Source organism: Oryza sativa, chromosome 8 (genome assembly GCF_034140825.1).
Source record: "Oryza sativa Japonica Group chromosome 8, ASM3414082v1".
NCBI lineage: Eukaryota > Viridiplantae > Streptophyta > Magnoliopsida > Poales > Poaceae > Oryza > Oryza sativa.
In genome coordinates, this window is record NC_089042.1 from 3,765,579 (window position 1) to 3,904,110 (window position 138,532).

The 138,532-nt window shown below is 46.7% G+C and overlaps 15 protein-coding genes, 5 long non-coding RNA genes and 1 pseudogene across 20 annotated transcripts; 14 read left to right on the forward strand and 7 right to left on the reverse strand.

Moving 5' to 3' along the window:
* The first annotated feature begins 1,704 nt into the window (after nt 1–1,704).
* On the forward strand, nt 1,705–2,782 carry LOC136351414 (uncharacterized). The gene is made up of 3 exons (XM_066303504.1): nt 1,705–2,034; nt 2,143–2,199; nt 2,609–2,782. Exons 1-3 carry the CDS (start codon nt 1,705–1,707, stop codon nt 2,780–2,782), a joined length of 561 nt encoding a protein of 186 aa, XP_066159601.1.
* Nucleotides 2,783–3,772: 990 nt separating this feature from the next.
* On the reverse strand, nt 3,773–7,694 carry LOC4344736 (kinetochore protein NUF2 homolog). The gene is made up of 11 exons (XM_015793524.3): nt 7,450–7,694; nt 7,055–7,367; nt 6,784–6,963; nt 6,285–6,374; nt 5,634–5,741; nt 5,302–5,355; nt 5,094–5,208; nt 4,828–4,985; nt 4,447–4,542; nt 4,240–4,372; nt 3,773–4,070 (listed from the first exon to the last, which is right to left on the reverse strand). Exons 1-10 carry the CDS (start codon nt 7,623–7,625, stop codon nt 4,250–4,252), a joined length of 1,413 nt encoding a protein of 470 aa, XP_015649010.1. The 5' UTR covers nt 7,626–7,694; the 3' UTR covers nt 3,773–4,070; nt 4,240–4,249.
* Nucleotides 7,695–8,276: 582 nt separating this feature from the next.
* Nucleotides 8,277–8,962, forward strand: LOC107276427 (MOB kinase activator-like 1A). Its single transcript, XM_015793700.3, has 3 exons — nt 8,277–8,403; nt 8,539–8,702; nt 8,837–8,962. The coding sequence occupies exons 1-3, from the start codon at nt 8,349–8,351 to the stop codon at nt 8,906–8,908; spliced, it is 291 nt and encodes a 96-aa protein (XP_015649186.2). The 5' UTR covers nt 8,277–8,348; the 3' UTR covers nt 8,909–8,962.
* A 524-nt stretch (nt 8,963–9,486) lies between these two features.
* On the reverse strand, nt 9,487–10,303 carry LOC4344737 (uncharacterized). Its single transcript, XM_015793939.3, has 2 exons — nt 10,081–10,303; nt 9,487–9,993 (listed from the first exon to the last, which is right to left on the reverse strand). The coding sequence occupies exons 1-2, from the start codon at nt 10,211–10,213 to the stop codon at nt 9,758–9,760; spliced, it is 369 nt and encodes a 122-aa protein (XP_015649425.1). The 5' UTR covers nt 10,214–10,303; the 3' UTR covers nt 9,487–9,757.
* A 3,477-nt stretch (nt 10,304–13,780) lies between these two features.
* Nucleotides 13,781–17,586, forward strand: LOC4344738 (RNA polymerase sigma factor sigA-like). The gene is made up of 9 exons (XM_015792728.2): nt 13,781–14,907; nt 15,241–15,439; nt 15,578–15,670; nt 15,792–15,920; nt 16,236–16,289; nt 16,388–16,465; nt 16,564–16,626; nt 16,892–17,004; nt 17,183–17,586. Exons 1-9 carry the CDS (start codon nt 14,183–14,185, stop codon nt 17,289–17,291), a joined length of 1,563 nt encoding a protein of 520 aa, XP_015648214.1. The 5' UTR covers nt 13,781–14,182; the 3' UTR covers nt 17,292–17,586.
* Nucleotides 17,587–21,607: 4,021 nt separating this feature from the next.
* Nucleotides 21,608–26,844, forward strand: LOC4344739 (uncharacterized). Its single transcript, XM_015795071.3, has 3 exons — nt 21,608–21,990; nt 25,180–25,797; nt 25,874–26,844. Exons 2-3 carry the CDS (start codon nt 25,220–25,222, stop codon nt 26,613–26,615), a joined length of 1,320 nt encoding a protein of 439 aa, XP_015650557.1. The 5' UTR covers nt 21,608–21,990; nt 25,180–25,219; the 3' UTR covers nt 26,616–26,844.
* Nucleotides 22,699–24,525, reverse strand: LOC112939898 (NDR1/HIN1-like protein 12). The gene has a single exon (XM_026027579.2). It carries the CDS (start codon nt 23,864–23,866, stop codon nt 22,946–22,948), a length of 921 nt encoding a protein of 306 aa, XP_025883364.2. The 5' UTR covers nt 23,867–24,525; the 3' UTR covers nt 22,699–22,945.
* A 2,832-nt stretch (nt 26,845–29,676) lies between the features above and the next one.
* On the forward strand, nt 29,677–31,321 carry LOC4344741 (LOB domain-containing protein 1). Its single transcript, XM_015794036.3, has one exon. It carries the CDS (start codon nt 30,525–30,527, stop codon nt 31,113–31,115), a length of 591 nt encoding a protein of 196 aa, XP_015649522.2. The 5' UTR covers nt 29,677–30,524; the 3' UTR covers nt 31,116–31,321.
* A 7,441-nt stretch (nt 31,322–38,762) lies between these two features.
* Nucleotides 38,763–42,275, reverse strand: LOC4344742 (uncharacterized). Its single transcript, XM_015794205.3, has 5 exons — nt 41,697–42,275; nt 41,092–41,610; nt 40,611–40,928; nt 40,152–40,437; nt 38,763–39,199 (listed from the first exon to the last, which is right to left on the reverse strand). The coding sequence occupies exons 1-5, from the start codon at nt 42,129–42,131 to the stop codon at nt 39,117–39,119; spliced, it is 1,641 nt and encodes a 546-aa protein (XP_015649691.1). The 5' UTR covers nt 42,132–42,275; the 3' UTR covers nt 38,763–39,116.
* A 2,439-nt stretch (nt 42,276–44,714) lies between these two features.
* On the reverse strand, nt 44,715–46,285 carry LOC4344743 (F-box protein SKIP23). The gene has a single exon (XM_015794235.2). The coding sequence runs from the start codon at nt 46,194–46,196 to the stop codon at nt 44,901–44,903; it is 1,296 nt and encodes a 431-aa protein (XP_015649721.1). The 5' UTR covers nt 46,197–46,285; the 3' UTR covers nt 44,715–44,900.
* Nucleotides 46,286–51,925: 5,640 nt separating this feature from the next.
* Nucleotides 51,926–54,122, forward strand: LOC4344744 (uncharacterized). The gene is made up of 3 exons (XM_015794236.3): nt 51,926–52,643; nt 52,796–53,075; nt 53,810–54,122. Exons 1-3 carry the CDS (start codon nt 51,957–51,959, stop codon nt 53,848–53,850), a joined length of 1,008 nt encoding a protein of 335 aa, XP_015649722.1. The 5' UTR covers nt 51,926–51,956; the 3' UTR covers nt 53,851–54,122.
* Nucleotides 54,123–67,423: 13,301 nt separating this feature from the next.
* LOC107278262 (uncharacterized) lies at nt 67,424–68,673 on the forward strand. Its single transcript, XM_066303339.1, has 2 exons — nt 67,424–68,256; nt 68,307–68,673. Exons 1-2 carry the CDS (start codon nt 67,424–67,426, stop codon nt 68,671–68,673), a joined length of 1,200 nt encoding a protein of 399 aa, XP_066159436.1.
* A 1,825-nt stretch (nt 68,674–70,498) lies between these two features.
* LOC112936107 (uncharacterized) lies at nt 70,499–71,008 on the forward strand. The gene has a single exon (XM_026027580.1). It carries the CDS (start codon nt 70,499–70,501, stop codon nt 71,006–71,008), a length of 510 nt encoding a protein of 169 aa, XP_025883365.1.
* Nucleotides 71,009–79,384: 8,376 nt separating this feature from the next.
* LOC136351454 (uncharacterized) lies at nt 79,385–80,936 on the forward strand. Its single transcript, XR_010734573.1, has 3 exons — nt 79,385–79,446; nt 79,600–79,882; nt 80,522–80,936. It is a non-coding gene; the product is annotated as an uncharacterized lncRNA (long non-coding RNA).
* A 2,169-nt stretch (nt 80,937–83,105) lies between these two features.
* LOC107277466 (uncharacterized) lies at nt 83,106–84,779 on the forward strand. The gene is made up of 2 exons (XM_066303646.1): nt 83,106–83,277; nt 83,423–84,779. Exon 2 carries the CDS (start codon nt 83,542–83,544, stop codon nt 84,610–84,612), a length of 1,071 nt encoding a protein of 356 aa, XP_066159743.1. The 5' UTR covers nt 83,106–83,277; nt 83,423–83,541; the 3' UTR covers nt 84,613–84,779.
* Nucleotides 84,780–90,316: 5,537 nt separating this feature from the next.
* On the reverse strand, nt 90,317–91,170 carry LOC136351618 (uncharacterized). Its single transcript, XR_010734753.1, has 3 exons — nt 90,905–91,170; nt 90,515–90,813; nt 90,317–90,438 (listed from the first exon to the last, which is right to left on the reverse strand). It is a non-coding gene; the product is annotated as an uncharacterized lncRNA (long non-coding RNA).
* Nucleotides 91,171–97,585: 6,415 nt separating this feature from the next.
* On the forward strand, nt 97,586–99,005 carry LOC112939899 (uncharacterized). The gene is made up of 2 exons (XM_026027581.2): nt 97,586–97,812; nt 97,910–99,005. Exons 1-2 carry the CDS (start codon nt 97,586–97,588, stop codon nt 99,003–99,005), a joined length of 1,323 nt encoding a protein of 440 aa, XP_025883366.2.
* A 1,579-nt stretch (nt 99,006–100,584) lies between these two features.
* LOC136351624 (uncharacterized) lies at nt 100,585–103,123 on the forward strand. The gene is made up of 2 exons (XR_010734771.1): nt 100,585–102,200; nt 102,279–103,123. It is a non-coding gene; the product is annotated as an uncharacterized lncRNA (long non-coding RNA).
* Nucleotides 103,124–114,228: 11,105 nt separating this feature from the next.
* LOC107278335 (uncharacterized) lies at nt 114,229–116,658 on the forward strand. Its single transcript, XR_001548227.3, has 2 exons — nt 114,229–114,385; nt 116,228–116,658. It is a non-coding gene; the product is annotated as an uncharacterized lncRNA (long non-coding RNA).
* A 4,041-nt stretch (nt 116,659–120,699) lies between these two features.
* Nucleotides 120,700–124,062, forward strand: LOC9270278 (uncharacterized; annotated as a pseudogene).
* Nucleotides 124,063–124,196: 134 nt separating this feature from the next.
* Nucleotides 124,197–125,524, reverse strand: LOC136351485 (uncharacterized). Its single transcript, XR_010734676.1, has 2 exons — nt 124,831–125,524; nt 124,197–124,560 (listed from the first exon to the last, which is right to left on the reverse strand). It is a non-coding gene; the product is annotated as an uncharacterized lncRNA (long non-coding RNA).
* Nucleotides 125,525–138,532: the final 13,008 nt, after the last annotated feature.

A 138,532-nucleotide genomic window follows, 5' to 3' on the forward strand; every position in this document is an offset into this window, starting at 1 on the left:
GCTACTGTCGGTGACATGGGACCGGGAGTATCATGACTAGAGGCTTGGGCAGCCGCGGTCACCCACGTGGCCTGACCCCCTCGGGGGGGTCAGGCCCGAGGGTGACGTGGCCACCCCTTCCTCCGTCTCCCCGAGGGGTCGGGCCGCTCCCGTTTCGACCCCGAGGGCTGGGGCGCCCCGACCCTCTGTGGTTCTGGCGCCACGTGTATGGGTTAGGTGAACACAGCGGGGCTCACCTAACCGCATTTATTACAGTTTGGACGAGCGCGCCACGCCGCATTTAATGCAGCGCAGCGCGCTCGCTTATCCGGTCCGTGACCGGTCGCAGTGTGTGACCGGTCACAGACCGGTCAGATCGCGGGTTAGGTGGCAACAGGCGGCCTGTCACACGCCTCGCCCCGTCCCGTCGGAATGATGAGAGCCTCCTGGAACTCGTCCCTAGCCGGGGCCGGCGTGCTAACTCCTGCAGTTGGCACGTCAGTCCCGGCTAGGTTCATGCCAGGCTTCATCGCAACCATTACAAGGAAGTAATTGTATAAAGAAGAGCAGACGTGCGGCATGCTAAACTGACACGTGGTGGACAAGAATGACCGGTCTGTGACTGGTCTGACGCCGGTCACGTCATCGGAAGACAAACTGTGCTCCCACGTTGCATCTGCATCCGGCGGAGTGGAGGTAGGTATGACCCATCCCATCGAAGGGTCATTCGGACTGCAGCCATTGCAATCTCCGCCCATTAATGAAGGAATGACAGGGTGATCCCCTATGTCAGGCGAGTGACGGCGCTGGGCCTCACTCAAGGACAAGCTATGATTTAGCTTCCAGGCGAAGATGCGAGCCAAGTTTTAGTCAAGATAGGGTGGGTCCCCACCCAAAAGAAGAGTAGGTAGAAGTGGTGCATGTGGTTTCCCCTTGAGATATAAAAGGAAGACCTTACCCACCGAAGAAGGGGATGGGATCAGATCGAGAGCCAGGGAGGGAATAGAGGGGTTCTAGAGCCTGAACTCTCTTGCTCCCCAGCTCTTTGTAACTTCTCCATACACAGATCCACCAGAACACAGGAGTAGGGTATTACGCTTCTCAGCGGCCCGAACCTGTCTACATCGCCCGTGTCTTGTGCATTCTCTCTCTCGCGAACTTTCCCCAGACCGAGGGCAAAGAACCTCACTGAGCGCCCCCGGCCGAACCAGCAAAGGGGGGCCTGCGCGGTCTCCCGGTGAGGAGCCCCAAGCTCCGTCAACAGTAGATGCAATAACCATCCTGAAGGGTGATGTAAACCCTAGCTAGTACTTCCTCCTTCCCAAATTGATCATCATATATGTTTATGCACCAAGATCAAGAATAATTTAAATCACATCAATCAAGACACCATGCACACATTCTCCCACAATATATGCATCGATTAAAACACTATGCCAATTACACATTAGCATGCACACATTCTCCCATGCTACATTAATTGTATTTTGATGAAATCCGTGTCCATGCGGTTATATGATGTTCAATTTGAAAAATTTTAAATCTTATTATATGATGATCAATTTGGAAAGGAGGGAGTAGTACGCAGCTAGCCAGCCATGGCCATGTGTGTTCGAAGAAGGGAGATGGCTTGTGCTTGTGCGCTAGAAGCCCGGAACAAATCGGCCTCCTGCCTAGGTCATTAAGGCCATTGACAAGAAGCGTCGTGCTTTCCTGTGGACGGGTATGGATTTGGTTCACGGTGGGCAGTGCCGGGTGTCCTGGACGAACGTCTGTCATCCCAAGGCCTTTGGTGGGTTGGGCATCCCTGACCTCAGGTTGGCTGGGTTTGCCCTGCGTGTTCGCTGGCTTTGGCTTCAGCGCTCTGGGCATCCTTATTGGGATGGTTTGAAGGCCCTCGTCGAGCGGACTGTTTCCGACATGTTCGATGCGTCCACCTTCTTCATGCCGGGGATGGTGAATCGGTGCTCTTCTAGACTGACCAATGGATTGATGGCCGCTCAATGGCTTCCTTGGCTCCTGATCTCCTCTTCGTCGTGCCCCAGTGCATCTGAGGTCCGTACACGGTCGCTTCTGGCCTGACGAACAATTCTTGGGTTTCCGACATCCGTGGCACCCTAATTGTCCCGGTCATCTCCTAGTTTCTTCGTATTTGGGATGCAGTGTCTCACTTCCAGCTCTCGTCGGGTGTCGGAGATCGTCTTGTTTGGTGTTGGACAAGTGACTAGCGCTACTCAGCGCGTTCGACGTACCAGACGTTCTTTTATGGCCAGCAGTCATTTGCTTGTGCTGATCTTCTCTGGCATGCGAGGGATCCTGCTAAATGTAAGTTCTTCCTCTGGTTTGCATTTCAGTGACACTGTTGGACGACCGATCTCTTCCAGAAGCACGACATTGACGGTCACTCGGTCTTCCCCTTTTGCGCTCAAGAGCTTAAGACGGCGAACCACATCCTCCTGATTGCGTGTTCGCTTGACAAGTATGGCTCCGAGTGTTGTCACCTCTTGGTTGGGTTGCCATTTCTCCCTCCCGTGGTAGCTGCCTCCAGGATTGGTGGCCTTCGTTTAGGGCATGCATGCCTGAGCATCTCCGTCCTGACTTCGATTCTCTGATCCTCTTGGTCTCCTAGCAACTGTGGAAGGAATGGAACTCCATGGTTTTCGACTCTGCATTATCTTCAGTCTCGGAGGTCCTGCAGTCCATCCTCTCAGAGGGCCATCTATGGTCGTTAGCTGGCATTGCTAATTTTGGGGGTTTTTTTGGGAGAGTAGTGGGCTCCAATGTTATCAAGTCACCCGACTAATCGTGATTAGTCGTAAAGTCGGTCAAGCTAGTCGACTAAAGAGCCACGACTCGACCAAATAGCAAGTCGTGTGATTAGTCATGGTTAGTCGTGGTTAGTCGTAGATTAGTCGTAAAATCGGTCGTAAATTAGTCGTGATTAGTCGTAGCAAATTACCAATTCACCATGATAATTGGCTTATTGTGTTTAGTACTTTAGTTTTATTTATTGTTGACTTATTGTCTTGCTTTGCTACTCCATAGTTTATAGTTTATACTATATACATTTCTTAGCACAGTATAATAGTAGTAAAAATTATATATTGTATCCCCTGTTTTTGCATGACCAAGTCATGGACTAGTCATGGACAAGTCGTGGACTAGTCGACCAAGTCGACAAGTCGGTCCAAGGGTACCTCGACTCAACTTTACGACTTGACCACCATGGTGGGCTCTGCCCCCTTCCCGCCTTTTGGAGTCATAGTACCCAAGTCGTATTTTTTTCCTTGGTCTTTTGTTTACCTCCTCTCTTGGCATCAGTTGGTCTGACTAATTGTGTTGTGTAACAAATATTCTTTTCTTCTACTCCCTTCATCCCTAAATGTTTGACGCCGTTGACTTTTTTAAACATGTTTGACCGTTTATCTTATTCAATAACTTTATGAAATATGTAAAACTATATGTATACATAAAAGTATATTTAACAATGAATCAAATGATAGAAAAAGAATTAATAATTACTTAAATTTTTTTGAATAAGACGAACGGTCAAACATATTTAAAAAGTCAACGGCATCAAACATTTTGGGATGGAGTAATATATTGACATGCAATCCTTTTGCGCGTTTGAGAAAAAAAAGCCCGTAACAAGAAAAGGAGATCGCGATGGAGGAATGAAGAGGAAAGTTGCTACATCCGTCCATATCACGATCTGTGCTCCAGATTTGCTGACCTAACACCACCGTGCATTAGCTTTTTGATAAATACCGTTAAACCATACTAAAGGAATGAATTATGTAGGCAGATAGTAGGACAGATAATCCAAAGTTTTTACTTGGCAACCTGACACCAACATTTCCATATCAGAGTGATTCAAGGCATTTTTACATAACTACTGCAGATAATTCGATGAAGTATTCTCAGTCACCGAATTGGTCAGACGAGGTTCAAACAGACCATAAGGTCCATAACTGTCACCAGTGATAACAAAAACATCTCAATTCCAAATTTACAGCTGTGGCATAAAACACACTAGGCTATCTTCTCCAAGTGGCTATCCTCTTTTCAGGGAGCGGGGCTGCAGGAGTTCTCTGCCATTCAAAACAAGGAGAGATGAGTTTCATTAGGATTACAGCACAGCAAGAAAGCAAGGTATTGCAAAACTGCCGTCTACCAAACTTAGCTTGAAATGCTACAATAACAGCTGAAATGCTGTTAACTGCAACAAGAAAGTGGGTGTCAATTGCTGGATGACCTAACCTTTCTCAATCTACAATGTTGCAGATGTGTCCAATGGCTCCACAGCTTGACGATCTAAACTTTCTAAAGTTTCTTTGCTCACCTCATCAACTTGTTCCAAGAAAGACTTAAAATTATCCTTGTAGCAAGTAAACTGAAGAAGGATTATATTAGCAACCAACAATTTTATCAATGATTATAGGAAATAGTCCTCTAATAAAAACATACCGCATGTCCAATTTGTTGAAATTTAGCATATATCAGCTGTAGTTCTTCTGCAGCATCAGTCCTTGTTGAATCAACTTCCGCACATAGTTTAGTAGCCTGTAATGACAGAAAAATATGTCAAGTATAGTTGAAATAGGATCATAGTATTAACAAATAAGATAATATAATCTACAGGCTTTAGCATATTAGGGAGATAGTCAGGCCGGTCAGCATATGTTCCTGGACCAATACTAGCGCATACAATGAAGCCTCTTTGGAACATTAGATTGTATTAGGTGGCATGTGGCATGTGAACACCAGAAATCAATGATTCAGAGGGAAAAAGAAGTTTTCAAAGACATTGAGTTTGAACCACACAAAATTTCAGGACGAAATCATCACCTTTGCAATTGTTTCCTCTACTTTCCTTTCACGAGGTTCAAGACACTTGAGTTTCCATTCAACTTCAGAACTCAAAGCAGCCAGCTTCTGATTTTCGTCTGCTACTATTTGATCCTTTTTTTTTTCTTTAGCTTTAACATGCTCCTCCATTTCATGCACTAATCAAAAAGGTATTCATGCAATAACGTGAGGAAAAGAGTATTTCAGAATGGAAAGAGCATACACAAATTCAGCAATACTACAAAAGGTAAGTACAGTTTGACAACCTTTCCCATCCCATTCAATAATCTTTGTGTCAAGGGCCATAATTTCAACACTTTCATCACTAATCTTAGTTTTGCGCGCTTTGACTTCTTTCTCAAGGGCTTTAGTTGCAGTAACCTAACAGCAATAATAAATAAGAGAGTTACTAGGGTTTCATCTTAAGATTAATCCAACTCCATAATGAAAAACTAGCATTGCAGATGTCCATACCTGTTCTTGTAAAGCCTGGATTTTAGTAGAATGCTTCGACAATTTTTCATAACCCTGCAAAATGGAGACAGCATCTGCAGTTATTAATGGATCAGTAGGTCAAGCATCACAAGGAACAGTAGTAAGTAGCCAAGTGCCACTCTTGCAACAAGTCAGCCCCAACAACCGCAACAAACAGATGATCCAAACAATACAGTGGAATATCAGGAAATTGAATCAATATGAAACAGATGAAGTAACCCTATATTTGCTAGATATTGTTACGGCCAATCGGCAAATACAAGTTACCTTCTACCTTCGGTGTTTTGTAATGAAGAGTGGAACAAGACTACCTTACTGTATATCTCCAAAGTGGCAGTTTTCTCTTGTACACTTTGCGTTGCTATCTTCTCAGCATTCTTTAATTCAGCACGAGCTGTTTTCTTCTCTTCAAGGGCCCTCTGTAATACAGAATAAAATCCAAAATTAGTGATGCAAGCTTATAAAGATAATTTATATGCTGTTAGAAGAACAAAGTGTTGATCTGATTGATTCAAATATATGCATATATTTCCAAATAGCAGTTGAATAGAAGCGAGGAGTATTAAACTAGTGAAAGTGTGTCCTCGAGAATCAAGACAGAGCATCTGGCAATAACTGCAACTTTTTAATGAACAAATAATATACAGAGTAAATACGAAGTTCTACGGCATTGGAAGAATGTCAGTTGTGCATGCAAAAATAATAGTATTTACATTGTTTTTCAATTTCTCACAAACTTTTTGAAGAGTTTTAGAATGGTAAATATCCAAATGTCCCTTTAATACCAGATTATGTGAAAAAAAAAACCTAGATCAGCACTAAAAACTAAACATATAGAGGACAAAAACCATTGCACACGATCACTACAAACCATCTATGATTGTGGTGAAGTAATTCAGGTATTTAAACAAGACTGACCATCCTGCCAGCGGCAATAGAGAAAAAAGAGGAACAGATCGAACCTGAAGCTTTTCTGGGGACTCAACAATTTTTGGCAATAACTTGGAATTTTCTTGTGCTAGTTTCACCAACTCAAAATCATTTTTGGCAATCTGTATAAAGAAAATAACAAGGCGTTTAGTGAGAAATCGTCTTTTCTGCATATCTAAAATTTCAGCATGTCAGCGAGAACCATTTCAGTGTAGCTTAACATATGTCAAGAGTAAATGATAGTGTGTTACAATGTAAATGGGTTTTCCAAACTATTTTTCAATCCAATTATACACAAAGATCGTCTTGTCCAAATGGCAAAGCTGCAAACCTTCTGGTTTCTATCCCTATTTGACCTGGACGCTTCTGACATTTCTAACCAACACAATATAGAACTGCAAGTTATATAATGAAGTCAGAAAGTCGGACACTCAGACCTAGAAGAGAATTTGGCCTAATACTACAGGGCCAGGTGAAACCTGTAGCACCATATAGTCAAAAGCGGAAGTAGGATTGCAATGTAAGCACCACCTTTCTGTGGGTCTCCTCTTTCTTGTCATTGATCGCAGTCGCGTTGGCTCTCAGTGCCAGCTGCTTTTTGTTGTACTCTACAAGCTTTTGCTTCAGGGAATTGACCTCCGCCTCTATCTGCTGAACCATCGGCTCCTCCATTTGCGCCGCGAGCTCATGATCGGCAATTGCCTTCTGATGCTGTACACAGGACAGAATCAAAACAAAAGAGGAAAGTTAAATTGTATATTCCCAGCTAGCAATTCTGTGCGCCATGCCAGAAGCATCAAACCTCGGCAAGCTTGGCCTTGAGCTCCATGCACCGTTCATCCAAGTTGGGGAACTCGTGGATGATGGGCTGCAGGAGGGCGAGCTTGTCGTCCCTGTAGTAGAGGAAGTTGATGAGGGCGCTGAGGACTTGCACGAGGCGGCGCGGGTCGGGGCGGAGGAGGTCGCGGAGCGTGAACCCGGGGAACTGGATGGACTCGAGGAAAGCGCTGGCCCTCTTGTGGAGGCGGAGTACCCGGATGCCCTCCATGTAGTGCTCCGGGTTGTCGAGCGACGCCAGCGCGTCGAATCCTAGCTGCCCGTCGAGGTCGTCGGCGCTGCAAAATCTCCACCCAACAATTACAAACACCGAGCGGGCGGCGCCGGCGAGAGGGGGGAGGGGGAGGCGCGCGCACGCACCCGGTGGGGTCGACGACGGTGGCGAGGAAGTTGGAGATGACGGCGGGGAGGAGATCCGGCTGCGGGTTGGCGATGTCCTCCGCGCGGAGGTTGGCGGTGGGGGCGAGGCCGTAGGTGTGCAGCGCCTCCGCGATCTGCTCCGGCGTCAACGGAGGGAAGGAGAAGTTGGACGCCATCTTCTTCTTCGCCGCCGCCGCTCTCTCGCCGCCGACGCCTTTCCCCCAAATGAGAGGAATTTCGAAGGCAAAAAAAAAAAAAAGAAGAAATGGGAGGTATTTGCCCGGTTTCCCGCTTCGTTTTCCCGCTTTGCGGAAGCGGAAAACTCGGGAGCAGATGCGGCGCTTGGGGAGAGTTCTGGGCCCAAAGCCCATACTCGTGTCTAATCTTCTCGATAAAATTCGGCCCAGCCCAAGATGAGGCAGCCAGTTTCCACTTTCCAGCCCGTGGGCATCGCGTCGATTGGACCAGCCCACCGAAGCAAAATTTTAGGAAATTTTCTGGAATTTTCAGGTAAGGATGTTCGAATCTGTCCATTTTAGCCTGTCCACAGTGCTTTGCTTCTTTCCACCTGTCCTGATATAATTAAAGGCTAGAACATTGACTAAATGGACAAGCATGATGGGTCCTTTTTGGAACAAAAATTTCCAAGAACACTTTGTATTATACCCCACCTATTATAAAGTGACTTTGTATTATATCCACCTATTACAAAGTGGAGTTGTCATGTCAACAAGCCCCTGATTCATTTTTTGTACAGAATTACTTAAATATATTGGTCACGTCATAACAAAGTAACAACAGAAACATGGAATTTATGCAGATATGAGTACAGATGGGCTGATGGTGTACAGATAAAGAAGCCGATAGAAGTGTCAGCGCCAAAATATGTGGAGTTCCTAATGGACTGGATTGAAGGCCAACTTGATGATGAATCTATATTTCCCCAAAAGCTTGGTAATCATTGTTTGTCACAAACATTTGATGTTGGAATGGTCATGTGTACCTTAGAAATAGTGCAGGCACTACTCATATATTTGTCCAATTTTGACACAACTCATGACACTGATATGGGTTTAATTCCTTTACCAGGCACACCATTCCCGCCAAACTTCAAGGAGGTTGTAAAGACAATTTTCAAGCGCTTGTTTCGTGTTTATGCCCACATATATCACTCCAGTTTTCAGAAGATTGTCAGCCTCAAGGAGGAGGCCCATCTTAACACGTGCTTCAAGCACTTCATTCTGTTTACAACTGTAAGTCTCTTTTGTTTGTAGATTGTAAACTCATTACCAGGATTGTTTACATTTATCTCATATTTGCTCTTGGTTCATAGAAATCTGGGGAAAGCAAAATTCATTTGTTTCCGGCCTTTTGGTATGTGGTGCAGGAATTTGGCCTGATTGACAAGAAGGAGCTGGCTCCACTCCAGGAGCTCATCGAATCGATTATTCCATACTGAGAAGAATACAGGGACGGAACGGATAGCGAGTTCTTTACATGGACGATCGAGGAATCAGACTACTTGAAACACTGTATTACTGGCATAGTAGACCTTACTGTTCCAGATATCAGACATAGAAAAGGACATTTGACATTGCTAATGCTATGTTTGTGTGTACCGATGTTCGTTCGTCCTGATTCGGTATTGCCTTTGTACGCGTGCTTGTAATGTAATAACAGGATTTGTGGATTGGGATATATTGCAAAGAAAGATCTGTTAATCCAATCGTGAGTTGCAATTGTTGCTTCCTTTTCCCAGTACCAACGATTCAATTGTGTGTGATTTCTTGTTTGTTATACACATCAATCAAGATTGGGGGGAATGAAATGTTTGGGTTAATTTTATCATGGTTTAGAGTTGGCACTAATCCAATCAAAATGTAATAACTGATACAATGAAGACGCCATAGATCATACTAACTGGGAGAATGGCATCAGAATCTGAGATACTATCTTGCATACCATACACAGCCCGCAACAATCGAGATAGGGGAATGAAATGTTTGGATTAATTTACCATGATTTTAGAGTTTGTACTAATCCAATCAAAATGCCATGGTTCATAAACATCATAGTCTCATAGATCATACCGACTGGGAGAAGAACAACATCATAAATTTCAGATAATAAGAACACAAGATGGCACCGATCACTGACTCATCAGGCAGCGGTTTGAAATGAACTGTCGATGCAAGCACCACGAGGCGTGGCAGATGGAAGCAGAGGAGAAGCTGTTCCTACTTAAAACACATACAAGCTACTAGAACTTTCTGGAAGCGGATCGGTCGATCGGGTGTTGGTGCTAGAGCTAGACGCGGCCCTCCCAGAGGCACGGCTGGTCGTCGGAGCAGACGGCGATGACGGCGGGCGGCGGGGCGAGGCCGAGCGCGGCGGCGCGGCGCCAGCGCTGGGCGCGGGTGAGGCCGAGGCAGGGCCCGTACCGCATGTCCATGTCGAACTCCCGAGCCATCCTCTCCCGCCCCTCCTCCTCCTCCGCCTCCTCGACGTGCCTCCTCGCGTCGTCGACGGCGCGATCTGGCGTCGCTGCAAAAAAACCGAACAATCGAATCAGCGGAGACGCAATCGATCGAACAGTTTCGGGGGCGGGAGAAACCGGGAGGAGAAAAGCACCCTGCGACGCGGGCTTGTGGTGGTGGCGGGGCAGCGCCGCCTTCTTGGAGACGCCGCCGGTGGGCTTGACGCCGCCGGCGGCGTGGGCCTTCTGCTGCCGGAAGAAGGACCTGACGTCGCCGCCGCTCCTCATGGCTCCGGTGGACTCCTCTCTCGATGATCTCTATGGATTGTCGCGGCGGCGCGGCAAGGTAGGGTGGATTTGGGGGAAGGGGAATGGATTGGAAGGGGAGGGGAGAGAGGGGGAGTTTATATATGGAGAGGTGGTGGTGAGAGGGAGTTGCGGCCGTTGTGACGGCGATTCGAATTTTGAAATTTGAAAATGTGGGCGTCTCGTCTCGGGGTGTGAAATCCAACCGTCCATCCCATCCATGTCGTGTGGAAGGCTGGAACCGTGTTCGTTTGAACAGGTTCTTGGGGTGCAAAACGTCTGTGCCAATGTGCCATGAAACCGTGCGTGCATTCACACGTAGGGATAAAAAAGGGTCAGGAAACACGCTAAACCATTTCCCTATTCATATTATTTTTCGGAAACGGAATAAAAACGGTAGGCCGGAAACGGAGATAATATCGAAAACATAATTATTTACATGACGGTATAAATTGAAAGCCGATAATTCATGTCAGAGGCAACGAACTATAACATCACACATTTAGATAGCAATCTAGCATGGTTGCATGAGACAAATTCATCCTCACTCTATTCAACACAAATACGTACAAACATGTATAATAGATTGATAAATGATAATATGATCAAGTATTCGACAATAGTTATAACTTCAATGACATATAATTGTAAGTCTATAAAGCATATTAATACGAACTAACGGTGTGAGGAACTACCAAACTAGGAGCAGCTCTATGGTTTAGCGTTATCACAACCTCGTGGGACACTGGGACTGGTATATTCAGGCTAAGGGAATGGGCCATTGGAGATAACTTGGGCCAGAGATATTTATAAAAAAGGTAATTTACCGAAATATGTAAATGGTAATTACCAAAAAAAATACAATAACCGACAAAACGGTTGGTAAATCACCAACCATTTCCGATACCGTTTCTGTATTTTTTACAATTTTCGTTTCTAGGAATTACCATTTCCGTATTGTCTGATCAGTAAACTTCAGAAACGACCGTCCGGTTGGTTGGTAATTACTGCTACCATTTTCATCCCTATTTACACAAATAGTAGTATAGTAGATATATCATTTGTTTGGTTTTCAAAGATTTCTAGAAAGGTTCTACTTTTTGATTTTTTTTTCTTTGCGAAACACAATGCAAGCGCAGACAATTATAAAAACACACACACACACTTTATTTTATAATCACGTATGAAGACCATGCTATTTTCCATAACATTAAACTGAACCTATGATATAACTTATATTAACCTCCACGATAGAAGAGAAAACTCCATCTATTGCAAAGCGCATTACCGCTTAGATTGACCTAAGGAAGTACACCTTATGTTCCATAAATAAACAGCTTTTGAGGATAAACCTGTGTCTAAGGTTGTGCTCGAGAGAAGAGAAAAGGAGAAGATTGAAAAGATACGCAAAATAAGGTGAACTATTAGCGTATGATTAATTGTGTATTAAATATTTTATGATTATTAAATATTTTATGATTAATTGTGTATTAAATATTTTATGATTAATTGTGTATTAAATATTTTAGACTTAAAAATTAATTTTTGAGAGAAGAGAAAAGGAGAAGATTGAACAGATGCGCAAAACAAGGTGAACGATTAACTATGATTATTTGTTTACTAATTATTCCAAACTTAAAAAAACAAATTAATATGATTTATTAAATCAACTTTTTAAAAAACACAATGTTGAATAGTTTAGGAAACGTGCGTGCGAAAAACAAAACAATTTTCTCTCTTTGGTGTTGCTGCCAAACGCAGCCTTAGATGTTTTAGCCCAATATCTAAATAGCAGCTTTCTAGTAAATGCTTGTTCTACAGTTATATTTTCCTAATGCGGTAGAAATCAGCCCCTTCCTGTAAAACCAAACATGTAGCCTCTCCCAACTATTAAAATCAATCAAAATACTTCGTAATGGCACTCAAACCTTTATTTTAAGGAGATAACTAACCCGTTTTGATAGTGTTGTATTTATCTGCAATAAGGAATGAAAGAGGATTATAAACCAATATGAAAAACTCTTTTGCCATCTCACTAATATAACTAGGTGATATGGTAATAAGGGCATCCACAGTGTTGTGCAAAAGTAGTCTATAAGCAATACAATATTTCATTCAGCCACCCAACAACATTGTGGAAGTAGTCTATAGCAAAGAAATAACAAAAGCTATCCATAAGCATATGGTTTGCCCATAGAGAATAAAATATGTTATTTGTCTCTACTCCCTCTTTCCTCCTAATATTATTTGTTATCTATGCATATTGTAAAGGTTACAATAGTTAAGCTTATATATGTGGGTCCTATTTATATGGGCTATTTTTTCTATATACATTATATATATTGTTGTTGCTCTAAGAATAAAATGCCGTCATTAAAAATAAGGAAAAATGCATAGCAAAAATTCCTCCTATTTATTGACGGAGTAGTACTTGTTTCAGTAGCAGTTAAGACGGTAAAATATCCCACTTCACTGTTGAGAGCTACTCCAAATTTTAGAATTTTTAGACTCACCTGCAGTTGAGAAAGCGAAGGACCTGTTTCTAGACGGAAAAGAAAAAAGAAAAAAAAAGAGCATTTACGAGTAGTTTATGCGGCGTGTGGGCGTGCGACGTGTGGACGGAACGAGTAGGCTCTCCTCTTTTCTTTCAGAAGAGGCGATCTTTTGTTGTGCTTTGGACTGTGTCGTCTCGGCGGTGAGTACTACCTCCGTCTATAAAAAGTTTTCATACTATTAGGAGAAGTAGAGACAAAGAAAAAAGAAAAAAAAAAGAGCATTTACGAGTAGTTTATGCGGCGTGTGGGCGTGCGACGTGTGGACGGAACGAGTAGGCTCTCCTCTTTTCTTTCAGAAGAGGCGATCTTTTGTTGTGCTTTGGACTGTGTCGTCTCGGCAGTGAGTACTACCTCCGTCTATAAAAAGTTTTCATACTATTAGGAGAAGTAGAGACAAAGAAAAAAGAAAAAAAAAGAGCATTTACGAGTAGTTTATGCGGCGTGTGGGCGTGCGACGTGTGGACGGAACGAGTAGGCTCTCCTCTTTTCTTTCAAAAGAGGCGATCTTTTGTTGTGCTTTGGACTGTGTCGTCTCGGCGGTGAGTACTACCTCCGTCTATAAAAAGTTTTCATACTATTAGGAGAAGTAGAGACAAAGAAAAAAGAAAAAAAAAAGAGCATTTACGAGTAGTTTATGCGGCGTGTGGGCGTGCGACGTGTGGACGGAACGAGTAGGCTCTCCTCTTTTCTTTCAGAAGAGGCGATCTTTTGTTGTGCTTTGGACTGTGTCGTCTCGGCGGTGAGTACTACCTCCGTCTATAAAAAGTTATTAGGAGAAGTAGAGACAAATAATATATTTTATTCGTCTTATATAAAATTATTTTATTAGTATTTTTATTATTGTTAGATGATAAAATATGAATAATACTTTATTTATGCATGTCTTATCTTTTAAAATTTTTTTATGGTTTTTTTAAAAAGATGAATAGTTAAACGCTAGACATAAAAGTCTAATAATTAAGTTTATTTTGAGATAGATGGAGTAGTTGTTTGTACCTGTCGCTGGTGGCGCGGGCCCCTGGATTAAGGGGATCTCGTGGCGGAGGCTTCCCCGTCCGCGTCGCGACGAACAAGGTCGCCCCGCAATATCTCGCCCCGACCAATGGCCTCCCGCCCTCTCCGCCTCCTCTACCCTATCCTCTCCCTCCACACCCCACTCCGACCACCACCACCACCTCGCCCGCGGTAACGCCGCCGCCGTCGCTCGCCGCGGTAAAACCAGCGCGCGCGAGAGAGTGGGTGTCCGTGTGGCCTACTACTTGCTTCCTCGGCGCGCGCGGCGCGTGTGTGCCTCGCATCCTCCACCACCACTAGTGCAGCCAAGTGCGTGCGTGTGTGTGTGTGCGGACACCGTTGCTGCCGCCGCCGCCGCCGCCGCGCGCAGGGTGGTGACAAGATGACGGCGACGCCAGCGGTGATCGGGCTGAGCGCGGGGAACAGGCTGCTGAGCGCGTCGTTCGGGCCGACCGACCTGATGCCGGACAAGGTCAGCCTCGGCGTCGGCGGAGGCGGGGGAGGAGGAGGAGGTGGTGGAGGTGGGGACGCGATGTCGTTCGCGCCGCCGGCGCCCGCGACGCCGAAGCTCACCGCGGTCGCCGCGCACAGGCTCAAGCTCTCCCCGCATGGCCGCGCGCAGGTCATGCGCGCGCTCAGGCACCACTCCTCCGCGGCGGCCGCGCTCGCGCCCCCGCCCCCGCCCCCGCCCCCGCCGACGCCGTCGCCCGCCTCGCGCGCCGCCCACGCCCATGACCTCGAGTCCTCCCTCGAGGCCATCGTGCTGCTGCAGAGGTCCATGCTCGAGAAGCAGTGGGAGCTCCCCTTCGACGACGACAACCACGCCATGGCCATCGGCTTGGCCGAGGATGACGACGACACCAGCAAGGCCACCGTCGTCGTGGCGCGGTCCAGTGTCTCGGCGCGGCAGAGGAGGATGAGCGGGCGGCGGCGGGGGAGGACCAAGAACGGCGCGGCGCACTTCGCCGTCAGCCCCGAGCTGATCCAGAGCAGGAACAGGATCTACCTCAGGGGCACCGTCAGCAAGGAGCTCCTCACGCACAAGCAGGTCGTCCACCTCTCCCACAAGATCAAGGATGGCATCTGGCTGCAGCAGCAAAGATCAAAGTATGCCTCCATTGCCACACACTGCAAATATGAAATGATCAATCCTTCATTTGAATTATCATTTCCTCTCAAAAACATTGAAACTGTTCAAGTATATTGTTTACATTTCATCGTCAGCTTAAGCTTCGGAGTGAAGATCGATTGATCGGTGTATGAAATTCACCAAAATACTTCAAATGATTTAAGTGATTTGATTCGTATGATTTTTCAGTAATGGCCATTCAAATTGCTATTCTGCATTGCACTCAGTGACCTTGCATTTGTATGCCATTTCTTCATAATTTTTTTTAGCTTTCTTGATCCTGATGGTTTGTTCCTCCATTGTTGAACCAGGCTGAAAGAGAAGCTGGGAAATGAGCCCTCATACAAACAGCTGGCGCATTCGCTGAAGATATCACCGCCCGAGCTACGATCAAGGATGCACGAGTCGTTTCTTGCAAGGGAGATGCTAACAATGAGCAACCTCCGTTTGGTCATTTCCATTGCCCAGAAGTATGATAACCTTGGTGTTGAGTTGGCTGACCTCATTCAGGTAATGGAATCAGTTAATTCAGCTGCCTTTGCAATTCTAACAGAGTCTGTTCAGTCCAATCATCTGTTGGACACACTAGGAGGATTTTGTGTGCTTGAGACATGTAGTAACGTGTTGCGATCCAATCACATTTTGCAGGGTGGTCTGATAGGGTTACTCCGTGGGATCGAAAAATTTGATGCATCCAGGGGCTTTAGAATTTCCACTTATGTATACTGGTGGATACGCCAGGTAAGAGTTCTCTGCTATCCTGTGCTCAGGCAAATGGATGGAAGTTCAGAATTACAGTCAGAGATTAACTCAATCGATACCTGATACATTGTCCTTATTTCATTGTTTCGATCGATACCAGGGTGTTTCAAGAGCATTAGCTGAAAACTCAAAAACATTCAGGCTTCCAACTTATCTGCACGAGCGGCTGATTGCGATTCGTGGTGCAAAGTATGAGTTGGAAGATCAAGGAATTGCTCCAACAATAGAAGTAAGGCATACTGCACTAACAAAATAAAAATTTGGCTAGTTCTGTTTCCATGAACTACAAAATATTTACAATTGCAGTTTTCTTTGTGTATTTTAATCATTGTTTCTTTTTATTTTTAAAATTAAAATTTAAAACGCAGATCTGACAGTTTGCCAACCTTTATGATGGTTTTCAGTTCTGTGAACTGCAAAGTACTTCTAGTTGCTGCTATTGTATTTTTAACCATGCTACTTTTGTTTTTCTTTGAAAAAGATTATATAATTTGAATGTCGCGTCTCTGATGGTTTGCTATAACCTTTTGGTGGTTATTCTCAGAACATAGCAGGGTCACTCAACATATCAGAAAAGAAAGTACTCAATGCTACAGAGGTAATATATCTTCATCTTGCTCGGTGGAACTTCTTTTGTTAAATTCCTTTGATATTTCTGGCATTGTCACAGACATTTTTACTGGTTGAAAAATACAGGCTGTGAACAAGGTTCTTTCGTTGGATCAACAAGCATTTCCATCCTTAAACGGCTTACCTGGAGAGACACTGCACAGTGTAAGCAGCTATATAGCTACTTTGAAACACCATTATACATTTTCAATTTTGAAATGTGCCACGAGATTAAACCTTTTTCGCCCTTTCCTTGTTCTCAGTACATAGAGGATCAAAATGTCGCAAATGATCCATGGCATGGATTTGAGGAGTGGTATCTCAAGGTAACCACAGAGATATTTGTTCCAGAAGATAATTGCACTAATTGCTACTAGTCCATAATCCTGTTCTTTCTTTTATTTTTGGAAATAATCCATCCACAAGACAAAAGATCATTATGACTCCAAGCATTTTGTTTTTAAAAGTTGACTCCACAAACATATTATAGCTCTGAGTTGGTACTGGTATATGGATGACCAGACCTCATTACCTTATGTCCTTAGAGAATCATTGAATGTGCTTTAACTATAAACATTCTACTAATACCAGGAAGAAGTCAACAAGCTTTTAAACTCAACTCTCAACGAGCGTGAGAGGGACATTATCCGGTTATATCATGGCATAGGAAAACAATGCCATACATGGGAGGATATTAGCAGACAGTAAGTATTATTTCTTCAGCTCTTATGGACCAAGGTCCTGTACATGTTCAACTGCCTAGTCAAGTTTGCTCGCCATAAAAAAAAATCTAAAACTTTTCCATTATTATCAAACTATTCATAATAGTTTCTTGGTATATTTATTAGTTTATAATATTTGGCCTTGAAAAATGATCCTCAGATTCGGGTTGTCGAGGGAGAGGGTGAGGCAAGTAGGACTCATCGCAATGGAGAAGCTGAAGCATGCTGCGAGGAGGAAAAATTTGGAGGCATTGCTTGAGGATTATTGAGTTGAGGGGCTTTTTGTTTGAGTCAGATCCACAAACACAGCGGTTGTATATACTCAGAAAACATAGGGTACATCCTTCAAAAGGCGTACTGCCACTCACATGAAAGTAATTATACGTGTACATTTTGTGACATTAGGGAGATGCATGATCAAAATCTCTATGCCTGTGTTATGACCAAGGCAATCAGGAAACAGAGAGATGATGTTTTTCCTTCAAGGTTTACAATTATTCTGTAATATATATGTAAGTATGATTTAGCTTGATCAATAGAGCAACACTTAAAAGTTCTGAGCCATTTTTTACCGTGTTCTAAATATGTATTCTTTCTATTTACATATAAATAAGATGCTTAAAACTGACAAGGCTGGCAAAAAAATTTCTTATCATGTTAGATGATATTAGAGTTGGTGTAACTCCAAAATCTTCACAAGTTTGAAGTATGGTATAACCGAACTCATTGAAACTTCTGAACGTTTAATGAATTAATCCTTGTAATTGGCACTGAATTTTGTTCAAAACTTATCATCATGTTAAATAAAATACTTTTCTAAACTCAACCTATGTTTACCATTTCAAATGAGCTTGGTGGCAAAGAGTAGGCTTTTCCACACGATATTCAAAAAAGAGTTGGTGGATAAAATTCTGTAAGTTTGAGAAAAGAGAGGTTGATATGCGCCTTCAGCAAAAATCAAAGAATTCAATAAAAGGAAGAATTTGGGAGGGCCACAAACTGGTTCTCTTCTATTCCTACATTTTAGTGCATATATGATGGGTATAGCTATTTTCCGGATGGGCCATTCAAGGCGAGATATTAGAGGAAACTGAACCTTCTGATATTCATCAAAATGGTTCAGTTCCCTCTAATCCTCATTTCAAATGGCACATATAAATATGGTCCTAGCTGCTAAAACCCAACACTAGCTGCCAATCTGTTCATGTGCTGCTCAACTAAAGTATTCCATCAAGCAATCAACCTGAAGGTGAGATATTGGAGAAAAACAAGCTGAACATTGTTTGCCACACTGTTGCAAACAACAACCAGCAATCAGTTTGTTTTCCTCCAATTCTCACTTCCAGTGCCTGAACAAGCACAGCATATCCAACACTGAAGCTAGTACCTAATCTGAAGAGCTAGATGTAAACTGTGAAGCAGTTGGGTTCAGGTAGAGAGAGATTTATAGCCGTGGTTGATAGAACACAATCATTCAGATGCAGCATCAGCAGCAACAGAAGCATCTGTTTCTGTTACACCTGCCCTTCATGCCAATTGTGTGTTGTCTGTCCTGAAGAACCTTTCTACTCCCATTTTCAGAGGACTAGCAGTACAGGTAATAGCAGTAGTAGATGTTTACCAGTGCACAAGAAAAAATAAAATTAAAATAAATTATGAGTCAAGTTCATGTGAAATGTCTAACTCAACTCACCCTTTATTCCATACTAAACTTGGACCTTCTATCCCTTTATGAAATGACAAGTTCCAATGTCCATGTGTTATATCCAAACAATCCAATCCAATCCACAGTCAGGACCATGTAGGATTTGATAGGTTAAAAGTAGTGACTGGATTATCTGAAAGAAAATATAGACTGAAATGTAAATTTTGAGGATAATTATGCTTGCCAGCTGAGTCCAAAAACTAGGAGCACAGGCTGGAAGAGTGGAAGTCTCCACTCCTATATGGGTGTGTATGCCCATGACTGACGGTGGACAAAAGGACTTCAAAGTCTTCTGAATTTTATTTAGTGTAGCAGAGCTTTGAAAAATCTTTCTAGTCGATCCAATTCACCACAAGTTCTATATAAATTTGGCCAGCCACTTCCATCATGGTGCATAGATGTGTGTGTGTTTGAAAGGGTGGAAAAAACATTCAGAGATCGACTTTGTTAGGCCATAAAGAGAGGATGTTAGGCCTGATGAGCACCCTAAATTCGCGGTGGTATTGTACATCCTTGAAAAAAAATTCTATCAGCAAAGACTATATCATTAGTTGTCCGTGATAAACCACGAATTGGTAGAACACGGTTTAGCGCCCACTAATAGCACAACCGATGGTAAGGGTCTAAGGAACGATAACTCAACATGATTTTTCCATGGCGAAACATTGTACATAAATTTGAGAAACTATTCACGACCATGACCTTTGATTTCTTGTTTGACAACATGTATGAATCCATTCTTATTTTAGTTTACATCATCGAAATTAGCTTTTGAACCGTCACAATATTTCTATGGATTAAACATCTGGCCACATACCGTCTAGAGAGATTGGACAGTAAACCCATTCTATACGCCAAATTTACCCCTAGTTTATTTCTAATATTTAAGTACTCCACTAAAATCATGAGATGCTTTTTTTTCACCCTGCTCATACGAAAATTAAGGGTTCCTATGAAATGAAATTTTTATAGGATTTTCAAAGGATTCAAATCCTGTAGGATTATTTTCTATGTAGCCCTCTGGTCTATAGGCTTTGGTTGGAAAAACTCCATAAGAATCATTATTTTTCTTCACTTTTTGGAGGGTTTTAAGGATGAGCTCAAACCTCATGATTTGAATTCCTTTGAGAAGTTTCCGTTCAAAAAAAAATTCCTTTGAGAAGTGTAAGATATCATGTCTCTATCTCTCTCCTCTTAACTCTATTTTAATACCCAATACTTTTCCTCTAAAATACCTATAGTTTCATGTGGACTATGCAAATAACCAATCCAATAAATTATGTATTCTAACAGAGTCTTAAAAAAAATTAGAGCGTGTTCTAAACTCCGTATCATTTTGGCTACTTCCTCAATTTTTGTTAGCACGCTTATTTGAAATACTAAAATGTGTGTTTCATACGAAAACCTTTTATATATAAGTTACTTTAAAAGCCAAATAAATCCATTTTCAATTAATATTCAATTAATTATATACTTATCATGTTTCTCTATTTACGTTGAACTAATCATCTGTTTCAAAACGCAATTTAGAACCCACCCTTAATCCAGGAAAATATATGGTGGAAACCACATATGTAGTGAAAATCTGGAAATTACTGTTGGATCGAAAAATGAACGTTTAAGATTCATCCATGTTACCACAGGTAAAAGTTTTACTCGCAGATTCATTCATGAGTAAAATTTTTACTCGTTGTGACGTGGACGAATATCAGACGTATATTTTTTAAACCAACGGTAGTTTTCAAGTTTCCGTTACATATGTGCTTTACGCTGTATATTTTCCCCCTTAATCCATAGCAATGAGATGAGAAAAAAAAAACAGAAGAAAATAGTGGGGGCAAAACGGGAATTTGAGATGAGCGGTGGAGAGGGTTGCTGTCCATGCCTGGCTGTCAGGAAAGCGAAGTCGCAAGTTGCCGCTTTGGACTCCAGCTGGCGCCGGCATTATACTCCTCCTATCTAATCCCCCCTTCTTCTATCATTAACGCATCATAAGCCCATCACGCGGACGTACGTACCCCCCCACCACGGCGTCACTAGCAGTCTAATCACGCAATTACCAGTCTAATCACGCGCGCTTAGCTTACTCGCGCACACAGCTCCACTGCTACTCACTTAATTCCCCTTCTAATACCAGCACCAGCAGCAGCAACAGCACGGCACATAACCTTTGCTTGCTTATTCAATCAGCTCAATTCCTAACAACAAGTTTAATAGTAAAGCTATTGACTATTAATTTATATTAGAGTTTACATATATACTCCCTCCATCTAATCTACTTTTGGTAGTCATATTTCCAAATCTGAAAAATTTATTTTTGATAGGCATATTTCAAGCCAACAACCTATCATCTTAATGACTTTTTCGGATTTAATGCGTGACTCTCCATTCTTTCACACAAGATTGGCTACATGGGCATCGAGAAATGTAAATATTAATGAATCGCTTGTTTACGAGGAATGACTAGTAATGGATGATAAGTAGAATTGTTTATCCTTGGTCTATGTGTCAAGATGAAATATGACTATTAAAGTTAGATGGATGGAGTAATAAATTAACTCTAAAATTAACTCTATTTTTTTCTCAACTCTCTTTTTTTTTCACTATGGATTTAATGTAAATATATTGGAACACGTGTAGAACTAATTGTTATATGAGAGCTAACACCTCTCATTTTTTTTTCTCCTTTTTTCCACACCAGTTAGTTTTAGCTTTACTGTTATCCATGCTCGAATCAGTGAGTAGTGGTAATTTCTTTTACTATGGTTATAGTTAGTTACTAAATTAAACTAATGACTTTCTCTTTGTTGCCGCGTGGTAGGAGCAATCGCATTGGGCAGCGGCCGCGGCGTATAAAGTCGTCGTCGTCTTCCTCTCTCTCTCTCTCTCTCTCTCTTCCCACTCTCTCCTGCATAGCTAAGCTATAGTAGCTAACAGTAGCAGCAGCTGTATTCTTCTGGTTCTTGCTCTTGTTCTTCTTCTTCTTCTCCACCTGCGATTGATTCGGCCTCTGAAAATCGATCATGGAATTCGGGTTCGGCGGCGGCGAGGTCATCACGCAGGGCGGGTCGTCGTCGCCGGCGGGATGGATTCCGGTGAGCTCGTCGTCGTCGTCTAGAATCGGAGCATCTGTCGCCTGTCTCTTGGCTGAGCTCTAGTGGTGTCCTGCCTGTTGCTGCTGCTTCTTCTTCTTCCTTCTCCTAGGTGTTCTTCACTTCTTCTCCGTTGCTGAGTTCTGCCAAGAAACCAACCAATTTTGACAGGTATGGTCCGAAATCCAAATTCAACTCAATTTCAATTCTTTTTGCCTATTGCTTTTGTTCAATTTTAGGGGTTTACTATTGGTACTAATCTACTATAGTATATACTGCATGATGTTGATGTATGTATATGTATTGGTAGTTTTTTTTTTTTGTTTACATAGAAATGTATTGGTAGCTTCCTAGTGTGTTGTTTGAGCTTGAGAGTGGTTGAGAGGATTTTTATTCCGATAAGGATAATTAATCAATCCAACTTCTACATCAAAGATGTATCCGGTCAGAGAGAAGTGGTTGAATAATGGATGAGTTGGAGATTCTTGGGATCTGAGACTGGTTATTATTCACTTATTCTTCTAGATAATCCTTGAAACAAAAGCAAGCGAAAGAACATGACAAGGATCAAGGGATGGAAAGGAGGAGAAGAAGCACATGCATGGCGCTAGGGCCACAATCTCCATTACCAAAAGCACATTTCCTTCCTACATAGGAGTAGCTTTGCTTCTTTTCATGGTGTTCTCTTTTTATCCTTTTGCCCCTTTCCTCCTCCCCTCCATGGAATTTGTTTCCTCCAAGCAACAAAGCTTGCAAGAAAAGAAGTCACTGGTCTTGTTCAATCTTGCAACAAGACTACATCTTTTCCTAATCAGTTTTTACTTTACCATGCCAGACTGTTTCCACTACCCTTTCTTTCCCCTTAATTAGGACCTACTATGATCTTAATCTGCACACCTCAAATCAATTACACAATCTAATTAATTGTACAAATTGGGGGTGTAGTTGTCATTTTCTTGACCAATCTATACATGAACTGAATCAACGAAGAAAGGAAGGATGAAAGGAAGAATTAATCCAAGAAAGGCAGTGGCATGTTCTTGAATCTTGATCACATCAGAAATCCATGGAGAACTTGGATTGGAGCAAGAAAGATGAAGTATCTTTTCTTTTGATGGTTAGCTAGCTAGCTGCTCTTGGATTTGGGCTTGGAGCTGCAGCTGAGGTCGACGGCGGTGCCATTGGGCCAGAAGAATCGGAGGTCGCAGCGTAGGCGCGTCCAGTACTTGAACGGGACGAGGCCACCCACCTTCCACCGCGTGCTCGCCTGGCCGGACACGGTGAACGGCACGACGCCGTCGGCGAGCGCCGCCTCCATGGCGGCCATGCCGGAGCTGTCCAGCGGGATCCCCGACGAGCGCACCACGTAGCCCAGCGGCAGCGACCCCTTGGGCGGGACGTCGAACGGGTCGGCGCGAAGGATGGCGATGACCACGCGGTGGAACACGAGGCGGAGCTCGAAGTCGGAGAAGGTGGCGCCCGACCTCGCGTTGCCGTTCTCGGCGGCGACGCCCAGCGACAGCGCCGCCTCCAGCGCCCCTTGCTGGTCGTAGACGAGGTCGTCGAGCCGCGCCGACCGGATGGCGAGGTACGGCGCCCGCGGCTGCAGCAGCAGCACCACCACCAGCACGGCCACCGCCGCGACGAGCACCACCACGGCGAGCACCGTGAACACCACCGCCGCCGTCCACTCCAGCGGGCCCGACCGGTGCGCCCTCCGCCCCCGCGGGTGGTGCGTCACCTGGTCCCGCGGCGGCTGCCACGAAGGCTGCTGTTGTCTGGCCTCCTCGCCGCCGTTGCCGTACCGCTGGTCGGGGGGGTAATCACCCCGGTGATCATGGTGGACGCCGCCGCCGTTCGCCGCGCTTAACATTGTGAGATGCAGCGAAGCTTTTGCTGCGGCTGCGGCTGCGGCTGCGGCTGCGGCGGCGGCCGCCTTATGTGCTCGGCCTTGTCCACGCCGTGGCGTGGCGTGGCGTGCCTGCGCCGGAGGAGGACTTGTTGGTGGAGAGGAAGGTTTGGAATCTCCACTTTGCACGCTGATCATACGACAGAGGAGGAAGCTTTGCTTGGAGGGTTAAAGAAATGGGAGCAAAGGGAGAATTCTGATCCTGGGCTACCTCACCCATGCACCACCATTGCTGCCATGGCCGCCGCCCCTTTTCGCGACACACGGGCTAGCTTATGTCGCGCCGCGCCATTGATGCTGCTCTTCTTGGATGCTTTTCTTTGGTTGCACAAGCCTTTTTTTTTTTTTTTTGCAGTTGCAGTGACACTGTCAGTGCCTGACTGATGAGAGGAGCTTTGAACAGAGGTGGCATGCTAATGGCATTGGCAATTGCCATTGATAACCACTCAATGGCATGATTGCAAAGCACCAGATGCCTCTTTTTCTTTCTTCCTTTCTTCTCCCTTTCAGTTGTTTAAGCTAAGAGGTGTTGAGTGGCATTAGCAATGCTTGCCTTTTTTAGTGCTTGCACTAGGGATTGTCAAAGGGGAAGAATATGCTACTTGATCAACATTCATCTTTCTTTAAATTTTGTCAAGGATCCCAAAGGTTTCACAAAAAAAATGGGGGAAAGGCAAGCATCTAGGCGTCAGTTGCGTGTTCTTTTTTTAGTGGGGAATGTTTAAGGTGAACTGTACCTTCTATTAGATCAAAATCACGATTAAAGACATGTCTGAATGCTAATTCCAAATGCTGGCAAAATCTACTTTGAGTTGAGAAAAAAAAAACAGCTAACTTACTAAGTAAATCATTTTTATTTCCTAAATAATTAGTTCTTTTACTTTTAAGTTTTTTTTTGGCTGATCTTAAACCTTAGATTAGGTGGACCTAATAAAACTTGGTTACAGATGGAGAAATTGTGCCTGTGATCTGTAATTTTGAAGTGATGAGCTGAATTTGGCTATGGTCTAATCTAATGCAATCAGCTTCTATCTGGCGCTTTAAGCCTATGATTTTGAAGTGATGAGCTGAATCTGGCTACGGAGTTAGGCTTTTACTTTCTGTAGAATTTGGTCATACCTACAAGGGTAAAAGTGATGTAATTTTTTGAATGGAATCTGAAAGTGATATCTTCATGCAACAGCAATGTTGCTACTTTTCATGTGCCATTCCTATAGCACATAGCTGATACTGAAACATGCTCTATGCATTTCTTTCTGGATTTGCTACTATGTAGTCTTTTTCATAGTTCCATATCACTTGGAGCATATACTGTCATACCATACACTACTATTGGAAGAATTTTAAGATCAGCTGCACACCTAGTGCTAATTTGCAGAATTCATTTCTTTTCCTACAATTGATTGTTACATCAAATTATATCTGACTTCAATGATTTGTGAATTTTTCAGCATGTGCCATGGAAGTAGCTAATCTTCAGTGACACGAAGAATGGATCCCCAGATTTTTGTCAGACTTTCAGTTGGACAGCTTGGTCTGAAACTCCCCGGTGCGAATGCGAGGAAGGCGGCCCGGAGCTTCCACTGCGAGATCCGGCTCCGAGGATTCCCTGTCCAGATAGCTCCTGTCCCTCTGATCAATTATTCAGAGTTCAACCTTGATCCACACACCAATGCCGCCGTCTTCTCCCTCGACGAATCTGAACTGAAGGCGCTGTCGGCACCGGGGTGTTTCGGAGCTCATGGGTCTTACCTCGAGGTCGCGGTGTACGTTGGCCGGCGTGGCGGGCATTGTGGCATTGTCACCGGGATGAAGAGGCTGGTTGGGGTGGTCAGGATGGACATTGGGCCTGAGTGGCGCGACGGCAAGCCGGTGATGCTTCACCATGGCTGGGTTGGCATTGGCAACGGTGAGGCCAAGCCGGAGCTGCACTTGAGGGTGAAGATGGAGGCTGATCCCCGGTACATCTTTGAGTTCGACGACGAGGTCGCGCTGAATCCGCAGGTTGTCCAGCTCCATGGCCGCAACCGGCAGCCCATCTTCAGCTGCAAGTTCATCCGCGACAGACGGTGAGAGGACGCCATTGACGCCGTCGTGCTCGTCTTGGTGATCATGTCGTTGATGTTGTTCTTGTTTGGTTGGCAGTGGATCACATTCGGATCAGCTGTACTGGTCGAGCTCCGGCGGCGAGGAGAAGGAGGCGGAGATGATGAGGAGGAGGGAGAGGAAGGGGTGGAAGGTGGTGATCCATGACCTGTCCGGCTCCGCCGTCGCCGCGGCGTTCATGGCGACGCCGTTCGTGGCGGCGAGCGGCTGCGACACGGTGGCGCGGTCCAACCCTGGCGCGTGGCTGATCGCGCGCGCCGGCGCGACGGCGCCGGGGTCGACGTCGTCGTCGGCGGCGGTGGAGAGCTGGCAGCCGTGGGGGCGGCTGGAGGCGTGGCGGGATCAGGGCGGCGCGGCGAGGCAGGACACGGTGTGCCTCCGGCTGCGGCTCCTCCCCGACGGCCAGGACGCGTGCATGCTGGTGGCCGAGACGCCGCTCCGCAGCGACAGGGGCGGGGAGTTCGCCATCGACATGGACAGGCAGGCGCCGGCGCTGGCCGCCGGGGCGGAGCACTGCGCGGCGAGCCTGGGCGAGGCGTGCGCCGGCGGCGGGTTCGTGATGAGCTGCCGCGTGGAGGGGGAGTCCCGGAGCAGCAGGCCGCTCGTGCAGCTCGCCATGCGCCACGTCACGTGCATGGAGGACGCCGCCATGTTCGTGGCGCTCGCCGCCGCCGTCGACCTCAGCGTCAAGGCGTGCCGGCCGTTCCGGAGGAAGACGACGGCGACCAAGAAGACGGCCTCTGCCTCATCGTCCCCTGATCCCCTCGAGCTCGACACGTAGCCGATGCATCCATGTCCTACTAGTCTTCGTCGTCGTCTTCTTCCTCGCACAGCTGGCGAAGCACCGATGGATCGAGCACCCATGGCGGCCATCAAAATCCTTCTGTAAATTCACTTTGAAAGAATTGGACACTCCCTTTTCCGTTCGTTCAAACTTTGTTGTATGAATTTTGTAGAGTTCACTAAAATCCAACCCTGAATCTGCGCCTCATTCGAGCAATTTTGAGAAATTCCAAGTCGCTTCCAATGACAGCAATCCAAACCAGGGGTGTATTTGAAAAAAAATCAGGTTCGTCAAATTTTTGGGATTGCCGCTGGTCGTCAGATCAAGCTGGCCGGCGGCCGGGCGACGAACTCCTACCTCAATCCTCCTCCGCCGCCGCTCCTTCCCCACCTGCATCCGTCCGATCCGCGCTCGTCTATCTCCGCCGCATCCGACCCCGACGGCTTCCGCCGCGCACTCAGCCCACCTCCACCCCACCCTCCTCGATCGCCCTGTTCCCCGACAACGATGAGTAGTTCGAGAGCGTACCTGACGGCGAGAATGGTGGCGGAGGAGGAAGAGGGAGCACGGGCATCCCAGGCCGGCGATGTCGTAGGCGGCATAGTTGGGGGAGATCTCGTCGAGCCCCTTCCTGATCTGGCCGATGCGGCCAGATCAGGAGAGGCCGTGGCGGAGGCGGAGCGCGACCTGGCCGATGCAGCCGTGGCGGAGGCGTAGCGCAGGGAAGCCGGGGCGCGCGAGCGTGGCGGCGCCTCCGTGCCGCGCGGTGGAGGAAGCCGTCGAGCGGCGGCCGGCCTCGAAGGCGACGAACTCGTCGTCGTGGCGGCCGCGGCGGCTCGTCAGCGCGCGCACTCGTCATCCACTCCGAACTATGGCTAGTTGTGGGGTGGCCCACCTGTCAGTTACGCAGTTGACCAGACTTGACCGTTTCTGGGCCCACCTGCACAGACAGACAGAGCCCTGTGCTGTGCTTCGCGACGCTTCAAATGCCCACCTCCCCGTCGCACCCGTCGCTAGAACTGGGACTTGGGCCGTGCTTTATCAGGCCGGCCCAAGGCACGACGGCCCGGCACGCTAGAAAGCACGGTCCGGCACAGCCCGTACGTGGGCCGTGCCTGGGCCTGGACAACGGGCACGACGGGCGGCACGGCACGTAAACGGCCCGATGGTCCATGGCACGATAATGGCCCGATGGGCTTTTCTCATCCATCCATCAGGCGCCGTGCTTGTGCCGGCCCGGCACGAATAGGCCCATCGGGCCATTGGGCCGTGCTTGGGCGGCGTCCATGAAGACGCCGTGCTGGCACGGCCCGATTTGGCACGAAGCACGCTGGGCCGTGCCTAGCCCGGAACGGCCCATGTCCCAGCTCTAACCGTCGCTAACAAACTCCTCCTCTCGTCTTCCTCCGCACGCCACGCGCCCACGCCTCGCCGTCGCCGATGAGAGGAGAGGAGCCCGCTTGGTGACGCGAGCGCCCGCGCGCGCGAGGCGACCACCGGCGGGGCGGCGGGAGCAATGGAGGTATTCCAGGACGTGGAGTCCGTCCGGCTTCGGTCGCGGGTGGACGGCAGCGTCGGCAGGTACCTCCTCGCCAGCGAAGACGATCAACGCCGAGGCCGAGGGCGGCGACGGCGTCCTCCTCCCGGGCCACGTGCTCCTCCGCGGCGCCTACGGCCGCTATCTCGGTGCCCCCGACGCCATCAGCCACTTCTGGGCGCGCCCTTCTGCTTCTGGCCCGCCGCCGGGCAGCGCGACTTCGACAGGGAGGAGGTGAGGTCGACGCCATCATGTGGCGTGCCGTCGGGCTGGGCGCCGGCGGCTGGCGACGGCGTCGTCCTGCTGCACGACAAGTACGACCGCGCGCTACCTGCGCGTCAACGAGAGGTGGCTCCCGTGCCTCGCCGGCGTCGCGGCCTTCAACGACGGCGACCTCAACATCCCGATGCAGTGGGAGGTGCTTCCCGTCCCCACAACTCTCTTCAGGCGAGACATCCCGGCCATGGGCCATGTGAGCTCCTCCTCCTCGTCCCCTCTCTTCTTGCGATTCTTGAACTCGTTTGCGCCAAAGATTATATCGATTTGAGTTCTAATTGTGGCAATTCTTGATGCTGATGGGTCAGAGACTTGAGTACCTGCCTCGCAGCTGGGAGACCCTGCACGTCGTCCTTGTCAAGTCCAACACCGCAGGTAAGCAGCCTAGTTCGATCTCTTTCTGAATTTTCTGAACACTGTTAATGTGGTTCTGAACACCAGAGTTAAGCAGCCTAGCATGCTGGCAGTGTTTCCGTTCTCCAGGTTCTTTTCGTTAGTGCATGACTGTAGATTCTGAATTTTGCTGTCAAAGGAACGCATCGCTAGTAATTGTTGAACAATTATGCGGGTAATTGTTTGTTAGTGCATCGCTGTAGATTGTTTGTGCTTGTTGTGGAATTTTTTGAAAAATGCAATCCTGCATTTGATTCTTGAGTTAGGACTAGTCTGAAGAATATTGTAGAACACAAGCGAAATATACTGTTGACTTGAGTTTAGGACTCATCTGAGGAATTTTCTGTTGATGAGAATGCATGTAGAACAACACAAGTTTAGGACTCATCAGGACAAAATTGTATGCACTTTGGGAATACCCTCTGTGAGTAGGATTTATCTGAATATTGTACACAAACAGAATTGTAGCTGAAATGATGTGTTGACATTGTCTCCAGTATACCTGAAATGAATGGTCTCATACACCTTCAATGCTTTATTTTCTGTATATTTTCATTTGAGGAAAATATTTTTTGTATATGTTATGAATGTTAATTTCAATTTGTTATGAAAATGATCATGCCAGTGTTTAGTGTGAAATTCAGCATCTTTAATTTGCAGAATTACTTGCCCAGTTTTTACTCTCAAGAATACTATTGCTTTTATGATTGTACCACACTGCCTGAGTCTAACTGTGTCGTTTCTCTGCTATGACTGAAAAGTTGTGTGTGTATGACAGGTTGATGTGATGGGAAAAGTAGGAAGTTTGGATGAAAACTTTGGATCTAAACACACCCTCAGTTGAGGTTCCATGGTTTCACTGAAAGAGGGGGTTCCACCTGAAACTTTCCCCAGATGTTTATGGGTACTTGACAGGACCGTCGACAGAAGGTTCGTCAGCTTATTAGAGACAGACTCCGTGAATCCTTTTGTGCTGAACTTGTTTTGTTGGTACTTGACACAAGTTTCGTTGGTCGATTAGCGACAGAGAGTAGATTTTTCTGCCGATGCTGAATATAGTTTTATGTTGCTCTCAGATGCGCAACGACTCGCATTCTCGCAAGATTAACTCCTTTGAGCAGATTCGTTTCGTTTCCAGCGAGCAGAACAAGTTCAGATGTTCTCTGAATCTTCAGAGTTTTAGAGGTCTGATTCAGAGTCTAGGAGTTTCAGAATTGAAGCTTGCTCCAATGGAACGATTCTCCAGAATTAACTGGACTAGCTAGTTAATGAGTTATTAAGAACAGTTAACTACCGAAGGAAGATGGTGGATGATCGAACGGTGGGAGTGAAACGAAACCTGATAGTTACTGTGGAGGACTGCTTACTTTCCGTTTTAACTTTTTCATCCTTAACCGCAGTTGAAACCGCCGATGTGAGCAGGAAATTACAGTGGTAATATTCGCGTTTTGGGGCACATAATCCAGAGGCAGTTGAATATGTAATTTGAGATGGAGACGAATTAACCCACCAACACAAGAGGTTAACAGTGAATTCGAATCGGGCTCAGTACGTGCACTACACAGACTCTCGCACTATATCTATATTTTTGCTTCGGTGCCCGAAGCGAGCCGACCACACTAGCCTCGCCTCGCCACGCCACGCCACGCCGCCGAAATTTCATCGAGTTCTTGACCCCCTCGCTGACGAAGAATTAATCAATGGCGGAGCCGCCGCCGTCGCCGACGACGACGACGACCCAACAGGCGTGCGCCGCGTGCGCACACCACGGGGCAAGCAGCTGCCCGCCGAACTGCCCCCCCCCCCCCCCCCCGGCCGACAAGCCGAAGCGCTTCTGGTACGCGCGCCTCATGTTCGGCATGGAGAGGATCCTCGGCTTCTCGGAGGCGGAGAAGCAGGGGATCCGGCCCAACGGCTCCACCGTGATTAGCATGGCGGCCGTCGTCTACCTCGCCGACGCGAGGGTCGAGGACCCCATCCTTGGCGCCTACGGCCGGATTCTCAAGCTCCAGCAGCAGCTCGACCGCCTCAAGGCCGAGCGCGCTCGCCAACACCATCCGGCAACGTCAAGCCCAGCCCCAGCCGACGACGTCGCCCTCCAGCCCGAGCCCTTCCACCAGCCGCCGGCGCAGCCGTCGACGCCGCCGGCGTTAGCGATACCGGACGAGGAGGAGGAGGAGGACAACGACGACGACGAGGACGAGGACGAGGAGGAGGGTCAAGAGGACGGGGAGGGTCACGCGCCTGCAGATGATGATGTGCCTTGTGCCAAAAGGAGAAAGCATAATTAATTAACGAGCTAGATTTAAGTTCTTAATTATCCAGGATTATTAGGTCATTTATTACACTTCTGCAATCCCTGAATTCAAAGTTAGCTATCCCCATATTTCATCAACTGTTTGGCTTCATGCATATGTTTTTTTTATTTTTGGGCACTGTAGCATTTGTTTCGATGTAGCACGTTATCAAAGTAATACTATAGAGAAATTTTATCGTACTTGAAAAAGTATCTCGAGGTATCTAAATTTTATACTATTTTTTTTATCTCGAGATATTTAGTATCTAGAGGTACCAAATTAATTTTATACTAGAAAATATGGTAATTCCCGGTACTTTTTCGAGGATGTTAAAATTACCCAATACTATATCTTTTGTTTCATCATTAGTAGCACCAATCTAATACACAGTCCGGATGGTGTTTCTTTGATCACTCTACTCAACCAATGAGAGAATGTGACCCTTCCTAATATAACGAATCTGGATAAAGGGTTATTCAGGTGGTGTTTGGATCCAGGGACTTAACTTTAGTCTATGTATTTAGACACTAATTTAGAGTATTAAATATAGGCTACTTACAAAACTAATTAAATAAATGAAAGCTAATTTGCGAGACAAATTTTTTAAGCCTAATTAATCCATAATTAGAGAATGTTTACTGTAGCATCACATAAGCTAATCATGGATTAATTAGACTCAATAGATTCGTCTCGTGAATTAGTCCAATATTATGAATGGGTTTTATTAATAGTCTACGTTTAATATTTTTAATTAATGTCCAAACATCTGATGTGATAGGGACTTAAAAGTTTTAGTCCCATCTAAACAGGGTCTCACATTCATTGTATTAGGAGGGGTCATATCTCCTCTTACATTAAGTTTTGTTTTGGGACGATAGGAGTAGAAGCTAACCTTAATCATGTCTCCTCAGTCTTAGAAAAGTTACACTGAATTTGTTGACTCTCTATGCTCAAGTTTTAAACAAAGCATAATATTCCTATTTTAAATGAAACTATCATATTGGTCCTCTCCAATTTTTCGTTCAAGCTCCACCATTTTTGGCGGATAAGCAATCGAAATAAGCTGTGTTGAGAGCACGCAGAAGGCCACCAGGTCTCCGCCACCAAATTGAGGCTTCAGTTACCGCACAAGAAAAACACTCACTTTGCTTGAAACATGATTATTTGCTGCTTTAAATTTACTCAAATGGGTAATTGCAAAGAAAATAAATTTCGGCAGGTTGAGATTAAAGAACTTGAACTTAATCCCAACCCGCAGAAATTTCATTGCGTTTGAGATGGCCATGGATGTGCTGGATGTAATTTGAGCATCCTTGGGTGAGCTTATCACCTTTACAAAGGACAGTGATGTGGAAGGGAAACTCTATTTGGATATGCCCCGTTTTTACATGTCACTTAAAAAGTCATCAAAAAATTTCCTTAAAAAAAGTATGATAGATCAATATGTGATATGTCACTTCACAAACATGCATATTCAAATTCAATTTATACGATGTTTGCGAGGTAAAGGAGGTGGGGCGACGTGAGCCGATGATCTGCGAGGGGCAAGGTATGGAAAGAAAATATTGTAATAGGTGGCATTAATATAAATATGATGATATTAGAATGACAAATGTGTCTTTTACACATATGAAAAGGTATGAGAAGGTATCGAAGGAATTAGCTTGTAGCCTGTTGCGTTGCATCGTTCTTAGATACGTTCTGTTCATACGTAAGGTTTACGTGTTCTTCGATAAGTTGAAAGGTGGAGAATTGAGGGCCGGCGGTGGACGTGTGGCCGGAGGCGGTGGTTGGAGGGAGGGGCGGCGGAGGAAGAGGACCGGGAGGAAGTGGTCCAGGACTACCTATGTTCGCCGGAGCTAGAAGTGGCCGCACGGTCCCGATCTGTCAGACGATTTGTTTAGTTTTTTTTTCGCAAATCTTCCTCATTGAACTTGTTTTGTTCTTGTTAGGTGCGTAAATCTTCTCAATTTGTTGTCCTTTCGATCTTTGATTACATTCATCAAACGATGGATCACCAAATTGCTATGTAAATTAATGACTAACTGGAAATAATTATCAAGATCATGCGAATATGATATGTACCACGTAAATCGGACCAAAGTTTGAAAACCGACGCAAACAGAACGACCGAAGATTGGAAACCGAATAGAAGAGAATGTAATTTTTGTCCCACCACATAAATCATATTTTACGTTACCTTTAAAAACTACTTACGCGGTACCTTGTGGTACCTTCAAATCCACTTACACCGTACCTTTCGGTACGTCCATACGTTGTTAGACATAATTGCCCTGTTATCAATTACCTTTTAATCCTTAGTACCTTTCTACCTCTGATACCTTTCATCGTGAGCGGTTAGATCTATGCCATTTTAGGAATGCAAACACTGTAAAAGGTAATAAATTTGACTATGACTAGAATGAGTAATTCACGGTCAAATTTTTTATTTTTGTTTCGAATTGTATAAGTCAAATTTTAACTTGTATGTTTGTGAAAAGATATATCATATATTGATTTTTTTGACAATTGTTTTCAAATTTTTTGATAACTTTTTGAACACCATACACAAAACGATGGGATGTCTTCTCGAGGGACAAAAATCCACTTCCTGATGTGGAAGCATATCTGAAGTTGTTTTTACATTTAGACCTTGTAGAAAACTTATTTTATAAATAGAACTAAAAACCTATTACAAGAGTGGAAGGGACTATTTACAAAAATAAGTTTTCTAAAATTCCTAATTACTCTTACAAGGACTGGGACAAACCCTGAATGCTTCAGGGCATCAGACATAGTCTTAATCCTGTGTACTTTACTTCTGGATCCAACAATTGGTTTAGGGTAATCAGTAAGTTTAGAACCAGCAGATACTAGCATGTAGCATTTGCAAACCGGAACCTATCAAAATTCCAAAATACATAGACTAGAACAAACCTGAATGCTACAGGAGATTCAGACATTCAGCTACTGGAACCACTCATCAGAATTCAGACACGCTATGCATATTTGTAACCAAGTCTAGCATGAATAGCAATATATTGCAGGATTAAGCACATTCTTGTCATCAATCAATACTAGGCATGAATACTAACTGTCACCAAAACCAATATTTTCGTCAGAAAGCCCTGTTTTACCGGTTTCAAAGTACGTAAACCGTCGAAAAACACCCACTGAACACACAGACAATTTGAGGTTTTTCAGCCATTCTACAGCTGAGAGAACGTAAAACTGCATTCCAGCATCGGCTGAACTGAAAATTCCACTCTATACCAACACACTAATCTTCTGTCGAGTTCCCTGAGCCTGTCAGAACTTGAGCACAAAAGGATTCACTCAATCGTGGGATCGTCTTCATCTGTGGCCTCGGCTGACGGCAATGCATTCGGATTCGGGAATATCAACTGATCATACGCTGCAGCCATAGCAAACAAATCACGCAGTTAGAAAGAGTAATACACAAGAATTACAGCTCTTGTAAGTAAAAACAGTGCCAGTAATTCACATGTTAAAATGCTACTCGAATGCTGAATTTCACACCGAAAAATCTACAACATTCAGATGAATCCTACAGCATTCAGTTAAACCCAAGGTGCACACAATTGTCTGATGATGACTGGAATGAATATTCATCAGATAAGTGCAGATATATTTCACTTCTGCAGTTCTGCTGTTCTACAGTATTCTTCAGACAAATCCTAACTCTACTGAAAGATAAGTTCTGCAAATACATCATCACTGCATTTTCAGGAAATTCCAAACAGGCACAAACTACTGAAAGCTAGAAAATCTACAGTGCTGATCTGACACAAAAAAAAATCAAAAAAACAGAGACACTGCCCACTCCATGCCATCCGTTACTAGAATTCACAGCAAAATTCAGAACCACATAAACATTGTTCAGAAAATTCAGCAACATTCATATTTAACTAGGCTGCTTACATTCGGTGTTGGGCCTGACAAGGACGATCTGCAGGGTCTCCCGGCGGCGAGGCAGGTCGATGAGCAGAGGGGTGAACTGCCCATGGCGGCCGGCGCTGACGCACATCGTGAAGTCGTCGTAGCCCACAAGCTCCGCGATCTTCTCTCTCAGGAGCCTCACCGACCTCCCTCTGATCTGAACCGTAGCCCAGTTTTCTCCCTCGCTGATGTTGTCGAGGTCGGCTTCGTCCACGAACTGGATCTCCCGCAGCGGCTGGGGGAAGCACACCCTGACGAAGAACCCGGGCTGCGCAAAATCAACAATGGTAGCAGAAAGAAATTCGATCAATCCACAAATTGTACTGCACGGTTAGTTCTTGCAAGAAATCAAGATTAATCTCCGACGAAATCAGCATCAAGACACAAAACAAAAAAACAAGAATCGCAAGAAGAGAGGGGAAAAGGATCGGAGAAGCTCACCTGAGTGGCGATCGGGAGCTCCGGCATGTCTTCACTCGGGGGGACGCGCACCACCTCCCACAGCAACGTATCTTCGTCCTCGAAGTTGGCGTCGACTGAGATGCTGCGGCGGCAAGCCAGGATACTCTTGTTGCAGCGCAGGTAGCGCCCGGACCTGTCGCGCAGAAGGACGACGCCGCGGGCGTCGCGATCCTCTTGTACGTCTTGGTCGCCGCACCTGGTTGCCAGCCACATGATGGCGTCGACCTCCGGCTCCTCCTCATCGCGGTCGCGCTGCGTGGCCTCGACCAAGCCGAAGGGGAGTCGGCAGCAGCAGCAGCAGCAGCCGCAGCAACCCTCGCGGTCGTGTGGTTGGCGGACGTCAGAGCTGGCGGCGGCGGCGCGGGCGGTGGCGTTGCGGGCGGCCTCGCCGGGGGCCGCGTCGGTGGCGCCGAGGTACCGGCCGTAGGCGCTGCGGAGGAGCAGGTACCGCGTGGCGGCCTCCTCCTCCTCCGCGGAACTCCTCCACGGAAGAGCAGGTACGAGCAACTCCTCCACGGCCCACACCGCGTTGTGCTGCGAGGCGCCGCCGCGGAGGCTGCCGTGGTAGACGGACCTCCCGTCCTCGTCGGCGTGGAGGTACGAGCCGTACACATGGCTCCGCAGCCGCGCGAACACCACGTCGTCGAAAACCTCCATCCCCACCCGATACCCGCGCGACGTCCCACGTCTCCACGCCATGGCGAGCGCCGCGAGCGATCGATGCACGCGCGGTGGCGAGGCGAGAGCGCGGCGTGGCGAGAGCGCGCGCGCGGCGGCGAGTGGCTACTCCTCGGTGGCGTGGCGTGGGGAGGAAGACGAGAGAGGCAAGTAGCCGTGGAAGAGTTTGTTAGCCGAGGGAGGCGGTGGCATTTGAAGGCGTCGCGAGAAGACGCAGGTCGCTCTCTGACAGGTGGGTCCCCGTTTCAACTTTGGTCAACCGTAGTCAATGACGGGTGGGCCCGACCACAGGGAGTGAGTGCAGCAGATTTCGTGGTACAGAATTTGCTCAAATGACGCGGCGCAGGTTCGGGATTGCATTTCAGTGGACTCTGCAAATCTTATATACAAAGAGCAATTTTACGGTTATTAAGGAGGTACCATTTTTTCTATTGCAAATTTGGTACCTCTTGATACCTAGGTACTACGAGGTACCATAAAGTACCAAAATTTTACACTAAAATTTTGGTATCTCATAGTACCTCCTCAAGAACCATAGAATTGCTCATATACAAAATGCAGAGTTCTGAACTTCTGATCGCTGCTGCAAACAAAACAAATCTGTCCAATCCTTTCAAGCTGTGAGTTTTTACACAATTAGGAGGATCCAGTGATTCAATCGACCCAGTTTACAGAACTAGCTGCCGTGGATTGCTAATCGATCGGGTCCAGTGATTCAGAACTCAGAACATTCAGTTACTGTCATCACTCATTAGAATTCAGAATCATGCACATTTCTAATTTCTAACAGTAATAGTTATAATTGCAGAAGTTCATCAAAAATGCATGTCTGACTTCCACGAACAAATGCAGATAAGTCAGAGTGCGGCCTCGATCGACTGGTGCAGTGATTCCATGAAAAAAAAAACGATGTCTGAACTAGCTCTCAAGTCACACTCGCTGCATTCAGCTGCATGCCATTTTGTTACTTTCAAGTTGATTTCAGTGGTTCTCCACTACTGTTGCCGGCTTGCAGCACCACAATACAAATCATAAAATAAATTGTGCTAGTATAGCAAACTTAGCCATGACAAAAATGTCAAGAAATCTGCATTCTAACAGTGAAATGTCCTAGACTCATTGATGTGCTCTTAACTTTTCAAGAACTCTCTTGTGTTCCTTGCTGATCTAAAAATTGGTTTAAGGTGATCACCGGAACAACAAGAAATACTACTAACTAGATTCCACATAGCATGTCGCGTCCATGCATCAGATTTCAGAACACTCATCAGAGTTCACTTATCTTGAACAATATATATTTCAGTAGTTAAGCACACTCTTGTCATCAATCCATACTAGGAATGAATACTAATTGGACAAATATTTTCGTCAGGAAACCCTGTTCACAAAGTACGTAAACCGTGGTAATACACCCATTGAAGACCCTGACAATTTGAGGTTTTTCAGCTACTCTACAGCTGAGAGCAAACATGAAACTGTATTCCAGAATCGGCTGAACTGAAAATTCCACTCAATATGTCTCTAACCAACACACTAATCTTCTGTCGAGTTCCCTGAGCCTGTCAAAACTTCAGCACAAAAGGATTCACTAAATCAATCTTGGTTCGCCTTGATCCATTTGACAGCAATTTCACTGACACTTGGGAATATCAATTGATTATCCGCTGCAGCCATAGCAAAGGAATCATGCGGTTACAAATCATTGACAGTATGATACACAAGCAGTACAACTATTGCAAGTAAAAGTATCACTCGAAACAAGTTGAACTTCACAACTGAACTACTGATATGATCATTTTCAGAGCAAGTTAAACAGACCATAAACGCCTGAACTGGTTTTAGACCATGCATTTTAGTTGTGCCTAACAACAATAGTCGTTAACTAGAGGCACACAGTATTAACTACTACTGGTTCTGCTTGTCTGCTATATTCAGATAAATCCTATTGCCAAGATACACAGTATTAGCGTGTACGATTTTCTGGCAATTCCTTAACATGAAAATTTGTCAGATAAGTTCAGACATAATCCCTAACTCAACAAGCAGTAACAAGATTTTACACAAAACTTCATTTTCCACAAATTCAACAGACAGGCAGGAAGCCAGGAACGCAATATTAGGAAATCTACAGTGCTGAACTACATAACACAAGATTTCTAGTCAACAACAGCAAAATTCAGAACCACATAAAGCGAGCTCTGAACTTGTTCTGGTCGCTGCTGCAAACAACAGTCAACAGGAATCTGGCTGTCCAGTTCTTTCAAATAAGTGAAATCACAGAGTTAGGGGTTGCGTGCAGGATGTAGCATTTGCAAACCGGCACCTTCAAAATTCCCAACTAAGTATAGTTTACTTCTGGATCTAACAATTGGTTTATGTTTTCAAGAACTCTCCTGTGTACTTTACTTCTGGATCTAACAATAGGTTTATGGTCTCCTGAGCTAAGTATAGACAGAACTACTAACTAGATGGTAGATAGCATGTAGCATCAGCAAGCCTGAATGCCTCAGGAGATTCAGACATTCAGTTACTGTGATCATTCATCAGAATTCAGAGACATCATGCATATTTCTACCAAGTTTAGCATGAACACTAATATACTTCAGGAATAAGCACATTTTTGGCGTCAATCCATACTAGGCATGAATACTAATTGTCACCAAAACCAATATTTTCCTTAGAAGGCCCTGTTTTACCGGTTTCCGAAGTATGTGAAACCGTCGAAAAACACCCATTGAACACACTGAAAATTTCAGAGTTTTCAGCCATTCTACAGCTGATAGCAAACATAAAACTGCATTGCAGCATCGGCTGAACTGAAAATTCCACCCTATACCAACACACTAATCTTCTGTCGAGTTCCCTGAGCCTGTCAGAACTTCAGCACAAAAGGATTCACTCAATCGTGGCATTGTCTTCATCTGTGGCCTCTGCTGACGGCAATGCATTCGGATTCGGGAATATCATCTGATCATTCGCTGCAGCCATAGCAAACAAATCACGCAGTTAGAAAGAGTAATACACAAGAATTACAGCTCTTGCAAGTAAAAACAGTGCCAGTAATTCACATGTTAAAATGCTACTCGGATGCTGAATTTCACACTGAAAAATCTACAACATTCAGATGAATCCTACAGCATTCAGTTAAACCCAAGGTGCACACAATTGTCTGATGATGCCTGAAATGAATATTCATCAGATAAGTGCAGATATATTTCACTTGTATAGTTCTGTCGTTCTAAAGTATTCTTCAGACAAGTCCTAACAGACAAAAAAAGATGAGCTGAACTAGCTAAAAAGGCCCAGAAAAACAGAAGCACTGCCCACGTCATGCCATGCATTCCTTTCAGAGCAAAATTAAGAATTACATAAGTAATGTTCAGAAAATCCAGCAACATGCATATTGGATGTCGAATTTCACACTAAACTACCGATATGATCATTGTGAAACAAGTTGAATAGACAATGCAGGCTTGAACTTGTTTCAATCCATCCACTTTAGTTCTGAGTCACAACAATAGTAATAACCCAGATGCACACCATATTTACATACCAATCAAGCATTCAGCTACAGTATTCAGACCATTGTGTGAAAAAGTCTACAAAGCTCAGATAAACCCTACAACATTCAGATAAGCCCAAAGTGCATAGAATTGTCTGGTGGTGGCCGAGATTAAAATTCGGCAGATGAATTTCACTTCTGCTGTTCTACAGTATATTCTTCAGACAAATCCTAACTCTACAAGCAAACACATCATGACTACATTTTCAGCAAATTCCACAACAGGCACAAACTACTGAAAACAGGAAAATCTACAGTGCTGGACTGACGTAACAAAATCAGAGAAACAGAGACAAAGCAAAATTCAGAATCACATAAACATTGTTCAGAAAATTCAGCAACATTCATACTCGAACTGGGATTTTTACCTTCGCTGTTGGTCCTGAGGAGGACGATGTTCAGGGTCTCCCGGCTGCGAGGCAGGTCGATGAGCAGAGGGGTGAACTGCCCATGGCGGCCGGCGCTGACGCACATCGTGAAGTCGTCGTAGCCCACAAGCTCCGCGATCTTCTCTCTCAGGAGCCTCACCGACCTCCCTCTGATCTCAACCGTAGTCCAGATTTCTCCCTCGCTGGTGTTGTCGAGGTCGGCTTCGTCCACGAACTGGATCTCCCGCAGCGGCTGGGGGAAGCACGCCCTGACGAAGAACCCGGGCTGCACAAAATCAACAACGGTAGCAGAAGGAAATTCGATCAATCCACAAATTGTACTGCACGGTTAATTCTTGCAAGAAATCAAGATTAATTTCCGACGAAATCAGCATCAAGACACAAAACAAAAAAACAGGAATCGCAAGAAGAGAGCGGAGAAGGATCGGAGAAGCTCACCTGAGTGGCGATCGGGAGCCCCGGCATGTCTCCACTCGGGGGGACGCGCACCACCTCCCACAGCAACGTATCTTCGCCCTCGAAGTTGGCATCCATGAGCAGAGGGGTGAACTGCCCATGGCGGCCGGCGCTGACGCACATCGTGAAGTCTTCGTAGCCCACAAGCTTCGCGATCTTCTCTTTCAGGAGCCTCACCGACCTCCCTCTGGTCTCAACCGTAGTCCAGATTTCTCCCTCGCCGATGTTGTCGAGGTCGTCTTCGCCCACGAACTCGATCACTCGCAGCAGCGGTGGGAAGCACGCCGCGACGAAGCCGGACTGCACAAAATCAACAATGGCAGCAGAAGGAATTCGATCAATTCACAGATTGTACCACACGGTTAGTTCTTGCAACAAGCCAACAACCAAATCAACTCCCACCCAAATCAACTCCAAGAGACGCAACAAACACACAAGAAGAGAAAGAAGAGGAGGAGCTCACCTGAGCGGCGATCGGGAGCTCCGGCCTGGCTTCACTCAGGGGGACACGCACCACCTCCCACCGAAACATATGCTCGTTCACGACGTAGGGCTTGACAGGGACGCTGCGGCGGGGAGCCAGGAGATTGTTGCTGCCGCGGAGGTAGCGCCCGTACCTGTCGCGCAGGAGGACGACGCCGCGGGCATCGCGACCGCCGACCACGTCGGAGCCGGAGCACGCGACGGGCTGCCACATGATGGCGTCCATCTCCACCCTGTCGCGGTCGCGCTGCGCGGCGTCCACCGGGAGGAAGGGGAGCGGGGAGCCGTAGGAGTCGGGGGTCCCGAGGTAGCGGCCGTAGGCGGCGCGGAGGCGCGCGTACTGCGGCAGCGGCGCCGCGGCGTCGATCGGCGGCTCGACGGCCCACATCGTTCCGTGCCTCGAGTCGCCGCCGGCGCGGGGGAGGCTGCCGATGTAGACGGACCTCCCGTCCTCGTCGGCGTGGAGGTACGAGCCGCTCTTCCAGATCCTCAGCGCCTCCTGGAAAACCTCCATCGTCGTCACAATTAGAACCAAACCGTGGCAAGAACACAAGAAGAGAAGAGGAGCGGATCGGAGGAGCTCACCTCGGTGAGCTTATTGATGGATTCGGTCTTTATGGTCTCGCAATTCTTCTTTACTGCGGAAGTAGCTTCCGCAGTTTTTGCAGCGATTTTTCTTATTCTTGTCGAGTTTATGCACTGTCTCGAAATGACGCTTGGCTCCATTCCCCTTAAGGAGGAGAAGCTTAAACTTCTTATGAGGAATTCCTTTATCGAGTCGGAGATAGCAGCCGGCGCATGGCATGCTGCCCGTGCCGGTGTACTCCAAGCATAGTTTTCGGAGTCTCGCCTCTGCTTGGCGCAGCTCGTCCACTCCATCGGCTCCGCCGGCTCCCGCGACCGCATCGGGAGGAAGGGCACCGTCGCCGACCTCGCCGACGCCCGCCGCTGCTCCAACAGGGCCCCAGCCCCCGTCCCCGCCGCCGCCGTCGATCTGTACCACTCCCACGAATTCATCATCCATAAAGTCGCCGGAATCTCGTGGTCCGAAGGCGGTGGCGAGGAGTCGCGAGAGAGTGGCGCGCGCGCGGTGGCGAGTGGCGTGGGGAGGAAGACGAGAGAGGCAAGTAGCCGTGGAAGAGTTTCTTAGCGACGGTTGCGTTTCGACGCCGAGGGAGGCGGTGGCATTTAAAGGCGTCGCGAGGAGAGGGACGGAGACGCAGGTCGCTCACTGACAGGTGGGCTCCCTGGTCAACCGAAGTCGGGTGGGCCCGTGCACAGTGAACCTGTGATCGATGGAAGGTTCAAGATTTACAGAGTCTATCCGCTTGTTTTCAAAGATTTGGATTTACAGAGGCTGTGTTTAGATCCAAAGTTTAAATCTAAACTTCAGTTCTTTTCCATCACATTAACCTGTCATACACATATAACTTTTCAGTCATATCATCTCGAAATTCAACTAAAATCCAAATTTTGCACTGAACTAAACACATCCTTAGGAACTTAGTAGGATTCCAAGGTGGAAATCCATCAGTCCTTCGTCCGGTTGTTCTTTAAGTTGGAATAAGTGAAATGATATATTTGTAAACAAAAAATAATTTGCTCAAAGGAGGCATAAATTCAGGATTGGATTTGAACGAGTGGACTATGCAAGATTCATACAAACGTGGTCTGAACTTGTTCTCATCTCTGCAACAAACAAAACGAATCTGCCCAGCTCTTTCTAGTGAGTGAGTTTAAATTACTGTCGAATTTTACAAACAAAAAACAGAGTTCTGGACAAAATTTGTTAGGACGATCCCATAGCCACCATTAGAATTCATAACTAATGCTTGATCGCCTGATCGGTCCAGTGATTCAGAACTCAGCAGATTCAGTTACTTACTGTCATCACTCATTAGAATTCAGAATCATGCACATTTCTAACAGTAATACTATAGTATATTGCAGGAGTTTAATCACAAATGCATGTCTGGTTTCATTGAACAAATGCTGATAAGTCAGAATAGTGCGGCCTCGATCGATTGGCCCAGTGATTCCAGGAAAAATTCGGTGTCTGAACTAGCCCTCATGACACACTCACTGTCACTGCATTCAGCTGCATTGCCATCTTGTTACTTTCAGGTTGATTTCAGTGGTTCTCCACTATTTTTGCAGGCTTGCAACACCAGAATACAAGTCACTCAAGACAAATTGATGTGCTATTAACTTTTCAAGAACTATCTCGTGTACCTTGCTGATCTAAGAATTGGTTTAAGGTGATCACAGGAACAACTATAACAAGAACGATGGCCTGTTCTACTTGTTGAGCTTTGATGGCTCATGGCTCCATATGCACATTGGATTTTAAGTTGGTCTAATCCCGATCTCTTGGAGGTACGGAGGTTGAGAGACTCGGAAGAAATAGACGAAATTCCTGATGGTGATTATGAACAATTCCTGATGGTGATTATGAACCGGATGAACCTGATGAGGATTTACAGAAGAAATTATGTGTTATACTCCTTATTTAGTTGATAATGATAAGCACAAGTTTGCTAAGATGCGCAGCATTGGGGATCATGCTATGTTCTTGTTCGGTTACACAAGGATTCGTTCCGGGCCAGGAATGATAGGTATAACAAGAGATTTATAATAGGTACAATAAGAGATCGGGATTTATTCCGGGTCGGGAACCAATTTACTTATATTAGCTAGGTACAACAAAAAGTTTTATACCTCTTAACTAGTGAATTGATTCCTGATCTCTTATTGTCCCTATCATGAGTAAATTGGTTCCCGGCCCGAAATAAATCCTGGTCTCATGTTGTATCTATCATAAATTTCTTACTATACTTGTCATTCCTGACCCGGATTAAATTCTTGTGCGGTTAATCCCAGATTTCCTGTGATGGAGGGATTGGAGGGGATTTATTCCACACCTATTGTGGTGTGGAATTATTCCCACTCGATCCCCTCCAATCCTCTTCGATCCCCTCCAAACCAAACAAGGCCTTAGCGGTGTACAAAGGGATTTTCCCTAGGTTAAAACTAGATTGTGCTTATCTTTCTAATGAATTTTCTGAAGAAATGTGTGGAAATAAAATTAGGCCTCCGTAGCATTGGTTTAGTTGCTTGTAGACGTGCCTCTCTGTTTGGCAAGGGCACGGCCAAATTAGGGCCCTGTTTATATTCAAACTTTTTGCTTTAAACTTTTAACTTTTCCGTCACATCAAATATTTGGACACATGCATAGAGCATTAAATGCGGACGAAAAAAATCAATTGCACAGTTTGCATGTAAATTGCGAGACAAATCTCTTGAGCCTAATTACGCTATGATTTGACAATGTGGTGCTACAGTAAATATTTGCTAATGACGGATTAATTAGGCTTAATATATTTGTCTCGTAGTTTACAAGTGAAATTTATAATTTGTTTTGTTGTTAGTCTACGTTTAATACTTCAAATGTGTCCGTATACTTCAAAATAAATTTTGGACCACCAACTAAACACAGCATGGGGCTATTGCTTAATTGTAATCTCGTTATGTTTGTCATTGGCTACAACATTTATGTGTTACAATGGTGAAAGTTGCTCGGTAAATTCGGGGCCAGTACTATCTAAGTTTGGCTGACATTTAAACATGACATTTAGAACGTATGTTGCATGTGCACAGATACTAGAAAACTCAAAAGACCGAATTGGCCATCATTCCACGAGAAACTACTTGATGCTTCACAAGAGAACAATAATTCGTATTGACAAAATAAATAAAATGTGTGGGTGCTAACTAAAGGCACGAGATGCGCTAGTAGAATGTTGGCGTGATCCAGACAGGAGATGGCCAGTTGAGCCAAGGCTGAGACGGCGCCGCCACGTCATCTTCGCCGGAGAGCCTTTCCATCTGACCTCTCTTCATGTCCCATCTGCCAATGTCTCGCCGGCAATGCTTACTCACGCTGACGAGTTCGTGGTCATCGGCGAGGTAGGCGCAGCCGGGCTTCAACGCCGGGAAGTGCTCGGCCGGGAAGCACGCCGAGAACCCGTGACCGAGGAAGAGGACATGATCCTCCAAGCTCGCCGCCGACGCCTCCACGAGCTTCTGCTCGCCGCCGTCGACCTTGAAGATCTGCAGGTGCTTGGTGCCGAGTGGTAAATCTTCAGCGTCTTCATCCTCTTCGACTTCGTCGCCGTCGTCGTAGTCGACGAACCTCCAGACCTGCAGGAGATCGCCGGAACATGGCACCCTGACGAGGTACTTGCTGCCGTTGTCCGCGTTCGTCACACTCCGCATGACCTCTCTCGTCGCCGGCGGCGACGACGCGGCCGCGGCGCGAGGGACGTCGATCGCGTAGACGGAGCCGTCGTACCGCAACGTGTAGAAGAGGCCATCGGCGTCATCGTAGATGGCGTGGCGACAGCCGGTGGAGCAGTCCTGTCCCGGGTACGCGACTGGCGTCCACCGCTCGTCGCCGAGCCGCGCGAACGAGACATAGCCGTCCGGCCGGTGCAGGAGGAGCGCGACGCAGGCGCTCCCCTCGGCGGGGCTGCGCGAGAGGACCACCTGGTGGTACACCCATTCCCTCGCCTGCGCCGGCGAGTACTCAAGGGACGCCTCGCTGTATCCCATGTCGTCGTACACCCTGTATCTTGTCTTGCCCTTTTTGCTCGTGAACCTCTCGACGTTGTGGAGGGTGGTGATGGGCGGGAGCGCCGCCGTGGCGCCGGTGATGGGGTTGACGAGAACGAGATGGAGGTTGGGCGCCTCGTCGACGGTGACCAGCCACCCCTGCGACGCGCCGATCACGGGCCGGCCATCGAGCAGGGCGGCCGGGAGCGGGACACGGAGGGACTTGCCGGTGGCAGGGCAGTAGAGCGCGGCGGCGGCGGGGCCGTGGGCGTCACAGGCGTAGAGCAACCACGGCGGCTGCGCCGTCGTGGACGGCAGGTGGAGTCGCCGGAACGTGGCGTACGCGTCGCGCCAGGTGGAGCAGACGGCGCCGGAGCGGACGAGGTCGCCGAGGACGGACAAACACCCCATTACGGTGATGATGATGTCCTCCGGCAGCGCCGACCAGTCTGCAACGGCGGTTTCTTCCTCCATGGCGACGGATCTGCCGGAGGCGGCCGGGAGCCCTACTGGAAACGGATGAATTGGTTTTTTTCTTCCTCTGCTTTGCGATTGCGATTGCGATTTGCTCGGATGGTTCGGTCGCGCTAGCGCATGCACATCGACCTATTTAAAAGGATAAAACGGCCGAGTCCGAGATCGAACTGTTCAGGCCATCACCGAGTCAGAGACTGAGGCCCTGTTTAGATGAGACTGAACTTTTAAGTCCCTATCACATCGGATGTTTGGACGCTAATTATAAATATTAAACGTAGACTATTAATAAAACCCAACCATAATCTTGGACTAATTCGCGAGACGAATCTTTTGAGCATAATTAATCCATGATTAGCCTATGTGATGCTATAGTAAACATTCTCTAATTATAGATTAATTAGGCTTAAAAAATTTGTCTCGCGAATTAGCTTTCATTTATGTAATTAGTTTTGTAAGTAGTCTATATTTAATACTCTAAATTAGTGTCTAAATATAGGGACTAAAGTTAAGTCCTGGATCCAAACACCACCTGAATAATACTGGATCCCGGCCTATTCCCTGGCCGGCCAGCCCGGGCAGTAAAATTCCACGGGCCAATTTTCCGGACCATTTGGAAGCCCATCAGCTGGGAAATTCCCGGCCCGATCCACGTGGAAAATCTCGTCGCGTCGCTCGCGTGCCGCAGCGACGATTCCCCTCTCGCGAACGAAGGTCGCCGCCGCCGCCAGTCCTTCCCCTCCAGCGAGATGCAGCGCCAAGCCTCCCTCCTCCAAGATCTGGGTTGAGCTGCTCTTCACATCCTCTCCTTTTTCTAGGTTTTCTATAGGTGATGCACGGGTTTGTGGTTGAGTCCCATCTCTGCTCCCGATGCTCCAATCCTCCTCTCCTCCTGGATTCTGCCGAGGCGGCAGTGGCATTTGAAGGCGTCGCGAGAAGACGCAGGTCACTCTCTGACACGTGTGTCCCACAGTCAACTGTCGTCAACCGTACTCAATGACGGGTGGGCCCGAGAACAGGGAGTGCGGCAGATTTCATGGTACAGGATTTTCTCAAATGAAGCGGCGCAGGTTAATCAGGATTGGGTTTGAGTGGACTCTGCAAGATTCATACTTCAAAAGAAGAGAGTTCTGAACTTGTTCTCATCTCTGCAGCAAACAAAACGACTCTGTTTACAGAATTTGAGTGGCAAACCATGGATGTTCGATCGATCGGTTCTGTGATTCAGAAGTCAGAACTCAGAAGATTCAGTTGGAATTCAGAATCATGTACTGGTACATTTCAGCTGCATGCCATTTTGTTACTTTCAGTTTAAGTTCAGTGATTCTTCACCGTTGTAGCAGCACCACAATACATTGTAGTAGTGTAGCAAGCTTGGCCATGACAAACTGTCAAGAAATCTGCATGTTTAAACTTTTCAAGAACTCTCCAGCAATTGGTTTAGAGCAATCACTGGAATAAGTAAAAAGAATTACTAAATTAACTACATTCCACATATCAAACTAGTACCTTCAAAATTCCCAAACAGAAAGGGATACTACCTGAAATCCTGAATGGTTCAGGAGATTCAGTTACTGTAATCATTCATCAGAATTCAGTCACATCATGCATATTTCTACCAAGTTTAGCATCAGCAGTAATATATTTCTACTTAGCAATATGTTGGATGGTGCCAGTTTTCAGATGCTGCTTTTTTTAGATAATGGTTCAGGAGTAATTGCTTCTACTACCTAGGTACCGAGTAGTTGGTAGTTTTTACCTATTGCGGTGATTACTCTAAACAGATTGTTTGATGCAAAAGTACTACTCCGTACATAACACAAACAAGACAGTTCACCATTAACTTGTATATTGCTTGAAGTTTTTTCGTGGCCAAGTTTGCTACTGTATATTATATCACCTTGAAGCAAATGTACCACTGAAATGGCAACAAAATGACTTGCAGTTGAATGTTGTGTATGACTTTGGAGTTCAGACTTCGAATTTTATTTGTTTTGCAAAAACAACACGGCCAAGAAAATCCTCATGTTAATGAGCCCGATGAAGTCTTCTACATATCATAGTAACTCATGTTAATCACCCTTAAGCAAAAAGAGAATAACCGAACTCTGTAAATTCACTCCTTTGAACAGGTTCGTTTTGTTTGCAGCGACCAGAACAAGTTCAGAACTCGTTCTGTACGAAATTTGCAGAGTGTACTCAAATTCAATCCTAAATGTGCGCCTCGTTCGAGCAAATTTCACACATCTTCCGTAGTTCCGTTCAAGTTAGCACGGCTCGTCGATGGCTAATCCTATTGCACCCGCTGTGTTCGGGCCCACCAGTCATTGACTGTGCCTGACCCCACCAGTCATTGGCTATCTGGCTGTGCGCAACTGGCAACCCGTGACTCTTCTATCCTCTCCTCCTCGCGACGCCCATTCACTGTGCTCGGGCCCACCCGTCATTGACTTCTTTTGACCTCATTGACCAAAGGGCCCACACGTCAGAGAGCGACCTGCGTCTCCCTCTTCCTCGCGACGCTTTCAAATGCGCCACCGCCTCGCCTCTCTCGCCTTCCTCGCCACGCCACGCCACGCCACGCCACGCCGCGCCACGCCACGCCACGCCGAGAAGCCGAGGAGTAGCAGGCCACTCGCCGCCGCGCGCGCATCTCCGGCGTACGTACGTCGTCCCATCCGCGGCGGCGCGCGCGGGATGGAGGTTTTCCAGGGCGTGCAGTTCGCGCGGCTGCGGAACTGGTGGGAGGAGACGTACGTCACGGCCGACGAGGACGGGAGGTCGGTCTACCACTACGCCCCAGACCGCCACCGCCCGGCGCACGAGGCAATCTGGGCGGTGCAGATGGTCCTCGCCGGGGCGCCCCCGACGCAGTACGTGCTCCTCCGCGGCGCCTACGGCCGCTACCTTGGTGCCCCGGACGCCGTCGTGCGCCGCTGGCCGCTCTCCTGCTGCTGGCCCGCCCCCGTCGTCGGCCAGCGCGACTTCGACCAGCCGGAGGTCGACGCCATCATGTGGCGTGCCGTCAGGCGGGCCGACCACGTCCTCTGCCTGCACGACAAGTCCGGCCGCTACCTGCGCGGCAAACTGGGTACCCTGGTTCTCGGTGACCGCCCCAGACTCACCGTCGGCGATGGCCGCCTCAACGACGACGAGAAGGCGTTGCGGTGGGAGGTGCTTCCCGTCCTCCCGAATCCAGGCAGGCCGGAGCTCCCGATCTCCATTGTGCCTGAGGTGAGCTCCTCCGATCCTCTCTCCCATCTCTTGTTGCGATTCTTGGTGTTTGTCGCGTGTCCTCTATGCGATTCTGCAACTTGTTTGCGTCATCATTCGTTCTGCTACAATCTGTGATGCTGATTTGGTGGGGGATTAATCTTGATTTCTTGCAAGAACAAACCGTGAACTGATCAAATTCCTTGTGCTACCGTTGCTGATTTTTGTGCAGGCCGACTTGGTCGGGCGCCTCGTCAAGGCGTGCTTCCTCCCGCTGCAGCGGGAGATCCAGTTCGTGGAGGCCGACGACGACGGCAACATCGGCGAGGGACAAGAAGTCTGGGATTCGTTTCAGTACGAGGGGAGGTCGGTGCAGCTCCTGAGAAACGAGCTCGAGGACCGTGTGGGCTACGCCATCACGGTGTGCGTCCGCGCCGGCCGCCATGGGCAGCACAGCCCTCTGCTCATCAACCTGCCTCACAGCCGGGAGACCCTGCACATCGTCGTTCTCAGGCGCAACAGCGAAGGTTCGATCTCGATATGCATGCATGCTTCTGAATTTTTCTGAACATAGTTTATGCTGTTCTGAAATTGTTGGCAATGCTGTGGGCGATGTTTCTGAATGGCATGCATATCTTTTTCTTGTCCTTTTTGTTAGTTCAACACTGTAGATCTTTCCAGTTTTCAGTAAGTTTTGTGGAATTTGTGGAAAATTCAGTCATGTTTTTACTTGTTGAGTTAGGACTTGTCTGAACAACATTGTAGTAGAACGGCAGAAGTGAACATTGCAGTAGGAATTGTTTTTACTTGCTGACAAATGTGAGGAATTTTCTGTTGATGGAATGCTAGTCAGGCATCACAAGAAAATTGTTTGCAATTGATAGGATTTTATCTCAATATTGTGGATAACATCAATTGGTAGTATCAGAATGGTATGGTAATATTGTTGTGGTGGGTCTGTCATTTAAAATAGATTGTCTGAAACCATTTCAAGTTCTTATTATCTGCATATAGAATGGATGCTAATTTCAATTTGTTTTGATTATTGTCAAATCAGTGTTTAGTGTGAGATTCGGCATCCTCGTAGTACCTTAATTGTGGGGTTTCAAGTCTGAAACCTGTTCAAGTTCTTAGTTTGCATAATTGCTTGCACTGTTTATTACTTTCAAGAGTAGTACTGCTTGGGCACTGTCTAACTGCATATTTCTCTGCTATGGCTGCAGCGGATAATCAGTTGACATTCCCAGATCCCAAAGCATCATCACGTCGGAGATATAGGCATCGGAGGAGGGCCATAATTCAGTGAATCCTTTCGTGCTGAATTTCTGACAGGCTCAGGGAAATCGAGGGAAGATCAGTGTGTTGGTTTTAGAGGCATAGAGTAGAATTTTCAGTCGATGCCGGAAATGCAGTTTTATGTTGCTCTCAGCTGTAGAATGACAGAAAAAAACTGAAATTGTCAGGGTGTGCAATGGGTGTTTTTACACAGTTTACATGCTTCGAAAACCCGGTATAAGTGAAACAGGGTTTTCTGACGAAAATATTGGTTTTGGTGACAATTTAGTCATGATGCCTAGTATGGATTTATGACAAGAATGTTCGCTTAACTCCTGCAACATGTATTACAGTTCATGCTAAACTAGGTAGAATTATGCACGTCGTTCTGAATTCTGATGAGTAATAGCGTGTCCCTCTCCATCTATTTGGGAACTTTCACGGTGCCGGTTTGCAGATGCTGCTTTGCTATGCAGAATCTAGTAGAGTAGTTCTTTACCTGTTCCTGTGATTACCCTAAACCAACTATTAGTTCCAAAAGTTAAGAACAACCGGCTGAAGGACTGATGGATCGATCATCCATGGAATCTTCCTAATAACTCTGTAAATTCACTTCTTTGAAAAGAACTGGACAGATTCTAATTTCACTCTGTAAATTCAGTCATGACAAAAATATTGATTAAGTTGACAGTTAGTAATGCCAAATGTTTTGAATTCTGAAGAGTCATGACAGTAACTGAATCTCCTGAAGTTTGGAGATGCTACATTTCTTGTTACGGTGAGTCGGTGATTGTCTACCCTAGACCAAATTTTAGATCAAAAAGTAAAAAAAAATATGACAAGAGAGTTCTCTAGAAGCGAACAACAGACTGATTACTTCCTCCTTTCAAAACAGATTGATGCATTTTTTTTAAGGGCCAAGTTTGCTATATTGCGTTTTATCTTGAGCGATTTGTATGGTGGTGACCATTTTTTTTCTTTGAAACACTGCAGCTGAATGCAGAGGCAGTGTGACTTCAGAGTTCATACATTTTTGAAACCGAACAGAGTCGTTTTGATTGCAGCAGCGATCAGAACAAGTTCAGAAACTCGTTTTTTTCTTAAAAATTTTGCAGAGTCTACTCAATCCTGAATCTGCGCTCCCTCGTTTGAGCAAATTCAACATTTTGCACGGGCACATCCGTCACTGACTACGGTTGACCACATTTGACCAGGGGACCCATCTGTCAGAGAGCGGCCTGCGTCTCCCTCCTCTCCTCGCGACGCTTTCAAATGCACCACCGCCTCGCCTCTCTCGCAGTCTCGCCTTCCTCGCCACGCCACGCCACGCCGCGCCGCGCCACGCCACGCCACGCCGAGAAGCCGAGGAGTAGCAAGCCACTCGCCGCCGCGCGCGCATCACCGGCGCACCATCCGCGGCGGGCCGCGATGCAGGTTTTCCATGGTGCGCAGTTCGTGCGGCTGCGGAACTTGTGGGAGGAGACGTACATCACCGCCGACGAGGACGGGAGGTCGGTCTACCACTACGACCCAGGCCGCCGCCCCTCGCACGAGGCGATCTGGGCGGTGCAGTTGGCCGTCGCCGGGGAGCCCCCGACGCAGTACGTGCTCCTCCGCGGCGCCTACGGCCGCTACCTCGGTGCCCCGGACGCCGTCGAGCGCCGCTGGCCGCTCTCCTGCTGCTGTCCCGCCCCCGTCGTCGGCCAGCGCGACTTCGACCAGCCGGTGGTCGACGCCATCATGTGGCGTGCCGTCAGGAGGACCGGCCACGTCGTCTGCCTGCACGACAAGTCCGGCCGCTACCTGCGCGGCAAACTGATGAGTACCCTGGTTTGCGGTGGCCGCCCCAGCCTCACCGTCGGCGATGGCCGCCTCAGCGACGACGAGAAGGAGTTGCGGTGGGAGGTGCGTCCCGTCCTCCCGAGTCCAGGCAGGCCGGAGCTCCCGATCGCCACTGAGGTGAGCTCCTCCGATCCTCTCCCCTCTCTTCTAGCGATTCTACAACTTGTTTGCGTCATCGTTCTTCGTTCTGCTACAATCTGTTATGCTGATTGGGTGGGAGATCATCCGTGAATTGATCAAATTCCTTGTGCTATCTTGATTTTGTGCAGGCCGACTTGGCTGAGCTCTTCGTCAAGATATGCTTCCCCCCGCGGCGGCGGGAGATCCAGTTCGTGGCGCCCGACGGCGACGGCAACATCGTCTGGGATTCGTTTCAGTACCAAGGGAGGTCGGTGCAGCTCCTGAGAAACGAGCTCGAGAACCGTGTGGGCTACGCCATCACGATGTGCGTCCGCGCCGGCCGCCATGGGCGGCTCACCCCGCTGCTCATCAACCTGCCTCACAGCCGGGAGACCCTGCACATCGTCGCTCTCAGGCGCAACAGCGAAGGTAAGCAGCCTAGCTTCGATTTCGATATGCATGTTCCTGAATTTTCTGAACATAGTTTATGTTGTTCTGAATGGCATATATCTCCTTTTCTGGTCCTTTTGGTTATCTCAGCACCGTAGATTTTTCCAGTTCTCAGTGCACTGTTTGTGGAAAATGCAGTCATGTTTTTACTTGCTGAGTTAGGAGTTTTCTGAAGAACATTGTAGTAGAACAGCAGAAGTGAACATTGCAGTAGGAATTGTTTTTACTTGCTGACAAATGTGAGGAATTTTCTGTTGATGGAATGCAAGTCAGGCGTCACAAGAAAATTGTATGCAATTGGTGTACTATGCTTTCTTGGGAATAGGATTTTATCTGAATATGTAGATAAGAAGAATTAGTAGTAGCTAAATGGTATGTTAATACTGTGTGATCTGGCCTAGAACTATTGTTGTGGTGGGTCTGTCACCTAAAATGGATTGTCTGAAACCATTTCGAGTTCTTATTATCTGCATATAGAATGGATGCTAATTTCACTTTGTTCTGATTATTATCATGCAACAGCAGATGGTTTGCATATATGAAGGATGGTAGTTTCAATTTGTTGTGAAAATGATCGTCCAGTGCTTAGTGCGAAAGACGGGAACTCCGAGTAGTATCTTCATTTGCAGAATTGCTTGCACTGTTTTTTTTACTTGCAGGAGTAGTACTGTTTGGGCACTGTCTAACTGCATATTTCTCTGCTATGACTGCAGCGGATCATCGGTTGACATTCCCAGATCCGGATGCATCGTGACGTAGGAGATATAGGCATCGGAGGAGGGATTGATTCAGTGAATCCTTTCATGCTGAATTTCTGACAGGCTCAGGGAAATCGAGCGAAGATCAGTGTGTTGGTTTTAGAGGCATAGAGTAGAATTTTCAGTCGATGCCGGAAATGCAGTTTTATGTTGCTCTCAGTTGTAGAATGACAGGAAAAAACTGAAATTGTCAGGGTGTACAATGGGTGTTTTTACGCAGTTTACATACTTCGAAAACCCGGTAAAAGTGAAACAGGGTTTTTTAACGAAAATATTGGTTTTGGTGACAATTAGTCTTCATGCCTAGTACGGATTGATGACAAGAATGTGTGCTTAACTCTCCTGCAATATGTATTACAGTTCATGCTAAACTAGTTAGAAATATGACCATCGTTCTGAATTCTGATGAGTAATGGCATGCCCCTGTCCAGTGTGCTTAACGAAAATATCTAGGAACTTTGACGGTGCCAGTTTGCAGATGCTGCGTCCTATGCTGAATCTGTTAGTTCCAAAAGTTAAGAATCTGAGTCCATGGAACCTTCATAACTCTGTAAATTCACTTCTTTGAAAATAACTGGACAGATTCTAATTTCATTCTGTAAATTCACTTCTGACAAAAATATTGATTAAGGTCAGATGTTCTGAATTCTGAAGTCATGACAGTAACTTAATCTCGTGAAGTTTGGTAATGTCAAGTGTGGAATCTAGTTAGGTAGTAGCTGCTTTTACTTGTTACGGTGATTATCTACCCTAAACCAATTGTTACATCAAAAAGTGAAGAACACATGACTCAGCGAGTCTAGGATAGTTCACTATTGACATGCAGACCGATAGATTGACATTATTAAAGAGAGTATATTGCGTTTTATCTTGAGCGATTTGTATGATGGTGGTCAATTTTTTTTTTGAAACATTGCAGCATGCAGACACAGTGTGACTTCAGAGTTCAGACTCTTTTGAAACTGGAGAGATTCATCTTGATTGCAGCAGCGATCTGAACAGGTTCAGAAACTCGTTTGCATGAATTTTGCAGGTCGCCCCCAAGTTTTACGTGGCCACGGTGCCCACGGGCCCACCCGTCATTGACGAGGTTGACCATTGACCAGAGGGCCCACCTGTCAGACCGCGACGTGCGCCTCCGTCCTCCTCCTCGCGACGCTTTCAAATCCACCACCACCAAATTCCTCCACGGCTAGTTGCCTCTCTCGTCTTCCTCCCCACGCCACGCCACGCCACGCCTCGCCACCGCGCGCACGCCGCCACCTCTTGTGCGGCGGCCATCGCCGTCGCGATCGCTCGATCCTCTTCCTCCCCGCGCGGCCGCGCGACGCGACGCGACGCACCGTCTCGCCACCGCGCGTTCGACTCTCCGACCAGATCATGGAGTCCTCGTACCACTCCATCCACGCGCGGCGGCCGTCGATGGAGGTTTTCCAGGGAGTGGAGTTCGTGGCGCTGCGGGTGTGGTGCTGCAACTCCTACCTCCACGCCGACGAGAACGGGCGGTCCGTCTACCACGGCAACCTGCGCGGCGGCAGCGGCGGCGGCTCGCTGCACAACGCGGTGTGGGCCGTAGAGGAGGTGGTCGCCGGGGTGCCTCCCACGCGGTATGTGCTCCTCCGCGGAGCCTACGGCCGCTACCTCGGGTCCCCCGACGCCCCCGACCGCGAGCGCGAGGGCTGCTGCTCGCTCGAGGCAGCGCAGCGCGACCGCGACGTGCTGGATGTCGGTGCCATCATGTGGCGCGCCGTCGGGTGCTCCGGCCCGGACCTTGCCCGCGGCTGCGTCGTCCTTCTGCACGACAAGTCCGGGCGCTACCTGCGCGGCAACCAGACCTTCCTGGCTCGCCGCCCTGGCGTCTCCGTCCACAGCGACGTCGACAACGAAACGTCGCTGAGGTGGGAGGTGGTGCGTGTCACCCCGAGTCAAGTCAGACCTGAGCTCCCGATCGCCACTGAGGTGAGATCCTCCTACTCCTCCTCTCTCCTGATCCCCTCTCTTCCTTCAATTCTTGTGTTTGTGTTGTGTCCTTTATGCAATTCTACAACAAGAGGATTGTTCTGGTTCTAGTTGAAGAAGTCTTGATGATGATTGATTGGGTCGGAGATTAATCTTGAACCATGTAACAATCTGTGAATTTTTTTTATCAAATTCGTTGTGCTGCTGTTGTTGATTTTGTGCAGTGCAACTTGACCAAGAATCTCGTCGCGGCGTGCTTTCCCCCGCTGAGGCGGCAGATCCAGTTCGTGACGGCCGGCGCAGGCGCCGCCGGCAACATCGACGTGTTCACCGGGAAGTCGGTCCAGCTCCTGAGAGAGAAGCTCGCAGGCATTCTGGGCTACGACGAGTTTACACTCTGCGTCCGCGCCGGCATCCATGGGCGGCTAACTCCTCTGCTCATCGACCTGCCTCGCAGCCGGGAGACCCTGCACATCGTCCTTGTCAGGCCCAACAGTGAAGGTAAGCAGACTAGCTCGATATGCATGTGTCTGAATTCTCTGAACATTGTTTATGTAGTTCTGAATGGTCTGCATAACTTGAGATTATTGATGATTCCGTAGATGACAGGGACTGAATTCTGACAAGTGATGACAGTGACTGAATTTCCTGAAGCACAAGTTCTTGAAATGTTAAAACTGCATCAGTAAGTCTAGTATAGTTCACTAATTGCAGATTGCCTGGCATTTTTTCATTGCCAAGCTTGCTAGATTGACTGAGTTTCCTGTGGGCAATGTTTATGTTTTTCAGGTCCCTTTTGTCCGTTCAATAATGTGGATTTTGTAGTTTTCAGTACTGTAAATTGTTCAGTACTTTGGTATTTTGTGTTTCTTGATGATAGTTTTATCTGAATGTTGTGGAAATTCGGAGATGATGATCTGAATATTGTAGATAGGGAAAACCAGTAGTAGCTGAATGGTATGTTAATACTGCTTGTCTCTGTTCTACGACACCTTAAAATGGATGGTCTGAAACCAGTTCAAGCCTATATCCAACTTGTTCAGCACTATTTAAACTTGCCTCTGTTATTACTTGTGCCTAACTGCATGATTTCTTTGCTATTGCTGCAGCTGACGATCAGTTGCTATTCCCAAATCTGAATGCATTGTTGTTACTTGCCTCGGTTACCTCTCACATCTCCGGCAGCTCTTCTTCCGACAGAGGATATGCAGTTTCAGGCTCCAATGGTCTCAGATTGCCATTGATCACACTGAGGCCCAATGAAACTGCTCCGCAGAGCTCGACGCCTCACAATGCTTATACCCTTCCTTTGACGGATAATGGCACCGCAGCCACAGCAAAGGTACAGTCCCGCTGAACAATCTGCTCTTTCTGTCTTTCATACTTTCCAATGGCATGGTGTAACAAAGGCATAGTTAGGTTGCAGTTGTCCTGCTGAAAAATCATGTTATTTCCTACTAGTATTGCAAGATTTTAATAGCTTGGTTTTGGAGATACTATTTGTTGCATAGATCTCCTGCTAGCTTGCACCTTATTAGAGTAATATGTTTTCTTGTTTCAACTTTCAACTGCCAAAAGACCTCAAAAGGTAGCAGTTGACAATAAAGATGACCATAATAAAAATGGAGATGTAATTTTTTTCCCTCAAGAGTGTAGGATCGAACACAAGAAACCAAGCCTACCAGAGGGGGGTGAATGGTAGAGAAAACTAAAACCCAAAAACTTTTAGCGGAAATAAAAGTTACCCTCAAATCGATGGAAATCTCGACGTAGTCCTGTCGCCGCCGCCGGTCGGACCGCTCGCACGCCGCCAGTCGAACCGCTTGCACGCCGCCGGTCGAACCGCCGAACCCGATGAAACACAAATCGAAGAACTCTCAAAGTAGATGACAACTTTATTGCTTCTCTCTGTGTTTACAAAGTGCACTAACAACACTCCTTACAAAAATCTCGACTAAACTCGAAACCCTAACTAAACTATCAGCTCCACGCTCTGAAAAGCGATAAAAAAGCGATACCGGGAAGCCTCACGCTCCCCCTCTATTTATACATGAAAAACCCCCTACTCAAAATAGGTGTAGAACTCCTTTTCACAGTAGGACTCAAACCCTCAATTTCCAAACCTTTTACAATTTCCCAAAACTCGCACAGCCGCAATCAACCGCATCGGACTCGATCTCCTGCGCTTGCTCCTGCTTGGGCCTATCGCACGTGGGCCAACGTGCTGCTGCTCCTGGACCGGTTCGGCCTCCAGCCAGCTGCCACCGAAGCCCACCGAACCATCACACATGCATGAAGAACGCACCGAGCCACACATGCATGATCAACATACATGCATAGATACCATCCATACGCATGCTACAGTACCACGTGTACTGTAGCACCATATACCCTTTTCTCAATTTCTCACTCCAATCTCCTTCGCGAACACCAGCACTTGCACGCACACCTCGTGAAGCCTGTTGCGAAGATCTCTCCCACACGGTGTCCATCCACCGTGTGACATCTCGTATCCAACTTCGTCACCCGATATCCTCGACCGTCTGGACCTCAACTCCTCCCTGAGTTTAGTCCCGATCCCCACTGTTGACCGAAGTTGACCTCCAAGAATACTAGCTCTAGTCACCTTCTTACATGGTATCCCGACCGCAATAGACCTCTGCTCCTCTTGAGCATAGTCCCGGTCCTCACCATTGACTAAGGCTGACCTCAAGTCACCTGCACACAATCAGACAAAACAACCGTTTCTGGGCACAGATATCACAACCTGACTCACATTAGTCACACGCACTCACACTAACATTCGCACATCTTTTCAAACCAATTCTTTGATTAAATCATTTGCATAGCCAATTGTTCATCACAATTATTAATCATGACAATGATTTCACAATCTCCCCCTTGATGAATACATTGGCAACATCTCCAAAATGCAAATTTGTGTTTTTGAAAAATAAAAACAAAAATCACAAAAGTGAAAAAGAAAAACTCTCCCCCTTTTTAAAAGAAAGAATTTCTCCCATCAATTTGCAATCAAAGCAGAAAAAGAAAAACTCTCCCCCTTTTTAAAAGAAAGAATTTCTCCCATCAATTTGCAATCAAAGCACAAAATCGACTATTTTTAAAAATCGAAACAGTTCATCAGTTCAATTCTCCCCTTTTCGAGAAGCATGCATTTTGTAAATCGAAACAGTTTCAGTTCAATTCTCCCCTTTCCAAGAAGCATGCATTTTGTATATTTCTCCCCCTTTGACAATGATTTCATCAAGAATTCAAAAGAGAAATAATGACAATAAAGCACAAATGAAATGATGTCATGCTTGCCACTTGTAATAACAAATTTTTATTTTCCATTTTCTATTTTTTTCGAGAGCTTTGAAATGTACCAAAAGCAATTAATGATCATGTTTTGCAAGATAAGGGAGATAAATTCATCAACTAGTTAACAAGCATGCATCATAGTATAAACATGAATCAAAGATATTACAATTAAGCTCAAATCATCAATAAGGACTCATGACTTCAAATGATTTATAATGCAATATATTCACAAGCACATAGGTTGAAAAATAAACACTATACATATATACCTATTGCATTTATTACTGTTTATCAAATTAGCTTTAGTACAAAACAACCAAGAGAATTTTTAACTTTTTCTTTCCTTGAGACTTTTTTGCTCATATTTTTTTCTCTCAATTATTCCGGGTACGTCCTTGTCGTCAAGACTGTTTCCAAGGATTCGGCACCCATTATTTTTGCTCACATCGAATACGTCCTTATCGTCAAGACTGCTTCCAAGGATTCGGTATTTATTTTTTCGTATTTTTTATTCTCTTTTCACAATGAGCAATTACAAAGCTATTTGAGGAATAACAATTCAATAAAGCTATATATAAGCATTTAAAAATCAAACCATATGCTAGCATTAATATTGCATATTTTCTTAATTCAAGTAAAAGAATTAGTGTCATGCATCATCTCACTTAAAAGCAATATCTAAGCTTCATATAAAGACTAAAATGCATACAAGCTAACATAGCAACAAATAGACCTCAATTATTTTGCTAGCATGCACAAGAATATACTAGAGGTATAAAACAAAGCTCTTATTTTTCTTATTTTTATTTATTTTCAAAATTAGAGCAAATGCATAAAATAAACATGAATGCATGAAAAAGCACAAACTCCCCCTCAAATTAACCTCCAATTCTCCCCAAAGAAAAATCAAGAAGAAATCAAAGATTTTAAAAAAGACATCCAATTGCCAATGATATCACCAAGGTTCTCATGAATCGACATATATCCACTTGTATTAACAAAAATTACTACCTCAAACACTAGCATATAAAAAGCTAATAATCGAGAGAGTAGAACCAAAAATATGTCAATCCAAAAATAAATTGATGTTACCATAAAAAGCAATCGCCATCTCAACGTTGAATGCACATGGGGAGTATGCCGCCAAAATACCTACGAACGAGAAGATGTCGAGGCCTCTGTGTTGGGGTTAGAAATAAGAAATTTTGGAATCCAACACTGAGTCACACGACCAATAGAACCAGTAGGTACATATGCACTGACAAAATCAGAATCAGACTTAGCTGAAAACTTACCTTTTGGTTTCACAAAAGTCCGATTTGAAGTATGCGAAAAACTGTCCCGAGGCCGGTCTGACCGCCCGTTCAACTGCGGTCTAACCGTGCTCCTCGAACAAAAACCCGATTTTTGCCACCGTCGTTTCGCAAAAGCAATTTCTCTTTCCTTTTTCTGTTTGCGGGCAAGTCGAAAATAAAAACCAACCAAATGTCCATCTTTTCCGCAAAAAGAACAAGGGTACTTCTCACGACAAGTTTGTGAAGTAGATGGTTTTGAAATCAATGATTTTGCATCAACAGAAGGTTTTGCATTCACAACATTTGACTTCGAAGAAGATGCATTCAAAGAAGACATGATGCCAGCAGATTTAAACACAGTGTTCTCAGGCTCAGTTTTTGTGTTTTTGGTGTTCTCTACCATTCACCCCCCCTCTAGTACTGCTACACCTTTTTTTTTGTGTGTTATTTTCATTTCAAGAAATTTAGTAATTTTTGTCTTGTGAAAAAAATACATTCCAGTTTTGTGCCTTAAGCAACGCTCCGTTATTATAACAATCCACAACTCTCTCTCTCTATATAAATATTAATGTGTATACACAGGCGGACGACGAGATTTGGAACAAAAGGCAAATCGGCTACGTCTACATCCTCAGCACCTCTTTGGCAGTTCTGTTTCTTGCCCGACCTTTTCTGCCGGCTGGTTATGACGGCTGGATGCTCGCCGCATTTGCATCTGTTTGGGGTCTGGGTAATGTATGCCTTCCCTGTGGCATGTTCGGTGAGAGGATTTGCAAGAGCTTGAGTCGGCATGTGGGTCATATTCTCTACATGACATTCTCAGCGCTGGTGATTTATGGCATATATCTACTGGCTGTACATGCTGATCCGACCCATTCAGCTTCAGTTCCAGCTCTAGCGCTGCCGTCATTGGGGTTGACATGGGAAGGAGTGTTCGGTCTTATTGGTGTTCTAGTTTCATTTGGACATCTATTCTTTTGGGTAAAGGTACGATAAACTGCTCGATCGGTTACCTGTTCTTGCGTTATTAACAGTATATAGTCCTTGCAATAATTAATTTGGCATTCTTAATTTGCAGTGCTGCTACACTGGTGTTGACCGTGACCGGGAGGCATAGTCTCACGTTAGCAATTTGGCCTGTTTGGCCTGTGGATTTGGGCCTGTTTGGTTGGCTACCTGAGTGATGTGCCTAAGAAAACTACATGCCTAAGAGGCATTAGCTATCCTGTCAAAACTTGCCTGATGAGGCTAGCCTGAGCAAATGTTGTTTGGTTAGTAGCCTAAGCCTGAGGAAACTAAATTGAGATTAGATGGTTCATAATTACATGGTTAAGGTAGATATTATTTAAATAAAACGGTATCTCATATCCTAATCTATCGCATATAAGCAAATGTTGTATTTTCGGTTCGTTTGCACCAACCAAGATTCAACAATAAAATATTCCAACACCTTTTGCATGCACAGTCGTGGGTCCGTGACAGGACAAGCTTGATTAGCGCGTTTTGTTTTGTGTAACTAGACTGAGCCAGGCGCTCGTTTTTGGTGGCCTGAGCTAGGCTAATGAACCTATCAGGTTTTTCAGGTCAGGCAGGGAATGAAACCATCAGGCCACCAACCAAATGACACAGGATATCCCTCAGGGACATATCAGGCCAGGCTCTTTTGGCTCAGGGCTTCAACCAAACAGCCCCTGACATGTGTTTCCTGTCCAGATTCTTGCCTGACATGTGTTACAAATTAGCACTTGTCGGCCCGATTGGTCAATTGGTCATCATACCCTGTGGGATATATTACCTTTTACTAGTATATACTATATATGAGATTCACTAGCTATGCACTGTAGTATCACAATGTCTGTCAGGTGTTTTTCCCTTTTCACCCCATCTTTACCTGACGCCTGGAAATTCCAACACACTATCTGATATAAGATGAGCAGAGGTAGAGCTAGCTAGCTGACAACCAGAGAAAAACACCCCGGGAAGTTGTCTAACTCGAACCTGACATGATTTCTTTTGCTCGTGCCGCATCCGAAACCTACACGTATATACGTACGTACGTGCACACGGCCTCAACATAACGCGCATAGCTAGTTTAGCTGTATTGATTGTCGATCGAATCGCCAATTCGCCATGGGGGAGGAGAAGAAGGAGGAGGAGGAGGAGAAGGCCGCGGCGGCGGAGGGCCCCGATCTCCTGTGCAGCTTGCTGGAACAAGGGCGGCTGGCCTCGCCGGCACGGCCGCCGGCGGCACAGCCTTCAGATCATCCGATGATCGAGAGAGATATATGGAATCCTACCGGTGCCCCTGCTGGCATCAGAGCACTTGTGGTCAGTACCCCTCTCTGTACGACTGCACATAATGACATACACAAGTTCGACCAAAGCCTTTTATTTTTTTTATGCTGCATTCGTTCTGAAAATATAAGGAATTTAAGATGGATGTAACTTATCTTAAAACTACGAGTTCCTGTTCAGATTCATAGTCACATACACCAAAAAAGTTTTATATTTTAGGATGGAGGAAGTACATTTTTAGAGGCAATCGAGCCTTCTATCGTTTTTCTTTTCTATTTTCTTAAACGATTATATAGTAGATGCACTCTAGTACAGCCTTTGAGTGCGAAAGCGCTAATACGCGACTAGTCGCGCGCGTTCCTTCCCGCACGACTAGCCATGTGGCGCGCGCGGAGAGGGGACGGCGGATTGCGCGCGGAGGAGTTAGGTAGCATTGGTTTTTTTCCGGTTTTCCCTTTTTTCCGTTCGTTTCGTTGGTTTTTTTTCCGGTTTTCTCGTTTTATTCGTTAGTTTCTGCCGTTCTTCTGTTTTTTTTGTCCGGTTTTCTCGTTTTTCTACGTTGGTTTCTTTCGTCTTTGTTCGGTTTTTTCTCTCCCTTTTCGGTTTTTTAGTAGCAAGTTTGTATATGCACGTGTACAAAGTTTGTATACATACATGTATATATTTTTACGTACGTATATAAAGACATGTACAAAGTTTGTAAACGCATATACAAACTTTATATACGCACGTATACCAAGTTTGTATATGTACATGTATAAAGTTTATATACATGTATATATTTTTACATACATATACAAAGTTTGTATACTCTCGTATACAAAGTCTGTATACGTCGTGTATAAAGTTTATATATATGTATATATTTTTACGCACGTATACAAAGTTTTTTTTTATACGCATGTATACAAAGTTTATATATATATATATATATATATATATATATATATATATATATATATATATATATATATATATATATATATATATATATATATATATATATATATATATATATATATATATATATATATATATATATATATATATATATATATATATCTTATATACGTATGTTTATACATGTGTATATACACACTATACATAGTGTAATACAAAGTTTACACTACATATGTATATAAATACTATACACAGTATAGTAGTATAAAAAGAGAGGATGATAATGTGTTAGTAGTATATAGGAGGGACTTAAGGGGCTGGACTGACCACGCGCCTACGACCGTGCGCGATCAGTCGCTAATCAGCTCTCCCACTTTGAGTGTGTGTATAGATGGCCATAGGGCCCGAGGCCTACGACCTGGCTCGAAACATGCAATTTTGGCCCAGCCCAAGCATGGCATGGCCTGACAGCCGGGTTGTGCCTGGGCTGCACCCTCGGCATGGCGGCCGGCCTAGCACAACCCGATCAAATAAAAAAAATATAGGGATGCAAAGACTTAAATAATTGTATAAGGCAAGGCCCAAGACAAGAGGTATATAAAATAGACTTACTTTCCAGCCATTTAAACACAACCCACAGAGTTGAGGGACCAAAAATAGACTTTTTCTATGAGGAAACATGATGAGCCATTGTGCCTTCGGGCCGGCCCGAGTAGTATTGGGCCGTGTATGCCGCCCGTGGGCTGGCACGGCATGGCCCGGTGTGTCGGTCGGGCCATGCCGGCCCGACTAGCCTCAGCCCAGGCATGGCCGGGCTTGGGTCGTGCCGTGCCGGACGGTCCAGATGGCCATCTATAAGTTATGTGGCTTTAAATCGTACTCCATCAGTTTGTTTCAAGTAAAATCATCATTGACTTTGACCAAGTTTATAAAAAGAATTATCAATATTTTTCAAAAAAATAAATATACTATAAAAATATATTTAATTATGGGTTTAGTGAAATCAATTTGGTGTTGTAGATATTGTTATATTTTTTTTTTCTGTTTCTATAAATGGTTTGATCAAGGACAAACCTATACTTATAATAATTTAGAGCATTAAAGCTATACCATTGAAAGTTCATATCTGTATATTTTGTCTCGTTGTCTTATCAGCTACTATTGTTTACATTCGTTATATATTCAACTAACCATTAGTTCTTATTTTAACTCTTCTTCATATATATTGCAGTGGTTCGCGAACACTGTTGCTCTCGTGTTGCTTGCTTTCTTTGTTGTCCCGTTAGTTCCACGGTGCAACAGTATCGAGGGGGTATTTGCCATCGTTTTCTGTTTGGTCATCCTTCTTGGGATACCTGTCATGGGTCATTGTACGCTAAAAGAGATCCACGAAGAAATGAAGGCTAGAGAGGGAGGCCGATAATAATTAGAGTCCTATTTGTGATCAATCTAGCCCTTTTACATTTTCTCTCCTTTTTTTTTGAATGCTAAAAAACATGAATTCTTTTACTTGTTGTGCATAATAAAATTTTCAGTTTGATATAGGGATAATAGCTAATAATGTTTTGCTATAGGATCAAATTTTATCCCTGATATGACATATTGTCCAACCGAGCATTTGAAATTAATTTACCACTAGCAAAATATCTGTGTGTTGCACGAAAGAGAGATATTGCAATGATGTCAGATGATAAAACGCGTGTGATGGAAATAAAAGGTAAGGAAGTTGAGCAAAGGGTAAAGCGTTGTTAGAGCAAAGGGCAATAGCAGACTATTAGCCGGCTACAAACATATTTAATGAGATAAAAGATGAGAGAGAAGAGCAGCGGGCTACAGATCTGTAGCCAGCTGCAACACGGACTCTAAGACGTATTGTGTGTATGATAGGTAGGACCATATATTAATAGTGTAGTAAGCAACTATTATATAAATTGGCTATAGATGAATTAGAGTCAGTAGTGGGCTATACTATTAAACTTGCTCTTAGAAGACAGAAGGGTGACGCGGCATTGTGCAAAGTGTGCAACGAGGGGTTATTGTCGGATACCGGAGAAAGACACGGAACATCGGTCAAACCTAACCATTTCTCTTCCTCCACATGTTGTCGGTGAGCGGTGACTGGGAGGAGGAAGGAGGCGCTCATCGGTGTTGATGTCGACAACATCAGCATGGCGCATGGCCTCCCGAGGTAGGCGCCAGTCACTCAGTCACTCTGCGGATAAATGGGTCTCACATATATTTTTTTAATTCTAACACCACATAACGCGAGTTCGTCTTGGTCTAGGTCTAGAACTATCTTCAACGGTTTGTGTAGCCATAAATTCTATTTAATGATTTGTGTTGACTTTGTATACTATTCCATTGTAGTTGTAAATACACGATCTTTTCGTAGATCCATTGTAATCTTGAAATTCTATAAAAATGGAAACAACAACTTTAGTCACCATCTCCATATCTGGTTTACTTGTAAGCTTTACTGGGTATGCCTTATATACCGCGTTTGGGCAACCCTCTCAACAATTAAGAGATCCATTCGAAGAACAGAGGACTAATTGAAGTAAGAAGTCTCCCAGATGGGGAGACTTCTTACTTCAATTAAATTATTTCACTTTTTTAGTCGGAACCTTAGGTGGTTCTCGGAAGAAGATAGCGAAAAAAATTATCCCTAAAGTTGAAACTAAAAGGAACGTATAAACCAATGCTTCCATAGATTCGATCGTGGTTTATTTACAATTATAACTTCCACACCTATTCATTTTTCATTTGGGATCATTTCTCGTATAAAAAAGGAAAAAGAGTCAAAGAAGGGATGGGAGATATTTCCATGTCAAATCAAAAAAGAGAGGTGAAAAACGTGAGTCGAAGATCAAGTCAACACCACTACATAGGCGCCACGTCAGTGAAACTATCGTGGGAGTCAAATTGCACCGATTTTAATAGTTGAGAGGTGGAGATATCCGGTATCCTATTTCACGAATATGAATCAAATTTATCATCGGACTCGACGATGGGCTGAACATTTTACCAAAAGAGCAAATTAAGACTACAATAACGTTTGTTTAAGGGACTAGCTAAAAAACTGTCGAGTGTTTTTTAAGGGGAAAACTTTCAAATCTAACTATAGTATATAATTTCACTAGAACTATACTATAATAATAATAACTTGTATATATGTATTAAAATAATATATGCAACTTTATATCCAATTTATATAGAGATAACAATGTAGTTATAGTGTAGTTACACTGTAGTTACAATCTAATTACAATGTAATTAGAGTGTAACTACAATGTAACTAGTATGTAACTGGAATGTAACTTGAACAAATCTACCATAAACATGCGATAATGGGACTAACTTGTAAAAAGAGGGTCTAGATCCGATTGTAAAATATCTCAACACAAATCTTAGAGCGGAATCGACGGTAAAAAAATTAATATAGCAGTTCCGTTGTTTAATGGAGTTGGGAACCTTCCTCCCACGGAAAACAAGCAAACTTATTAGCACATGATTAATACAATATTTAAAAATAGATTAATATAATTTTTTTAATAACTTTTCAATAACAATTTTTCGTAAGAAAAATTGGAGAGTATGAGTTGGGAAAGGAAAGGAAAGATCACAACCATGCCAGATAATTATTCAGTCTCTGACACTGCGATGGGCTGAACAGTTCGATCTCCGACTCGGCCGTTTTATCATCGCAAATCGCAGTCGCAAAGCAGAGCAAGAAAAAAAAAATCCGCCAATTCATCCGTTTCCAGTAGGGCTCCCGGCCGCCTCCGGCAGATCCGCCGCCATGGAGGAAGAAACCGCCGTCGCAGACTGGTCGGCGCTGCCGGACGACGTCGTCATCACCGTAATGGGGTATTTGGCCGACCCCGACGACCTCGTCCGCTCCGGCGCCGTCTGCTCCACCTGGCGCGCCGCGTACGCCACGTTCCGGCGACTCCGCCTGCCGTCCACGACGGCACGGCCGCCGTGGTTGCTCTACTCCTGCGACGCCTACGGCCCCGCCGCCGCCGCGCTCTACTGCCCCGCCACCGGCAAGTCCCTCCGTGTCCCGCTCCCGGCCGCCCTGCTCGATGGACGGCCCGTGTTCGGCGCGTCGCAGGGGTGGCTGGTCACCGTCGACGAGGCGCCCAACCTCCATCTCGTTCTCGTCAACCCTCTCACCGGCGCCATGGCGACCCTCCCGCCGATCACCAGCCTCCACAACGTCGAGAGGTTCACGAGCAGAAAGGGCAAGACGAGGTACAGGGTGTACGACGACATGGCATACAACGAGGCGTCCCTTGTGTACTCGCCGGCGCAGGCGAGGGAATGGGCGTACCACCAGGTGGTCCTCTCGTGCAGCCCCGCCGAGGGGAGCGCCTGCGTCGCGCTCCTCCTGCACCGGCCCGACGGCGATGAGCGGTGGACGCCCGTCGCGTACCCGGGACAGGCGTGCTCCACCGCCTGTCGCCACGCCATCTACGACGACGCCGACGGCCTCTTCTACACGTTGCGGTTCGATGGCTCCATCTACGCTATCGACGTCCCACGCGCCGCATCCGCGTCGTCGTCGCCGCCGCCGCCGCCGGCGACGAGAGAGGTCATGCGGGGCGTCACGGACCTGGACAACGGCAGCAAGTACCTCGTCCGGGCGCGCCATGTTCCGAAGATCTCCTGCAGGTTTGGAGGTTCGACTACGCCGACGGCGACGACGTCGAAGACGACGAAGCCGGACTCTTCACCAGACAACTGCAGATCCTCAAGGTCGACGGCGGTGAGCAGAAGCTCGTGGAGGCGTCGGCGGCGAGCTTGGAGGATCATGTCCTCTTCCTCGGCTACGAGTTCTCGGCGTGCTTCCCGGCTGAGCACTTCCCGGCGTTGAAGCCCGGATGCGCTTACCTCGCCGACGACCACGAACTCGTCAGCATGAGAAAGCATTGCCGGCGAGACATTGGCAGATGGGACATGAAGAGAGGTCAGATGGAAAGGCTCTCCGGCGAAGATGACGTGGCGGCGCCGTCGCAGCCTTGGCTCAACTGGCCAACTCCTGTCTAGATCACGCCAACATTCTACTAGCGCATCTCGTGCCTTCAGCTATAGCACCACACATTTTATTTATTTTTTTTGACGCATTTATTTATTTATTTATTTTGTCAATATGAATTATTGTCCTCTTGATTTCTTGATAAAAATTTGGCGAATCTTGTGAAGCATCAAGTTGTTTCTCGTGGAATGATGGCCAATTCGGCCTTTTGAGTTTTCTAGTATTCGTGCACGTGCAACATACGTTCTAAATGTCAGCCAAACTTAGATAGTACTGGCCCCGAATTTACCGAGCAATTTTGACCATTGTGACACATAAATGTAGTAGCCAATGACAAACATAACGAGATTACAATTAAACGATAGCCCTAATTTGGCCGTGCCCTCGCCAAACAGAGAGGCACGTCTACAAGCAACTAAACCAATGCCACAGAGGCCTAATCTTATTTCCACACATTTCTTCAGAAAATTCATCAGAAAGATAAGCACAATCAAGTTTTAACATAGGGAAAATTCCTTTGTTAGAAGGTACACCACTGAAGGAACAGAGCACGATCCCCAATGCTGCGCATCTTAACAAACTTGTGCTTATCAATATCAACTTTATATAACATAATTTCTTCTGTAAACCATTTATCAGATCAATCCTCATCAGGTTCATCCGGTTCATAATCACCATCAGGAATTTCTTCTGTTTCTTCCGAGTCTCTCAACCTCCGTACCTCCAAGAGATCGGAATTAGACCCACTTAAAATCCAATGAGCATATGGAGGCATGGAGCCATGAGCCATCAAAGCTCAACAAGTAGAACATGCCATCGTTCTTGTGATCACCTTAAACCAGTTTGTCATTTTTAGAACATGGCATCAGTTATAATATTGTTTCTTAAAATTGAACTTTGTTATAGTTGCTATTTTCCATGAACTTTGCTGAGATGTTTTGGCTAGTTTAAATTACCCTCGCTATTTGATTCTGGTGCTGCAAGCCTGTAAAAATAGTGGAGAACCACTGAAATTAATCAACATGAAAGTAACAAAATGGCATGCAGCATTGCAGTTCAATGCAGTGATTATGTCATGAGAGCTAGTTCAGACACCGAATTTCTGGAATCACTGGACCAATTGATCGAGGCCGCACTATTCTGACTTATCTGCATTTGTTCAATGAAACCAGACATGCATTTATGATCAAACTCCTGCAATATAATATAGTATTACTGTTAGAAATGTGCATGACTCTGAATTCTAATGAGTGATGACAGTAAGTAACTGAATCTTCTGAGTTCTGAATCACTGAACCGGTCAGGCGATCAAGCATCCATGGTGGCTATGGGATCATCCTAACAAATTTTGTCCAGAACTCTGTTTTTTGTATGTAAAATTTCACAATAAACTCACTCACTGGAAAGGACTGGGCAGATTCGTTTTGTTTGCTGCAGAGATGAGAACAAGTTCAGAACTCGTTTATATGAATCTTGCAGAGTCCACTCTTTCAAATCCAATCCTGAATCTGCGCTTCCTTTGAGCAAATTCTACACTCCGTGTTCTTGGGCCCCACTCGTCATTGACTACGGTTGACCACAGCTGACCGTCGGACCCACCTGTCAGAGAGCGACCTGCGTCTTCTCGCGAGTCGCGACGCCTTCAAATGCCACCGCCTCCCTCGGCGTCGAAACGTAACCGTCGCTAACAAACTCCTCCACGGCTACTTGCCTCTCTCGTCTTCCTCCCCACGCCACGCCACGCCACGCCTCGCCATCGCGCGCGCGCTCTCGCTACGCCTCGCCTCGCCACCGCGCGCGCGCATCGATCGCTCGCCTCACCACCGCGGCGCGGCCATGGAGTCCTTGTCCAACGTCCTCGCGCGGCAGCCGATGATGGAGGTTTTCCAGGAGGTGGAGTTCGCGGCGCTGAGGATCTGGAAGAGCGGCTCCTACCTCCACGCCGACGAGGACGGGAGGTCCGTCTACGTCGGCAGCCTCCCCCGCGACGGCGGCGGTGACTCGAGGCACTGCGCGGTGTGGGCCGTCGAGCCGCCGATCGACGCCGCGGCGCCGCTGCCGCAGTACGTGCGCCTCCGCGGCGCCTACGGCCGCTACCTCGGGGCCCCCGACTCCTACGGCTCCCCGCTCCCCTTCCTCTCGGTGGACGCCGCGCAGCGCGACCGCGACAGGGTGGAGATGGACGCCATCATATGGCAGCCCGTCGCGTGCTCCGGCTCCGACGTCGTCGGCGGTCGCGATGCCCGCGGCGTCGTCCTCCTGCGCGACAGGTACGGGCGCTACCTGCGCGGCAGCAACAATCTCCTGGCTCCCCGCCGCAGCGTCCCTGTCAATCTCCTGTGTTAGAGTTTGTGTCGAATATGTGTACAAAATCGGTTACAGTTTAGGACTTTGAGTTGTACTAGGTATAAGACTAGAGTAAGAGTCGGACTCTATCCTAGGTTCTCTCATAAATAGAGGGGCGTGCCTGTTGTAACCGCATGGCGACTTAGCATAGCGAGAGAAAGCGGCTGCCGACAGCAACCGGCCGTGAGTCGTTGTAACTCTTATACGCTGTATATGCTGGATCGGGGAGGAGCGCCCATAATCAGTGCCCCGGAGATGTAGGCCTCGGCTGAACTCCGTTATCAAATATCGTGCCTCGGTGTCGTCATCATGTTTGGATCTCCTATGGCGTTTTCTTCTGTGGTTTGGTTTCCGATGTGATTTCGGGGCTGGTTTTATAACAAGTGGTATCAGAGCCTGCGGGAGATCCATGGTAGAGGTACGACGGAGGTGCTCCACGCCGCGACGACTACACAGGGTGTCCAGGGACGGACATGGACGCAAGGTGGAGCACGGCGGCGATCAACGGAATTTGATCGGTGGAATCGGACACTTCAGGCGGCGGTCTGAACCGTTCGATGGCTGCAATCAACAGGGAGATGACTAGATGTGGTGCTCGGGTTGATGGCGGCGGAAGCGATTGGCGATCCAATCGGTGGGTTGGACACTTCAGGCAGGTGGCTCGAACTTTCTGGTGAGCTACTCTCAACAGGGAGACGTGTGGCCACACGCTCGGGTTGATTGAAGCTGGAGGCGATCGGCGTTCTCGGTCGGTGGATCGAACACTCTGGGCGGGGTGGCCCGGGCCTTTTGATGAGCTGCGTTTGACAGGGAGACGGCTAGACGTAGCGCTCGGGTCGTTCGGCGGCTGGGAAGACGGCATGACGATTTGTCGGCTTCGGCTGATCAATCGGAGGTCGGAGCGGATTTGTTTGCGACGAACTTCGTGCGGCATGAACACGGCTTGGTGTGGTCGTTGTGTAGGTGCCGGCGGGATTCGGCGCGGGCCGGCTCCGGTCATTGGAGGCGGTGACGGTGCGCACAGGAGCAGCACAACAAAATTGGATCAAGCAATAGGAGCTTCTTGGACTTTTGCCATGGATCGCATGCAGTCACGAGGAACAAGCTTGGTTTCGTGGTGGCTGTGGATGTGTGCATGCATGCGGCAAGGGTGTCCATTGGCATATTGTGTGTAGGTCTATTCACAGAGCAGCAAATTGGTATCGGAATCCAATTGCAGAGGATGTGCAGTTTGTGTAGCTGGTGGAGGTCGACACGGTTGCGGAGTTGTTTATCAACTCGGAGTCGCGATGGACGTGGAGATCAGCACGGAGGCTAGGTGGCTGGAATTGACAGCAAGAATAACTGTGCATCAGGGCTTCTGCGTTATGATTCGAAGGCAAGGCTGCGGTGGTGCAGGAGTGGGGCAAAGGTGCGTGAAGAAAATCCCGGGCAACAGCGGGTAAAAATCGTTGAGGGTGTCAGCGGGCTGTTTGGCAGTACAGGATATATCCAGGATCTGTGGGGTTTACATGATGGGGATATATGAAATCTGCGTCACTGAAGAGGAAGAGCGAGCGCTATGGTGATAATTTCTTCGGGTGATTCAAGGCAACGGTGAATTTTCTCAAAATTATCGGATATTCAGTCTATGGATGCGGGAAGGCGTGGATGTTGAATTCGTTAGCTCGGTTCATAAGACAACAAGGAATAAATGGTTCTCTTCATGTCTGGTGAGTTTGATTTATCTATTTGGTGATGACACAAGTTATCTAGCCATGGATTAGTTCAAGTCAAATTGAAAATGGAAGATGGAGGTGAACATGGTCTTCGGGAAGTCTATGATGTGACAGCTAGGAAGGAATTCAAATTTCGCTTGGCAAGACGACTGTGGTGATAGGTGAGAAAGTGGAGCACTGTTGCAGGTGGAGTCAAGAGGAAGAAATTACAGAGATAGCGGGAGTCTCTTGTTTACGGTAAGCCTGGTGGAGGCTTGTCGGGGCGGCTCGGCGTGAGCGGCGGAAGAACCAACTCAAGTCCGAGTACACGAGGTTCGAGCAAGTAACATATTCAGGTTGGCGTGGCATATTCGCCAAGGTGGAGTTTGTTAGAGTTTGTGTCGAATATGTGTACAAAGTCGGTTACAGTTTAGGACTTTGAGTTGTACTAGGTATAAGATTAGAGTAAGAGTCGGACTCTATCCTAGGTTCTCTCATAAATAGAGGGGCGTGCCTGTTGTAACCGCATGGCGACTTAGCATAGCGAGAGGGAGCGGCTGCCGGCGGCGACCGGCCGTGAGTCGTTGTAACTCTGATACGCTATATATGCTGGATCGGGGAGGAGCGCCCGTAATCAGTGCCCCGGAGATGTAGGCCTCAGCTGAACTCCATTATCAAATATCGTGCCTCGGTGTCGTCATCATGTTTGGATCTCCTATGGCGTTTTCTTCCGTGGTTTGGTTTCCGATGTGATTCCAGGGCTGGTTTTATAACATCCTGTTTCGGTGGGAGGTGGTGCGTGTCCCCCTCAGTCAAGCCAGGCCGGAGCTGTCAGGACCTAGGGAGCAGAAATGGACGGATTCAGCACTCGGGAGTAGAAATTTGGGAAAAGTTGGTGGTCGCCGCAAGAACCCTAACACTAGATCTATTCTACTCCTATGAGACAAAGATAATTGAGTTTTTCGTCATATCTTTCATTCCTCATCGGGCTGATTAAGTATCGATTACACTCTTGGATAACTCAGCACACACACAGCTGTAAAGAAAGTTACAGAACAAAACGACAAACGCTGACGACTACAGTGACTCGGACACGCGACTCCACCGTTGGATTTAACATGTATCCTTCTCAGCCGTCAGATCTTCATATTTCCCCTTTCTCCCAAACGTTATCTTCAATTCTTCAGAAAATTCAGAAAGTTCAGATACAGAGCTCTTCCATTTCAGACTTCAGGTCCTGACATTGCCCCCTTCTTAAGTTGAAACTTGTCCTCAAGGTTCAAAATTTGGGAATGTAGCCCTGATGAATGTAGCATCCTCCCATGTAGCATCAGCTGGCGATAGATTGCGCCACAACACCAGCCATTGTACCACTGGTTCTCCTCTCCTTGGAATCATTCGACGTTGCAGAATTGCTACAGGTTCTGCCTTTATCTGCCCGTCGGGTCCTACCAGTGGTAAATTAGGCATTGGAACAGCATGGCGCCCCAGATGCTTCTTCAATTGGCTCACATGGAACACAGGGTGGATATTAGCTCCTTCAGGTAGCTGAAGTTTGTATGCCACTTGACCAATCTTTTGTTCCACCCGAAATGGTCCATAGAACTTGGACCTTAGCTTCAAGGATCCTCTCACACCCAAGGCATTCTGCCTGTATGGTTGCAATTTGAGATATACCATATCTCCCACCTGCAATTCCCTCTCAGTCCTGTTCCTGTCCGCATAGTGCTTCATTCTCTTCTGAGCAGCATCCATACTACTCTTGAGGTTTTGAATTATAGCCTCCTTCTCTTCCAAAGAAACTCTTGCCTCAGCAGAAACATTGCAGGGAACGGAGAATTCATTGATCTGTGGGGGAGTGTACCCATAAAGTGCCTTGAATGGGGTCATCTGAATTGCTGTGTGATATGTGGTATTGTACCACCATTCAGCCAGTGCTAGCCAAGAGTACCAGTTCTGAGGTTCCTTGAAAGTCATGTTCCTGAGATAGGATTCCAAGCACTGATTCACCCTCTCACTTTGCCCATCTGTTTGTGGGTGATAGGCCGTGCTGAACCTCAGGTTGACCCTTCTGGCTTTGAACAGCTCCTGAAACAGGTTACTAGTAAATATCCTATCTCTATCAGTGACTATGACCAGTGGCATCCCATGTAATTTGTGTATGTTATCCATAAATGCCTCCACTACTTGTTCTACAGTATAGGGGTGAGACAGAGCAATGAAATGAGCATACTTTGTGAGTCTGTCAACTACAACCAATATGACATCCTTTCCCTTTGATTTAGGCAGCCCCTCAATGAAGTCCATAGTGATGTGAGACCAAGCCATATCCGGTACTTCAAGTGGACTGAGTAGCCCAGGGATGTGCACATGTTCAATTTTTGTCACCTGACATGTTGGGCATTCTCTAATGTATACTTCTACCTCCCTCTTCATTCCTGGCCAATAAAATAGTTTCTTGATTCTGTGATAGGTGGCTCTAATTCCAGAGTGGCCTCCAAAGGCTGATTCATGATATGCCCTCAACAACTACTGCCTGATGTCACTGACACTTCCCACATATATTCTTCCCTTGTATTTGAGCAACCCAGATTCTTCTTTATACAATTGCTCCGGATCCATATCAGTCCCAATTAAGCTAATGATTTTATGTGCCAATACATCCCCTTCATAGCTCCTTTTGATGTCTGTCACCCACTCAGGAATCACCACTGTTATAGCTTGACATGATTCAGCAGGGACTGCTTCTGAAATTTTCCCCCTGGACAGGGCATCAGCCACTAAATTCTCCTTCCCAGCCTTATATTCAATTGAGTAATCATACTCCATCATCTTCAATAATAATTTGTGTTGAATGCCCTCTACCAATCTTTGGTTCATCATATACTTTAGACTCTGCTGGTCTGTCTTGATTACTAGTTTGTTCCCCAGAATGTAGTGTCTCCATTTCTTAAGTGCTTCTAAAATAGCCATAGCCTCCTTTTCATAAATTGACTGTGCTGCTGCCTTGGGCCCTAATGCTTTACTAAGGTATGCAATGGGTTTCCCTGTCTGCATTAGCACAGCCCCTATTCCTGTGTTGCAGGCATCTGCCTCGATCACAAATGGTTGTGAGAAATCTGGCATTGTCAGCACTGGGCTGGTACTCAATCTCAGCTTCAGTTCTTCAAATGCTGTTGTTTGTTCTGGGCCCCATTGGAATGCATCTTTCCTTAACATATCATGTAAGGGCCTGCATATCACACCATATCCCTTGATGAATCTCCTGTAATAACCAGCCATCCCCAAGAACTCTCTCAATTCAGTAATGTTGTTAGGTATTTTCCTCCTCCGAATCCCTTCTACCTTCTCGGGGTCTGTAGCTACCCCTTCACTGGAAATAATGTGCCCCAAGTATGCAATTCTATCCAAACCGAATTCACACTTCTTCAGTTTGATCACCAAGTGGTTATCTAACAGAGCCTGCATTACTAGTTTAATATGTTCTAGGTGCTCCTCCTTGTTTTTGCTATATATGAGAATATCATCAAAAAACACAAGCACGAATTTTCTGAGATAAGGGGCTAACACCTGATTCATCAAAGCTTGGAAGGTGGCTGGTGCATTGGTCAATCCAAACGGCATCACATTATACTCATAGTGGCCCAAGTGAGTCCTGAAGGCTGTTTTATGCACATCATCTGGATGCATTCGGATTTGATGATACCCCGAACGCAGATCCAATTTGGAGAACACCCTGGACCCATGTAGTTCATCCAGTAAATCTTCTATGATCGGCATTGGGAATTTGTTCTTGATAGTTTGCCCATTCAGCTGTCTATAATCAACACAAAGTCTCCACGACCCATCCTTCTTCCTGACCATGACAGCTGGTGAAGAATAGGGGCTATCACTGATCTGGATCTCTTGGGATTGTATTAACTCTGCTATGATATTTTCCATGGATTCCTTCTGGTAGTGGGGAACCCTGTAAGGTCTGAGGTTGGGTGGATCTGACCCAGTCTTCAAGTTAATGGTGTGATCACACTTCCTCCTTGGAGGTAGGCCCTGAGGTTCTTTCAGAACCTGTGGAAATTTCAGTAAAATTTCTTGGATTTCAGGAGGGATAACATGCTTCTCATTTTCCTTTTCTACAGAAATAGTATGGATCTGGATTACACATCCCACAGCCCCTTTTCTGATCAACTTACCCATCTTCTTTTCTCCTACCCTGGCTCTTTTGCCAGGTTTAGTGAAGTCTTGCAGTATAATCTTCTGTTTCTCCTTTGTGATTACCAACTCCCGCTGTTTCAGGTCCAAAGTGATTGGACTGTGAGTAAATATCCAGTCAGCCCCCAGAATTATCTCATACCCCTTTAGTGGAATTAAATTAAAACCATTGCTAAAGTCTTCTCCTTGTATTTGGTATTTGATTTCAGGCACTTGGTCTTCTGACAGTAACTCTCCTCTTCCAGCAACAACTATCTTCTTGGCCAGAGTCTGATGTATAGGGCACTTACTCTTGAGAGCAAACTCTTGGTCCATAAAGGTTCCTGTACTTCCACTGTCCACTAGACCCACTGCTCTCCTTCCATTTATCAAGATCATCACTAAAAAAGTGTCTGGTCTAGTTGTCCCTTGCAAAGCATTCTGAGATATGCACATTAGCTCCACTTTGGCTCCCTCTTGGACAGGTTTCTCTTGCTCAACAGGTGGTTCTTCCTCCTGAATAACCTCCTCTGCATTGCCCTCACTGTCTTCCCCTTGTTCCTCATCCTCCACCAACAAAGCATGTAATGCTTGTTTAACTTTGCACTGATGTCGAGGAAACCATGGTTCTTTACAGAACCAACACTTCTTTTCTTCCTTCTTATCCACCTCTCCTCTCAGCTGGTTTCTTGGCCCCATTGGTCTCCCCTGATTACCAGCAAACTGCTGTTGGTTTCTATTTCTGTTGAAATTGTAAATTGCTCTCTTAGCATTTGCTGCTCTCTCATAATTCTTAGCATACCAGTAAGATTGCAATAATCCCTGAGGTTTTTGGCCACTTACATCATGTTTGATATCCCCTCTTAATCCCCCAATGAAACAACTGTTGAGGTATTGTTCTTGCAAGTATGGGTGTTCCCTCCGGACCAAATCAACACATTCCTCGAACTTATCAATATATTGTGTTACTGATAAGTTAGCCTGCTTTACATTCTGTAATTGCTCCACTGCCTCATGGTCACTAGCTTCACAAAATCGGTCACACATCATGGCTGCAAGTTGGGGCCATGAGATTAGTTGCCACGGAATTCCCACACCTCTGAACCACCAAGCAGCTCTTCCACTCAAATGAGCCAAAGCCAAATTTACCCATTGTTCATGAGGTGTTCCGGTTAATTCATAGAACTTTTCGCATTGCTTCAGCCAGCCAATCACATCATCTCCTTCAAACAATGAAATTTCTAGCCTAGGGCCTTTGATGATTGCTTCAGCATACACCGCATTACCTCATTGCGTCAGGTGAACATTTCTCATCTGATCCATCCTAGGAACACTAGGACCTGCCCCAAAATGCTGTCCAAACACACTGAACTGAGGTTGTGTGGTGGAATAGGTGGGTATGTGTTGTGGGGTATGTGTTGTGGAAAGACTTGCCCTGTTCCATTACTTCCAGCTACAAAAGGCATCGAGGCCATGCAGTTGGACATTCTAGGCTGAGTAACATTTGGCTCAATGAAAAATCCTCCCCCTTGACTCATGATAGGAGCAGTACCAGTAAGCATTGGACCAGAACCATCAATTATATCAGCCAAAGCAGTAGTGGCATTCACATCATGAGGAGCTCCACTTACCCTTTCTGAAGCTTCTCCCGTTTCTGGCCTCTTTTCAGGATCTCCTTCACCCAAGCTAGCACACATCACCTTAAGCAGCTTCTTGACTTCAGCCATTTCGTTCTTCAGCCCCTTCAACGCCCCAAGATCCTTCTTGATTGTGGCTATCTCCACTCTCATCTCAGTCAACTCCTCCACACCATCCATGGATTCTTGGGATCGGGTCTTGGTCACCATTCCTCGTCGGTCCTTCCCGGCTACAGGATAGGTTCAGGATCTAAATCCCTCCCCTATTCTCCCCTGCAGCCTGTCTACTGCCGCCAACCTCGAGGCCGGGCTCAGGGATTTTACAGCCTACGCCAACCCTCACCACAGATCGAGGCACGCCGTCACCACCGGATCAGTTCCCCACAGCTCAGGGATTTTACGGCAGCAAATCCGCAGATCGCCACCAACCTTCACCGCACAAGAACTGAGAGCCAAGGAAAGATTCTGCTCTGATACCTATGTCAGGACCTAGGGAGCAGAAATGGACGGATTCAGCACTCGGGAGTAGAAATTTGGGAAAAGTTGGTGGTCGCCGCAAGAACCCTAACACTAGATCTATTCTACTCCTATGAGACAAAGATAATTGAGTTTTTCGTCATATCTTTCATTCCTCATCGGGCTGATTAAGTATCGATTACACTCTTGGATAACTCAGCACACACACAGCTGTAAAGAAAGTTACAGAACAAAACGACAAACGCTGACGACTACAGTGACTCGGACACGCGACTCCACCGTTGGATTTAACATGTATCCTTCTCAGCCGTCAGATCTTCATATTTCCCCTTTCTCCCAAACGTTATCTTCAATTCTTCAGAAAATTCAGAAAGTTCAGATACAGAGCTCTTCCATTTCAGACTTCAGGTCCTGACAGGAGCTCCCGATCGCCGCTCAGGTGAGCTCCTCCTCTCCGTTCTCTTCTCGTGTGTTTGTTGCGTCTCTTGGAGTTGATTTGGGTGGCAGATCAATCTTGGTTGTTGCAAGAACTAACCGTTTTGCTCTGTGAATTGATCGAATTCCTTCTGCTGCCGTTGTTGATTTTGTGCAGTCCGGCTTGGTCGCGGCGTGCTTCCCACCGCTGCTGCGCGTGATCGAGTTCGTGGGCGAAGACGACCTCGACAACATCGGCGAGGGAGAAATCTGGACTTTGGTTGAGACCAGAGGGAGGTCGGTGAGGCTCCTGAAAGAGAAGATCGCGAAGCTTGTGGGCTACGACGACTTCACGATGTGCGTCAGCGCCGGCCGCCATGGGCAGTTCACCCCTCTGCTCATCGACCTGCGTCGCAGCCGGGAGACCCTGAACATCGTCCTCCTCAGGACCAACAGCGAAGGTAAACATCCCAGTTCGAGTATGAATGTTGCTGAATTTTCTGAACAATGTCTATGTGGTTCTGAATTTTGCTGTTGTTGACGAGAAATCTTGTGTTATGTAGTTCAGCACTGTAGATTTCCTAGCATTGCGTTTCTGCCTGTCTGTTGAATTTGTGGAAGATGCAGTTCTGTGTAAAATCTTGTTCCTGCTTGTTGAGTTAGGAAGTGAAATTATGTCTGAACTTATCTGATAAATTTTGAAGTGAAATTATGTCTGAACTTATCTGACAAATTTTCATGTTAGGAATTACCAGAAAATCGTATGCACTAATTCTGTGTATCTTGGCAATAGGACTTATCTGAATATAGCAGACAAGCAGAACCAGTAGTAGTTAATACTATGTGCCTCTAGCTAACGACTACTATTGTTGTTAGGCACAACTAAAATGCATGGTCTAAAACCAGTTCAAGCGTTTATTGTCTGCTTAACTTGCTCTGAAAATGATCATATCAGTAGTTCAGTGGTGAAGTTCAACTTGTTTCGAGTAACATTTTACTTGCAGATTTACTTGCACCGTTTTTATTTGCAAGAGTTGTACTGCTTGTGTATCATACTGTCAATGATTTCTAACTGCGTGATTCCTTTGCTATGGCTGCAGCGGATAATCAGTTGATATTCCCAAATGTCAGTGAAATTGCTGTCAAATGGATCAAGGCGAACCAAGATTGATTTAGTGAATCCTTTTGTGCTGAAGTTTTGACAGGCTCAGGGAACTCGACAGAAGATTAGTGTGTTGGTTAGAGACATATTGAGTGAAATTTTTAGTTCAGCCGATTCTGGAATACAGTTTCATGTTTGCTCAGCTGTAGAGTGGCTGAAAAATCTCAAATTGTCAGGGTGTTCAATGGGTGTATTACCACGGTTTACGTACTTTGTGAACAGGGTTTTCTGACGAAAATATTGGTCATGGTGACAATTAGTATTCATTCCTAGTATGGATTGATGGCAAGAATGTGCTTAACTACTGAAATATATACTGTTCAAGATAAGTGAACTTTGACGAGTGTTCTGAAATCTGATGCATGGTGTTCTGAATTCTGATGTGTGTTAGAATATGCATGGTGTTCTGAATTCTGATTAGTGATGGCAGTAACTGAATCTCCTGAAGGCTGAAGCATTCAGGGCGTGTCCCTGTCCATCTATTTGGGAATCCTGACGGTGCCAATTTGCAGATGCTGCATGCTGTATTGCTGTGCTGAATCCAGTTAGTTGCTTGAGTATTAGTTCCAAAACTTAAGAACAACCGGGCGAAGGACTGATGGATTTCCACCTTGGAATCCTACCAAGTCCTAACTCTGTAAATTCACATCTTGGAAAAGAAGTGGACAGACTCTAATTTCACCCTGCAAATTGACTTCTGACAAAAATATTGATTGAGGTGACAATTAGCTATGTCTAGTATGGATTGATCACAAGAATGTGCTTAATTCCTGCAATACATTACTGGTACTGTTCATTGTAAACTAGGTAGAAATATGTGTATGATTGAGCTCTGAAGAGTGATGCCAGTAACTGAATCTCCTGAAGTATTCAGGGTGCGTCCCTGTCTTTCAATTTGGGATTTTCGACGGTGCTAGTTTGGAGATGCTACATGCTATACGTGGAATTTAGTTAGTTAGTAGCTTCTTTTACATGTTACGGTGATTACCTACACTAAACCAATTGTTAGATTAAAAAAGTAAATAACAGATGATAAGAGAGTTCTTGAAAAGTGAACTACCTTGATGAGTCTAAGATAGTTCAGTGTTAACATGCAGATTGATTGCTTAACATTCTTTTCAAGGCCAAGTTTGCTATATTGATTTTTATAGGGAGGATAAATAGATGTATTATATGGCATGGTCCAAAGAGTAGGGACGTAAAATAGACTTATTTTAGCTATATATATTATGTCGGAAAAAGTACACCGAAGGTCCCTCAACTTGTCATCAAGTTACAAAATCGTCCCCCAACTACAAAACCAAATATATGACATCCCGCAATTTACAAAAACCGTTCACTTTAGGTCCTTCGGCAGTTTTGACCCCGGTTTTATCCTAAGTGGCGGCTGAGTAGGCGTGGGACCCACGTGGGCCCCACATGTCAGCATGACCCACGTCATCACCCTCCTCCCTCTTCTCTCCCTTCCTCATATATCTATCTATCTCCCTTCTCTGCGGCAGTGCGAGGGGGGAGAGGAGGAGGGCGTCGGCGGCCGGCGACGGGCTGCGCGGCGGCGGTGATGGCGGCAACGGGCGACGCGATGGTGGTGGGTGGAAGAGCGGCGGGGGAGGGGCGGCGGCGGAGTAATGCGCGGGAGCGAGGGAGGAGCGGCGCGCGGGCTCCCCTACTGGCCGCCGCCCACCACCCACGGGGCCCACGAGGCGGTGATGGCGGCGGTGGCCGGTTGCGAATGGCGTCCACGGTGGCGGCCGATCGCGAATGGCGGCCGCGGCGGTAGGCACAGGATGGGGGCGGATCAGGAGGAGGAGACACGCGTTACGGCGAGCTTGCTGGCGGCGAGGCGGGCGCTGCGAGCCGGGGTGGAGAAGTCGCTGCGAGGGCGACAGTGCGAGGCGGGAGAGGAGGGCGTCGGCACCGGGCGACGAGGCGGTGGAGGGGCGGCAAGCGGAGGAGCGGCGCGCGAGCTCCCCTGCCGCCCATGAAGCCCACGAGGCAAAACTCCATCTCTCCCCGTCTCGCGCCACTCTGAGCATGGTTGTGCCACTACCCCGTGCCCGCTGCCGCTGCGTTGTCTACGTCGGCAACATCGCATTGCCGCACAGAAGGGAGAGAGAGATGAGGAAGGGAGAGAAGGGTGAGAAGGATGGTGATGACATGGCACGGCTCACACTGACATGTAGTGCTTACATGGGTCCCACGCTGACTCAGCCGCCACGTCGGATAAAACCGGGGTCAAAACCACCGAAGGACCTAAAGCGGATGGTTTTGTAAGTTGAAGGACCTAAAGCATATGATTTTTCAAAAAAAAAATCACGATAAGGTGCCCATGCCTTCAGGCCAGCCCGGTACGGCACGGAGGTGGAGCACGTGGGCTGGCACGGCCCGGCCTGTCATGTAGTTTGGGCCATGCCAGCCCGACAAAACTTGTCCCGGGCATGACCGGGTCTGGCCCATGCCGTGCCAGGCGGCCCATATGGCCAACTATAAGCCGTCCTCTTCCTCCCTTCCCACCCGGCGTGCTCCCCGGGCGCCGCCACCAGAACGACCGCTGCCGGAGCCAACTCCCTCCCCACCTCTCTCTCTCTCTTCCTCCGCCATCCCCGTCCCGTCGTCTGTCCGCCGCCGGCGACTCTCCGATTCGCTCGCGGAGTAGCGGTTGGGCGGCTCCCCCCACTCCCTCTCTCTGCTAAGGTGAGATTTGCAACGAGAAAGATCATTTGGCTTCGCTTGGGATAGGAAGTTTTAGTCCAAAACGAAGATAAATAAATACCAGGTTTTCTGTTCAAAACTACTAATACTTTCTCTCCGGTGATCTGTCTCTAACCCTAACCCAAAGGGGTGGGAGGCACCCATCGATCTAGATCTCTCTTCTGATTCTTCAGAGTAGCAGCCTAGTTGTTTGTGGTGGGGGAGAAGAAGATCCACAGCAATTCAATCCGATCGATCGATCGATTTATGATGAGCACCCGTCGGTTTGTTTATCTGGTGCTGGGGGAGTTTGGCCGCCGCCGCAGCAACTATACGCTGCGCAACATTGACATGGAGCGCTTCTTCCTGCCACGTCCAACCCCGGTGCCATCCGTGGCGTCGGCCGCCGACGCGGTGGAGTATGCTAGCCTGCCATGCCCAGCCATGACCTTCTACCCTCCCTTCTCCAAGTTGTTTGCGAACCAGAAGATGGAGTTCCTCCTCCTTGGAGGCAATCACAGCAACGCGGTGGTCGCCGTCGACCAGACCTGCCGCACCGTCCTCTACGACCCCGGCGAGCACGCCGTCCGCACCATGCCCGCCCTTCCCTACCAGGTGAGGTTGCCTACCACCTCCGTCACCGTCGGGGACGACCTCTACATCCTCGACATGCCGCGCCACGAAGATGACGACGACGACGGCGACGGCTGCTTCTATGGGCTCATCTACGAGGATGGATTGAATGAGGATTGGCGATGCCGCGCTCTCCCCCCGCCGCCACCGCCGCTGTCCGATCTCCATGTCCACTCCTACGCCGTCGTCGGTGACACGGAGATCTGGATGTCCACGCACGGCGGTGGCATCTACTGCTTTGACACGGTGAGCCATGCGTGGAGCACAGTGGCCACCGGCTGGACGTTGCCATTTACCGGTCTCGCCGAGTATTGCCATGAGCACGGCCTTTGGTTTGGCTTCTCACGCAGCAATAGAGACATGAGCAGGAACTTTGTCCTCTCCGCTCTGGACCTCGATGGCGGCTCGAAGCTGCCGGTGCTTCACCGCCTTCCTCTGGAGTTCACACCGCCCGACGCCCTCAATCTTGAAAGCTCATACCTCGTGAACCTTGGACACGGCAAGTTCTGCATCGCCAGGTTCTTCCATACCGATGAGGATCACCGTGACGGCGAGGAGCTGTTCGCCGTGTTAACCGCCGTCGAGGTGGAGCGCTGCGATGATGACGACGATGCTGGTGGTGCCAATGGTGGAGGGCTCCGCATGCTGAAGCACAGGTCTGAGATGTACAAGCTCAACAGCGAAATGATGTATTGGGTGCTTTAGTCATGCGACACTTTAGTTCCAAGGGCCTCAAATCACTGACCAAAGCAATGATTTGAGGCCCTACTTTACTCTTAACTGAGCTAGATCAGGAAGGATAAATGTTTTATCATGTTCAATAGCAGGTCTGCTTTAATGACACAATAATATAATAAAATGGCTTTTAATCATACGAATACGTGTCCGATCTTTTGAGTTGTGTCTTTGTTGTTATTTGTGATCGTTTCGTGATCAGATATGGCACTAAATTTATTTCGTTTCAGTCAATTTTCTGATCGTTAGATAAATAGATGTATTATATGGCACGGTCCAAAGAGTAGGGACGTAAAATAGACTTATTTTAGCTATATATATTATGTCGGAAAAAGTACACCGAAGGTCCCTCAACTTGTCATCGAGTTACAGAATCGTCCCCCAACCGCAAAACCAGATATAGGACATCCCGCCATTTACAAAAACCGTTCACTTTAGATCCTTCGGTGGTTTTGACCCCGGCTTTGTCCTACGTGGTGGCTGAGTCAGCGTGGGACCCCACGTGGGCCCACATGTCAGCATGACCCACGTCATCAACCTCCTCCCACTTTTCTCCCTTCCTCATCTATCTCTCTCTCTCTCCCTTCTTTGCGGCAGTGCGAGGGGGGAGAGGAGGAGGGCGTTGGCGGCCGGCGACGGGCTGCGCAGCAGCGGTGACGGCAGCGACTGGCGACGCGACGATGATGGGTGGAGGAGTTGCGGGGCAGGTGGCGGGGGAGGGGTGGCGTGCATGCGGTAGCGGAGCAGCGGCGCGCGGGCTCCCCCACCGGCTGTCGCCCACCGCCCACGAGGCCCACGAGGCGGTGATGGTGGCGGCGGCCGGTCGTTGAATGGCGGCTGTGGCGGTAGGCACGGGATCGGGATGGATCAGGAGGAGGAGGGACGCGTTACGACGAGCCTGCTGGCGGCGAGGCGGGCGCTGCGAGCCGGGGTGGAGAAGTCGCTGCGAGGCCGACAGTGCGAGGCGGGAGAGGAGGGCGTCGGCGACGGGCGACGCGGCAGCGGAGGGGCAGTGCGCGGGCTCCCCCGCCGGCCGCCGGCCACCGCCCACGAGGCCCACGAGGCAAATCTCCATCTTTCCCCGTCTCGTGCCACTCTAAGCATGGCTGTGCCACTGCCCCGTGCCCGCTGCCGCCATGGCCAATGTGAACTGCCGCTGCCGCTGCGTCGTCTACCTCGGCAACATCGCCTTCCATGCCTCCGATGCCGAGCTCCGCGCCGCCGCTGCCTCGTGGGCCTCGTGGGCGGCGGCCGGCGGGGAAGCCCGCGCGCTGCTCCTCTCCTCGCCGCCCGCACGTCGCCCCTCCCTCGCTGTCCGCCCGCCGCTCCTCCCACCGCCGCCGCCTCGTGGGCCTTGAGGGCGGCAGCCGATGGGGGAGCCCGCGCACCGCTCCTTCCCCCGCTCCCGCGCGTTGCTCCGCCGCCACCCGCACGCCGCCCCTCCCTCGCCGCCCACCCCGCAGCTCATCCCCCACCGCCGTCGTGTCGCCCGTCGCCGGCTGCCGATACCCTCCTCCTCTCCTGCCTCGCACTGCCGCACAGAAGGGAGAGAGAGATGAGGAAGGGAGAGAAGAGGGAGAAGGATGGTGATGACGTGGGTCATGCTGACAGGTGGAGTCCACGTGGGTCCAACGCTAACTCAGCCGCCACGTCGGATAAAACCGAGGGCAAAATAACCGAAGGACCTAAAGCGGACGGTTTTGTAAGTTGAGGGATGCCTTATATCTGGTTTTGCGGTTGGGGGACGATTTTGTAACTCAATGACAAGTTGAGGGACCTTTGGTGTACTTTTTCCTATTATGTCACAACTCAAAGAAGAGGGAGGAGAAATAGACTTATTTTGAAAAATAGTACGATGGGTTGCCCGTACCTTCGGGCCAGCCCGGCACGGCACAGAGGTGGAGCACGTGGGCTGGCCCGACATATAGGTTGGGATGTGCCGGCCCGACAAATCTTGTACCGGACACGACCAGGTCTGGCCCGTGCCATGCCGGGCGGCCCATATGGCCAACTATAACCCCCCGGCTAACTCACGAATTTTTTTTATTTTTAATTTTTTTTATTAAAAGTTTTACAAAAATAATTTTTCATTTTGAAAATTAACAGAAGTGGTCGCCTACCGCCCTCTGGGAGGGCGATTTTTAAAAATCGCCATCCCAGAGGGCGGCGAAAGTGACGTGGCAGACGGCCGTTCGCTCTCGGGCGACGGCCGTCAACGAAATTTGCAGGCGGCCCCCTTGCCGCCCTCCGCTAGGGCGATTTTGTACTGTGCGGGGGGCCGCCTGCAAATGGGCGGCGGGGGGCCTGGAATTTTGCAGGCGGCCCCCTTGCCGCCCTGGGGGAGGGCGATTTTATACTGTGCTTTATATTTTTTTATAAATATCAATAGTTATCAAATCTTTTTATATTGAAAACTATACAAGATTAAAATCTCCAAGACTGGTAAAATACAATTTTATTATTTTTTAGGGCCTATTTGGAATGTTACCGTACAAATATTTTGTTAGTGCCAAAATATAAGCAAGTTTTGGCACTACCAAATATTTGGTAAGGTAAAATTGCATTTGATCATATTTGGTTTGCTGCCAAAATGTAAAATTGTAGAAAAGAATGTTCTACATAATCTCAAATCTAGATTACGTATTACCAATGAATAGGCTTCAATCGAAATCAAACACAAGTACTATTCAAATTACCAAAATATTGGTAGGGCATGTTTTTGGTAGCAATCCAAATAGGCCCTTAGTCTTACGCATACAAAAAATCACCACCATAATTAAACATTGTAATGATAAGATAGATAAGAAGTGCCATCGATACACGGTACAAATTTGTCGATCCCGACGAATCAAGCATGCGGTAACCTATCGGCCCCTTCTAGGTCGGTCAGAATGCATTGCATTCTCGTGGTCCTTCAATCGTTGATACTCTACTTGTGTTTCTGACTCTGTTATCTTCTGGCCATGATATGATGGAGTGATATTGTCGATCCATCGAGTAAATCCACACATCCTTGGATTGCCCTGTAAAAATAGTAATGTTATTCAGTTTGGGTAGTAATTTTGTGCAAATCATAGCGGATTTTGTAAATGGTTAGACATACAACGAAATCGTTGTCTACATTGGGGCAGACAAAATATCTCCTTCCAAATGTTTGTTCAGCAAAGGATGTAGCCACCTGCCAGCGATCTCTGCACCCACACTTTGGACGCTCGGACCATTTAGGTAACCCTAATGGATTGTTCCTCTAGTCTAAGCTTGCAATTTCCACCCGACGTTCGTACTCCATCCAAGCATGAATGAACTGTATGGTCGGTTCAGGTTGCGTTATCGGCCCGCCACTTGAAGTAACTCTGACTGTGTCAATCCATTGTACGAATTGACATTTCCTTACATCCTCCTATGTACATCCATTTTGGGATAGTTAAGTTAATGATAGTACTGAGGAGTGATGAAAAGAATAGTTGTAATTACCACGAAATCATCGTCGACAATGTTTGGACACACGAAACACCTTTGACCTCGAGTTCGGTGCCTTACGGACCTTATGACCTGACAACGGTCACCACAACGACACTCCGGACGCTCACGCCACGTGGGGAGTCCTAGGGGATTTACGTGCCATTCTAAAGCCTCAGCAGCAATTCGACGTTCATGCTCATCCTTCCGCCTTAGGTAGTCCGATCTTGTTTCACTACGTGGGTAAGCACGTGTTCCGTCGTTTTGTGGGTTCTCCATGTCTACCCACTCGATGAAGTTGCACATTGGACGATATGTCTGCGTAAGATGTTACAATTGTGTACGAAGAAGTTAGTTTTTTTATCCATTTGAACTTCGAATAGATGAAGCATACCTGATCAAAGTTCGCGCATTGGAAGAATCTCCTGCCCCGAGTTTGTATCATGAGGGAAGACTTGAGTATGCATCCATCCCCACAATCGCACAAAGGACGGTCACACCATGGTGGAAACCAACCAGCAAAAGGATCGCTTCGCCAGTTGAGACGCTCAAGGAATGGCGCTTCCATTTTCGTGTGTTGTGTGCTAGTGGGAAAGAAGATATGAAGAGGTTGCCTTCAGATTGTCAATTATATAGCGTCGTTTTCACTGCAATATATGTGAACTCAATGAGATACATTATTCATTAGATGTGACAAGACGATCACGCGTGGGCGTGATTCACTTTATGTCAACAGGCAGCGCCGAAAGTTGATAGTGACAACTCGAGCTGCCGCTTTTCATGTGTGCTGTTGTGGACTGTGCGCGCTACTGGATCTGACACTACCGTGAAGCGCCGAAAGTGTGTTGTCGTGAGAATAAGTTGTTCTAGCACCATATGAATGAAAAGAACTATGTAGACGAGACAAACACAAGTAGTACTGCAGTAGTAATAGCAAAAGTAGTACTGCTTTACAAGTTTGTAAGCCAAAAGAAACGGTCACATAAGGATTGAAGAGGTAGAACACTACTGACGAGGCCTCTTACCCCTGTCCCTCCTACCCTGCGCCCTAATGTGCCCCTGGGAGTACGTGAGTCGGTCCGGGGGTACAGCACGGCCAACCCGTCCTGCCTGTACAGGTGTGACCTCTGGCTGCTCCTGAGTGTGCGCCTCTGGTGCTCCTCCAAGCTGAGAGGAGCCTAGTACGTCATGGTGGTGTGCACCGTGCAAGTCGTCGTCGTAGAACTGGCTAGTAGGACCAGTCCTACCGGCGTGAGACGAAGAGGCCCCAGTACCGAAGATCCCGGCTGCAAATCCTGCTGGACAAGGACCATCAGTTTCATACAGGTATTTAATAGTATTAATAAAAAGTAAAGTACCGTGTGGGCGAGGGATCGACGCTCCGTGAGAGGAAGAGCTGGCGAACACGCCCGAAGAGGTGGCGAACGCCCCTGCGGAGCTCGTAGAAGCGCCGGTCGTGCCTGCGAACGCGCTCGAAGGCAGACGAGGTCCTGCGATGAGGAAACGTGCAGTTAAAACATGGTGACATATTCGTGCAAAAGCTGAAACAAAAATGAACTAATCTCTGGGCTGAACTGTACCGTGCGAAACCGGTGCTGTAGGTCGCACTGCTCCGAAGCTAGGGGCGCTCGAAGGCAAACGAGGTCCTGCGAGGATGGAACATCAAGTTACGACGGGGTGATGTTTTCATACAAAAACAGAAACAAAACTTAAGAAACCTCTGGGCTGAGCAGTACCATGCGAAACAGGTGCCGTAGGTCAAGGTCCTGCTCCGACGGTAGGCGCGCGAGGCCGTGGTTGTATCGGACCAGCTGGAGGTACGACGTCCACGGCGCTGCGACAGGAGAAGACGCGCATGACCGCATGCATCTTCTCCTGCATCCGGTCGAAGGTCACCCTCTGCTCAACGTCAGTCAAGTGCAAACCTCTGTTCAACCTCACTTGGACTACGGTGATATCGGCACTGATATCCCGTGCGGCATCAGCCTATGCAAGATGGAAATAAAAAATTCAGTAATTGTCCTATATTATGCAAGATAAATGAAATAATTGTAAGAACTAATACAAATTCGACGTACCCCCACGAAGTAGTCTCGGTCACGGTGCGTGGGATACGCGTCCGTGACAGCGGCAACGTGCGGCTCTGGGGCGTCTGGAGTGAAGGTCACACGCGCACAAGTGCGAGGAAGCTACCAGCGAAGGTAGTCACGGTAGTTCTCCTCCGTGTGTGGGAAGAGCTCGTTGATCACCTCCTCTGTAGCTAACACCCAGTCGTCAACGTACTGCTGTACACGTGGAGCCCAAAGTGCGCCTGCTAGCTGTCCCCGTCGAGTCAACCTGTGAAGAGAGGTAAATTATATGGCTCGATGAAGTAATTATCATAAAAATTTAGAAATGAACAATCCGAACTCACGAGTGGTCGGCAGGGAGGACGGTCGGCTGCACGTTGCCCGGAAACACCTGCCTAAGTCCGAACTGTCTCATCACACGCTGCGGGCAGTGAGGCTCAACGAAAATGTCGAACACCATCGGCAGGATGGTGAGCCAGTAAGCCTGGTCGCGTGTGCACAAGGACGAAAGTCCTAGCGGTGCTCTCGCAGCGACGGCCTCTGCTGTGTACGGCTCCCAGATGACGTCGCTCGGCTGGAGACGGTCAAACTCGAACACGAAGTCCGGGTAACCTCGTCTCACCTGGACGTGAGCGTAACGACGCTGCAATAAACATGATCGGAATTAGACATGTTATGTGAAGAAAAAAAAGAAGACGACTGATAAACTTATAACGCAGCGAAGTTGCACTAACCCCACGTCGACACCAGTAAGTCCCCATCGTGGGACCGTCCTCTGGCCACTGCGCGCTGCGACCAACCCCGTAGGGTGCGCTGTCCACCACTGGTCGACCTATGGCAAACCTCTCGGCTGCCCAAAGCTGAAGCAACATAGGGCAGCCAGCGATGATCGCTCCCGCGTCAGTCTTCGTTCACGCCTCACAGAGGGCACGGTACGTGGCTGCTAGCACGGCAGAACCCCAGCTCCACTGCGGCACATCCTGTGGCTGAGCATCCGCGATGGACCGTGCGTAGTGGACCAGCCGGAAGTCCACAACGTGCCCGTGGGTGCTAGTGAACATCACCCACCCGAACAACCACAACAGGTACGCCTCAAGGGAGCGTCGGACCGAGTAATCATCAGCGTCAGGGTGCAGAAGGTCCGCCTACAATTAAGAATGAAATGTTAGTACAAAACACTCTGTTGATCGCAAATAAGCATGTATGATAATAACAACTTATTTACTTACAGTGAACTGGAGCAACCAAGCCTTGCTAGGCCCGACTGTAGAGTACGGAGGAAGGGTGTTGGCCGGTCCTAGGTGTGGAAGGCGCATCACCTGCTCGAAGCGCGCAGTGATATCCTCCTTCCACCCAAAAACACCGTCCACGGGACCAACTGGTGCTCCCGCCAGCGGTAGCCCGAGCAGGTACGACACGTCCTGCAGTGTCGGAGCCATCTCCCCACAGGGAAGGTGGAACGTGTGCGTCTCAGGTCTCCAGCGGTCTACCAGAGCGGCAAGGAGTGACCGGTCTGCATCCCACCGCTTCGCTGGGTCACGGTCGTCCGCCGCCGCCTCAACAAGCCTACAAAGTGGTAGAAGGCCTGCCGCACGCAACCTGTATAGAGCAAACTTCAAACATAAGTACAACACAAAGCAAAGTTGAGTTGAAATGTGAACATACGCGTACCAAGGAACGTGACGGGGGTCGACACGCAACCACTCGCGCGACGTGCGTGGACGGAAGGTGCCGAGCTGTGCACCCTCGACTGCTGACAGGAACGAGCGGTGGTTCCTGTCAATCCCACGGTTGAACAGCGCCGGTGTGTCGTACGCTATACCTGCATCAAATAGATTGATCAGAAACATATAAATAATTAGTTCAACATAAGTAATAAATGTTCATAAGCGAATTACTAACACATATTAAACAAGAGTACAAACAAACAAAAGTGTCACCATACGGAATATTTCTGATTACAACAATAACTGCAGTTACACGATATGAGTACTTAGTCCGAACACTCATCACGATAACATTATGATACAACACCGAATAGTTCGCAATACTACTAGTACAACAATAGTCGAAGGTACTCATTACAACAACATTCAATTGAAATTACACGATAGAAGTATTTAGTCTGAACACTCATCACATCACAACAGCATTTTATTTTCTAAATCGATAGCATTGTTACACCATGGAATCGCCTGCTGCGCGACGACGCCTTGGCCTTGCGCGCCTGCTTGTTGTTCCTTCACCAGGTGGTCGCCTACCATCACTTGCCTGTCCAGATGGACTAGCATCTGCGCCGCTTGGAACTTCTGCATTCTTCGGGCATTTCTTGTAAGTATGGCCGCGCAGATCACACTTGCTGCAGCGTAAAGTCCTCCCACCTGCTTCTGACTCATCCATATCATTTCTGATGCGTCTAGTTTGGCGTCGACCCTTTTTCACCCTTAACTTAGATGGATCTGGAATATAAAAAACTTGGGCACTCAGCGTTGTGTAAGATCCTGAGATCCCGAACCCATATATCTCCTCACTCCATGTATGAAAGACTGCTTCTTTCCTGAAATAATTTGAGACGTACACATTGGGAGATATGCCACAATCACCGGCAGCAGCAAGAAGCCAAGAACATGTGAGCAAGGAAGGTGATGAAGCTTCGGCTTCATATAACTGCAGGTACATCCACCATCCGCCTTCAAGACACATTCCTGCACGGCTTGCTTGTAATAGATACCACGCCTGCTCCTATCAACACACATTATTTCATACCGATGCACTTGTGTGCCTTGAGCAACAACTCTATGTCTCCGTGCCTTTTTGATTTTATCTTCCATGTACTTTGTCACTATGTTGCCAAACACTATGTTGTTATCGGCCATGGACGGACCAATTTTCTTGTATCGATCCCTAAAGTAGGCTTGCGTGCCGTGAAGGATGAATTCAATGATAGCAACCAATGGAAGTACCCGAACTCCTCGCATTACCCAGTTGTACACCTCTGCCAAATTGGTTGTCATTATGCCATACCGAGATCCATCGGTGTCGAACAATAGAGACCACTTCTCCTTAGGCTCATTCTCAATCCACTGAGTGAAATTTCTGATGGACGGCCCTAACCTCCTTCTCATTGTTGGTGGGTCATCATGTAATGCACCAAGAGGTATGGGAGGCTCGTCACCTTCAACTTGTGGTCTGCGAGATTGCTCATCTGTTTGCTTCGTTGTCAACTCATCCAACTTGTCCCACAACTCATTAAATTTCTTCTCTTGGTTCTGTGCACAGAGCCTCTTAAAGAGCTCCATAAGATGCTTGTTCTTGAATTGCTTGTAGAAATTTGCACCCATGTGACGCATGCACCACCGACTCCGAACATCAGGCCACTTAGCTGGAAGTCCCTTCTCATCCCAACCGTTCTGCAAGTAGTCAATAGCCCGCAACATACCCGCATAACGATCATGTATAAGGCAAACGTTGGGCCTCATACGCACCACTGCAATGTGCACTCTCTCTAGGAACCAGTACCAGCTTTCAGTGTTCTCACTCTCTACAAATGCAAAAGCCATAGGTAGAACCTGGTTGTTCCCATCACACCCAATTGCTGTCAATATCTGACCTCGGTATTTACCTGTCATAAAAGTTCCATCTATGCATAGAACAGGTCGACAATGCACAAAAGCATTGATGCAAGCACCCAATGAGAAAAAGGCTCTTTGCAGCACACTCTTTGTTCGATCATCAACCGATGTAAATGTATGTAGGTCATAGTAAGTATTATTATTCCTCTGGGCAATGGTGGCTAACAAACGAGACAAATTATCATAAGAAGCTTCAAATGTGCCATACCTCATCTCAATAATCTTTTGTTTGGCTCTCCAGGCCTTTGCATAGCTTATGGTGTACTTGAATTTGTTCTCGATGTGCCTAATAATTGATTTTGGTTCAAAGCCAATGTTACCAACAACACTGCTGTACATCTCACTTGCCACAAAAGCTGAAGTGATGTTTCGGTGATACTTCTCCACCCCTTGTAAGTAGCACTTGTGCTCGGTCACAATGCTAACTTTCCAATAATCATTCCATTTACCCTTATATGCATGGACACGCCACGGACAATCTTCCTTCATGCACCTCACTTCATACACATAATTTGTTGACTTGACTACCCTAAACTCTCTCTGCAAGGAAACTGCCCAATGTTTCACCGCCTCCTTCATCTCATCCTTATGAGCATACCTTGCACCCTCAATTACCTCGTTCTCCTTATACTCCCAGGGTACATGATCACCCTCTGATATAACAAGTCCAGAGAAGTCCTCATTTGCCCAATCAGTGGCCATTACATCACCTTCCTCATCGGATGATGCGTCGTCGTCCGCTTCCTCATTATCCGAATCTTCCCTCTCCATTTCATCAACAATTATACCGACTCTCTCCCCCTCATCCGCCATGCCCATGGCCTGCTCCTCCCTTGGTTGATTTTCCTCATTTTACATCGATGGTCCAACAACATCCCCTGCGTTGATAGGACCCTCTACATCTTCGGTTTGCATTGAAACATTTATATCTTTCTCTTGTACCGATACAAATATAACGAGGGGCCATGACCGTTCAAAAGCCATTTCCACATACCGTCTCCAAGCAGCAGTGCTGTCCATCGGCATTAGTTCCCAAAAATAACCTTCTGTTGCACGACTCACTACAACTGATACTGACATTGTGTAGACTTCTTGGTCTATTCTAAATCCTCTCAACAACCAACTATAAATTGACTGAAATGTTCTCTCCGCAGGCCTATCGATGCCCTTAGATGTCATTACAAAATCTGACAGATCAATACCATCTGGACCAAATCTAATATTTCCTTCACCGTGAACTATCTGAAATGTGACCTTATTTGACATTGTGCCTGATGAAAACAATAACTGCGTTAACCTCGCATTTCTGTACTACGCCCTAAGTTACATTCTCTACAATATTGTTCTCCAAAATTCTAAAAGTAGGTTACATTCTCCAGATCAAACTAAACTACATCTTACAATTAACACTACTGTCTATGTCTCAATTCATACTATTATATTCTATGCTCTGGATCTACACATATGTGCTGTGTGCTACAGATCTGCTAAAATATATGGAACTAAAACTAAAACGCAACATATATACTCAAACATAACATATTAGTACAAATGCAAAAGATGTATGGGAGCAAACCTGTGATGAAGTGAGCGAACCAGCAGGGCTTCGCCGCTCCCCTTCTGCTGCCCTCCCCTCTCTCTCTTTCGTTTTTTTTTGGATTTTTACTGAATATAATGAAATTTCAGAGAGAGGGCTGGGCTTTATAGGGGGAGGCAAAAATCGCCCTCCCCCAGGGCGGCAAGGGGGCCGCCTGCAAAATTCCAGGCCCCCCGCTGCCCATTTGCAGGCGGCCCCCCGCACAGTACAAAATTGCCCTAGCGGAGGGCGGCAAGGGGGCCGCCTGCAAATTTCGTTGACGGCCGTCGCCCGAGAGCGAACGGCCGTCTGCCACGTCACTTTCGCCGCCCTCTAGGATGGCGATTTTTAAAAATCGCCCTCCCAGAGGGCGGTAGGCGACCACTTCTGTCAATTTTCAAAATGAAAAATTATTTTTGTAAAACTTTTAATAAAAAAAATTAAAAATAAAAAAAATTCGCTAACTCACCCGGCGTGCTCCCCGGACGCCGCCGCAGGCCGCACTCACGCCGCCACCAGAACGACCGCTGCCGGAGCCAACTCCCTCCCCACCTCTCTCTCTCTCTTCCTCCACCATCCCCTTCCCGTCGTCTGTCCGCCGCCGGCGACTCTCCGATTCGCTCGAGGAGTAGCGGTTGGGCGGCTCCCCCCACTCCCTCTCTCTGCTAAGGTGAGATTTGCAACGAGAAAGATCATTTGGCTTCGCTTGGGATAGGAAGTTCTAGTCCAAAACGAAGACAAATAAATACCAAGTTTTACTACTTTCTCTTCGTTGATCTGTCTCTAACCCTAACCCAAAGGGGTGGGAGGCACCCATCGATCTAGATCTCTTCTGATTCTTCAGAGTAGTAGCCTAGTTGTTCGTTGTGGGGGAGAAGGAGATCCAGAGCAATTCAATCCGATTGATCGATTTTTTTTTCGGGAATACGCTAGAAGCGTATTTTTGCATTAAGAGGAGTAAAATAGACATTTACAACCAAAGGCAAAAGCAGCAGGGGACAGGGGAACCGGACAAGAGAACACACCCCGCCACGTGCCTACACACCACCACACCGAGAGGAACACACAGCCACCTCCAAAACGATGCCTTCAAGAAGGTCACGACATTCAAAACGCCGCCATCGCCCATCCCGAAAGGATGAGGTTTTCACCTAGAGGATCCTTGAAGAGGGGGAGGGAGGCACCTCAACAACGCCCTCAAGAGGGTTGCAACGCCCAAAGACATCGCCGTTGCCGCCCAAGAATTGGGCTGGCTTTCGCCTAGCACTTGCCAATGCCCCTCTTGCCGCTACCTCACCAACTCCCAGGCAATGTCAACACGTGGCCTCTACAGCAACGACGCCCCTCCGTCGGCTGGACTCCAAGCGACCTAACCTGCTGCCAGCGCGACCCCCACAGCTACACGTTGGAACGAGCACGACCAAACCACCGCTGCACTTCGGCGACCAGCTAGCCTTCCTCCCATGCCGTCACCTACAAAGAGAGTGCCCGCCACCGCCCATCACTATCGATAACAACCTGGGGCAACCTTGCCGCCGTCTTCACCGTCTCGCAAAGGAGCTCCCCACGACCAGGCGGTCAAGAAGGGGAGGAGCTCCAAGGAGATGAGAAGGCACCCACATGGCGTCCCCTCGTCATCGCCGGTCGTGATGGCAGTACTGTGCGGCTGAATCCGAGCTCGACCCCAGATCCGGCGGCATCTCCACCGGCCAACACCTGCAGCGCCGCCACACGGGCGACGTGCAACGACCCCGCCGCCGCCATGCAAGCCGGTGTCCCAGTCGGGTCCCCCACAACGCAGCCATCCATCTGGCAGCAGCCCCCATCGGCGGTCATCCACGAGGATCACGAGGTCCGGCGGCAAGCATCGCCGGCGCCAGCCACTGCCGCGTCGGCCCGCTGCACGGCGCCGCACGCATCGACCTCAACGCCGGCGTCCTCCCGTCGCGCATGCGCCGTCCTTCCGCACGCGCCGTCCTCCCGTCGCCAGCGACGCCGGCCATAACGACCCTGGCCATCCGGGAGTCGGATCCGGCCGTGGGGACGCCGGATCCGGGCGGGGCGCCGCCGGAGCCGCCGCCGCCTTGCCGTGCCGCTCCCAGCCGCCGGGCCGCCGCCGCTGCCCAGCCGCATCGCGCCGTCGGGCCACCGTCGCCGCCCCCAGCCGCGCACCACCGCCGGGCCGCGCTGCCGCGCCAGATCCGGCCATGGGGGTGCCGGATCCGCCGCCACCCCACACCGCCCCGCCGCCTCCACTTCTCCCGGCGGTGGGGTACCTCATCGACGTCGCCCCGTCCACGTCGCGCCGGGAGGGAGCTGCCAAGAGGAAGAAAGGACCTTGCCGCCGCCTTCCCTGCTCGCTGCCGGCTTTGCCGCCGGCGAGCTCCGGCGGCGGCGAGGCGGGGGAGAGGGGGAGGAGGCGCGGGCGGCTAGGGTTTTCGCCCCCCGAGCCGCCCGCGCGAGAGCGACGCGGGGTCCCTATGTTCAATTGTACAGTATATTATCATATTGATCGATTTATTGATGATGAGCACCACCCGTCGGTTTGTTTATCTGTTGCTGGAGGAGTTTGGCCGCCGCCGCAGCAACTACACGCTGCGCAACATTGACATGGACCGCTTCTTCCTGCCACGTCCAACCCCGGTGGTGCCATCCGTGGCGTCGGCCGTCGCCGCCGACGCGGTGGAGTATGCTAGCCTGCCATGCCCAGCCATGACCTTCTACCCTCCCTTCTCCACGTTGTTTGGGAACCAGAAGATGGAGTTCCTCCTCCTTGGAGGCAATCACAACAACGCGGTGGTCGCCGTCGACCAGACTTGCCGCACCGTCCTCTATGACCCCGGCGAGCACGCCGTCCGCACCATGCCCGCACTTCCCTACCAAGTCAGGTTGCTTACCACTTCCGTCACCGTTGGGGACGACCTCTATATCCTTGACACGTCGCGCCGCCATGTCAACGACGACGGCGGTGGAAACGTCCCCTGCGGCTGCTTCTATGGGCTCATCTACGAGGATGGATTAAATGAGGATTGGCGATGCCACGCTCTCCCCCCGCCGCCGCCGCCGCTGTCTCACAAGTCCGATTTGCATGTCCACTCGTACGCTGTGGTTGGTGACATGGAGATCTGGATGTCATCCACGCACGGCAGTGGCATCTACTGCTTTGACACAGTGAGCCATGTGTGGAGCACAGTGGCCACTGGCTGGAAGCTGCCATTTGTTGGTCTCGCCGAGTATTGCCATGAGCACGGCCTTTGGTTTGGCCTCTCATGCAGCACTGGAGACAGGAGGAGGAGCTTGGTCCTCTCCGCTCTGGATCTCGATGGCACCAAGCTGCCGGTGCTTCACAGCCTTCCTCTGGAGTTCACGCCACCCGACGCCCTCCAGCTTGTCAGCTCATACCTCGTAAACCTAGGAGCCGCCAAGTTCTGCATTGCCAGGTTCTTTCAGACCGATGAGGATCAGCGTGATGGCGAGGAGCTGTTCGCTGTGTTAACCGCCGTCGAGGTGGAGCGCTGCGATGACGACGACGATGCTGGTGGTGCCAATGGAGGAGGGCTCCGCATGCTGAAGCACAGGTCTGAGATGTACAAGCTCACCAGCGAAATGATGTATTGGGTGCTTTAGTCATGCGGCACTTTAGTAGGCCAAGGGCCTCAAATCACTGACCAAAGCAATGATTTGAGGCCCTACTTTACTCTTAACTGAGCTAGATCAGGAAGGATTAAAGGTTTTGTCATGTTCAATAGCAGGTAGATCTGCTGTAATGACACAATAATACAATAAAATGGTTTTAAAGGGAATCATATATGAATATGTGTCCGATCGATCTTTTGAGTTGTGTCGTTGTTGTCATTTGTAATCATTTTGTGATCAGATATGGCAGTAAAACGAAGCAAGTGTTATTGCATAATTAATTAAGTATTAGCTATTTTTTTTTCAAAAATGGATTAATTTGATTTTTTTAAGCAACTTTCGTATAGAAACTTTTTACAAAAAACACACCGTTTAGTAGTTTTAAAAGCGTGCGCGCGGAAAACGAGGAAGAGGGTTTGGGAACTTGGAGATAAGAACAGAGCTAAATTTATTTCGATTGAGGAGGGAAGATTAGTTTTGTTTTGCTAGCAGTAGTTTCCTGTACTGTATCAAGTAAATATCCTGTTTTTACTAATCTTCCTAGATAGTCCTTCTTTCGCTATACTTTCTTTAATTCGACAAATAATACTCTGCATATATCCTTTCTTTAGTTATCTCTCGGAAGCTTGTTTCAGGAAGCAAATAGCTGTCATACTAAGTAGTTGGTTCACTTAGCTATACACTGTCGTATTGGTTCTGGTTCAGTAAGTGCCCATAATATATGTTATGACACTCTGCAATCTCTTTCAAACGAATATGCAGAACAATTATTCTTATAATGCAGAGTATGATTGGGAGATTCAAGATGCCTTATGGACATGGTTGGCACACATGCATTTCATCAAGTTTTTGTACCTGGAGAACATTTGGGAGATTTTGTACAGAGTTTTATCCCATCGTGATATAAGCAAATGCTAGCTAGCATGTACTAGCTAGTATGGGTTCTCTATAGTCTGTAGACTTCAGCCCTATTTCTTTGATTACTCATCATTCTTTCTTGATCAAGACATTATAACCTTGTATGAAATATATTATTTGCATGTGTGGATGCATGGATGCCATTGATACTTCTGCAGCTTTTATGATATTTTATTACATTATAAAGCTCATCATGATCTCAGTATGTTGCATAGATCAATTTTTATTTTCTCTGATCTTGTGAAAAGGGTACCTCATTTAAATATGACTTAGTATTTTCTATATTCTTGTTGAATATTTTTTTTATTTTTTTATTATTCTAGATTTTCTGCTGGGTTTTTCACTTTATCTAGATTTTCCTTTTTAATATATTTCTGCGATATTTCTGTTTTTTGAGATTTTATATGGTTTTTAATTATTCTTTTATTTTTTTTGGCTACATGAAAAATTTCCCCTGGCATGTTTCTAAAGGAAAAAGTACGAATTATCCCCTAAATTATCGTGGTTGACCGAATTACCCCCTAAACTCAAAAACTAGATATTACTCACCCTAAACTTTCAATACTGGACAAATTACCCTCTCGACCGAATCTAAAGTGGTTTTGTCCTACGTGGTGTACACGTGGTAATTCAGTCAGCATTTTATTTTTTAAAAAATAGTGAGACCCACTTGTCATACATTATAGGGATAAGTCCATTTTACACCCTCCAACTATTTGTCTTGTCTAAAATACACCCAAAACTTTAAAACCAGATATTTCACCCCCTCCAACTTTCAATACCGTTCACTTTACACCCTCAAGTGGTTTTTCAGCTGGTTTTCATCTATGTGGCAATGATGTGGAAGTCTACTCAGCAAATAAAACTAAAAATAAAAATTAGAGCCACACGTTAGTGGCCACTTCTTCCCCCATCTCCTCTTCCCTTTCTTTCTCTATCCTTCTTCCTCCCAGACAGAGAGCAGCGGTGGAGCTGAGCAGGAGATCGGTGGCCGTGGAGCAGGGGACTCGTTGCGGCGACGGAGCTCAAGCACATCCCCAGCCTTCCCTTCCGTGCCGACCGCCGGCGAGCACGAGCTCAAAGGTCTACCTCTTCTGCCGGCTCCAGGAGCTCCATAACTCCATCTTCTCCATGTTCGAGCTCGCCGGTGGAACTCGAGCTGCTTGGGGATGAGGAACTCAAGCTCGACGAGGCGGCGGCGGATGTAGAGCTTGAGCTCGACCTCGTCCTCGACCAAGCGGTGGCGGCGCGAGCGCATAGGGATGACTCCTCCCCGCGCGTATGGCTCCGGCGAGGTCGGCCACTTCTGAGCGAGGCAACAAGCTCGTGATTCGCAGCGTCGCCGCCCTCGCACCAACTCCCCGCCGCCACCGCCCTCGCGGCTCCACGCCGCCACCGCAGCCGCCGCCCTCGCAGCTCCACGCAACCGCAGCCGCCCTCGCAGCTCTACGCTGCCGCCGTAGCTGTCGATTTCGCAGCTCCGCGCCGCCGATGCCGCAGCTGCCGCCCTCGCACCAGCTCCCCGCCGCCACTGCCCTCGCAGCTCCACGCCGCCGCCGCAGCCGCCGCCCTTACAGCTCCACGCAGCCGCTGCCGCCGTAGTCGTCGATTTCGCAGCTCCGCGCCGCCACCGCCCTCGTAGCTCTGCGCCGCCGCCGCCGCCGCCCGCCAACGGCCGTGAGAGAAGATAATGAACAGGGGAGGGGGAGGGAGAGAGAGGGGGAGAGAATATGGGCTTGGCCCATGTTAATGTTTTGCGCTGATGTGGCTAGGGCTGACGTGGCATCCGATGTGGCATCCGACGTGGCAAAAACCACGGTGAAAACAGCCCGGGGGGGTTAAGCGTCCGGTATTGACAGTTCGAGAGTGTATTATATCCGGTTTTGTAGTTCGGGGGTGTATTTTAGACAAGCACAAGACTTCGAGGGTGTAGAATGGACTTTTCCCTGCATTATATTCCCTTCTTCCTCTTCCTTTTCCTCTCTCTCAGGCTCAGAGCGTGCACGGCGGGGGGCGGCGATGGGCGGCGGGCGGCGGCGTGCTGGGGCGGGCGGGCGGTCGGCGCGCGTGGGCCGGCGGCGGAACGCGGGGAGGTCGCGGCGGGCAACGGGTGGCGCCGAGGAGGCCAGGAGGGTGTTGGAGGCGACGGGCTACGGCGACAGATCCACCACCCTCTCGAGCTCCGCGGCTACGGCGACGAGGCGACGAGTCCTCTGCTCAGGCGGGCGCCGTCGAGGTCATCCTTCTAGTCGGAGGCGGCGGAGAGAGGTGCGGAGCCTCTTCTCCGGTTTCGACGGGGAGTCGGCGGGATCCACGGCCTTCCTCTCTCTCTCTTTCTTGGCTCAGGCAGGCGGCCGGCGATGAAACCTCCTCGGGGATGGCGCGGCGAGCGGCGCGCGTTGTGCGGCGCTGAGGAGGGCATTGGAGGCGGTGCGCTACGGCGACGAGTTCGCCGCCCGTCCACGTCGTCCCCATCGACCGTCGTCGCTGTTAACCGGAGCCACACAGCCGCGCCATCGATTTCCCCTCCCCGGCCGTCGCGCCTGCCGCTCAAGATGTCACCTGATTCTTCTGCTGCTCCTAGTGTTCCCAAATTCGCTGCTGCTTCTGTAAAACTACCCCGTCACACCGGCAAGCAGCACACATCTGTACAACCTGTGTCCATGCATATACACCGAGCGAGCTAACCGAGCCGAGCCAAGCAGCATCGCCATGCGCACCGCCGCTCGCCGCCGCACTTCTTGCCGCCGCCGCCATGGATGAGGTTGCTGCGGCGGCGCATGGGGCAGACGGAAGGGTCGGCGAGGATGGACGGCCGCACGCTCGAGCTCTGCATTTTTTCCCTTCCCTTCTCTGCTTCTCTCGTTGGCGTGGTGGAGGCGGCGAACGGTCCGTCGTCCTGGTCGTCGGCATCGTGGCCGTCCAACCACGTCCGCCGGCGAACGCAGAGCAAGCTCGGGCGACCGGCGATGGAGGCGGCGAGTTCGGGCGGTCGGCGGTGGAGGCGGAGGCAGAGCGCGTCCTTGGCTCGCCGCAGCCGCGTGTTCTCTCCTCTGCTCACCGAGAGAGAGGCAAAGGAGGAGAGGAAAAAAATGCTGACAAGTGAGCCCCACTAGTTTCTTTATTTGTTTTTGCTAACTGTATCGTCACGTGTGTTCCACGTAGGCAGAAAACCGCTTCGATCTGTGTTAGGGTGGTAATTTGTTGGGTTTTAAGAGTTTGGGGTGTCGAATGTTTGGTTTTCGAGTTTAGGGGAGTAAATCGGTCGACCGCGATAGTTCAGGGGGTAAATCGGTTTTCCAAATGGACACAGGGGAGGCTTTCCTCGGCTGGGAGCCTGGGATTCCCTCCAAGGGAATGGAGGGGGTGTGAAAATTGACATTGTGCTATCGTCAAAAGTGGGTTTCGCCTAAATGCCATTCCGCACAATGGATTCGATAAAATGCCACTATCAACACATGTTTACACGCCAAAATACTTTCTAGGACCAAATTAACCTTGGCTTCTCTCATCGCCATCTTCTCTTCCAACTCCGGTTGCTCCTCACCGTACGCCCACCCACGTGAGGATGTGCCTTCCCCGAGCACAGCCATTGCCGTCGCAGCCTCTAAGCACGGCCGTCGCTTTCGCCACTCGTGCAGTCCCCAAGCTCGGCCGCCAGTCGCCGCTCGCGCGGTCCTCAAGCTCGGCCGACACCGTGGCAGCTTTGAGATGCAGCCACCACGCTCGAGCCGCCGATTCAACCTCCACCCACCATTGTCGATTGGTGCAGCCTTTACGGGAACACAAGCACGGTAGATACTAGCTAGCACAAGCAGGACACACTCGATTCGTTTATAATCGATAGTTCGATACACACTAAAACAGATCGATACTAGCTAGCCTAGAACAGAACGAATATGCAATGTGGCCGTCGGCGAGAGCCACTGCTTGTCACCGACTCGCCGTCGTAGCACACCGACTGCTGCGCCACGCCAGCCGAGTCAAGCCTCGCGGGCCCCTCGAACAACCGCCTCAGCGCTGCCGTCCGCGACCTCGTCGTCGGGAATACCGGCTGCAGAAAGTCCAGGTACGGTGCAGCGTCACCAGGGTAACCACGGGGTGCGCGCCAAGGAGGCCCAGCACGTCGCCTCGACGGGTTCCCGATGTGGCTCCACCAGGTTGTTCGGGAAGAACACCGTGTCCGGGACATGGCCGGTAGATGAGAGCAAGGGAGCGTCCAGGACGAAGGTGCGCGCTGGGGAGTCGCCTGGGAAGGAGACGTTGGAGGCGGCGCCGCAGGCGAGGAAGTAGGGGAAGACGGCTGTTAGATTTAATTGGGTAATTAATCCATTTAAATCAATTAAATCAAATAAATTCCAAGGCTCATTATGCTAGGAATTCATGTGAATTCATTCTTCTATGGGATATCAATGGGATGAAGAGTTTTGAGAATTAATCCATTTGATTAAGGAATTGGTAACTTATATCAATTAGTCCTAATTGATGGATGGTTGATGGTTGTGTAGTGGAGGATGGTTCATGGCTAGTTGATGACAATTAGTTGCTCTATTCCTCTTCCTATTCCATTGGTAACTTACATCAATTACTCTTAATTGATTGTTGGTTGATGGTTGTGTAGTGGAGGATGGTTCATGGCTAGTTGATGACAATTAGTTGCTCCATTCCTCTTCCTATTCCATGACTCTTACTCTTCATCTTCCATTCCTCTTATAAAATGGGAATGGATTTGATCTCCCGCGAGAAGAAGAAGACACACTTTCATCCATTTTCCAAAGCTGTTGTTGCTACGGTAATCCCATCCCGACGAGTGTGTGCACACGCGTTGGGAGAGTAGGCCTCCGAAACCACGCGTTGCTGCGACGTTTGCACAGACGGGCGGGCGATCAGGTTTTTGGGGAGCGCAAGGCGCGACTACTCACTGTTCGTCAACATCTACTTCATCTTCACCAACATGTCGAACACTGGAGACAAGGAGAAGGAGACTCCCATCAACACCAACTGAGGCAATACTGCCTCAAACTCCAGCGGAGGACCATTCTTGGGGTATAACCTTATTACATTATTTCAATTAGAAGTTTTACTGTTAATGTTCATCGCAATGTCAACATTGTGTCATTATGTAATTGTTGATGCTTATTCAACGTTAAGCATGCTCATGTTGATTACATTCACCACTATCACTGGATCAAATCCTATTGTAAATATCATGATTATTATCTTGTTATTTTGGATTAAAATATGCCGAATTATGACCAAATTTCCAACATTCCAAAAACCTGATAGGTCATTTTCGGTAGTTGGCTTTGCTGCTGCACTGAAACCACATGCCTTTGATGGTTCAAACTATAAGAGATGGAAAGCACGTGCACTATTGTGGTTGACAGCGATGCAGTGCTTCTATGTTTCACGGGGCAAACGAAGTGAACCACCTCTTTCTCCTGAGGAAGAGGCTAAGTTCGAGGCTTCGGATTGCCTGTTCCGTGGAGCATTGATCAGTGTACTCGCTGACAACATAGTGGACGTGTACATGCACATGCCTTCTGGGAAGGACATGTGGGATGCACTTGAGGCCAAGTTCGGAGTTTCTGACGCCGGCAGTGAGCTGTATGTTATGGAGCAGTTCTATGACTACAAGATGGTCGATGACCGTTCTGTAGTTGAACAAGCTCATGAGATTCAGATGCTGGCTAAGGAACTTGAGAACAACAACTGTGAGTTGCCGGACAAGTTTGTGGCAGGTGGCATTATTGCCAAACTACCACCTTCTTGGTCGGACTTTGCCACTTCTCTAAAGCACAAGAGACAAGAGTTCAGTGTTCCTGATCTCATTGGCTCTTTGGGTGTTGAGGAGAAGGCGAGGGCAAAGGACGTCCGGGGCAAAAAGGTTGAGGGAGGTTCTAGTGCCAATATGGTACAGAAGAAGAACCCTCATGCATCCCACAACAACAAGAAAGTCAAGCCTGATGTCAAACCCAAGGCTGCAACCAATTTTAAGAAGAAAAGCAAGGGAAAGGCAAAGGGAGACTGCTTTGTGTGTGGCAAGTCTGGGCATTGGGCCAAGGACTGTCCTGAGCGCAAAGACAGGAAGTCTGCCAACATGATCATTAGCGAGGGCGGAGGAACATCGAGGTACGGTAAAATATTACCTACAGTTCTCTCTGTTTTTCATTCACCTGATTGGTGGGTGGACACTGGTGCTAATATTCATGTATGTGCTGACATTTCTCTATTTTCTTCTTATCAGGTCGGGAGAGGTTCCTCCTTGTTGATGGGAAACGGGTCGCTTGCGGCTGTTCATGGTGTTGGTACGGTCGATCTGAAGTTTACTTCGGGAAAGACCGTGCAGCTGAAGAACGTGCAGCATGTCCCTTCAATAAAGAAGAATCTAGTTAGCGGCTCTCTATTGTGTAGAGAAGGTTTTAGACTTGTGTTTGAGTCCAATAAATGTGTCGTATCTAAATATGGGACTTTTGTTGGAAAAGGTTATGACAGCGGAGGCTTGTTCCGCTTTTCTTTGAATGACATGTGTAATAATCATAATGCTGTGAACCATATTAGCGAGAATGATGAGTCTAATGTGTGGCATTCGCGACTCTGTCATGTGAATTTCGGTTGTATGACGCGCTTAGCTAACATGAGTTTAATTCCAAAATTCACTTTGGTAAAAGGTTCCAAGTGCCATACTTGTGTTCAATCGAAACAACCTCGCAAGCCTCACAAGGCATCTGAGGCGAGGAATTTGGCACCTCTAGAACTTGTTCATTCCGATTTGTGCGAAATGAACGGCGTGTTGACTAAAGGGGGATAGAAATATTTCATGACACTGATAGATGATTGCACTAGATTTTGCTATGTGTATCTATTGAAAACAAAGGATGAGGCATTGCATTTCTTTAAAATCTATAAAGCTGAGGTAGAAAACCAACTTGAAAGGAAAATCAAATGGTTGAGGTCTGATAGAGGTGGGGAGTATTTTTCCAATGAGTTTGTATCCTTTTGCGAAGAGTTTGGAATTATTCATGAGATGACGCCTCCCTATTCACCCCAATCAAATGGGGTGGCCGAAAGAAAGAACCGTACTCTAACTGAGATGGTGAATGCCATGTTAGACACTGCGGGGCTTTCCAAGGATGGTGGGGTGAGGCAGTTTTGACTGCGTGTCATGTCCTGAATAAAATTCCAATGAAGCATAAGGAAGTAACACCATTCGAGGAATGGGAAAGGAAGAAATTAAATCTCTCATACCTACGAACATGGGGCTGTTTGGCCAAGGTAAATGTACCTATAGCCAAAAAGCGGAAACTTGGACCAAAAACTGTTGATTGTGTGTTTCTTGGTTATGCTATCCACAGTGTGGGTTATAGATTCTTAATAGTAAACTCTGGAGTACCCGACATGCATGTTGGTACAATTCTTGAGTCCAGAGATGCTACATTCTTTGAGAATGAATTTCCTATGAAATATACACCTAGCACTTCTAGTAAAGAAACTGTCATGCCCCATGAGCACTTTGCACCGATAGAACACAATGATCAAACGCCTGAGGAAAATCCTGAGGAGGACAACATTGTAGATACTCGCAAGAGTAAGAGACAAAGGGTTGCAAAATCCTTTGGAGATGACTACATTGTATACCTCGTGGATGACACCCCAAGAACCATAGAAGAGGCATATTCATCTCCTGACGCTGACTACTGGAAGGAAGCAGTACGCAGTGAAATGGACTCGATTATGTCTAATGGTACTTGGGAAGTCGTTGAGCGTCCATATGGGTGCAAGCCCGTAGGATGCAAATGGGTTTTCAAGAAAAAGCTTAGGCCTGATGGTACAATCGAAAAGTACAAGGCAAGGCTTGTGGCCAAGGGTTATACCCAAAAGGAAGGCGAGGACTTCTTCGACACATACTCACCAGTTGCTCGCTTGACCACGATTCGAGTACTACTTGCTCTGGCAGCCTCTCATAGTCTTCTCGTCCATCAGATGGACGTTAAGACAGCTTTCCTAAACGGAGAGCTGGAGGAGGAGATCTATATGGATCAACCAGACGGGTATGTACTAGAAGGTCAGGAGGGAATGGTGTGTAAACTATTGAAATCCTTGTATGGCCTCAAGCAAGCACCTAAGCAATGGCATGAGAAGTTTGACACCACGCTTACATCTGTAGGCTTTGTTGTGAACGAAGCTGACAAATGTGTATACTATCGCTATGGTGGGGGAGAAGGGGTGATCTTGTGCTTATATGTCGATGACATACTGATCTTTGGGACCAGCCTTAATATGATTGAGGAGGTCAAAGACTATCTGTCCAAGAGTTTTGAAATGAAAGATTTGGGAGAGGCTGATGTTATTCTTAACATCAAACTACAAAGAGGAGATGAGGGTGGGATTACACTTGTGCAATCCCACTATGTGGACAAGGTTTTGAGTCGTTTTGGATATAGTGACTGCAAGCCAGCTCCTACTCCTTATGATCCCAGCGTGCTATTAAGGAAAAACCGAAGAATAGCAAGGGATCAGCTGAGATACTCTCAAATCATTGGTTCATTGATGTACTTGGCTAGCGCAACGAGGCCTGACATCTCATTTGCTGTAAGCAAGCTGAGCCGGTTTGTCTCAAATCCGGGAGATGATCATTGGCAGGCTCTGGAAAGAGTAATGCGCTATCTAAAGGGTACTATGAGCTATGGAATTCACTATACCGGATATCCAAAAGTACTAGAAGGGTATAGTGACTCAAACTGGATATCTGATGCTGATGAGATAAAAGCCACAAGTGGATATGTGTTCACACTTGGAGGTGGCGCTGTTTCCTGGAAGTCTTGCAAGCAGACCATCTTAACGAGGTCAACAATGGAAGCAGAACTTACAGCACTAGATACTGCGACAGTTGAGGCCGAGTGGCTTCGTGAACTCCTGATGGATTTGCCGGTGGTTGAAAAACCAGTGCCAGCTATCCTAATGAACTGCGATAATCAAACAGTGATTATTAAAGTGAACAGTTCCAAGGACAACATGAAGTCATCTAGACACATCAAGAGAAGACTGAAATCTGTCAGAAAGCAGAAAAACTCCGGAGTGATAGCATTGGACTATGTCCAAACGGCTAGAAATCTGGCAGATCAGTTTACCAAGGGGCTACCACGTAATGTGATAGACAGTGCATCGAGGGAAATGGGCTTGATACCCACCTAAGGTTGCATAATAGTGGAAACCTGTCCATTATGATCGGAGATCCCGTGAATTTGGATGGTGAAACAAACTATTGTGTGACTGAAGAGACCCTTGAAAAGGGCTCATTTTCATGATGTGCTTCTCTTCTTTCCTGCATGGTAGGATGGCTTATGTCTTAATGTGATCCGAGTGGCTTTTCCAAGCAGAGATGTTGACCTGCAGAACATCTTAGAAGGAACACACCTATATGAGTTCGACTGCTAGTCACAGTCTATGAGATTTGGGTGATCTCTAGATACTCATGAAAGGCCTGGAGTATGACTTATAAGCTCCAACCCGAGGGAATACTAATGGTTGCCTAGTATCAGTTATGGAATTGAGTGAAACCTAACTGCACAAGACTGACAATTCAAGGTATAGTCCATTGTTCAGTTGTGGTCAGGTGTAGCTCCTTTTCTAGGTGAAAGTTCAACTTAACAGTCTTCACCGAAACACTGGTATATAAAAGCTGCTATGGAATAGAGAGCATTCTCATGAGCCTTGAAATTTGGTGGGGATTGTTAGATTTAATTGGGTAATTAATCCATTTAAATCAATTAAATCAAATAAATTCCAAGGCTCATTATGCTAGGAATTCATGTGAATTCATTCTTCTATGGGATATCAATGGGATGAAGAGTTTTGAGAATTAATCCATTTGATTAAGGAATTGGTAACTTATATCAATTAGTCCTAATTGATGGATGGTTGATGGTTGTGTAGTGGAGGATGGTTCATGGCTAGTTGATGACAATTAGTTGCTCTATTCCTCTTCCTATTCCATTGGTAACTTACATCAATTACTCTTAATTGATTGTTGGTTGATGGTTGTGTAGTGGAGGATGGTTCATGGCTAGTTGATGACAATTAGTTGCTCCATTCCTCTTCCTATTCCATGACTCTTACTCTTCATCTTCCATTCCTCTTATAAAATGGGAATGGATTTGATCTCCCGCGAGAAGAAGAAGACACACTTTCATCCATTTTCCAAAGCTGTTGTTGCTACGGTAATCCCATCCCGACGAGTGTGTGCACACGCGTTGGGAGAGTAGGCCTCCGAAACCACGCGTTGCTGCGACGTTTGCACAGACGGGCGGGCGATCAGGTTTTTGGGGAGCGCAAGGCGCGACTACTCACTGTTCGTCAACATCTACTTCATCTTCACCAACATGTCGAACACTGGAGACAAGGAGAAGGAGACTCCCGTCAACACCAACGGAGGCAATACTGCCTCAAACTCCAGCGGAGGACCATTCTTGGGGTATAACCTTATTACATTATTTCAATTAGAAGTTTTACTGTTAATGTTCATCGCAATGTCAACATTGTGTCATTATGTGATTGTTGATGCTTATTCAACGTTAAGCATGCTCATGTTGATTACATTCACCACTATCACTGGATCAAATCCTATTGTAAATATCATGATTATTATCTTGTTATTTTGGATTAAAATATGCCGAATTATGACCAAATTTCCAACAACGGCGAGGGTGGTGGACGGGAGCAAGGGGAGAAGGAGGAGGAGGATGAAGAAGACGGCGGCCATTGAGGCGGTAGTGGTGTGCGGACGGTACGGGTGGAGCCGATGGTGTTGGAAGGAGGAAGAAGAGGAGTGGAGGGTAATTTGGTCCAACATAGCATTTTAGCGTGTAGCCGTGTGTTGATAGTGGCATTTTATCGAATCCATTCTGTGAAGTGGCATTTGGGCGAAACCCACTTTTGACGATGGCACAATGTCAATTTTCTCGGAGGGGGTAGGGCATGTCACCCAAAAAATCCCCTCGGGGGAATTTTTCCCAGGGTCTTTTTCCTTGGGTTAATTGGATCTATGCCACTGCAACTTTGTGAAATTAAAAAAATGCCACTACTATTCTTCATATCGGCTACATGCCACTAGAAATTTCTAAAATGAGAATCATGCCACTCTCGCCCCTTTTTCCGTCTCCTCTCTCACGCTGTCTCCGTTTCCATCCTCATCCCCTCCCTCCTTTCTCATCTCCGGCATGCTGAGCTCGATGGAGAGGCGGCGCTGTTGCTGCGGCTCGGCCTCGGAACTCGACGACGACGAAGACGAGCGCTTCCTTCACGCGGTCGACGACCTACGCTCAAATCGCCGTCTAGGCCAGACGCCGCCATCGTCTTCCTCGCTGACCTCGGCCTCTCCGCCGCCGACATCGCCACCACCGTCGCCTACGACCACTGCTACTGAGTGCACCGACACCGAGGCTGCTTCTGCAGCTCGACGCCGTCGGGAAGCCAGCCACGTGCGGGGGCGGCGTTGCCGGCGAGCCCCAACGCTATCCCTTCCACCACTACTGCAGCTCGACGCTCGAGCTCGAGTGCATCGCCGCACGAGGCTGCTGCTGCTGTTCCTCGCCAACCTGCTCCGATCTCGTCGCCGCGTCGTCGGGAAACCAGCCTCGCATGGGGGCGTCGTCGCCGGCGAGCCCCAATGCCATCCTCTCCAGAACAGCAGCAGTAGCCTCGGCGACGATGCACTCGAGCTCGAGCGTGGAGCTGCAGCAGTTCCTCGCCGACCTGCTCGTCACCGCCCCTCCTCCAGCGCGGGGGCGCTCGGCGCTCCCCTCCACCCTCACCGGAGAAGCCCTCTCTGCCCCGTCGTCGATGAGCCTGAGCGCCCCCAGATTTTTACCTGAGTTGGAGAAGAAAGGGATCTGCAATAACAGAGCTAACGGAGGTATTGGCAGTTGCTGTGACGGAGTGGCATAGCTCGAATTTTGCAAAATTTCAGTGGCACCCAGCCGATAACGTGAATAGTAGTGGCATTTTTTTGATTTGCCATATTTGCAGTGGCATGGATCCAATTAACCCTTTTTCCTTTGGCTCCCAAATGAGCCCATGGCTGGTTCAGATCCAACGTGCTCATCATGTTCATGACATACGGCTCAACAATTACGTGATTCAGATTTGTCACCCAAATGTTAGCAGTACAACTGAACATCTCCTGAATTAAACTCATCTACTAATTACAGATTTTTCTATACGAGGCCCTATTTAGATTGTAAACGGATCGAATGTTTCTTTTAAAATTGTTTTAATAATATAAGAGATTCTTCTGTCGATGGTCCATCCGTGACTACCATCATACATATGACAGAGGTCCATAAATTCAGAAAAATCAATAGCTCTAACTTGCGTTTCAGGATCAATTATCGGTATTGATTTGACTATTGATATTTTATGCGTAGTTTGATGTAAGTAGCTAAATGTGGTGTAGTTACTAATTTGGGAACATATATTGTGCACGCAAGTTTCCCGTGCACCCAACTAGCAAATCTCATAGGAAATTTTAGAAAAAAAAAATGAACACGTACTTCGAATAGTATTACACATATTCATTGTATCTTAACCGTAACAAGGTAAAATTCCGACATAATTTTACCCTTAAAACTGTTAAAATTTTCACTTTTTTATGGCTAAAATATAATGAATTTGAATATGAGACTTTGTATATATGTGTAATATTACTACAAGTAAATGTCCAACTTTTTGTAGATTTTTTTTTTGACATTTTGTTAGTTGGTGTGCACGAGAAACTTACGTGTATAGGATATGTTTCTTACTAATTTTGAGTCTGAATTTAAACAATAATATATGTCCATCCTCGTCAATCCGATTCTCATTTATTTTTATCGTAGTATTATTCAATTTTCTCGTTTCTCTAGCGAGTTAGGATTTTTTTTTTTGAGTGTTGTTGAATGCGCTCTCAATGTGAAGCCTGGCAGGAATGTGGGGGAAATGTTTAGCTCCTGGGTTTTGAAATTTGGCAAAGAGAATGGGAAGTTGATCATGATGGGGGCTACAGCAGTCTTGTGGACCATTTGGAAAGCAAGAAACAGAGCCTGCTTTGATGGAATTCTGCCTGTTGATCCTATAGAAATAATTTACAACATTTGCTCAAATTTAAACTCTTGGAGTATTTTGCAGAGCAAGGAGGAAGACAGAGGAAGAATGCAGTGGGGGGCGCAGCTACTAAGGCAGGTAGCAAATGAGATCTTTCACTCAAAATTTGGATGGAGGGGCGGCAGACAAAGAATAGGATGGGAAACAGAAGCAGGCTAAAACTAATGGCAAGGAGTTTTGAAGACGACGATGGAAACCTGTGTTTTGATGCTTGAAATTCCAATGTTCTAGTCCTGTTATAACTGTTTGTTTTCCTCGTCTTTTCTGTAAGAACTTGATATTTTTTTTCCTCTCTGGAACTCTTGTAATCATTTGCATTTTCTTTAATGAAAACGGGGGAGTTTCCCTCCTTTTCTCAAAAAAAAAATAGCGAGTTAGGATTTGGTACAGCTTTTCCCGTAACAACACATGGCACTTTGCTAGTTATTATACCGGGAGTAATTAACTATTTGTCGCTCTTACAGGTGGTGATAAATAATTTGTCACTGGACCCACATGCCATAGACACATGAGGGCCCACATGCCATAGACAGCGAGTGGCAATTCAGAAAAATTAGTTATTTGACACTCTTACGGATGGTGATAAAGGATTTACCACTGGACTCACGTGTCATAGACACATGAGGGCCCAGGTGCCATAGACATCGAGTGGCAAATTCAAAAAAATTAATTATTTGACACTCTTACGGATGGTGATAAAGGATTTACCACTGGACCCACGTGTCATAGATACATAATAGCCCACATGTCATAAACAATGAGTGACAAATAATTACTACATCTATTTTAGGTTATAAGACTTTCTAGCATTGCCCACATTCATATATATGTTAATGAATCCTGACACAGAATCTTACTCCGTATAACTTGAAACGGAGGAAGTAACTGCTACATCCTAAAAGTGGCAAAAAGTTAAATATCCCGATAAATTCTTAATTGTCACTTTTAAAAAGTGGCAAAAAAAAAAGTTAAATGTCCCGTTGTACCGTGGTTATCGATTGGAATTGGAAACGGGAGGGTGAACCTGTTTGGCTTCACGTGGAATTGGAATCAACGAATCCTAACAAAATTCCGTCTGGAATTTGCCCTAAGCAATATCCGATTCGTCTCGAGTCTCGTCTCAACAAAAAGGAATTAATCTCCCGGAGGTCTCCTCGTCCCCTTCCCCGCCGCGAGCAGCGCCTCCCAAGTCGCGCCGTCCGGAAACTCGATCTCATCGCCGCGTCTTCGGCCGCTACTCCGATCCGTCGCCATCGGATCTCCTCCCCACCTGCACCACCGCCGCCAATAAGTGCACATCATCCCCCAACAAGGTGCATGTCCTCCTCCTGCACAGTTTATTTCTTCCTTCGTGTTGCTCGCTACCTTCCTCTCCCCACACTGTCGTGGCCGTCTGGTACATGGATCTATGTTGCAGCATCTGGAGCAGATCTTTTTTTTTTTAGAGCAAAGGGCAAAGCCCTCCATTTCCATTAGAGAAATGTAGAGATTCTTTTACAAGAACAGAGTCTGAACCTCAGAGGTAAACTCCCAGGTGCTCAACAAAAGCAGAGGATAAAAAAGGATAACATCATGCCTAAAGCACAAGCTAGAATTTTCCTGAAAAGAGACCCCCACATCTGCTACACAGACCTACCAAGATCTGGAGCAGATCTTGGGCTTAATTTTAATGAAAAAGAAAAAAAAAAGCTAGCTAGTGATGACAAGGGCTTAATTTTAATATTGGGAATTTTATGTTGCAATTTCTTTCATTAAGATTTTGAGTAGTATAAGCCACTTTTGTGTTCTTGGTAGACTTTGCCTGTTTCGATTTGTCTTAAATGAATTATCTGATGTGCAATACCAGTATAGTGCCATACCTATGACTATGAGGTTTAATTTGTGTGCTGCTCCCAGTGCTATTAGGCATATATAAGATCAATATAGGGTATTTTACTAGCTCTTGGACCTTGGAACGTCCTTTTATCGCATACTCCCTCCGTTTCATAATGTAAGACTTTCTAGCATTGCCCACATTCATATAGATGTTAATGAATGTGGACAATGCTAGAAAGTCTTACATTTTGAAACGGAGGAAGTAGTAGTATTGCATAATTTCCTAAGTGATAGACAAAGAGATATGGATGCTATTTTGCTGCAACAAGTAGATAGTGCGATGTCAGCCACATTAGCCGAGATTCAAGAACCAAGTATGATTAACCCTGTTCAATCATCAAATATTCAAATGGGTGGATAAACAATATTCAAAAGCTGATCAGATGTTCGCTGAGTACCTTTTTTTTTTGGGTTTCAACGAATTGGCACGAGCATGTGCCTATTTCATTGAATAAGGAAGAGAGATTTACAGCCCTTAGGTACGGACTACTTAAATAAGACTAAGGGAATTAATATAATTTTCAGTAAAACCTCTAGTAGTCACCTTGTCTGCAAGTGCCTAGGTCCTCGCTTCTTCCTTTGAAGAAGCCGATAACCGTGAGCGCCTTGTGTTGGAAAACTCTTAAGTCCCCTAGCAGCTAGTCGATCCGATGTCCAAACTCTATTTTGACTACTAGCCAGGCTAAGAACTTGCACTTCCTCAGCACCTAGGGTTTCCACATAATTAAGTTGTAGTTCGATTTCGTGGAGCCAAGGAGCTATGCCTTGTAAGCTGAGGAGACAGAGTAGTCACTGTGGTTTGTGAGTCTTCATGTGATTCGGTCCGGTTTTGTCGGGTTTAATTGCACACTTTGTATGTTGTGTACCAAGCAAGAAGACGACAGCAAATTTAAATTCAGATGTATGATAAGAGTATTCTGTAATTGATTGCTTCATGAGGCATGTGTTAGATTTTACATATTTATATTACACCTGTCTGCCAAGGTTTCTCACGATGCAATGATGTGTTGAAGAAGGTTTAACGCTTGCGATTGGGGTTTGGACCGTGGCATGGCATGGCTAATTTGCGTTACTACTTTATTCTAATTTCTTTCTTGGGAAAGTTTAATTTCTTTTTATATCCTGATCACTGTTGCAAATTAACTTGCAAACTTTTTGATTGGCTTGAATGATTTGTTTTGGCCTACACTTGTGGCATCTTCCAGTGCTGATTTTTCCCTTGTATGAAATTAACTTATAGAGTGCTGTGTTAATTTTCCCTAAAACCCACTTGCTTTCAGGTAGACATTACTTCCATCCAAGGATATGCCTCGACTGGGGGATCCGGATGCAGATTTGATACGAAGAGTTCTTTGGGAGATTGGATATATCTACTGCATCTATATTAATCGGGATAAGACCTCCCTATTTTTATGCTCCCAAAGTTCACGCACACTCTGGCTTGCTACACTAGGAGGATGTCTTTTTTTGACATCGAACACTATATTTTTAGTACTAGACAAGATTGATTCGCCCAATGCACGGACATGGAGTAGAAGAAGATTGTAAGATATCTGATGATGTATGCAACTTTTGGTCATAAACTTGATATATGACATCATCATATTCTAGCCTAGGATCTTGAAATTTGAAGCTTGTGTGTATACAAATGTACTCTGCATATAAGGCCTTGATATATGCATAATAAATGAAGTTTCAATTTGATTGGATATATCAATTAATATTCCTTCCGTTTCACGTTATAAGATGTTTTGACTTTGGTCAAAGTCAAACTGCTTCAAGTTTGATCAAGTTTATAGACAAATATAGTAATATTTACATTACCAAATTAGTTTTATTAAATATATTTATCTTGGGTCAAAAATATTATTATTATTTTCTATAAACTTGGTCAAACTTGAAGCAGTTTGACTTTGACTAAAGTCAAAACATCTTATAATCTGAAACATCTTATAATCTGAAACGGATAGAGTAGATAACAAACCCTGACTATCTTTGTAATTTTCTACATTTACCTTTTATAATTTGCTACATTTATGCTCATTGGCACGATGTATATATATGTCGAGTAAACGATGTGTAGCTTGGTCTGATATTGGTATGATGAGATTCAGTGGTATACAAGGATGAAAAAGAATTGCAATCTTCGGGGTGTTGCTCTTCGCTAGAGTTTAACGATTGTGGATTCATGGCAACATATGAACTGCCAAACACATGAGAAGATTTTACAAATTAGCTCTGAGCTTGGCTCGTTGTTCTTTTTACTTCATGTCATCTAGCAGCACAAACTTTATATATATATACTCCCTCTATCCCAAAATGTTTGACGCTTTTGACTTTTTTAAATATGTTTGACCGTTCATCTTATTTAAAAAATTTAAGTAATTATTAATTTTTTTCCTATCAGTTAATTTATTGTTAAATATACTTTTATGTATATATATAGTTTTACATATTTCACAAAAGTTTTTAATAAGACGAACGGTCAAACATGTTTAAAAACGTCAACGGCGTCAAACGTTTAGGGAAGGAGGTAGTATATATATATACGGGTTACAAAAGAGGTGATCATGAGCAAGCAAACAGCACAAACGCATCTCCGCTGTTTGCTACTTCTTCATCTAGCCGCCCGCTGCCACCGGCCGCACCCTCCGCCCGCCACTAGCCACTCCACCCGCATCGCGCCGCCTGTCTCGTGAGAGAGGAGAGGTGAGAGAGTGGAGAGGAAATACGAGGAGAGAAGGTGAGAGAGAGATGAGTAGGTAAGGATGAAAAATTTGACAGTGTTGAGAGGGAAATGAGTAGGTAACTCAGACTTTAGGCGGATCCTTAAGAGGCCCAAAGATGAGTGGATAAGGATGAAAATTTTTTAAGTGTTGAGAGGGAAATGAGCAGGTAACTCAGACTTTAGGCGGATCCTTAAGAGGCACATCTATGAAAATATATTTTCGTGTGTAGTCCTCTAAAAGGTCTGCCTACAAAAATAGGCTTATTTTGCGTGTGGACCCTTAAGAGGCCCATATGTGAATCGATTTTTGCGTGCGGTCCTCTTAAGGAGCTGTACACGAAAATAGAGGATGATTTTTGCATACGCGACCGGTTACGGTCTGTCTGCAATCTAAAGAAGGTCTCCGTTGCAATCTAAAGAGGGTCTCCGTTTAAAAAAAATATTTATGTAGTAGTGGTTGGTATGAGCTAACTAGAAAGTTTGCTTAGCTGCAATTAGTAGTAGACGAGTTTAATTCAGGAGATGTTCAGTTGTACTGCTAACATTTGGGTGATAAATCTGAATCACGTAATTATTGAGCCGTATGTCATGAACTGATGAACATGATGAGCACGTTGGATTAATTTTTTTTAATAATGGAGCACGTTGGATTAATTCTGAATATGTTTTGTTTTATCTATGGGGTTCTCTGAACTACTTGTTCCCTGCTTGATTGAGAAATGAGAATGGTAAAGTCTACTCAACTTAGCTTCTCTGAAATATCAGTGTTAGTATGGGGCCGTTTTAAATTGGGATTTACTTAGATTCTAGCAGAAATTTCAGAATGTGTGCTTTACGGAAATAAAATATGAGAAGCAGCTCTAAAGCCTGTTTGGATTTTATTTTCAGATTACTGAATCAATTCAAATATGCAACAGTATGAATTTTGAGCTTTCGAACTTCTTGGCTCTACATTTTGACCTTGTACTAGTATCAACTGTGGGGTGGGGTCTATAGGCCTGTTTAGTTCGCGAAAAGAAAATTTTTGAGTGTCACATCGGATGTTTGACCGGATGTCAGAAGGAGTTTTCGGACACGAATGAAAAAACTAATTAATTTCATAACTCGCTTGGAAACCGCGAGACAAATCTTTTGAGTCTAATTAATCCGTCATTAGCACATGTGGGTTATTGTAGCACTTATGGCTAATCATGGACTAATTAGGCTCAAAAGATTCGTCTCGCGATTTCCCCCCTAATTGTGTATATTTAATTCTCCATATATGTGTTTAAAGATTTGATGTGATGTTTTTGAAAAAAAATTTAGCGAACTAAACCAGCCTAGGTGTGCTTGGCACTGTACATGTCTGCCGTAGAAGTTTGCTCAGCTTGCAATTAGTACATCTAGGCCCTGTTTAGGTTCTAATTTTTTTCTTCAAATTTTCAATTTTTTCATCACATCTAACTTTTCTACGCATAGAAACTTTCAACTTTTTAATTATATCGTTCTAATTTTTTTAAACTTCTAATTTCGACGTGGAACTAAACACGGGAATTCCGTAGCTAAAGGCACGAGATGCGCTAGTTTAATGTTGGCGTGATCTAGACAGGAGGTGGCCAGTTCGGCCAAGGCTGCGACGGCGCCGCCACGTCATCTTCGCCGGAGACCCTTTCCATCTGACCTCTCCATCCGTAATAAGTATCAAGTTCATGCATATATTGCATATATACATGATGACATCAATCATGGAGACCACATCCACAACCGTTATAGTAACACTTAGCTAAAAACACTTACAAGTTGATCAAACAACCAAAACTTAAATTACAAGCTCTTCTGTTCTGTCTATGGGGAGGACAGGTGGCCAGGCAGGGGCTCCCAATGCTTGCAAGCTAGCTCCTAATTTCATCTTATGAGTTAATTCCTACGCTTATGTGCGATAAATCCACTGGCATATACTAAGAACAGAAAATTAGCAAGGAAACGCATCCTCCATTGTATCGTAAATTCTTCATCAGTACTGCAAAGCACAAAAAGAGAAAGAGAGAGAAATGTTATGAGACTGCAAAATTTGTACTTGAGCAACATAATGAACACACAATCAACATAGAAAAAAACAAGTAGAGCGCATGGGCTCTAGTATATGATTTACTTACTTTGGCTCTGGAGTCCTTGGATGCCAAGATTGACGAAACGAATGGCTGTCCTTGATGATGGAACTGGATGAAAAAGGTATCTTAGCCCCATTAAGAGAATTCACAAATGGTGTACTCGTGTGGTTGGTTTTAGCCAAGGCCATGCCAGTTCTTGCTACCTGCATAATAAAGATGAAAACCACAAGTTAAATAAGCAAGGAAAACTGGCCAGTCACATATGACATGTCGGGACATGCATTGGTAATCAACATGATGTTGAATTGCCACTTGTAAAATTCGGGACATTTAACTTTTTACCACTTTTAAGATGTAACAATTAAGGATTTGCCACTCGAAGACTTAAAGTCTATAACATGTGCATCATTATGTGTCTAAGGTATGTGGGTTCAGTGGTAAATCTTTAATTACCACACCTGTACTAGTGGTCAATAGTTAATTATTCCGATGATCAAATATTACTAGGGTTTAATCTGTTTGTCGTACTGCCATCATAAAGCCTAAGAAATTTCATGAACTACTACAGTATATACTACTTACCGATGATCTGCACAGCAGCGGCGTGAATTTCTTGGACAGGATGCGGATGCCGGACGCGGCGGCCATCTCAGCAGTCGATCCGATCAAAAAAAGGATTGGATTTTGAAGAGTATTGTTCTTGAACGAATCAATCAGTGCGATTGCTGATGCATATAAAGAAGGGCTCAATTCCGAATCCGAACAATATTTGGAAGCGAAAAAAAAAAGGAAAAAACTACTAGTGTATAATTAATTAGGTTTCAATTATTGTAAACTCAAAAAATAAATTTATTTATATATTTAAATTTAAAGAAAATTAAAAGAACGAGACGAAACTCAAGTTTTGTTGGAGCCTTGGAGGCCCAAACACGAAGACCGGCCTCGGCCCAATTCGGACTCTCCCCCATCTCGGCGGCGGCGGCGATGGCGTCCACCGGCGTCAAGCTCATCGGCGAGTGCTCTACTCTCTCTCTCTCTCTCTCTCTCTCGCTCGCGGCTCTCATGCTCCTACCTGGACTGACCCGGCCTTCTTCTACTCCTCCTCTCATCTTCTTCTCCATCTCCGGCGCCACCGCGACGAGCAGACATCGCCGTCAACTTCACCGGTACCCACCTCCTCCTCCTCCTCCCGACTCTTATCTCGTTTTTCGCGTTTCACTGCCTGGCTCTCACGCTTTCTACTCGCGTCTTGGCGTCTTGCTCTTGCTGCTGCGAACGAACTGAAGATGGCATGTTCAGGGGCATCTACCACGGCAAGCAGTGCCACGCCGCCGACATCCCCGCCGTGATCGCCCGCGCGTGGGCGGCCGGCGTCGACCGCATCATCGTACGCTGCTTTGCTGCCGGCCATTCCCCCTTTCGCTTCTTTCTTGCTTTGTTTCTACTTTCTTTTGGCTCAGCTTTGGTGTGCTTAATCTCTTGCTTTCTTTGGTTTGGTCCGGGCGGAAGGTCACCGGAGGCTCGCTGAAGGAATCTAGAGAAGTGCTCGAGATCGCCGAGACTGACGGTGAGCTCAGCTGCTTGGATGCGGGTTGTTTTGACTATGTTATGCTTGGTGCCTTCAAGGTGTTTGTTGTAATGTGCCCGAGAAGCTGTGATGTGCTTGGACGATGCAGGGAGGCTGTTCTGCACGGTGGGCGTGCACCCGACGAGATGTGGGGTAGGGGTGGATTGTGTATCATTCCTGTTTCATTGCTGGCATCTGAGATTGGCACATGCCTTTCGCGATTGGTTTATGTAATTAGTGCTTTGTTGAATGCTAGGAGTTTGAGGAGAGTGGAGATCCGGAAGGGCATTTCCAGGCGCTGCTGGCTCTGGCGAAGGAAGGAATCGCGAAAGGCAAGGTGTGTGTATCACTTGTCCTGTAGGTCTATTGTGTAGTGAAATGTTTCTTTTAATTTCACCCGGGGATCCCCTCCTGAGTCCTGAATATATAATATATTTGGCATGTCATTTTTGAATGACCATGCAAATAGTTAGAGGACATATAGGGCGGCAGAAAGTACCTGTTTCCATATAGAAATTACATGTCAACCATTGGGCTTTAGTCTCACTGCCCAAAGGTTGATATGTTAAATGCATTGTCGTAGCAGTCTTGTTCTTGAGGGAGGTAAGCTATTGAAGATCACCCATTGCGGTGTTTCTAGATTCTCCAGAAGAATAGTAAGAAGAAAGTGCTGAAATGCTGCCGTGGTAGTGCTTGATCTGCTTGTAGACTTCCCAAGTTGTGTCCTATAGTGAAATGTTATTGCAATCTTGCCATATATTTTGCTTGAAAATAATTGGGCTCACTGAATTTTGTTTGATCTGCTTGTAGACTTCCCAAGTTGTGTCCTATAATGAAATGTTATTGCAATCTTGCCATATATTTTGCTTGAAAATAATTGGGCTCACTAAATTTTGTCTGTAGTTCTTATCCTATCTTCCTATATAGTTGGTACCCACTAAGGAGCATTTACTCCTATAAAGCAAGACATGCAAGAAGCCACATCATCAATAATTCTAAGCCATCGGATCACATTAGTACATAGTTATCAGCTGTTGGATCAAGAAGCTACTCATCCATCTAATTTAATCATTGATTACTCATCCGGTCATCTCCCTTTAGATCATAATCACACGTGACATTGTTATCCATTCTTCACATAATACTATGTTTTCTCCTCCCAAGTCCTCCAAGATAATGGAAACTTATCTCCTTTATTTAATACAACTCAAATTATTGTATAACATGTGAGTTTTGTTTTTGTTATAAACAATTGGATAACATAGAATAATTAGGCATCATTAACCCAAACCTATTGTTGAAACAAGCTTGAGATAAAAGCAAAGAGGTTCAAACTACCCTAATTATGACGATATCCAGATTGTGCAAGAAAATAACTTCCGTATATCATAACAATACACAATGATGTTTTAAAGAAAAATAAAACATGAATTGTTTGCATATTTTCAAGCCTGAGAACCATATTTCTCTATCTCAGATTCCCTGGTGGTGTTACACACTCCTTCACTGGAACTGCAGAGGACCGTGATAAGCTTCTTTCCTTTGAAGATGTTTATAGGTCATCTCCCTCCCTCCCCTTGATGTTACATATTTGCACGTGGTGCACCTTGATAATTATAGAACTTAAGAGTACCACAACACTTCTATTTGTAGTCAAAGTTCATTTCAATTTCTGCTGCAAGTTCGTTCTTTTTTGGTGAAGATCTCCATTTGGGCAATTAGATGTGAATAAAAATATTAGTAGCAATTAAAACGTTTTCATTCCATTATAATTCAGTTATGTCAGGTAAACTCTAATAAGGTTATTGTTCAGTAAGCATTTGACTGGCCTGCAATGCATGAACACCTGAAGTTATTATTTGCTTTTCATGCTCCTTTTACTTGGTTCTTTTCCTGAGGAAACACAGTAGAAGTAATGCTCATCATTCTGAGAACATTAAACTATTTTGTTATTACCACATGCTTGTTGAAATGTCTTACTTGACTAATAAAATACTGACCATTGGCAGTTCAATATGATGTTTTGCAGATATTTATTTGGTTAGCATTTTCCATCGATGCAGAATCATTTGCCCAGATTTTAAGCTAAATCAATTTAAATTCTTATCATAATCAATCATGAATCTTTCGATGGAACGGAAATTGATTTCATCAACCTTTTCTTTTGTTTATACTTTACACTTGCACCTAACTTTTTCCGCCAAGAAAATTGATAACTGAAGATACATCAATCCCAGGCAAGTTCTTGAGGTTGTAGCTGGATGCAAAGGAATTTCTGACATTGAAGGCTTAAGTAAAACTCTGTACCACAACACGTGCAGGTAAGCTGTCCGTGCGTCATGCCGAAACTTTTTGCTGTCTGGTCCAAGTACTCATCTAATGCAGTCAATTTCTCTAAATTTCACGAGTAATTTTGCCCTTGATGCTACAGCTCTGCACGTCTCCAATTTCCATCAGATCATGTTATTGAGCTCAATCTTTCATTTCTCTGCCTTGCAGGTTCTTCTTCCCTCAGGACCTGGATGCTTCTGCTGATGCACAGCTTGAGAGTGGTGCGGCTATTCAAAATAGCTGATGGGACATGACAGAGCGTTTGCTACTTAACAGTTTGCTACCTTTTTTTGCTTGGTTAAAGATTTTGTACTTTGACAATTGCCAAATTGGCATGCTATGAGAGTGTCGTTCATGTTCTACAAATGTTAATAAGGAAGTGAATCTCCACTATATCTACTATAACTGTCAAATTGGATTACTCAAGTATAGTTATATTCTAGAAGTAATGGTTTTCTAAAAGTAGACAAATTGAAGAAAAGTACAGAAACGAAGTATCACCCCAATTTATTCAAGTAATAGGTACGCCTTAGTGAATCCAATATTTTACTTCATATTACACAGAGAACATATTAACTGAATAAATATAGGAAGCAAAACAGTTGCACTTTAGATTTCTGCACAATATATTACAGCAATAACTGAAACTCGGAGCACCTCTATGTCTAATAATATTCTATTGACTATGGCTCATATCCCATTTTAGCATCTCTTGTGTCAAAATTTTCAATTGGACAAGTACAATTTAGATTGGAATGGCAGAATAAGTAAATCAGAGCACCACAGCTTATAGCTGTCTAATTTGTAACAATTAATTAGATACTAATAACTGGCAGCTGTCTGCAAGTTGCTCTCTTCCGTTGCTCTCATTGTCATTGTCTAATTTTTCTTCAATCTCTGTGAATTTGACAAAAAAAAAATTCATAGATTGTTACATGGTTAAAGATTAATCTCCGACCCAATCAATCATCATCAAGACTTCTTCAACTAGAACCAGAAGAATCCTCTTGTTGTATAATTGCATAAAGGACACAACACAAACACAAGAATTGCAGGAAGAGACCCTCTGATTGTGATGCTTGGCTTTTGGGCTCGGATAGCGCTAGTTCCAATCACAACCTTAGCCGAGGAGGGGATCAGGAGAGATGAGGGGTAGGAGGATCTCACCTCAGTGGCGATCGGGAGCTCAGGCCTGCCTTGACTCGGGGTGACACGCACCACCTCCCACCTCAGCGTCGTTTCGTTGTCGACGTCGCCGTCGACGGAGACGCCAGGGCGGCGAGCCAGGAAGGTCTGGTTGCCGCACAGGTAGCGCCCGGACTTGTCGTGCAGAAGGACGACGCAGCCGCCGGCAATGTCCGGGCCGCGCGCCACATGATGACACCGACCTGATCCAGCACGTCGCGGTCGCGCTGTGCTGCCTCGAGCGAGCAGCAGCGGTCGCGCTCGCGGTCGGGGCCTTGGGGGAGTCGGGGGACCCGAGGTAGCGGCCGTAGGCGCCGCGGAGGAGCACGTACCGCGTGGGGTGCCCCCCGGCGACCACCTCCTCTACGGCCCACACCGCGTTGTGCAGCGAGGCGCCGCCCCCGCCGCGCAGGTTGCCGTGGTAGACGGACCGCCCGTTCTCGTCGGCGTGGAGGTACGAATTGCAGCCATCGACGGCCGCCGCGCGCGGATGGAGTAGTACGAGGACTCCATGATCTGGTCGGAGCGACGAACGCGCGGTGGCGAGACGTCGCGTCGCGTCGCGCGGGGAGGAAGAGATCGAGCGATCGCGCGCGACGGCGATGGCCGCCGCACAGGGGGTGGCAGCGTGCGCGCGGTGGCGAGGCGTGGCGTGGCGTGGGGAGGAAGACGAGAGAGGAAACTAGGGAGTAGCCGTGGAGGAATTTGGTGGCGGTGGATTTGAAGGCGTCGCGAGGAGAAGGACGGAGACGCGCGTCGCGGTCTGACAGGTGGGCCTCTGGTCAATGGTCAACCTCTTCAATGACGGGTGGGCCCGTGGGCACCGTGGCCACGTAAACTTGGGGGCGACCTGCAAAATTCATGCAAACGAGTTTCTGAACCTGTTCAGATCGCTGCTGCAATCAAGATGAATCTCTCCAGTTTCAAAAGAGTCTGAACTCTGAAGTCACACTGTGTCTGCATGCTGCAATGTTTCAAAAAAAAAAATAAAATTGACCACCATCATACAAATCGCTCAAGATAAAACGCAATATACTCTCTTTAATAATGTCAAGCTATCGGTCTGCATGTCAATAGTGAGGATTCGGATTCGGATTCGGTGACTTTGCGTGCATCTCGGCCGTCCAAAACGAATCCGAACGGCTGCTTTACTTGGGCAAAACAATTGCCGTTTCAGCCTAACAGGAGGCCACACGGCCTGAGACGTGAGTGGGGAGGCACCAGTGCCGCCGCCGCGACCGGAGAGGCGCTAGGCCGCCCTGCCCTGCCGCCGCGACCGGGGGCGCGTGGAGGCGGCTGGCCGGCAGGACTGATGGCGCGCTGATGCAGGCGGGCGGGGCCCCAGCCCGAGCCCGGCGCGTGGAGGAGGCCGCGGTGCTCCTGCCGGCCGTTGGGAACACACTCCGCCCGCGCCGCACCTCCAATTTCGGCAGCCTCGACTCGTTGATGGAGTTCAGCGTCCAAGCCCGCACCGGTCGACCGCCCACGTCGTCGCCGGCGAGGGGGGACGCCGTCGCACGGCTTCGTCCAGTGGAGAACGCTGCACCGTTTCCTGCGCCCGCGAGGTGTTTGTGGAAATGCCCCCGAGGCTGTATGGTTCTGTATTGTGAAATGCCCCTGCCCCTGCTCTGTGGTTCTGTATTGTGTGGTTCTGTGTTGTGGAAATGCCCCAGTCCTGCCCTGCTGCCTGGGATGATGCAGACTCCTAATTGGAAGTGAATTGTTATTGTTTGGCATTGTGAGTTTTTGCAAATTGATTCTGTAATCTTGATTTTTGTCATAAAAAAAAGGTGAAACATGATTCAGCAGTTCTGATCTGCTGAACAGGGATATATGAGAACCTGGTTGCAAATGTCTAATTTGGTATATGAGTGAGCATTTCAGTAACTGCAGAACTGCAGATTGTATGACCTCAGAACACTGCATAATAATGTGGCAAGTTTTTACTTATAATAGGAGTATGTGAGCTCATTAATTTCAGCTGAAATTGAAATAAGTATAATTGGAGTATGTGGCAAGTTTTATGTCCATTAGCAAATATCTTATTCTTCAATTTTTCCACTGAATAAGTGGGAAATGAAAGCAGTTTAGTTACTTGAATCAATAGAAAGGAAATGAAAATGGTGGCAGTGACATGTGCCTATTGAAATTAACTATAGATTGAAGGAACATTCATGTTCTGAATCTTCCAAATCAGTGAAAGGAATGTGGGGGCGCCAGTCCATCGTAGAGCATTGTAAATTTTGTGAAAGAACAAATCAGAAGAATTGTTTCTGAACCTGTTCAGATCGCTACTGCAATCAAGATGAATCTCTCCAGTTTCAAAAGAGTCTGAACTCTGAAGTCACACTGTGTCTGCATGCTGCAATGTTTCAAAAAAAAAAAAAAGACCACCATCATACAAATCGCTCAAGATAAAATGCAATATTGTCAAGCTATCGGTCTGCATGTCAATAGTGAACTATCCTAGACTCGCTGAGTCATGTGTTCTTCACCTTTTGATCTAACAATTGGTTTAGGGTAGATAATCACCGTAACAAGTAAAAGCAGCTACTACCTAACTAGATTCCACATCCGACATTACTAAACTTCAAGATATTCAGTTACTGTCGTGACAGAATTCAGAACATCTGACAATACTAAGTGTCACTTTATCAATATTCCTGTCAGAAGTGAATTTACAAAGTGAAATTAGAATCCGTCCAGTTCTTTTCAAAGTTCCTAGATATTTTCGTTAAGCACACTGGACAGGGGCATGCCATTACTCATCAGAATTCAGAACGATGGTCATATTTCTACCTAGTTTAGCAAGAACTGTAATACATATTGCAGGAGAGTTAAGCACACATTCTTGTCATCAATCCATACTAGGCATGAAGACTAATTGTCACCAAAACCAATATTTTCGTCAAAAAACCCTGTTTCACTTTTACCGGGTTTTCGAAGTACGTAAACCATGTAAAAAACACCCATTGTACACCCTGAGAATTTCAGTTGTTTTTCTGTCATTCTACAGCTGAGAGCAACATAAAACTGCATTTCCGGCATGGACTGAAAGTTTTACTCTATGCCTCTAAAACCAACACACTGATCTTCCCTCGATTTCCCTGAGCCTGTCAGAAATTCAGCATGAAAGGATTCACTGAATCAATCCCTCCTCCGATGCCTATATCTCCTACGTCACGATGCATCCGGATCTGGGAATGTCAACCGATGATCCGCTGCAGCCATAGCAGAGAAATATGCAGTTAGACAGTGCCCAAACAGTACTACTCTTGCAAGTAAAAAAACAATGCAAGCAATTCTGCAAATTAAGATACTACTCGGAGTTCCCGACTTTCGCGCTAAGCACTGGGCGATCATTTTCATAACAAATTGAAACTACCATCCTTCATATATGCAGATAATAAAGACCTGCACAGGTTTCAGAACATATGCTGTTGCAAGGAAACTCTGCAAATTAAGATATACTAGGATGCCGAATTTCACACTGAACACTGGTATGATAATAATCAGAAAAAATAGAAATTAGCACCCATTCTATATGCAGATAATAAGAACTCGAAATGGTTTCAGACAATCCATTTTAGGTGACAGACCCACCACAACAATAGTCCTAGGCCAGATCACACAATATTAACATACCATTTAGCTACTACTACTAGTTCTTCTTATCTACATATTCAGATAAAATCCTATTCCCAAGAAAACATAATACACCAATTGCATACAATTTTCTTGTGATGCCTGACTTGCATTCCATCAACAGAAAGTTCCTCACATTTGTTAGCAAGTAAAAACAATTCCTACTACAATGTTCTCTTCTGCTGTTCTACTACAATGTTCTTCAGAAAACTCCTAACTCAGCAAGTAAAAACATGACTGCATTTGTCCCTTCCACAAACAGTGCACTGAGAACTGGAAAAATCGACGGTGCTGAGATAACCAAAAGGACCAGAAAAGGAGATAGTACATGGCATTCAGGATCCGCGAATGTAAACTCATTAAGGACAATGATAGCACAAACTAATTATCAATGATAGTTTGTAATTTGTAATTTTTACTACAAACTAATCTTCTCTGTAATTAAAATGATAGCACAACGATGACGCAAACAAGTTGTAAAAACAAATGTAATTACAAGTTGTGAAATACCTATTGTATTGTTTGTGTGATTAGTGTCCCGCCGTACGTCGCCGGCTGCGGCCAGCTAGGTGCGCGGCCGGAATATGGCTTCTGCTGCGGTGATGACTCCCACGAAGACGGCAAACGCGTAGAGACTCCATATCGGCGGGGGAGACGCCTCCGTCGGTGGGCGTGTCGGTGATGAAGGACGAGACGTCGTCGGGGGCGCGGGCGGCGTACTGGGAATGGGAGTCGCCGCCGTCGACGGTGGTGGAGTCCTGACCGCTGATGTGGAAGTCGTCGGAGGCGCAGGCGTCATCGTGTTCGGTGGCGCGGGCTGGAGGGTGGGTGTCGCCGCCGTGGGTAGGAGAGCCTGTGCCGTGGATGGGGGCGATGTCGTCGCCGGCGTCGCGGTCGGTGGCGCGGGAGGCAGATACATCCATCGATCAGATGCATCCATGTCGTAGTACTCGTCGCAACTGAGGACCGGGCCGAGGCGTGGCTCGCTCCAGTGGTTGGCGGACACCGCCGTCAAGCCCGCCGAGCGCTCCCAAACAATGAGACGAGCTCCGGTCTGCTCCTCCAGAACGCGGGAAACCACCTCCAACCTCTCCTCTCGAATCCGCCGAAACTCCGGCGAGGAGTCCACGTCAAGATGATCTAGAACCCGAAGAATCTGCGTCCCCTGATTCTTGATGTTGACCTCCAGTGCATCCCACCAAGTGAACGCGGCGCGTCGGGCAGCCATGGACAGGGGGTGAGTAGCGTGGTGGAGCGGAGCGGAATGGAATCGAGCGCTAGGCTGTGGGAGCTCGAGGCGAGCCGCGAGCGAATGGAGAAGAAGAAGAGAGGCAGCGCTCTCCTCCTGTGTTCTTTTTATATTGACTACGGTTGACCTGGGACCCACCTGTCAGAGAGCAACCTGCGTCTTCTCGCGACGCCTTCAAATGCCACCGCCTCCCTCGGCTAACAAACTCTTCCACGGCTACTTGCCTCTCTCGTCTTCCTCCCCACGCCACGCCACCGAGGAGTAGCCACTCGCCGCCGCGCGCGCCACGCCTCGCGGCGCTCGCCATGGCGTCGAGACGTGGGACGTCGCGCGGGCATCGGGTGGGGATGGAGGTTTTCGACGATGTGGCGTTCGCGCGGCTGCGGAGCCATATGTACGGCTCGTACCTCCACGCCGACGAGGACGGGAGGTCCGTCTACCACGGCAGCCTCCGCGGCGGCGCCTCGCAGCACAACGCGGTGTGGGCCGTGGAGGAGTTCCTCGTCGAGGGGGAGGACGAGGAGGTCGAGGAGGAGGCCCCCGTGCGGTACCTGCTCCTCCGCAGCGCCTACGGCCGGTACCTCGGCGCCACCGACGCGGCCCCCTTCGAGGCCGCCCGCAACGCCGCCGCCCGCGACGCCGCCGCCAACTCTGACGTCCGCCAACCACACGCCCGCGAGGGTTGCTGCGGCTGCTGCTGCTGCTGCCGACTCCCCTTCGGCTTGGTGGAGGCCACGCAGCGCGACCGTGATGAGGAGGAGCCGGCGGTCGACGCCATCATGTGGCTGGCAACCAGGTGCGGCAGCGAAGACGTACAAGAGGATCGCGATGCCCGCGGCGTCGTCCTTCTGCGCGACAGGTCCGGGCGCTACCTGCGCTGCAACAAGAGCATCCTGGCTTGCCGCCGCAGCATCTCAGTCGACGCCAACTTCGAGGACGAAGATACGTTGCTGTGGGAGGTGGTGCGCGTCCCCCCGAGTGGAGACATGCCGGAGCTCCCGATCGCCACTCAGGTGAGCTCCTCCGATCCTTTTCCCCTCTCTTCTTGCGATTCCTTTTTTTTTTTTTTGTTTTGTGTCTTGATGCTGATTTCGTCGGAGATTAATCTTGATTTCTTGCAAGAACTAACCGTGTAGTACAATATGTGGATTGATCGAATTTCCTACTGCTACCATTGTTGATTTTGTGCAGCCCGGGTTCTTCGTCAGGGCGTGCTTCCCCCCGCCGCTGCGGGAGATCCAGTTCGTGGACGAAGCCGACCTCGACAACATCAGCGAGGGAGAAAACTGGGCTACGGTTGAGATCAGAGGGAGGTCGGTGAGGCTCCTGAGAGAGAAGATCGCGAAGCATGTGGGCTACGACGACTTCACGATGTGCGTCAGCGCCGGCCGCCATGGGCAGTTCACCCCTCTGCTCATCGACCTTCCTCGCCACCGGGAGACCCTGCAGATCGTCCTTGTCAGGCCCAACACCGAATGTAAGCAGCCTATGTTCAATATGAATGTTGCTGAATTTTCTGAACAATGTTTATGTGGTTCTGAATTTTGCTGTGAAAGCTAGTAACGGATGGCATGGAGTGGGCAGTGTCTCTGTTTTTCTGATTCTGTTATGTCAGTTCAGCACTGTAGATTTTCCAGTTTTCAGTAATTTGTGCCTGTTGTGGAATTTGATGAAAATGCATATTGCTGGATTTTCTATGATCAACTTGTTTCACAATGATCATATCTGTAGTTTTCAGTCATGAAAGTTCAAGCCTGCATTGTCTATTCAACTTGTTTCACAATGATCATATCCAGCAACATGCATATTTTCCAGTTTTCAGTAATTTGTGCCTGTAGGATTCATCTGAATGTTGTAGATTTTTTAGTGTGAAATTCAGCATCCGAGTAGCATTTTAACATGTGAATTACTAGCACTGTTTTTACTTGCAATAGCTGTAATTCTTGTGTATTACTCTTTCTAACTGCGTGATTTGTTTGGTATGGCTGCAGCATATGATCAGTTGATATTCCCGAATCCGAATGCATTGCCGTCAGCAGAGGCCACAGATGAAGACGATCCCACGATTGAGTGAATCCTTTTGTGCTGAAGTTCTGACAGGCTCAGGGAACTCGACAGAAGATTAGTGTGTTGGTATAGGGTGGAATTTTCAGTTCAGCCGATGCTGCAATGCAGTTTTATGTTTGCTATCAGCTGTAGAATGGCTGAAAACTCTGAAATTTTCAGTGTGTTCAATGGGTGTTTTTCGACGGTTTCACATACTTTGGAAACAGGTAAAACAGGACCTTCTAAGGAAAGTATTGGTTTTGGTGACAATTAGTATTCATGCCTAGTATGGATTGACGCCAAAAATGTGCTTATTCCTGAAGTATATTAGTGTTCATGCTAAACTTGGTAGAAATATGCATGATGTGTCTGAATTCTGATGAATGAACACAGTAACTGAATGTCTGAATCTCCTGAGGCATTCAGGCTTGCCCCTGCCTATCTATTTGAGAATTTTGATGGGTTCCAGTTTGCTGATGCTACATGCTATCTACTATCTAGTTAGTTAGTAGTTCTGTCTATACTTAGCTGGGTGGACCATAAACCAATTGTTAGATCAAAAAGTAAAGTACAGAGGAGAGTTCTTGAAAACATAAAACTACTCCAATGCTATTTTCTGAAGCCCTAAAACATTCAGGGGTTGTCCCTGTCCTTCTAAGAGTAGTATTTGGGAATTTTTTTTGAAGGTTAGTATTTAGGAATTTTGACGGTGCCGGTTTGCAAATGCTACATCCTACATGCTAACTCCTAACTCTGTGAGTTCACCTATTTGACAGAACTGGACAGCCATATTCCTGTTGTTTGCAGCAGGAACTAGAACAAGTTCAGAACTCGCTTTTTGCATGAATTTTGTAGAGACACAGTGGAATTTTCAGTTTAGCCGATGCTGTACAACTTTATGTTTACTGTCAGCTGTAGAATGGCTGAAAAATCCTGAAATTGTCACTGTGCACAATGGTCGAATCTCCATGGCTGTACGTACTCTGACAAAATGTTGGTTACAGTGACACAGTCAATATTCTTGTCTCCTATGGAACTATGTATTAATGACAAGACAAGAATGCGCTTAATATTAGAGAACAAAGATGAACAGTGAAAAACAGTGAATCCTCCAAGTCTTATTGATCTCAAAATGTCCCCTTTTATAGTGGGGATTTACATATGCACAAGCCTAGGATACTCCTAGGAATTAAGGATGATTTAAGCCACTAAATATGGCTGGTTATGTGTCACAAATTCACCATAATATGGCTATTACAAGTCACTTGAATCCTGCCATTGTTGCTCTTTGATGAGCCTTTGATGAGATCAAAAATGTCTCATGATGCTTTTGTAACACTCCCCCTTTTGATCGAGTCCATCTTGAGATCAACTTGTTTAATTCCTTCAAAAAACCCCGTGGGAAAAAAATAGGAATAATATGATTGGTGATTACTCTATCAGAAACCTGTAAGGTTTAAGGAGTAATCCATGCCTTGTTTTATCTCTAGAAAAACTCCTGTGGGGAAAACATGAGATAAGGCATAAGCTTGTATCTAACATTGTCTCATTAAAAACTTTGTATGAGAAAAACCAGATGGTAAAAACTCACAAAAGGAAAAAGAGTACAATGTGATGTGTTTCAACAAGGTACATCATTCAGAGAGTCTCCCCCTGAAGCTTGCAAGTCTCGGAGTAGTCTCATACCAATTCCCTTAACACATCTCTCGAACGAGGAAGTAGGTAGGGATTTAGTGAAGAGATCCGCCAGATTATCGCAAGACTTTGTCTATAAGATGTTTATTTCTCCACTTTGCTGAAGCTCATGGGGATAAAACAACTTAGGAGCAATTTGTTTGGTGATATTGCTCTTGATGTAGCCTGTTTGCATCTGTGTAATACAAGCAGCATTGTCTTCATAGATAATAGTAGGTGATTCTGATGAACCGATGCCACAAGATTGCTCAATGTGGTTTATCATCCTGCGGAGCCACACGCATTCACGTGATGCTTCAAACAGTGCGATGATTTCTGAATGATTTGTGGAGGTAGCCACTAATGTTTGTTTAGATGACTTCCACGATATGGCCGTTCCTCCATGGAGGAATACAAAGCCTGTTTGTGATCTGGCGTTGTGGGGATCAGACATATAGCTAGCATCAGTGTACTCAACCAAGCTAGGATCAGCAGTTTTCTGAAAGAATAAGCCAAGATATTTAGTGCCATTTAGGTACCTGAGGATTTGTTTTCCGCCGGTCCAATGACGCTTAGTTGGAGCAGCACTATGTCTTGCTAATAGATTGACTGCAACCGCAATGTCTGGTCTAGTACTATTTGCAGGATACATAAGTGCTCCAATGAGACTGAGATAGGGATATTCTGGTCCTAATATCCCCTCTCCTTCCTCCCGTGGTCGGAAAATGTATTTTTCTTTATCGAGTGATCGAACAACCATGGGGGTTTTGTTTGGATGTGCTTTGTCCATATTGAATTTCTCCAATAATTTCTGGACATAGGCAGATTGGTGCACTAAAATGCCTGAGTGAAGGTGCTCGATTTGCAAACCTAAGCAAAATCTGGTTTTACCCAAATCCTTCATCTCAAATTCTGCCTTAAGGTGGCGGCGGGCTTCATCAATATCTTGTGTGTTGCCAATGATATTCAAAATCCTGTGCAAAATCCTGTGGAGGATCTTTTGATGAATATGCAGGGGCAATCATCATTGTTGGAGTAACATTTCTGCAGAAGGTACTCACTCAGTCGGTTATACCACATTCTGCCCGACTGTTTGAGACCATAGAGTGATCTTTTGAGCTTTACACAATACATCTTGCGATTTGCGCTCCCATTCGGTATAGAGATCCCATCGGGGATCTTCATATATATGTCCGAATCTAGTGATCCATATAAATATGCTGTCACGACATCCATCAACTGCATAGATAGACGCTTTTGAATTGCCAGTGAAATCAAATATCGGAACGAAATTCCACTCATGACCGGAGAATATGTTTCATTGAAATCAATGCCGAGTCTCTGCGTGAACCCTTGTGCTACAAGCCTCGCCTTATATCTCACCACCTCATTGTTCTCATTCCGTTTCCGGATGAAAACCCATTTGAAACCCACGGGGAAGGTTTTTGGAGGTGTAGGTATTACTTGTGAGAATACCTCTCTTTTATTGAGGGAGGCTAACTCTGCTTCAATTGCTTCCTTCCATTTGTTCCAGTCCGAGCGCTTCTTGCACTCTACTATGGATTTTGGATCTGGATCATTTTGGATGGTATCTGCAACTGATGATGCAAAGTATATGTGGACAATTGTAGTCTTACGGTTGAATGATTCTCCAGATTCAACATAGTTTACGGAAATTTCATGCACCCCAGTTGACGGCTCAGTATTTCCCAATATGACCGCGTCGGGGCGTTCCAATGTCCCATCATTATAAATTTAGTGCACTGTTGATGTGGGAAGTGGATCTGATGAATCCACTTGGTGTCTCTCAACTTGAGGTTGAGTTTCATTTACTGTGTCAGAGGATTCTTTCCTATGTTTCCTCGTGCGCTTTCGAGGATTTGCCGTACTTCTCCCACTCTCTTTTGAGGAAGGGAATTGAATAGTTTTATTTGGTACCTCTATTCTTTCCGGCACATTCCTTGCGGGAATGTATGATTTTGTGACACTTTTACTCAAGTAAATGAGACTGGCAAATTGTTTGCAGCTACCTGCAAATCAATGATCCTTTTAACCTGAAGTTCAGATTCTGTGGTACGAGGATCTTCCTTTAGGGTGTCTAAGGCATCCCAATTTATTTCTGGGCATTCAATGTGATACTTGAATTCTCCCCCTAATGCCGGAAAATGTTCTTCATTGAAGATACAATCAGCGTACCGGGCCGTGAGTAAATCCCCTGTAAGGGGCTCCAGGTATCTAATAATCGACGGGGATAAATATCCCACGTAGATCCCCATTTTCCTATGAGGGCCCATAGATGTACGCTTTGGTGGTGAGATCAGTACGTATACAGCGCAACCGAATTTCCGCAGATGGGAAATATTAGGAGGATCACCACGAACCAATTGCAACGGGAAAGTTGTATGGTATGCAGTTGGGCGCAATTGTATTAAGTCACCAGCGTGTAACACTGCGTGACCCCAACATGAGGTTGGTAAGTTACAATTTTGCAATAATGGTCTGGCAATGAGTTTTATTCTCTTGATAAGAGATTTGGCTAAACCATTCTGAGTGTGAACATACGGTACGGAATGTTGGACTTCAATTCCTAAAGCCATACAATAATCATTGAAAGCTTTGGAAGAAAATTCTGCAGCGTTGTCTAATTTGATTGATTTTATATGGTGTTCAGGTTGATTTGCTCTAAGTCTGATGACTTGTGCAATCAATTTTGCAAAGGCATGGTTCCGTGTCGATAAGAGACACACATGGGACCATCTTGTGGATGCGTCTATTAGAACCATGAAATACCTGAATGGTCCAGACAATGGTTGAATAGGGCCACAAATGTCTCCTTGAATGCGTTCAAGAAACTTTAGTGGCTCAGCCTTTATTTTGAGATATGAGGGTCTCAAAATTAATTTCCCCGTTGCACATGAGGTGCACACAAAATCTGATGATTTTGGGAATTTTCTGTCGCTCATACCATGTCCATGTGAATTGCTCATGATTTTTCTCATCATGCCGATGCCGGGATGGCCAAGGCGATCATGCCAAGTTTTAAATGCATCCACATTGTGAAAAATCACTTTATATGCAACATGTGGTACAAGTTTGATGTATGTGTAGTACAATCCAGACGGGAGAGAAGGCACCTTTTCAATTGTTTGTTTGCCATATCCAGTATCTTTGGTCAAGAGGAGAAACTCCTCATTGTTTTCTTCATATGTTTCCACATGAATTCCATTATTCCGGATATCTCTATAACTTAGTAGGGTACGTGTTGAATCGGGATACAATAATGCCTCCTCGATATTTATTTGTGTACCCATTGGAAGTATGATAGTGGCCCTTCCGGAACCGACAATCATAGCATCGCGTCCCGCGATGGTCAAAACTTGTCCTTCCCTCTTAGTGAGAGTTTGGAAAATTTTGACTTCCCTAAGTATAGTGTTAGTGGTACAACTGTCCACTAGGCACATCTCTTCTTCCATCGGATTGATTCCCGTAATAATCTATATAATGCGAAACTTAAATTCATAAGAATAAAAGAAAAATATAGAAAACACACATAAATATATGTGATTATTACGTGTATAAATGGGGTAGCAACATCATGTCTTTTATTACAATGGTTACTCATGCAAAATTAAACATAGAAATTTATATGGCGCCTAATTAAGGTCTCCATAAATGTCGTTGGAAGCATATTCCACGAGCATGTCATCGATGTCCAAAGAGTCTTCCTCTTCATTTGTCGGAGTCTTGGTTTTGCTCGGTCCCTCTTCGTCAGGAATGGGGTCCATAGCTCCAGTCTCCAGCACTTGAGAGGCGAAGTGTGCTTCATGCTTTTGGTTGGTCTGTGTATGACCCATAGACTTCATGTACAGATCAACAAGATGTTTAGGGGTTCTGCATTTCTTAGCAATATGATTGTAGCAACCATACCTGTAGCAGGCGGTTTTGCTGCCGCTATCATTATTGGGCTTAGAATTGCCTTTCCTCTTTTTGCTGTTCCCACGTTGCTTTTTGGCTCTGTTGCGTTTGCCCTTGCCAAATGAACTTCCAGTCTGGGTATTCCCGCTGGGAACATTTTTCTTCTCATTCGCATTTACTTCAGGCAATGGTGCAGTGCCCAACCGGCGCTGGTTCGAGTTCCATACAGTAAGCTCATGGTTCTTTTATGCCTGTTTCAATGTCTGAATGAGTGAAGAATAGACTGTGAAATTCTTCTCACGGTATTGTTGAGTGATGATCCGTTCTGATGGGAGCATTGTAGACAGAGTCTTCTCAATTTTCTCCGCTTCAGAAGGTTCATTCTTACAAAACCGGAGTTTAGAGCATATCTTATGAACAGCATGGTTGTATTCGTCTATAGTTTTAAAATCCTGTAGATGCAAGTGATTCCACTCGTGCGATGCCTCAGGGAGGATAATCGCCATATGCTGTTCATAACGATTTTTTTGAGATGTCCATAAAACTCGTGGGTCCTCCTCTAGCATGTATTCCATTTTCAAATCCGGGTGGATATGATTCCTTATTATTCTTAAGGCTGAAAATTTGACGATATGACACGGCGGAGATGATGGGTCTAGCCATGATGAGGGCAGAAGGCCGTGACCACGTCCGGCATGTCCAGCTGCGGTCGCACCCGTGCGGTCCACCCATGGGACGCACAATGGTGTGGTGCCTCCACCAGGATTCTGTCCAGCGTTGTGCACATGCCCGGCGTCGCCGGAGACCCTCGGCGAGTGGCGATGGTATTGGAGTCGGTGCTACCGGCTCCGGCGTTCCTTTGGGCAGCCGCGCCGTTGCCGCGGCGTCTTCCTCCACGTCCGGCGAAGCCAGGAGGAGGAGATGGGGGGCCACGGCCGGCATTGCCAGCACGACGGCCCCTGCCACGTCGAGTATGACGCACGGGAGCCCGAAGGATCGTCTCGAGCTGCTGCAAGAGACGACGAAGGTGGCATGCACGGAGATTGCGGGGAAGGGAGGAGTCGGCAGTGAGGGGAACATGACGAGCCATTCTTACCACGCACGTGCCGGTGAGTCTTTTCACTCTTCTCTCTTGGTAGAGCTCTGATAACGTAT

What these genes read in the sequence shown, in the direction of transcription:
- LOC136351414 (XM_066303504.1), top strand. Translation starts at nt 1,705, where the DNA reads ATGGATTTGGTTCACGGTGGGCAGTGCCGGGTGTCCTGGACGAACGTC. An exon ending in CGTGCCCCAGTGCATCTGAG is followed by an intron (nt 2,035 to 2,142) that starts GTCCGTACACGG and finishes TTTGGGATGCAG; the next exon opens with TGTCTCACTTCCAGCTCTCG. An exon ending in TCTTGTTTGGTGTTGGACAA is followed by an intron (nt 2,200 to 2,608) that starts GTGACTAGCGCT and finishes TTGGTCTCCTAG; the next exon opens with CAACTGTGGAAGGAATGGAA.
- LOC112939898 (XM_026027579.2), bottom strand. Translation starts at nt 23,866, where the DNA reads ATGATCAGCGTGCAAAGTGGAGATTCCAAACCTTCCTCTCCACCAACA.
- LOC4344743 (XM_015794235.2), bottom strand. Translation starts at nt 46,196, where the DNA reads ATGGAGGAAGAAACCGCCGTTGCAGACTGGTCGGCGCTGCCGGAGGAC.
- LOC4344736 (XM_015793524.3), bottom strand. Translation starts at nt 7,625, where the DNA reads ATGGCGTCCAACTTCTCCTTCCCTCCGTTGACGCCGGAGCAGATCGCG. An exon ending in TCAAGGCCAAGCTTGCCGAG is followed by an intron (nt 6,964 to 7,054) that starts GTTTGATGCTTC and finishes TCCTGTGTACAG; the next exon opens with CATCAGAAGGCAATTGCCGA. An exon ending in TCCAGGCTTTACAAGAACAG is followed by an intron (nt 5,209 to 5,301) that starts GTATGGACATCT and finishes TATTGCTGTTAG; the next exon opens with GTTACTGCAACTAAAGCCCT.
- LOC112936107 (XM_026027580.1), top strand. Translation starts at nt 70,499, where the DNA reads ATGGAGTCCTTGTCCAACGTCCTCGCGCGGCAGCCGATGATGGAGGTT.
- LOC4344742 (XM_015794205.3), bottom strand. Translation starts at nt 42,131, where the DNA reads ATGATGAATTCGTGGGAGTGGTACAGATCGACGGCGGCGGCGGGGACG. An exon ending in AGCTCCCGATCGCCGCTCAG is followed by an intron (nt 40,929 to 41,091) that starts GTGAGCTCCTCC and finishes GATTTTGTGCAG; the next exon opens with TCCGGCTTCGTCGCGGCGTG. An exon ending in CCTCAGGACCAACAGCGAAG is followed by an intron (nt 39,200 to 40,151) that starts GTAAAAATCCCA and finishes CTATGGCTGCAG; the next exon opens with CGAATGATCAGATGATATTC.
- LOC107276427 (XM_015793700.3), top strand. Translation starts at nt 8,349, where the DNA reads ATGGACTGGATTGAAGGCCAACTTGATGATGAATCTATATTTCCCCAA. An exon ending in TATATTTCCCCAAAAGCTTG is followed by an intron (nt 8,404 to 8,538) that starts GTAATCATTGTT and finishes TTCCTTTACCAG; the next exon opens with GCACACCATTCCCGCCAAAC. An exon ending in ACTTCATTCTGTTTACAACT is followed by an intron (nt 8,703 to 8,836) that starts GTAAGTCTCTTT and finishes TATGTGGTGCAG; the next exon opens with GAATTTGGCCTGATTGACAA.
- LOC112939899 (XM_026027581.2), top strand. Translation starts at nt 97,586, where the DNA reads ATGGGGGTGCCGGATCCGCCGCCACCCCACACCGCCCCGCCGCCTCCA. An exon ending in AGGAGGCGCGGGCGGCTAGG is followed by an intron (nt 97,813 to 97,909) that starts GTTTTCGCCCCC and finishes ATTGATGATGAG; the next exon opens with CACCACCCGTCGGTTTGTTT.
- LOC4344744 (XM_015794236.3), top strand. Translation starts at nt 51,957, where the DNA reads ATGCACCACCGCCTCGCCTCTCTCGCAGTCTCGCCTTCCTCGCCACGC. An exon ending in AGCTCCCGATCGCCACTGAG is followed by an intron (nt 52,644 to 52,795) that starts GTGAGCTCCTCC and finishes GATTTTGTGCAG; the next exon opens with GCCGACTTGGCTGAGCTCTT. An exon ending in TCTCAGGCGCAACAGCGAAG is followed by an intron (nt 53,076 to 53,809) that starts GTAAGCAGCCTA and finishes CTATGACTGCAG; the next exon opens with CGGATCATCGGTTGACATTC.
- LOC107278262 (XM_066303339.1), top strand. Translation starts at nt 67,424, where the DNA reads ATGGAGGAAGAAACCGCCGTCGCAGACTGGTCGGCGCTGCCGGACGAC. An exon ending in GACCTGGACAACGGCAGCAA is followed by an intron (nt 68,257 to 68,306) that starts GTACCTCGTCCG and finishes GCAGGTTTGGAG; the next exon opens with GTTCGACTACGCCGACGGCG.
- LOC4344739 (XM_015795071.3), top strand. Translation starts at nt 25,220, where the DNA reads ATGGATCCCCAGATTTTTGTCAGACTTTCAGTTGGACAGCTTGGTCTG. An exon ending in AAGTTCATCCGCGACAGACG is followed by an intron (nt 25,798 to 25,873) that starts GTGAGAGGACGC and finishes TTTGGTTGGCAG; the next exon opens with TGGATCACATTCGGATCAGC.
- LOC4344737 (XM_015793939.3), bottom strand. Translation starts at nt 10,213, where the DNA reads ATGAGGAGCGGCGGCGACGTCAGGTCCTTCTTCCGGCAGCAGAAGGCC. An exon ending in CCACAAGCCCGCGTCGCAGG is followed by an intron (nt 9,994 to 10,080) that starts GTGCTTTTCTCC and finishes GTTTTTTTGCAG; the next exon opens with CGACGCCAGATCGCGCCGTC.
- LOC107277466 (XM_066303646.1), top strand. Translation starts at nt 83,542, where the DNA reads ATGATGAGCACCCGTCGGTTTGTTTATCTGGTGCTGGGGGAGTTTGGC.
- LOC4344741 (XM_015794036.3), top strand. Translation starts at nt 30,525, where the DNA reads ATGGCGGAGCCGCCGCCGTCGCCGACGACGACGACGACCCAACAGGCG.
- LOC4344738 (XM_015792728.2), top strand. Translation starts at nt 14,183, where the DNA reads ATGACGGCGACGCCAGCGGTGATCGGGCTGAGCGCGGGGAACAGGCTG. An exon ending in AGTTGGCTGACCTCATTCAG is followed by an intron (nt 15,440 to 15,577) that starts GTAATGGAATCA and finishes CACATTTTGCAG; the next exon opens with GGTGGTCTGATAGGGTTACT. An exon ending in TATACTGGTGGATACGCCAG is followed by an intron (nt 15,671 to 15,791) that starts GTAAGAGTTCTC and finishes GATCGATACCAG; the next exon opens with GGTGTTTCAAGAGCATTAGC.